At 36.0% G+C, this 143018-nt stretch overlaps 5 protein-coding genes across 5 annotated transcripts in view; 3 read left to right on the top strand and 2 right to left on the bottom strand.

Moving 5' to 3' along the window:
- The window catches only part of LOC121417038 (tryptophan--tRNA ligase, cytoplasmic-like), a 10925-nt gene extending 10298 nt beyond the window's left edge, over window positions 1-627 (bottom strand). The window contains exon 1 of the mRNA XM_041610593.1: window positions 260-627. The gene's annotated coding sequence lies outside the window, so the exon portion shown is untranslated. The remainder of the gene's footprint in view (window positions 1-259) is intronic.
- A 17852-nt stretch (window positions 628-18479) lies between these two features.
- LOC121416852 lies at window positions 18480-19391 on the top strand. Its single transcript, XM_041610370.1, has one exon. The coding sequence runs from the start codon at window positions 18480-18482 to the stop codon at window positions 19389-19391; it is 912 nt and encodes a 303-aa protein (XP_041466304.1).
- A 3250-nt stretch (window positions 19392-22641) lies between these two features.
- On the top strand, window positions 22642-58769 carry LOC121416850 (tryptophan 2,3-dioxygenase B-like). Its single transcript, XM_041610368.1, has 9 exons — window positions 22642-22739; window positions 40772-40917; window positions 45497-45630; window positions 46460-46597; window positions 47427-47537; window positions 48723-48830; window positions 49971-50079; window positions 50712-50849; window positions 58675-58769. The coding sequence occupies exons 1-9, from the start codon at window positions 22642-22644 to the stop codon at window positions 58767-58769; spliced, it is 1077 nt and encodes a 358-aa protein (XP_041466302.1).
- Window positions 58770-68765: 9996 nt separating this feature from the next.
- Window positions 68766-69656, bottom strand: LOC121416849. The gene has a single exon (XM_041610367.1). The coding sequence runs from the start codon at window positions 69654-69656 to the stop codon at window positions 68766-68768; it is 891 nt and encodes a 296-aa protein (XP_041466301.1).
- A 17788-nt stretch (window positions 69657-87444) lies between these two features.
- Window positions 87445-107871, top strand: LOC121416521 (monocarboxylate transporter 3-like). Its single transcript, XM_041610014.1, has 5 exons — window positions 87445-88062; window positions 96246-96486; window positions 101030-101173; window positions 102025-102984; window positions 107750-107871. The coding sequence occupies exons 2-5, from the start codon at window positions 96282-96284 to the stop codon at window positions 107869-107871; spliced, it is 1431 nt and encodes a 476-aa protein (XP_041465948.1). The 5' UTR covers window positions 87445-88062; window positions 96246-96281.
- The last annotated feature ends 35147 nt before the right edge of the window (window positions 107872-143018 follow it).

Raw genomic sequence — 143018 nt, 5'->3', positions numbered from 1 at the left:
CATGTCTGTTGAAATGCTCAAATTCAACAGAGTGACGATATTTTCACACTGTGGACACCAATCCTCCACAGTGTGACTATTCAAAGCGTGTTCACATGGTCGACTATATGAATATGTGATCCACACTGTTAAAACGCTCAAATCTATCAGTGTGACGGTGATTGCATATTGTGTTTCACAGTGTGAACACACTGTGGAAAACTGCGTCCTTTTCAGTAGGGATTAACAAACGCAACGTGTTCGAAATGATATTTCTTACCTTTTTATTCAGCAAGCAGTGATTCCACAAGCTGGAGAGCGCGTAGATAACGACGATCAAGTTGATGTCCGCAAGTAAACTGTGTCTCAGTTGCCCGTCACCGCCGCATTTATAGAAGGCGAAGTTTGCTTGCGATATGATTTTGGAGGCACACGTACGGGAAGAAAGATGATGCAATAATTGTTCATAATCATGCCCTTCTTAATTTGTACAACAAAAATGGAGAAAGCCTAATATTTCGGAGTTTCAGAAAAGTTCCGAGTTTAACAAACAAAAATTTTATGTAAGCTTTGAAGGGTTGCATGGTTGCAAGACTGGTTTGAGAGGTTTGCGTTTGCGGTTACACCATACGTTAGTCCTAAAAAGGACTGTTGGTATATCTTTCTGGCGAAGAGCAAAGCTTATGTGCTCGAAACGTCAAGAATAACAGTTCTTTTAAGAATTATTATCAGAAAGATAAACCAACAGACCTCCGTTTTAAGGACTAACCAACATGGTGTTACCGCAAAACTCTCTCTTAAATAATTACGTTAAAAGACTGTAACAAACTGGGCCTAAACGTATGCCAAAGAATGTTCGAATTACTTAGTTTCATTGAGGATAGACAAAATAAAAAAAATACAAATAAAAACAGAGGCGACACCAGAAAATGTCGATAAGGTGTGTGTGTGTGTGTGGGGGGGGGGGTGTTGCACCCACAAATGTAATAACGCCCACAAATGTAATAACACTTTACCCACAAATGTAATAACGCCCACAAATGTAATAACACTTTACCCACAAATGTAATAATTTTTGATCGCCCACAAATGTAATAATGACTTTACCCACAAATGTAATAAATTTTAAGGGATTTTTGGCGAATCCGTTCTAAACTAAAATCCTATAGTAATCATATAGCACAAAAGTGCAAAGTCTTTTTTCAGACCGGGTTAATAAAACATCAAAGTACAAGTCCAAAGTCTTTCTTCCAGACCCGGTTGTTTCAAAAATTATAATATATAAATCCAAAGTCTTTTTTCCAGACCCGGTTGTTTCAAAAATTATAATATAAATCCCAAGTCTTTTTTCCAGACCCGGTTGTTTAAAAAAATATTATAAAAGTCCAAAGTCTTTTTTTCCAGACCCGGTTGTTTCAAAAATTGTGATATAAATCCAAAGTCTTTTTTTCCAGACCCGGTTGTTTCAAAAATTATAATATAAATCCAAAGTCTTTTTTCCAGACCCGGTTGTTTCAAAAATTATAATATAAACCCAAAGTCTTTTTTCCAGACCCGGTTGTTTCAAGAATTTTAATAAGTGCAAAGTCTCTTTCCTGACCCAGTTATTTCAAAATTTATAATATAAGTCCAAACTAAGATACGATAATGATATTCCTGTGGAAAAAAATGGGAATCGAGCTTAGTCTTTTCTCCAGACCCAGATAATTAAAACTGGTGGAATAAATGTCTTTGTTGTTGTTTCAACTTATACGGTGTATATTGTGAATATATGCACTAAGAGTAAATTGAGAATCAAGCGTAGTCTTTTCTCCAGACCCGGTTACCTGTTATTTAAACATTATGAATAACAGTTTAAAAACAGTATAAAGACCCCATAATCTTATTAATGCTGGATATATAGCGTAGTCTTTCAGCCCGACCATTTTTTTCTTAAAAACGCTAATAGTAAGAATTAAAAAAATCAAAGTTTAAGACCAAACAAACCTTCAACCTAAGAACCTGTTTTAAAAGAGGTTTAGAGTGTTGTCTTTATTCCAGACCTAAAACAGTTACGAAAAAAAAATCTTCTAACATAAGACCTTATATTCTTATTCTCGTGGAATAACACGGGTTTAAAACGTACTCTTTCCTCCAGACCCGGCTATTAAAAAAAAGTAACTGAAAAACTTCGAATCTAAGACCAAATTTCCAAAGTTTCACCCAGTAAAAATATGTCTTTTTTAAAAATAATACTACTACCCCTACAAAACATTGTAATAACGCGTGGGTAAAGCAGACATCCTTTCTCCAGACTTGGTTACTATTTGAAAAATAAAATAGTTTTTACAAATATTCTAAAACGAATATCCAATAATCTAATTACTGTGGAACAACATGAAGACCGATTATCGAAGATCGACTTTCCTCCAGACATAATTATTTCAGGAATAAAAAATCAATAAAACTCAACCCCCAACAACGAATCTAAGAACCAACAATCCTCCAAATTAAGACCATGCATGTAGAAAAGCACACGTTTAGAGCGTTGTCTTTATTCCAGACCCGGTGATTTAAAAATGATTTAAGCAATCCTAAAAACAAAAGACTCAAGTTCTTATTCTTGTGGAATAATACGAGTATTATGCTTAGTCTTTCGTCTGGACCCGGTTATTTAAAAGATAAAGAAATATTGAAAAAAAATTGACAGCTGAGACTAATCTTCAAAATTAAACCCACTTAAAATGCTTGGGCTTAGAGTGTTGTCTTTACCCCTCACCGACGTATATTATAACTTTTGAAACGACCGGGTCTGAAAAAAAAGACTTTGGACTTGCATTATAATTTTTTAATTAACCGGGTCTGGAAAAAAGACTTTGGACGTATATTATAATTTTGAAACAACCGGATCCGGTAAAAAGACTTTGGACGTATATTATAATTTTGAAAAACCGGGTCTGGAAAAAGACTTGGACTTGTACTGCAATATTTCATTAACCGGGTCTGGAAAAAAGACTTTGAACTTTTGTGCTATATGAACGCATTACTATAGGATATTAGTTTAGAACGAATTCGCCAAAAATCACTTCAAATTTATTACATTTGTAGGTAAAGTCATTATTACATTTGTGGGTAAAGTGTTATTACATTTGTGGGCGTTATTACATTTGTGAGTAAAGTGTTATTACATTTGTGGGCGTTATTACATTTGTGGGCGATTATTACATTTGTGGGTGTAACAGGGGGTGACATCATAATTAATCTCAGTTGACTTTTAGGTGTATTGTAGATTCACGCTTTATTTTTCGAAAGGGAAATCCGAATTAGAAATCCCCCGAAAATACATTTTACCCCAATAATGAATCGTGAGCCCGGTAGCCACTGTGTAGCGCAAGACCGATGTTGCTCTCTTACACAGTTGATTGCCAAACAGGGTAGCAGCAACTCTTACAGTATCTTTTAACGTCCTTTGGTCTGACGCGGCCGAGATTTGAACCCCCAACCTCCCGGTTGTGAGAGGGACGCTCTACCAACTGAGACAACACACCAGTAAGAACGTGGGTGAGTATCCCTTTTAAACTTTCTTACTTAATCACAAGTATCACTTAAACGAAGTTACCGTGCTCTACATGGGCAAGTGTTTATCCGGACGAAAGTATTAAACAATGTTTACTTTCCAAACGCCGACAATCACTAAGTTGTATGAGCACAATGGAAAGAAAAGCATTACCTTGAATGTTTTCCACCAATGTTTGAACCGAAATCGTAATTTTCCACGAACGGTTTTGCTTTGATTTGATTTATATTGTTTCTTTTTTACATTATCATACTGGATTGATTTGGATGTTTACTTGTCATGTCCATCCATGCCTATTATGTAAAATCTTTAAAAATATACTCGTATCATTATCCACAGCAGATATCCGTAAACCATGTCGATCTGAAGTTATCTTTGATTTCACTTTGTAAAGGCTATGATAATTTTCTATATTTATCGTTATCAACTAGCATTCCTAAGTGCATGGATTGTATATTATTCGTATAAGGATATGACATTTCTTTGTTAAACAATATACATTTAAATGTCAAGTCCACCCCAGGAGAATGCTAACTTGAATAAATAGAGAAAAATCAAACTAGCATAGTGCTGAAAATTTCATCAAAATAGGATGTAAAAATAAGAAAGTTATGAAGTCTTAAAGTTTCGCATAGTTTTCACAAAACAGTGATATGCACAACTATTTGAGTCAATCGATGACGTCCATCACTCACTATTTCTTTTGCTTTTTATTGTTTGAATTATACATTTCATTTTTTTTTAGATTTGACAATAAGGACCAACTTGAATGAACCATAGTATTAAACAATGCTTAATGTACTTGTTCAGGGAGGAATCAATCGTTGTATCACTTGACAATGAGGAGAAAATTAGAATATTTCATATTTCATGTAATAAAATACAAAATAAATAGTGAGTGGATGACGTCATAGTCTCCTCATTTGCATACCAGCCAGAATGTGCATATAACTGTTTTGTGCAATTTAGCGAAACTTTAAAATGTCATAACTTTCCTTTTTCACATCCGATTTTGGTGAACTTTTCTATGTTGTGTATATTGGATTTTTCTCCTTTTTTCAAAATCAATTTTTTTTAGGGGTGGACCTTTAATCGCAGCTGAAACAGGAAGTGTAGTTTATTTCATTTTATAGGTAATGTATACACGTTGTAAAAAATATTGAGTAACATTTTAATTATCCAGCACGAGAGTAATTATGTGTCCAACCAATTTGGGGCAGTATTTTACCCAAATGTAGGAAGCATAATGTCCAGTAAGGTTTAAAAATAAGCAGAAATTACTTTAGAATTGGCAAAATCACACTGGATAAATGAAATATTCTCAAAGAAGAGCCCAAAATTGGTTGGACACATAATAACCCTCATGTAGCATTTCTACCCAATATTTTTTTAGAGTGTAGTTGGAAATCTCAACATTAACGGATTGAAATATATTTGTAAAATGAAATAATGAAAAAAAGGCTTTAAATCTTTAAAGAAGTAAACACGCAACAACATATCCGCTAACTTATCTAAACATGTATGTCATGAATATTCAAAAAGCAAACTGATGTTCTATTCCCACCTGTTCTTTTATATTTGAAATTATGCTTATTCCATTTTTTTCCTACATGACCTAAAACTGTTACATGAAAACTGATTTGATATTTAGATATTGATTCTTGCAAATTATTTTATTTAGAAGAAAGACATATCATTCCTACATTTGTGACAAAAATAAAGTAATTATGATTTTATTTAAGGCAAAAGAAAAAGGAAAGTGGGAATGTGACATCATCAGTTCAATACGTGCATACTACTATTGTCACGAAATATTGCTAAACTTTGAAATTCAATAAAAAAATCCGTAATTCGCTATCGGACTTTAAATATTTTTTAGTGTTTTGCTCGGTGAATTTTAGTATGTATCTAATTATTTCCAGCATTTTTATACGCCTTGAGCAATATCATAGAATGGAAATACGGTCACACATAATTATTATTATATTGATTTAAAAAAAACCCTCAAACTTGATATATACATGTAATATACACAACGAATCCTACAATAACTAATATTTTTAAAACTCTACATAATTCTATTTAGATAAATGAAAGAGTCAGAAATGAACTTAATTTTATTCACCTCTCAAACGGGATTATGGAAATGAAATATGCAATTTGGCCTTTTTCCAATGGTATAACCTCAAGAAACTCACAATATATCGTCTCGAGTGGGCAACATTAACTCATGCAAACAAATTATATACACTAATTACACTAATTGTCCACAACAGATAAAACTTGTTTATTTTGCACCTTTAAGTGATAAAAGACCCTTCAAATTACCTTCATCAAATGTCTTCATCAGTTCAGGAGAAAAAAAATTGGAGTATTTTTCGCGATTACAAATAACTGGGACTAAGTACTAGCAAGAAAAAAAAATCAGAGAGGAAGAGAGAGAAGGTACTAAGCATAACAAAATATATTTGAAGCACAGAGTCAATCAAATATCATCTATTAACATCACAGGTAAGTAATTCGTTTTAACTAAAACATGGCTCGAAATAAGCAGTCATAATAAAAACAAACCTAATTAGGAACAAAACTAAAATATTCCCTCTATAACAGGTTAAGATATAGACATCGTTTGTGTCTTTAATAAAAAAAACATCATCATTGCCCTCAATTCTGAAAATTACTTGGCAAAATATCATTTACAGTACTTTGAGAGAAATGAATCCTTCTTATTATTTGCTATAAGGCACTCCTCCATCTGAACCAATGAAAATCAAATAAATGTCTAGTTGGTTAGCCATTATCAGAAGACGTAACGGTTACAGGTACTCTTTTTTATTTTATTTATAAGCAATACATAAAAAGTGAAATTTGCATTACATGAACATCATTACTTTTCAGTGTTTTAAATGGACATATAGAGTTGCTTCGATTTTAATTGTGACATTTTTTTTGTAATAACCCCCTTAATACCCATAGTGATGAAATACATTTTTAAGGGCATGCCAATAAAATAACTGTATTTCTGAGATTTTAGGATATTGCACTGCTGTTATCGGCATTATTTACTCCGAACTCATTAAATGCAATTAATATGATATGACTCAAAATAAAAAAGACATAAAGTTACCCACTGCATCGCTTATCGCATCATCGTGATTATTAAATGCGTAAACTATTTTCCTTGTCATGTAGTGTGATATTATTTCAACGACTTGAGATTACAAATAGCTTTACAAATATGATTTTTATCTATTTTGTTCATTTAATTGTTTATTTTTCATAAAATTTATGTCTTTGAATCATGCATTTGGAAACGCCCCCTCGTTAATTGTTTATCATAACTTCAACAGTTTGCGATCGCTTTCTTCGTTTAAACATATTAAAACACTTTAGAGGAAATGGCACAATTTGATGCGACCAAATAACTTTGCTAAAGTTTGCTTGACCTTTAGAGGGAGAAAAAGTCATATAGCATGCAGTATAAACTATATCCACTATTTCACATGCAAGTCCCACAACTGAGCTGTCCATCGGCCATTTGGTCTAATTACAACTTCGTTTAATTTCATCATAACATTTTTTACTAGTTTTACGTATTTTTTTTGGTACATAACATAATGTTTGATATAATCCTACCTCAAGATTTAACTTACATTACCAAGTAGTGTGTTTTATTCTTTTCTCTTTGTCATATCCCATCATGGTCAGGGTCTTTACGTGTTTGTTGACAGCCGGTGGCGTTTCATAAATTTCATAAATTTTTTAGATTCCATAATTTTCCTCTTTGTTATTAATATTCTCGGCTGATTTATTACTTTGTCAATCTGTTTGAAATGAAAATGAATTCAATTCAAGACAGCTGTTCGTAAGTTAAGAACGACTTTAGGAACGGCTGGTGATCCTTTCTTATTATGGCACATGACATTCACCATTAAATGTTCATTTGTGATTATTTAGGGCGTGGGTTTTACCAGTCGTTCTTAAATGCACTTATACGATCAGCTTTATGAAACACCAACAGGTTCTAACGACCAAACCATATCCACTACAACAAACTGACAAAAATACCATGATGTTTATAAGTTCCATCCGTCTGTTCAATATTGCTTCTTGACGTCTTAATTTGTTCTCACATGTGTTTATTTCTCTATTTTACGTGTGATTTATTTGTAAATTCTGCTTAAAATCTGCAGTCGCATGGCTTGATTGATTTTAACATTTGTCAATTAGCTATTTTATGTTTCGATTAAATAAAAGGGCAAAAGGAAAACTATTTACTCGTGATATTTCTCACACATTTGATATTGACCTGACAAACATAAATGAAATATCTTATCTGTAGTAGATCGTCACGGGTGGATATGGCATATTAACGAATCTTACTAGAATATGGATATTAAAAGTAAAGTGCAAATAACATAAAATTTGGAATAAAGTTCATTCGCCCAACCTATGACTATCAAAGTAGTTTTTTAAAAAAGAGTTTCATAGAGCAATACTGTAAATAAGAACGAAGCAGAGTGTTTATGTTTTTTAATGACTGAATAATTCGAACGTTTAATATTTATTCACAAAAGTAAACATAGATATGATATTGGGAGTCTGTCTGTGTGCCTCGGTTTCTATCTCTTTCTTTTCTTTTAGTCCAGGATAGGCCCCATAGAAAATTGACCAAACCTTGTTTTTTTATATATACAATATTTTTTGATGGTTTCTTGTCAATTCGAGGGTGCTGATTACGAATCTGGATGATGCCACTCGTGTAACCTTGAGCATTTTCCGCAAATTGGCAAAATCCAATATGGCCGCCAAAATATGCAAATAACCCATGAAAATCATAAAATTGTCCACACATTGGCTGTGAAATGTATGAAATTGCGTGGCAGGAGTGAAATACAATCTTAAGAAATAATTTTTGAAGAAATATTTATTTTCCTGTTATTCAAAATGGCCGCCATAGGCCATTGTATACACTATCATGTACAATACGATTAGGGAAAACTAATTTTCACAAAAATTAACACTAAACTGCAAAAACCGCGATGTATGAACGAAGTAATATATGCAAATCATCATTACTAATGAGATATATTATTTATTATGTCAAATATGGGAACATTGCTGTATTTTGATATCTAAAATAGCCGCCACTGGCCCAAAGACTATTATGTACAATGGCAATGGCCGGGCCAAAAAAATGACAAGATTGAGCATTAAAATGCATATTATTAAGATAAACGAGTGGAATACTGACTAAAAACATTATTGTAAATATGCCATTTATGTGATAAATGGTGTATTTTGAAATTCAAAATGGCCGCCATAGCCCCTATATTCATCATGTACAATGCGAATGGAGAAACTAATTTTCACACGAGTAAGAAACATAAAATGCATGTAATTGTGATCTATGAGTAAAATATTGCCTGCCAACATGTTTTATAGCAAGATATATCATTTCTTTAGTCATACATGTGATAAATACTGTATTATGAAATTCAAAATGGCCCATATATGCCCTAACAGTATTATTTAAAATGTGAATTGGGACATATAATTTGGATTATGCTAGACTATGACATCCATATAATCCTGTTGTATGAGTAACACATTATTTGGAAACCTTTTTTTTAATCATCGCATTTCTTCTTCCATATAGATGATAAATACTTTTTTGACATTCAAAATAACTTCTACTAGCCCTAACTAAATTACGTAACATGCGAACAGGGAAACTAATTTTCACAAGAGTGAGAATCATTACGGTAAATGCATATAACTGTGATGTACGAGTAAAGATATTGTCTTAAACATTATTTCTAACTAAAAACATCACATATGGGTCGTGGACATGGTGGAGGTATGATAAATGCTGTACTTTGAAATCCAAAATGACTGCCATAGGTCCTAAAAGTATTGTGTACATTGTAACATGGGACATATAATTTTGACAGAATTTGGCTTTGCTCGACTCTAAATATTGCATATAATTGTTAATTGTGATGTAAGGGTGAATTATTGTCTAAAACCATGGTTTCTAATGCGATAAATCATAATTTTGTGTAATTAAGGTGATAAATGCTGCATTTTTTAAATTGAAAATGGCCACCATAGGCACTTATCGTATAATATACAATTTGGGTGGAGACAAATAATGTTCACAAAATGGGCATATGGCAGCCATTTTGAATGTTGAAATACAGTATTTATCACCTAAATTACACAAGATATGATATATTTTGTTATAAATCATGTTTTCAGACAACATTCCAATCATACATCACCATTTGACCAAGCAAAGCTAAATTCTGTTGAAATGATTTGTTCCCTTCATATTGTGCATAATACCGTAAGGGACTGTAACAGCCATTTTGACTTGAAAATAACCGTATTTATCAGCTAAATGGCAGAATAAATGATATATATTAAGTAATAAAAATTATGCTTTCAGACAATATTTTACTCATAGATCACTGTTACGTGCATTATGGTGCTCACTCCTGTGAATATTGGTTTCCCACTTTGCATTTTACATAATACAGTTAATGTCGATGGCGGCCATTTTGAAAGTCGAAATACAGTATTTTACACAAACTTTAAACCTGAATGATATATTTCGTTAGAAAATACGTTTTTAGATAGTATCCAATTAATTTATTACATATATATATATATGCATTTTAGCGTTCACTCTTGTGATTTCCTTTCTACCATTTCTCATTGTGCATTATACTTTTAGGGCCTTTGGCAGCCATTTTGAATATCAAAATACAACATTCACCACATACATGGCATATTAATAATATATTTCGTTAATTTGCGGAAAATGCTCAAGGTTACACGAGTGGCATCATCCAGATTCGTAATCAGCACCCTCGAATTGACAAGAAACCATAAAAAAATATTGTATATATAATAAAACAAGGTTATGCCTCTTCTATCCTGGACTATTTCTTTTTATTTCCAATTTTCTCAACCCCTTCTCTCTCGATGTCGTAGATTGAGCCAATCTAATACACTGCAAAAATGTTGGTGCTGATTTAACACCAGCCCGGAATCTACATATGTCCACACCAGAGAAGTGTTAAACAACACATGTTTCGTGTTGATCTAACACCAGAAAGGTGTTTATACAACACCGATTAGTATTAAAACGGCATCGGTTTGATTCCAAACTGGTGTTGTTTCAATATACTCCTCTGGTATGGACATACATGTAGATTCCGGGCTGGTGTTAAATCAGCACCTGAGGTTTTGCAGTGTACAGGCAACAGTCATGAATTTAGTATCATACAACAGGACTCATTATATTCTTAATTTGAGTGGTATTTGAACACATTTTTAGTACAATCAGACATCATTTTCTTTAAATAAAAGCACAATCTCTGAGTCTTATTATTTCAAAATCAACATCACTTCAGAATATAACTAATACTAGCTTGACATTAGTTATCAAATGATTTTAAGTATAAACATAAGGACCTAAAACATATTGAGTGACCCGAAGTGTGATGTCCGTTACGCAACATTTATGAGATGTATCTAATTATCGTCCGACAACTTAAACCGGTCCCAAGCACTCATTTCAGAAGAAAATTAGAGTCACTTCATGCTTAAGCTTCTCAAACTTTTGACAAATGCGTTGGTAAGTCAAAAGTCGTGTCCAAGAAATGTAATGTGTGTAACGGCAAGCATTATGTGTTATAACAACCAAACGCGAGAATATGAAGATTCATTGCATTTAGAGATGTGGAATGAATTAAGTTAATACATAAAGTCTCTTGTTCTGCTGTGATCATGTCCCTCATCCCTGCCTGGTTTCTGCCACTCCTGACATTAGTTAAGAGACCTGGGGAGCGTTTCATGAAAGGACTTGTTGGACGTTTTATCCGACAAGTCCCATTTTATCCGACAGTTACCATAGTAACAGTACCTCTCAGCCAATCAACATCAGAGAAAGATGTCAGATCTGACAACTTGTCGGATAAAAATGTTGATGAAACACTCCCCTGAGTGATTGAAGCAGCATTGGTGACATCTCATAGCCTTGGAGAACCTCACTCACGTTTCAGAAAGACCCGTTTCAATAACAAATATACAACTTCTATAACAAATCGCTTCATTGTTAAGATAAGTTAAAGCGTTTTTATTTCTCATGTGTCAAATGAGCAATATCAAAGAATACAATATCAAAACATAACAAAATATTTTTAATGAAGTAAATTGACAATAAATCCTACATTATTAATAAAGAGGCTTTAATAGGAGGAAGTTATAACTTGTAAACACGTTTTCGGCATTACTCCTATGTTTTTAAAATTGCATGCTCGATCTGTAGTGAAAATGAAAATCATAAGTCAGAAAAATGGAACGAGTGGGATTCAAACCTGCCATCTACTGCTTGCCGGGCTATTCTGGTTCACAGCTAAGTCACGATGAATAGGAATACAAATGCCCTCGATCCTCTTCTTTCTGACTCATTAATGTGCATCTACCGTCCGCCTTGGACAATAGATCGTAAATAAAGAGGGTTTATCAGGAGGAAATTATAATTTGTAATCACATTTTCGGTATTACTCTAAGTAGGTGTAATGCATAGGAGTATTGACGAAAATTTGTAGATTTTGAATTTCATTCATTGTATCAAATACTAGACAGAACACATGAACACAAAGTCATTTAATGTTTGTTTTAGAAATGAATTCGTCTTGGAAAAAATAGTTAATGTCAAGTTCGAAGGGGTCATGATTTGGATATTGGGTGTATCTGAACTGACCCGAACTTGACTCACATATACTATCATATCCATACTGATTAGTGAAACTTTTATCCAGGTATGAAATCGACTTCATATATAGGTCGTTGGCCAGTTTTTTTTATCAAGCAGATTGCGTGCGAGAACTAGAAAACGATTTGGATATACCCTCGGAATAATAAAAAGAAAATACAACGCAGCAACTTACGAGATATAGAACGTGATAAGACAATTTTTAAAAAGTCTCTTCAGCAATATCGTATCTACAAATACGTGGAAGACGACTATTAAATGCATTTAACAAATAGTGATTGCTCGTGATTATCAGGTGATATCAAAATTATCACCGCTCGTCAATTTCATTAGAAACATAAACATAAATTTCATCTCTTACTGATTAAACACAATCTCGTGACAAATTTGAAACGCCCCCGATGAACAAATAATTTTCTATTTCCATGATGATCTGAAATAGATTAAGTATCTTATTTGCTTTTGTAATTTTACAAGTGCTTTCTAAATAATTTGAATATTAAGGATATACTTTTTCTCGAACTTGTTTTTTTTTTACTAATGGCATTGTCAAACTTGCCATAACACGCCTTGATTAGATCAACTTTGTTGCTATTTTTCATTCTGTTTGTGAATATATTCATTATGAAAAAAATACAACTTCATTAAATTCTTCGACTTCAGCTGGGGTAAGTCTATTTTTTTCTTCAATGTTAAATATGATATTGACATATTTTAGGAATTTATGTGGGTCTACATGTATGATGATTATATCATTTTTGTTGATAAAACGTGTATTTTTTTATTAGAATTATTACATAGAATGCAGTCATGACTTTGATATAGTTAGAGTGGGAATTATTGTCTTCTTCTTCTTCTTCTTCTTCCAGGCTGGTACAGTCCGCCACTGGCGTATTATCGTCTTGTTACTTGTATTATCATCATTCATTAATCAATATTATTATAAGTAGTAGTGGGAGCAGTGTATTTAGTAGTTACTATTACTTTGGTTTATGATAATAATGATAACAATATTAATAGTTATTATTATTGTTATTACTACTATAATTATCATCATTATTACAACCATCAATATCAATATTAATAAATAATCATCAATATTATTATCATTATTATTGATATTAATATTATCATTGTTATTATGATTATCATTATTATTCTCATTATTACACTCTAAAAGTGAGATGTTTAATCAACATTTGAAAGGTTTGTGGAGACAACAATTTCTGATTGTTGCATTTACCACTGTAAATTGTTTTACCCAACATTTAAATTGTTGGCTTAGGCTTTATGGAGGAATGGATAAAGCACTTCAAAAAGTTTGTCACTCCACCCAAATGTTGATTGAGCATTTCATTTTTTTAGAGTGTATTGTTATTTCAATTATTATTGTTATCACTTTCACCATACCGCCACCATCGTCATCATAACAACAAAAATTGGAAGATGCACCCTCTAAAAGCAGTGAAAACAGAAAAACTTTGACAAATTTTCTGCAATTCACATTGCATAAAAATTGAGTCAAGTTAGTAATATAATGATAGTAATAACATAAGTGGTATATCTTCTGGTAAATTCGATAGAATTTTTGTAAACTTGTAAATGGCAACTGCAATCGTTCTGTATTGGTAATCATTTCTAAATAAGTTGTTTTTAGAGTGCTTGATGGCATCGGGAAGCCAAGTACCGTTATATCACCTCGGAATTAGCACGTACATCTTGCAGAAAACCACTTTGTCTAGAAGTTGTTGCAGTTTTACATCGGGTGATAAACATTTTCCTTAGATTTTGCACGTTCATAAAGCTATTGAAAGATGTGTCTCATTATACGTCAGGCCTTCACCATGCCAACTTGCTAATTTGCAGCAGGTAAACAAACAAATACTTTTCGAAAAATAAAATCATCGCGATGAAGATATCGAGCTTGAAACAGATATAACTTGATCAGTTAGATATGATAATAAGGATAAGACTAATGTGTGGAAGAAAAAATGAAAGAGCAAAAAAAAAGAAAGAAAAAAAGGAGGAGGCAAGAAAGAATTAAGGAAATAAAATGTTGCCTTTATCTTTGATAGAAAGAAACAAACAAAGAAAGAAGATAAACAGGAATGGGAAGGAAGGAAGGAAAAAAGAAAGGAAGGGAGGTAAAGAAAGAATAAGGGAAGGAATTAGAAGGAAGAATAAAATAAAGAATGAAAGAAAGAAAGGATAAAAGAGAGGGAGGAAAGAATGAAGAGATAAGAAATTGAAAAAAAGGAAGAAAATAATGGAAGGAGAAAAGAACGAAAAGGAAAAGGAGAGGAAGAGAGTATAGGAAGCAAAATTTTTTTTAGGAATGAAAGAATGAAGGATATAAAACCTAGCCCTAACCCAAGGGAAATAAAAAAAAGCCAGGAGGAAAGAAAGAAAAATGAACAGAGAGAGAGAGAGAGAAAAAAAAGGATCAGGAAGAAAGATAGAGAATAAAGATAGATGGAACAAAAAAAAGGGCAGGCATAAAGGATAGAAGGATGAAGAAAGAAGCATAGAAAAGGAAGATAGACATGTATTCTTCCGGGACACTCCCGGAAGTATGGCCATGCAAGCTAAGTTTGGTTCAATTAAGACCAGCCTGCATCATTGGCTAGCCGCTAGGAGGTTATGATTTTTTAGTCCGTTAAATGCCTACAGGGTAAATTCCAGGCCTTGAGTGTAGATCTAGAAGATTCTATGGCTGAAAAGTTACCGTTAGGGCTTAGCGTTAGACATAAAATCCTTAAAATTCACTTTAGAAAATGCATAAAATCAAGACGAGCTCAGTCACTTTGCTTTATGTAAAAGTCTTTTATTGCAGAGAATCAATGGTCAAATTAAGATATGGATGCTGTCTATCAAATAAATTTTCTGCCAAAAATCAGAAATTAAGATGGTCTAATCTATATGTAGCCCCCATCCCTAGTCTAGCCTCTAGGCCTACCCTAACTGGGTTAGATCTAGGTCGAACGCAAAACGATGATGGCACTCTGCCAAACGATGTAAACATTACAATCAGTTTTTCTCAATTGGCTGATTTTTCTTAGAAATTATTGAAGAAAACCAGGGAAAATGTCATGTGGATAGGTGGCCGTTTGGCTTTGGAAGATTGGCTGCTCAATCGACCTTCGACGCGACGCAGTCTGGCTGTGGAACTGTGCAGCGCAGCGCGCAGCCAATGCAATGCATCCGATGCATGGGTTTTTTTTCGCCGTCCATAGTCTCGGACTCGAAGTTGAAATTTAGACCCGGATTTCGGGGAAAAGGCGCCTTTACTTGAGATTTATAGAGTTAATAAACGAATGAAATTTAAAATTTGAATCCTAACTTTGAACAATCATCGTTGACAAACAACAGCCCTGAAGCCATTGCACTTCAAATCAGACCAGACAAATTAGGCGTCACTGTCTATGTTGCTAGAAGATCTATGACGAGTCGCCTGAAGCCCCAGCGCATCATCAACGTCACTAGCTAGCTACGCGACCGCCCGCGATTTTTTTTCCGTACTTTAATGCGCAATAAACCCATGTGCGCATGCGTGTGGACAAATTTGTACTTCGCCTCGTTCTCAAATTCAGCGCACACGGCGTAGTCTTTGCACCTGCTTTGCACACAGAATCTATTTGCTAGTATGACGAGCCCACGTGGAATTATGGTGCTATACGAGTCTGCATAGTTGTATGATTCAGACCCTCATGTCTACAGGCAGACTTTATTATTCAGACCCTGCAAACTCCGTGTATTGGAAATTTATTTCAACCAGACACTTCAGTGGTTTACATGATTATTGATGGGCCTATGTGATAGAACATATAAAACATTTTGTATTGTTTTATATTATTTAATTATTTGATGAAAATCTTCAAGATTGAAAGGAAAAGGATTAAAAGTAATTAAAAAGATTAAAAAGAACTTGTTTTTATATTTGCCTTCACCGCAAAAAATTATGCTTAATCATTGTCAAAGAGAGAGAGAGAGAGAGAGAGAGAGAGAGAGAGAGAAGGTAATTTGGTGCTAATATTACCTTTGTTGATGAGCCTTGTTGACTCATTGCCATGGGAACGAGATGCCAATTTCATTACAATCACTTCACAGAAATCCCAAATTTACAAAAGATGGTGCGTGTTTGGGCAATTAGCAAGTACAGTGGTATACATAGTGCCAGTGGCGGTATTCTGAACATTGTATTTTCTCCATATTTTATCTTTTCTCAGAGATATGACAAAATCGGTATTCTGGTGGATGTCATAACTTCTGTCACAAAAATTGTCATAAATTTTGCGCAGCAAAAATAAGCGGCTTTAAATGCGCGTAACCTGGGTTTTTAATCTTTATTTCATCCATTATCTCATCTGTAGGCCTTATTATCAAATTAAGGCTGTGGTTTAATATCCAACGATGCGATAATGTCGTTACTAAATGATTTTTCTTTTTTTTTTAATCATATGTAAACTTTGATTATATTTTTGAAGCTTTAAGGTAATATTTTAAATGTAATCATGAAATTATTTTTAATGCTAACATTTTTATTATTTTATTTTTTTTTTATTTCTGAATGTAATGTAAATGTAAATTGTTTCTCCAATACCCACTACGGGTGTCATGGGAATAAATGTCATTGTCATTGTCATTTTATTCAAGCAAAAGATATGAAAAAGTTATTACAGGGGGGTAGCAGTCATAAATTTTGTCATATCTTTTAGTACCAAATATCCCGATACCCTGCCGACTGAATATCAAGCAAATAATTATAGTATTTAGATTAGATTGTGGTATTAGTTTCACTCATGTTCCATGAAAATTTTCAAAATTATTTTTTCATGCTACAATTAGTTAGGCCCTACATATTTATTCCTCCTTTTTTCTCTGTTTTCCTTACTTTTCTACTTCTCTAAAATTCTTCACAGCTCCTTGTCTCTCTTTGTAATTAAGCGCATCAATATACGCGTAGTTGCGCGATGCCAGCAACTGTTTTGGGGATACACCCTACCTGCCACGGGGCTTTCCTATTGGCTAGAAGGGCTCCAACTGGGAACTAACAATGATTTTGATTGGTTTGCTTCCGAAAAGATTGGTTGGAACTTTGAAAGATATGACAGCGAAAAGACAATGTTCAGAATGCCGATTTGTGACAATCATAGCGGTGTCACATCTCGGAGAGAAATTACAAAATGTATGACAAAAGTTATGACAGAGTTCCAGAATACCACCCTCGAATGTTAGCCTTCAGAAAGAAATACGTGTACCTTATGTTGATGAAATGCAATAAAAAGTAGATTCAAATACTTTTATTCATTTATTTTGCTCGATGCCAAAAAAAGAGGATAGGTTACTCCGGTACAATTACTTGTTTTACGTTTTTATCATCATTACCATTGTCATTAAAACAATATATAGTACAAACCGGAATCATATTCTCACATATCCCATCATCAAGCTAACGCTAAATTTTTAATAATCATAGTTAGTGTAAAGTTACAGTAGGCCAATGAATTACATACATTATTAATTACTTTATGCACGGCATCATGTACTAGATGATATCTTCCCCCTTTCTCCACTACGGCCCCCACTGTTATATGGTTATTCAATTCCACAGGACTTTTCAGCTATCGTACATAGACAAGGTTAATTAGTTCCCATCGCGTATCAACATACACTTTCAGATTTTTCTGATTGTTCCCCATTGATTCTACTTTAAGGTAATATCTTATTGTTTATTTATTCAGCATCAATTTCTCCTGACCAAAATGTTGTTTAAGATACTTCGTACCAGTCCTCTTGACCTATTTCTTTTTCAACAAAGTGTCGTGTACAGGATTAAGTTTTTGGTATTTTCTAATTTGCTTTGATACTCTTTTGTTTTATCTTGTAAATCGATTTTTATTTAGACTTGAATTCACCGACTGAGGGTGCATTGATTTTTGTAGTCATGGAAAACCAGTCGCTTGTCAGTTTGTTAGTTGACAGTTGTTAATTTCCCTAATTTTTGTGATACAAGCCCAATGACATTTAACCAGTCAGTCTCATCAACATTATAGTCTAGACTCGGTCTGATTCTTGGGTATTGTTTGACGTATCACACGCCACATCTACAGTTCGATGTCATATTGAGTGTCATCCTCCTTTAAGTACGTCACTGCAATGGAGGGCAGCATAGATGAAGAAGTCACCTTTAAGGTCAATAGTAAGCCGGAGGATTCTGCAAAGATGCATAGTGACTTTATGAACAGAGATGACATCAGGCCCGAAGACTCTGTGAGTCAGAGGGGTAGTAGCAGTACCACGTCAGCTAGTTGGAGGCTTCGAGCAAGGGCTAGGAGAGCTGCCTTAGAAGCGGAAGTTATGGCTCTTCAAGAACAACAAGAGCTTGAGCTTGAGGAAATCAAGTTAAAACAAAGGAAAGCTGAACTTCTTCTTAAAATGAAATTGAAGGTAGCAGAGGCAGAAGAAGCTGTTTATAAAGGTACACAGTCAGATGTCAAGGTCAAAGGGAAGACTGATCCTTTAGAACAGGACAAGACTGAAGAACCTTGTAAGCTTGAACCTTCCAAGGGTAATCCAACAATGCCGGTTAAGACAAAAATTACACCAACATGTGACAACTCTTCAACCAATGAAAGCGATAAGATGATGGGTAAGATGCATTCAGACATTTTCCAACACTTACAGCAAGGACAGAAGCAACATCAGCAGCTGTTGGAAGCTATCACCATTTCCAGTGCCAACATTATGTCCTTTGATGGCAACCCTCTAAATTTTTATGAATTCATGCGGTCGTTTGACAGCGTTATTGGAAGTTCTTCATTGGACAATAACACCAAGCTACTCAAGTTATATCATCTTTGTAGTGGAGCTGCCAAAGACATCATCCATTGCTGTCTAATGATGCATCCTGATGTTGGATACTTACATGCAAGAACGCTACTGACTGATCGTTTTGGAAACGCCTTCAAGATCTGTGATGCCTGGATCAAGAAGATCACAGAAGGACCAGTCATACAAAATGATTCAAAACAACTGAGGGATTTCGCTGATCAGCTTAAGACCTGTTGAGAAACCTTGATGGCAATAGGAATGCTCCGAGAGTTAAGCTGTAGGAGTAAATTGGTAAAGATCATTGAACGTTTGCGATTCCACTTGAAGATCCGCTGGGTACGTCATGTGAAATCCATCAGAGATGTTGGAAGACAGCCTACCATCCAAGATGCCTTTGACTTTATCACCGATGCAGCAGATTAGCTCAATGATCCTGTATTTGGTGCACTTCTTACTGGAGGACCAAAGAGTGGAGGTACTGACAAAGTGAGAACCATGTCAATTAGAGGTCAGATGAGCGTATTTACCACCTTAGCAAATCCATCAACTCAGAACTGCATCCTGTGTAACGCCAGCCGCCATGATCTTTTTGGCTGTCAGAAATTCAAGAACATGAATCCTGATGACCGCTTTGAGTTTGCCTTCAAGAACAGATTATGTTTCAATTGGCTCTTACCTGGGCATATTTCTTCTGGATGCAACATCAACAGAACCTGCTAGAGGATGCGATCAAAGACATACAAAGTTTCTCCATACTGGGAGAAGGTTGACATCTCCACAACGCCCTACACTGCTCAGTGAGAGTGACGCGTCTACTCAAACTGACAGCGATGTATCATCCCATGCCAGCTGTGGCGCCATGGGGGCCGAAGTTAGCAGAATCGCTCTTCCGATAGTACCGGCCAAACATGAAACATGTGAAGTAGGAGAAACTATTGAGACTTTTGCTTTGCTGGATTCTGGTTCCACAAACTCATTTTGTCTGAAGGAAATAGCAGAGAAGATCCAGACAAAGGGACGAAAGAAGATCGTATCAGTATCTACACTAGAAGCTCCTAACCACACCATGGAATGCGAAGAGGTGAAGCTGAGTGTAAAAGGGTCTTCTGGTACATCAAGCAAGAAGATAGATGCTGAGTTCCTTGCACGTCCAAGCCTGAATATCAGTACAGTGAACATGGCCACTGAAGAAGAGATCTCCAGATATCAACATCTTTTTGGTATTGATCTCCAAGTGACAACAGGAAATGAGGTATCTTTACTTATCGGACAGGTTTTGCCCGATGCTCTGATGCCACTGGAAATCAGAGCAGGTGCTCCAGGTGAAGTTTATGCCATGAGGACAGCACTTGGGTGGACGTTAAATGGACCACTAGGAAATGAAAGTAGTCTTCTGAATCACCAAGCATCATCTTCGTTTCTGCTACAGGAGACCTACAGCTGAGAGTCGAACCTCAACAAACTTATTTAATAAGCAAGGTGGAGTTGATCGAGATGATGATTGCCAACTTCCATCTCCCACCCTAACTCAGGATCTGCCAAATAATCCTCAAGTGACAAGCAGACAAGACTCCATGAAGACTCGACTGGATAAGGATGGCTGTCTACATGTGCATCCTAACTACAGGGAGGAAATGAAGTTTTTGTTGGAGGAATCATATGCTAAGGATGTTCTTGATGCAGCTCCTGAGAAGGATGAAGGTCTGATAGAGCTTTTCTCCAAGATCCCAGGCATCGTCAGTAGCAGGCCTTCAACAAGAGAATCAACACAGGTCTATGATGATGAAGATGTGAATTCGAAGCTCTTACTTCTGTTGGACAGGAGGCTACAGCTACTTCCAGAAGTAACAGTCAGACCAGATGTCTCGAAGATGACTCAGAGTTAAATGCAACCTTTAGCGGACTTTAAATACTAGTCAAGAGAATACTTACCTCATGTGTAAATTCGAAACGTTGAAATCTTCGCATCGCAATCTACAAATTAGTCGCCTTGTGATTGATGCCAATGGAAACTCTTCACTTATTTTGTGACTGCTTGGAAGATTTATCCAGGCTTTCTAGGCAAGAAAGACGTCAACCGCGGCAAATCCAAACAAAGTCTAGCATCATTATTTCAACTATGTCAATATTGAACATTATTCTGGAAATAATTTATTCATTGTGCTAATTTAGAGCGCTAGGTCAGGACCTAATTGATCGCAGATAGAGAAACTTGTAAAATATATGCAATTTATGATAATTGGATCAACGATTGTCTTTGCGAGGATAATATCAATTTTGATAATCCTGTGCAGTGATCTTTGAACTTATCGCGATATGAGCATTGTGAAGTCATTAATAATCGTCAAATTATGAAATCATATGGATCCTGTTTCGTGAAAGCATTACTATATGTCTACGAAAATTTAATATCATGATGTCGACAGTGATTACATCAAGTGTCAAACTGTTATATCATTATTTATCATCACGGGAAGTTTAGCGTGATTGAAAAAGCTTGTGAGCTGGATTTAACTGGACCTTAACGCGGTCAGCGTATCAACAGTAGTCTTACCAGTACTGATATTTGATAACTGAAAACTGAACTGAGACAAGAACTAACGTTGAATCATTTACAAGAAATAGACTTGAACTTATAAACTGATTAAGAAGGTTGTGTATCAACACATGTGGACTTATCTGCCAGAATATTCATGTTTATTCATGAATTTGTAAAAAAAAAATGTGCATGTTGTAATTTTTCAAGAAATTTGCTCAGTTGACAAGGTTTATATTGGTTATGTAAATTTAGACAATTTATAATTTCCAGTGTGAATTGTATATTTGATTCAACAGGATTTAAGCTACAGTAAAAACATGTATACATTTGTATTTGTGTTAGGTCACCATACCCAAGTTGAATGTGGTGAAAGGAGAAATTGCCATAAAATAGAGTGTCATAGAAATTTAAGATTATTTTTACATTATGAGAGAATTAATATGTCATGCTAGACTAAGTTTATTCAGATTAGTTTTATATAAAAGAGAATAGAAGATTGTGAGTTATTATATAATGATATGTTATTCAAATGATGGTTTAGAGACTTCAGTACTGTTAATTTGATATGATGAATTAAATAAATGCAAATTTATTATGAAGAAGAACTTCAGAAATGTATTGAATGTTATATGCTCTTGTTAAGGCGTTCGTAGAACAGTTTGTATTTTGTATTGTTTAAAAAAAAAATTCAAGAGTTCAACTCTTCGTGAGAAGTTCAAGTCGGAGTTTACATTTGTATTGTGCAAAAAAACTGAATGTGTTGAGAAACAGCTAGTTTTTCTGAGTACATGTTTAACATATTAATTTTCTCATAGTGTCACAGATGTCCCTTTTTCTAAGCCAGAATGAAGACGTCGTTTTGATTAAACATTTTCAGTGTCATTCCCGGTATATGGAATTATGGTTAGGAATCAGTTTTCCTTTTTGTGTCAAATGTTTACCAAAACGATGCTTCTACAGGCAAGGAAAGTTGGAGGCTCTGAACCTGTAGTCCGGGAGCAAGGACCTGTGAAAAATGAGTTCGTACAACCCACACCACAGAAAAGGTTTGATACCATAGGTAGTTAGTATGGACCCTCTAGATCACTGCTGGGTAGGTAGTAGTCTCAAATTGTGGTATCACTATTTTTCTACAGTCGAATTTAAAGAGCGATGTAAAATAGCCAAAAATTGGAAAAATCAATCATCTTTAAGGGTAAGGTGAAATGTAAGTTGCCATATCTCCGCTTGTATATGCCATAAATACGTGATTCATGTATCAAAATGTTGCTGGGGGACAGTTTTAACGTTACAAAACATTTAAAAGTGAAATTTAGATATCAAACCTTCAAAATAGGAATACATTCTTGGCCAATATCCACTTCCATCTCAAGTAGATATGAAAAAATTGATACGATAAAGTGATTTTGTGTTGTTAAACATGAGGCCTCTAAATGACTACAGTAGGATTAAATATGCGTTGTTCATAACAAAAGGAAGATTTTGGCAATAGTTTTAAACATTTCAGATATGTTTTAACTACCATATATGGGCTTCTTTTCACAATCTTGTAGTGCCGTTACATTGGGATCCAACGCTGCCTAAATCAATTAAAATTACTTTATACTGGCGATATAATCTGATCCAAACCAAATTCATAACCTCTGGCGGAGGATCCCGCTTTCAAAAGGTAAAATGATTGGCCCAGACATGGAGTATGGGGCATAATCTCTAAGGAACTGTGTGTGACCGAAGCGATTGAGCCAAAAATTACGTTTTTAATACACCAATGTGTTTTTTGGACAGATTATGACATAATTATTATCCAGAAAATATAATATTTCCTCCTTTTCCTTTCCTTTTCTTCCTTGTAACTTCACTTTTTTTATTTTGAAATTTGTTTAGGGGTCAACAGCCCCAAGCTTCCCATTTTTTACAGCAGTATTCATTAATGAACATCATAAAATGTAAATATTTCCGAGTCGTTTTCCCCCTCATAGTCTTTGTTTATATCAACCCCCCCCCCAGCCCCCCAATAAGTATGATGGTCTCCGCCACCTAAATAACAAGTATCAAAATGATGCTGGATGATAGGCTCAGTGATACGACAAACATTTCAAAGTGAAAATCTGTATTTCGTGATAATTTTCAAACGAAGTTTACATTGCAAATTATGATGATCAAGTTCAATTCTCAGATGAATGTGCAATACAGTAGGGGAAGGCGGGGTAAGTTGTGACAGTTTTTGCTTTTTGCCAGTTAGAATTGATATGAATAATAATCTTGTCGAAATAAGTACCTTGCCTTGAAATTTAATTCTTCTGAAATATTTTCCACCTATATATAACTTTCTATCCCCACACTGAAAGTTGTCGTGACCTTTGAAAAAAACGATGTCAAATGGCTCAACTTGCCCCATATATGGGGCAAGTTGAGCCACCTTCTGGGGTAAGTTGAGCCACAAAAACTATGTACAAAATGTATGGGGGGAGAACCAGCATGTCAATTTTTTGTTTAAAGTCTTTTCACTTGCTAATTCTCTATAAATACTAACATCCTGTAAAAGGAAAAGAGCAGTCATGTAAATTTGCTCCTTTCAGCTTGCATTTCAATCGGTTTTTATGGTTTGTTTGTTTTTTATGATACATTACCATAGGAATTACCATGGCTCAACTTGCCCCATGCTGTTTGGCTCAACTTACCCCAGTCCGAACTCAGTGCGAAAATTTTGTATCCACACATTTATTATGCATCCATCATATAAAAGACTGACAAGAATGAAGATCCATACATGGACTAATAATGTTGTTGTCATGTCTTTATTATATTTAAAGACATGTGTGTTTATAAAGCACTTATCTATTTCACACTCTTTTTTACTTTTTTGGCTGAAATTCATATTTTTCCCTCTAAAAAACTACTTTTTGTTTCAAAGTTGGAAACAATGTGGTGGGGTTAGGGGTTATGATATGGGTCATCAATACATGACACCACCACAATGTCCGACTCATTCATTATTGGCCTGGGGCTGGTGGCTCAACTTGCCCCTATGCTCAACTTACCCCGCCTTCCCCTACTCAGTTCTCCAATTCATCTGAAATGACTAAACTAATTGAAGGAATGTTGCAGCTATTTTGTTGTATTATTTCACTTAATTTTGATTCCATTAAACGCCCGGGGGGGGGGGGCACTTCCATTCACGAGTGGATACTATGCACGACCATTGGGTCTCGAAAAGCACCCTAAACACGCAACTTCCATATTCTGAAAATGCACCCATTAACATGTACTGGCGTTTGAAACCCTACCCTTAACAAGTATTGGAAACAAAACGATACTCTTGGCAAATATTACCTGAAATGAACCCCTAAACAAGTACAGGAATGTTTTATTGTTACGGGTCCTTCGGTCGTCGGCTTTACCTTATTTGGTTTAGTACGACCCCACGTCCTTCTACACCTCGCGCAAATCGGACTCTAAACACGAAGTGTTGGGGCAAAAAGGACATCCTTTTTAAAACATTTTAATTTTGTTTTATCCCCGCAAATTCGACCCTAAACACGTAATCTTCCTAGCAAAATAGATACCCTTTTTTCATTATTTTTGTGTTTTTGACACCCTTATCACGTTACGTACGTAACGTGCCCTATCGTGAAAAAGACATCCTTTTTACATGTTTTTATGGTCGCGCATGGTATCCACTCGTCAATGTAAGTGCCCCCCCGGATTAAACGTCTATTTTATTCCAATTGACATTTAATCAATTTTCATGTATGATACACACATCAATAATATCATTAATACAGTAGAGAAAACAATGAATGTAAAATACAGTATATAAATTGAACATGGAAGAATGCGTAAAAACCCAGAAAGTAGGTGCCTTTGTCGGAAATCGGGATACCTTTAAAACCATGAGTAAACAACAATTAAAAAAAGAAATGGCTAAGAGAAGGGAAGGGAAGAGAAGAGAGTAGAAGAAAATACAGAGGAGAGCAAGCAAGTAGAATAAGAAAGGGCATGAACTTGTGATGCAAATGACCTAGGAGTTGACTTAACACATATTTTAGTGAAGCAGCTTTTTATTTTTATTGATCTTCTGCAAATTATTGAAGAGATATTTGGATTATGGCATTATGGCATTTTAAAGCCTGTTTTTACAGGGACCTTTCAAAAGTTACCTCAGCCTTTTTCGTTCTTGTATTTGGATAAATCGTCTTTTGGCATCCCCATTGGAGCAAAATGGCATATTTGCTGTATCGGAAACAGCGGAAGCAGCTTTTTCCCTCAATGGGGGCTCCAAAATGGCAGATTTTACCATAAATAGGCAAAAAAAAGGGTTGGGTAACTTTGGCAGGCCCCAGAGGGGATAGACTTCGATTTCATAGTACTTCTGTAGCTAATAGAGAAATAACTTTTCTTTTGTCTCCAAGTAGTTTTAAGATGATTTAGATGGTTTGCTTTACAGCGGAAACAGCTTTTTGCCTCAATAGGATCCAAAATGGCAGATTTTCCCCATAAATAGCCAAAATACGAAAAAGGGGTGGGTAACTTTGGCAGGCCCCTGATTGATTGATTTTATTCGTCAAGAATATCAAAAGAGATAACAATAAAATTGAAGAATACCTTGACAGGATAGCCCATGAAAGCCGAAAGGCTTATTTCCAATGGGGTCCTATAGTTAGTATAAAACATTAACATATTGTAACAAAACTGGAATATGTAAAAAAGATAATAAAATACATACATGTTACATCAGTCAAATAATATGAAAACATCTGAACCAAAGAACAATCCTCCTAATATATGAAACAAGATTATATTTTAACATGCCCTAATGTTTACATTATCTAAAATAGTAGAAACCAACAGTACCAACAGTAACCATGTGTGATTTTTAATGGTAATATTGCTCCCGAGTAGCTTCCAGTTTTAGGTGCTTCTTTAATGCACTCTTAAACTGAGAAAATATTTTAACTGCTTTTACTTTATTGGGAAGAGCATTCCAAGATTGGATGCCATTAAAATAAAAAGTGTTCCCTATATGTCCTTCACGTTTTGGCAATATAAAATTAAAATTACTATTTCGAGTACCGTACCTATGGATATTTGATACACGGGTGAAATTATTTGCTATATAATGATCTAATGTATCTGAATAGCATATTTTATGCACATGGTGTAATACTAATTGTTGTGATCTGTGATCTACATGAAGTAATCCTGCCCTTTCAAGTTCATTACATCCGACATGTGCTCTTGGTCCTAAAACATTTATGTATCTCACAATTTTATTTTGGATTATTCTAAGCTTTTTCTTATCCGTAATACCCAGGCTACCGTACCAAGCCGCATTAGCATAGTCAAATAGACATTGTATCAAAGCAAAGCATAAAATACGTCTAGACTTCATATTCAAACAGGTTTGATGTCTATACAAAAATTTCAAGCGCGAATTTGCCTTTTTGACGATTGAGTCTACCAAACCCGTCCATGATAGGTTACTTGTTAAATTAATTCCCAGATATTTCACTGAATCTTTTCTGTCAATTACCTGATTATTATATGAAACCTTGAAATCGTGTGTATAACTTAACTTTCGTTTCGAACAAAATAAAATGCTTTCTGTTTTCCCAACGTGTAAACTAAGCTTGTTGTCAGACATCCGTTCAATGCAATTTGCCAAATCTGCACTAAGTTTTTTATCAATTATCTTGGGATTTGTATCCGAATATAGCAAAACACTATCATCAGCATATAAAATTAATTTAGATTCGTTAATACAAGTACACATATCATTGATGTAAGACATAAAAAGAATAGGGCCTAAAATGCTTCCTTGAGGGACTCCGCATTTAATAGGCAGTGAATCAGAAAGAACCGTCTGCATGGTAACTACTTGATGACGGTTAGATAGATATGATCTAAACCATGTCACACATGCAGAGTCTAAACCCATCACTTCTAATTTCTTCAAAAGTATGTTATGGTTTACAGTATCAAAGGCTTTTTGTAAGTCTAGGAGAACCATTCCAACCATGCGCCCATGTGAAATTTCGTTCCTGATAAAATCTGTTAAATGTATTAAACAAGTTTCAGTAGAATATCCGTTACGAAAGCCGGACTGAAATTTATAAATTAGATTGGTTTCTTGAAAGTATTTCTCCACTTGAGCATGAACAGATTTTTCCAAGATTTTCGACACTACACTTAATACACTTATAGGCTTATAATTACTAACGTCAGTTTTATCTTTCTTTTTATGTAGCGGGGTAACTTTTGCAAATTTCATATCATCAGGAAAGGTAGAAGACGTAAGAAATAAATTAATAACATAATTCAAAGGTTTGTACAAATTTCTTGCCCCATCTTTTGGAAATCTTGCAGGTATCATATCTAGACCTGTACTTTTTGATATTTTCAACCTATTTAGTTCGTCTAAAACAAATTTTTCTGTAACAGGGGAAAAATGAAAACTACCTTTTGAAATACCCTTTTCCTCATAAACCTTTTGAAAGTGGTCACTTTCTACATGAAATTTGTTTGTATTTACTGATAATTTACAAACTAGCTTGTCGGCCACAGTCGTAAAGTAACTGAGGTAGCAGGCTTAGATTTTCTAGCACTTCGTTATATGCAGCTGATAGGAAAATAAGTACTTTGTCTCCAGATAGTCTTAAGACGATTTAAGTGGCTTGCTTTAAAGCGGAAACAGCTTTTTGCCTCATTAGGGGTCCAAAATGGCAGAGTTTCCCATAAATACGGAACAGGGGTGGGTAATTTTGGCAGCCCCCTGAGGGAGTAGGCTACGATTCCCTAGCACTTCCTTATATGTAGCTGATAGAGAAATCTACTCCTTTGTCTTCAAGTAGTTAAAAGACGATTTAAGTGGTTTGCTTTACAGCGGAAACAGCATTTTACCTCATTAGGGGCTCAAAAATGGCAGAGTTTCCCCTAAATATGCAAAATACGGAACAGGAGTGAGTAATTTTGGCAGCCCCCTGAGAGAGTAGACTCCAATTTCCTAGCACACCTTTGTATGTATCTGATAGAGAAAGAAGTACTATTATATCTCCAAGTAGTTAAAAGACGATTTAAGTGGCTTGCTTCACAGCGGAAACAGCTTTTTGCCCCAATGCTCCAAAAATTGCAGATTTTCCCATAAATTGGCAAAATTCGGAAGGGGTGAGTAATCTCGGCAGCCCCTTGAGGGGGTAGGCCCCAGTTTCCTAGCACTTCTTTATATGTAGCTGATAGACAAAAAATTAGTTTTCCATCTTCATATAGTTTTAAGGCGATTTATGTGGCTTGCTTACAACAGAAATAGTTTTGCCTCAATGGGGCTCCGAAATGGCAGATTTTCCCATAAATGTGCAAAATACGAAAAAGGGGTAGGTAACTTCGGCAGGCCCCTGAGGGGGTAGGCTTCGATTTCCTAGCACTTCCTTATATGTTAACTGATAGAAAAGGTATTCTGTTATCTCCAGGTAATTTTTAAAGATGGTTTAGATGGCTTGAATTACAGCGGAAGCAGCTTTTTGCCTCAATGGGGGCTCCAAAGTGGCAGATCTTCCACTAAATAGGCAAAATACGAAAAAGGGGTGGGTATCTTCGGCAGGCCCCTGAGGGAGGTAAGCCTCGATTTCCTAACACTTTGTTATATGCAGCTGATAGAGAAAGAAGTACTCTGTTGTCTCTAAGTAGTTTTAAGACGCTTTATGTTGCTTGCTTTACAGCGGAAACAGCTTTTGCCTGAATTGGGGCTCGAAAATGGCAGATTTTCCCATAATTAAGCAAAATACGGAAAAAATGGTGTGTAATGTGTGGTAGAGGCTTCGATGTCCCACAGTGGCGTACCTAGGATTTTCCACAGGGGGGGGGGCAAAACCGTCCGCCAAAAAAATTGCCAAGCAAAAAAAGGTTATCAATCACAAATAAAGGATTTTGTACCAGAAAAAAATTGACAAGCAAAAAAAAAGTCTTCAAGCTCGTCAGGGGGGGGGCAGACTGCCCACCTGCCCCCCTCCCTTCCGTAGGTACGCTAGTGATGTCCTAGCACTTCATTATAAACCCCTCAAAAAAGTTTTGCAACTCAGTTTTGGGGATGATATCTTTTTGGTTAATGAAGTATAAAATATGAAACTGGTATCATTGGAAAGCTGAATTATTCTTTTTTACAATGACATTCCATTTGCTGTGATTATGTAATCATGGAATATGCAATCACCCTGAACATCGAGAAAAGTCAGAAGTGAAATGTTGCAAAATGCATTGATTTCTAACAAAGAGTCTCCATTTCTATAGAATTTCTACCATGCAGGCGACAGTGAATGCACTCGGTCAATCCTCGAAACAATTGGAAATTCGCTATTGCAAACGACGAATTTTGCAACATTTCATGTCTAACATTCCTGAGTATTATCATGTCTGTGTATTTCATGATAACACTAGCATTACAAATGACACATGATCGTAAAGAAATATAATCATGCTTTCTAAAGATATCACTTTTACACATGATGATGGCACATTAAGAAATTTATTAGCACTCAAACTTGAAGTTTGAGTTGCAGAACTCAAACATGACATGGCAACGAATTTTGCAAGATTTTCATTTTTTACATTGCTGCATATTTATCATGTCTGTGTATTTCATGATAACACTAGCATTACAAATGACACATGATCGTAAAGAGGAATAATCATACTTTCCAATGATACCACTTTCACATTTGATGATGGCACACTAAGAAATTTATTAGCACTCAAACTTGAGTTGCAGAACTTATTTTGCGGGGTTTATGTACCTTATAGAGAAAATCCTACTATTTCGTTGCAAAGTGATTTCATGAAAATAAAAATGCCTTACTACATAGCAGAAATGTTCTTTTTGCCCGTCAATGGGGGCCTCAGAAAGGTAGATTTTTACTTTAAAAGATGAAATGCTGAAAATGGCTGGGTGCCTTTGGCAGCTCCCCCCCCCCCTCAGCGAGAAGGTTGCCAGCACCTCTTTATTTACAAAAGATAGATAAAAGGTAACTCTTTTGTCTTAAAGTGGTTTCAAATGAATAAAAGAGGGTTTACTACACAGTAGAATCGTATCTGCCTCAAAAAGGACTTAAAAATGACAAATTTTCCAAGAAATGGACAAACTTCTGAAAAAGGATGCGATGACGTCGACAGCCCCCCCCCCCCCCTGGGGAGGCCTTTCGGCCAATGAACCCTATAAAATAATTAACAATTTAAGGAAATTAGAAGAAAAAAATGAATTTGAAGAAAGAAAATGGAATATGATCATGATGGTTGGGATCCGATTATATCCACAGTGAACAAGAAATGCTACTTGATTCATGCAGCGTTGGATCTCAAACTAATGGCACAACAAGATTGTGAAAATTAGCCCATATATGGTAGTTAAAACATATCTGAAATGTTTAAAAATATTGCCAAAATCTTCATCGTGTTATGAATAACGCATATTTGGTCCTACTGCAGTTATTTAGAGCGCTTCATGTTTAACAACACAAAATCACTTTATCGTATCAATTTTTTCATATCTACTTGAGATGGAAGTGGATATTGGCCATGAAGGTATGCCTATTTTTAAGGTTTGATATCTAAATTTCACTTTTCAATGTTTTGTAACGTTAAAGCTGTCACCCAGCAACATTTTGATACATGAATCACGTATTTATGGCATATACAAGCGGAGATATGGCAACTTACATTTCACCTTACCCTTAAAGGTTATTGATTTTTCCAATTTTTGGCTATTTTACATCGCTCTTTAAATTCGACTGTAGAAAAAAAGTGATACCACAATTTGAGACTACTACCTACCTAGCAGTAATCTAGAGGGTCCATACTACCCCCCTATGGTGTCAAACCTTTTCTGTGGTGTGGGTTGTACGAACTCCTTAAATAGGGCCCCTATGAGATTTTGCTCCCGGACTATCTGTACTGGTAATCATTTCTAACTAGGTTGTTTTTAGAGTGCTTGATGGCATCGGGAAGCCAAGTACCGTTATATTACCTCGGAATTAGCACGTACATCTTGCAGAAAACCACTTTGTCTAAAAGTTGTTGCAGTTTTACATCGGGTGATAAACATTTTCCTTAGATTTTGCACGTTCATAAAGCTATAGACCAATTTCACAACGTGAGAGGGCAGCAGACTGGTCGCCATGCTGAAGGCGAATCAACTTTTATAGTACACAAGTCCATAGGGTATTTGGTACAATCGTTCGATTTTTTTTTATTTTGGACCAATTGAGCAGATTTCTTGTAAGATTCACAATGAGCATTAATCGGAGAAGTTCAGGTCGCAGCTGTGCTGTGTTCAATTGCCACAACAATTGGAGAAAGCTTGAGAATTGGAAGCAAAGTGAATGTGAAATTCACTCGCCTTGGACTCATGAAGCCTGTTTGTGTGTAAAGCCGTACTCCCTGCATAGGTTTCCAGGCCGTGATGAAGGAATGCGTCGCCAGTGGATAAAAACATCAACAGAAAGGACTTTAAAGTTAAGAAAGATTCAAGGCCCTGTTTCATAAAGAGTTGCTATGATAGCATGGCAAAAGTGAGAATTGTGCTTCCTGATTGGCTTTTATAATAAAAGTTGCCATTCCAGCAAGAGTTGCTATCATAACTTTTTTTTTATGAAATGGGCATTCTCACTGTTACCATGGTAGTTAACATTCCAGCAGGAGTTGCTATCATAACAACTTTTTATGAAACAGGGCCCTGGCCCTCTCTTCCCCTTCCTCCTTTCTCCTTCCTCTCTGTTTTATTCTCTTGCCTTGCCCCCTCCTTTTGGATACTTATAGGCCTGCATAAAATGTTGTGGTGGTTTTTTTGTGGGAAGGGGAGGGAGGGGGGATTTATTTGATCATGCTTAGATGGAAATATCAGTCCCTCTCTCTCCCTCTCACTATCCCCTTCTCTGTATTACACTATCCCTCTCTCTCCCTCCCTCTCTCACACACTCTCTCGCTAGCCCCCCCCCCCTCTCTCTCTCTCTCTCACTACCCCCCCCCCCCCTTTCTCACTATTCCCCTCTCACTATCCCCCTCCTCTCACACATACTCTCTCCCCCCTCTCCCCTCTCTCATCCTCTCTCTCATCCTCTCTCTCTCTCTCACTCTATGTCTCGTTCACTCTCCCGCTACTCTAAAACAATTTACTAGCAACAAGAAGTGAGCTCCCTGATGAAAACCAACAGCGATTCTTGGTCATCATCAACTCACTTTTACTGACAAAACTAAGGGGGAAAAGTAGCCAAAGTGCAAAAATTCATCATACCTTCATCGGTCAGATATGGCCATTGTCTTACATCGTCTACCCAGGTGTCCATGCTTTATTTTATTGATTTATGATGAAGTTAATGACACAATATCAGAGCTTATCTGTAATCTTTCATTGAATTTGTACACAGAGCCAATCGCGGTCAGCGCACTTGCCCACCGCAGCAATGGCGTCGCCGATAGAGGGCCAAATACATAAACCGGCCGTGAAATTGGTCTATTGAAAGATGTGTCTTTGTATACATCAGGCCTTCACCATGCCAACTTGCTAATTTGCAGCAGGTAAACAAACAAATACTTTTCGAAAAATAAAATTATCACGATGAAGATATCGAGCTTGAAACAGATATTACTTGATCAGTTAGGAATGATACTTCTTAAGGACAAGACTAATGTGTGAAAGAAAAAAACGAAAGAGCAAAAAAAAAGGAGGAGGCAAGAAAGAATTAAGGAAAGAAAAATGTTTCCTTTATCTTTGATACAAAGGAACACACAAAGAAAGAAGATAAACAGGAAGGGGAAGGAAGGAAAGAAAAGAAGGGAGGTAAAGAAAGAATAAGGGAAAATAATTAGAAGGAAAAATAAAATAAAGAATGAAAGAAAGGAGGAAAGAGAGGGAGAAAAGAATGAAGAGATAAGAAATTGAAAAAAAGGAAGAAAATAAAGGAAGGAGAAAAGAACGAAAAGAAAAAGGAGAGGAAGAGAGTAGGAAGCAAGTAATTTTTTTTTTGGAATGGAAGAATGAAGGATATAAAACCTAACCCAAGGGAAATTTGATAAAGAAGGCAGGAGGAAAAAAAGAAAAATGAAGAGAGAGAGAGAGAGAGAGAGAAAGGATCAGGAAGAAAGATAGAGAATAAAGATAGATGGAACAAAAAAAGGGCAGGCATAAATAATAGAAGGATGAAGAAAGGATAGAAAAGGAAGATAGACATGTATACCTTCGGGACACTCCCGGAAGTATGGCCATGCAAGCTAAGTTTGGTTCAATTAAGACCAGCCTGCATCATGGGCTAGCCGCTAGGAGGTTATGATTTTTTTTAGTCCGTTAAATGCCTACAGGGTAAATTTCCACAGGGGGGGGGGCAAAACCGTCCGCCAGAAAATTTGCCAAGCAAAAAAAAAAGGTTATCAATCACAAATAAAGGATTTCGTACGAGAAAAAAACATTGACAAGCAAAAAAAAAGTCTTCAAGCTCGTCAGGGGGGCAATAGATGTATTCAAGCTCGTCAGGGGGGGGGGGGCAAAAAATGTCTTTCAAGCTCGTCAGGGGCGGGGCAGGGATACTTCCTTTGCATGGGTGGTGGCTCGTCAGGGGGAGCAGACTGCCCCGCCTGCCCCCCCCCCCCCCCTCCGTAGGTACGCTAGTGATGTCCTAGCATTTCATTATATGTACCTTATGGAGAAAATCCAACTATTTCGTTGCAAAGTGATTTTATGAAAATAAAAATGCCTTACTACATAGCAGAAATGTTCTTTTTGCCGTCAATGGGGGCATCAGAAAAGTAGATTTTTACTTTAAAAGATGAAATGCTGAAAATGGCTGGGTGCCTTTGGCAGCTCCCCCCCCCCTTAGCGAGAAGGTTACCAGCATCTCTTTATTTACAAAAGATAGATAAAAGGTTACTATTTTGTCTTAAAGTGGTTTCAAATGAATAAAAAAAGGGCTTACTACACAGTAGAATCGTATCTGCCTCAAAAAGGACTTAAAAATGACAAATTTTCCAAGAAATGGACAAACTTCTGAAAAAGGATGCGATGACGTCGGCAGCCCCCTGTCCCCCCTGGGGAGGCCTTTTGGCCAATGAACCCTATAAAATAATTAACAATTTAAGAAAATTGGAAGAATAAAATGAATTTGAAGAAAGAAAATGGAATACATGTACGATCAAGATGGTTGGGATCCGATTATATCCACAGTGAACAAGAAATGCTACTTGATTCATGCAGCGTTGGATCTCAAACTAATGGCACTACAAGATTGTGAAAATTAGCCCATATATGGTAGTTAAAACATATCTGAAATGTTTAAAAATATTGCCAAAATCTTCATCGTGTTATGAATAACGCATATTTAGTCCTACTGTAGTTATTTAGAGCACTTCATGTTTAACAACACAAAATCACTTTATCGTATCAATTTTTTCATATCTACTTGAGATGGAAGTGGATATTGGCCATGAAGGTATGCCTATTTTGAAGGTTTGATATCTAAATTTCACTTTTAAATGTTTTGTAACGTTAAAGCTGTCACCCAGCAACATTTTGATACATGAATCACGTATTTATGGCATATACAAGCGGAGATATGGCAACTTACATTTCACCTTACCCTTCAAGGTTATTAATTTTTCAATTTTTTTGCTATTTTACATCGCTCTTTAAATTCGACTGTAGAAAAAAGTGATACCACAATTTGAGACTACTACCTACCTAGCAGTAATCTAGAGGGTCCATACTACCCCCTATGGTGTCAAACCTTTTCTGTGGTGTGGGTTGTACGAACTTCTTAAATAGGGCCCCTATGAGATTTTGCTCCCGGACTATCTGTACTGGTAATCATTTCTAACTAGGTTGTTTTTAGAGTGCTTGATGGCATCGGGAAGCCAAGTACCGTTTATTACCTCGGAATTAGCACGTACATCTTGCAGAAAACCACTTTGTCTAGAAGTTGTTGCAGTTTTACATCGGGTGATAAACATTTTCCTTAGATTTTGCACGTTCATAAAGCTATTGAAAGATGTGTCTCATTATACATCAGGCCTTCACCATGCCAACTTGCTCATTTGCAGCAGGTAAACAAACAAATACTTTTCGAAAAATAAAAATCATCACGATGAAGATATCGAGCTTGAAACAGACATTACTTGATCAGTTAGGTATGATACTTCTTGAGGATAAGACTTTAAGCAAACATTACGTCAAAGTTGGATTAATCAGCGTTCATCTTTACATCATTGTCTGTAAAGGTTTGTTTTACATTTTCTCTATTTAGACCTATTTAGCGAACAATTACTAAAAGTGTTTATTATCATCATTCTTATTCCTTGCTTCATCTAATGGTGCACATTCTAAACCGCAAACAATAGAAAAGGGAATTCTATTTTTCTCATGATTCTTCAGTCACATTCCGTTGAATATTTATCGACTCTATGCTGTCTCCACCGTAATTTGATAAGGTTATCAGCGGTTTTCCATGAAATGGTTGTCCGTTGCTGTGATCTAAAAACTATCTTTAAATTACGATCTTTGGAATACTGTTTGATTTTTATTGATTTACCATCGGTCTCTGCACCAGGTGTTCTCTCAGAGGTCTCCTCCAGTCTGTCAGTAAACTTAGGTTTATCTCTTTATTTTCTCAGTAATCAGTCGAATTATCAATAGTCATGAAAATCTCAATGGTCACTTAATGATCAACCACCACCTTCAAGGTCAAACAGAGATCGATGGAAGTTTGCTGGCAATTAATTGTCTACAAATGGCCTGTGGATTTGCTGTACTGTCATTCATGGAACTATTTTTATTCGGGCCAGTACACCGCTGACAGACCTTGTGATATTTTTTGAATTTATATGTATTTATTTATCCATATATTTTGGAATATTATTATTATTCATTTGTTTTACTATCTCCCTATTTGATTGATCGGTTGATTTTATCATCATCATTATTTGGGGAGGATTCTTTTTTTCTTGAAATAAATCTTAAATATTCTTAAATATCGATTCCCAAAACGCTTAAGACCAGTTGAAAGATTCTGGAAAGATCCCGAAACTATAATCGATAATATCATTCCTACCATCTTTCAGAGATCTACCTGTGCTCCATAGCCCCTGTGTGGCCTGGCGAAGCAGTTTAAAACCGCAGAACGGAAACCATTTAAAGACAATCAAAAGACTAGAAATTTGCATGACCTTTCAGCAGTCTCCAAGATCAGTGAAATCTGATGTTTCTGTTGAATGGCTCCGAAAACCCCTGGAAAACCATTCTATTTGAAACATTCAAAGTCATTTAAATATTCGTAAAAAGTCGTCGCACAATTGAAAGTTTACTCAAGGTCAAATTAAACATTTAGAGATTACTGAAAGATAATTTGGCATAGTGTCAGAGAACTTCGACAGATCAATCAAATTCTCTGAACTATAGTCCATCGGCTATCTTTCAATTGTCAGTCCTCTTAATATATTGACTGTCTTTAACTGGTTTCTATGGACTTTCACTGTCTTTCTATCAGTGATCTCCATAAGAACATAAAAAGCTGTCGAAAGATCATAGGAATACTGATCATGCTTATAAGCTTTGTGTAATCAGGTGAAAGCCGCAAATAGACTGAAGACCACTAAAAGACTTCCTGAAGGACCGCTGACAGACTGTCGTTTAAACAAGGTTACAAACTACGGAAATCACGAAGAACGTTGAAATAGTCTTTCAGCGCACACTAGCTCTAAAAAAACTGTATTAAACTCAACAATTGAAATTTTAGAGGAGTGACAACTTTTTCTTAGTGTTGCATTACCACTTTAAGTGGTTCTACTCGACATTTATTTTTTTGAATTCAGCTTAATGCAAGGTTGAATATAACATTTGAAAAAGATTGTCACTCCTCAAGTTTTTCAGTTGTCGATTAAACATTTCAGATGTTAAGAGTGCTGTTTCTGCTGTGTGTTTCTCTGTAAACATTGTGGAATGGAGAGTAAAAATGATCTTCCCGAGGTCTTACTAATCTGAAAATGATTTCGAAGAGATACTCAATAACCAACCATTGTGTAAGTCCTCCAATAATTTATCCATTATTCTGTTTGCTGATGATTCTAATATTTTTTTCTCCTATAAGGATCCACACCATTTGCTTGCCACCATTAATTACGAACTAGTACATGTATCTGAATGGATCAAAGCTAATAAACTCTCCCTTAATCTCCAAAAAACAAATTATATGCTCTTTAGTAATATCATAGATGAACTTCCAGGTAATATAATTTTCGAAAATACTAATTTACAAAGAGTTGGCAGTACTAAATTTCTTGGGGTAACTATTGATGATAATCTTTCCTGGAATTTGTAAAATTATTTCGAGAAATATTGGTATCATAAACAAAGTTATTTTTTTCTTTCCCACACATGTACTATTTAATTTGTATTCAACTTTGATCCTGCCTCATTGAAACTACGCTAGAACAGCATGGGGGAATTGTGCTGACTGCCTCCTGAACAGAATTTTACCTTTGCAGAAAAAGGCTATTCGTATTTTTTGTCATGCAAATTTTCGTTCACACACTGACGAACTTTTCTATAAATATAATATTTTAAAGATTGGTGACTTGTATCGATACAATCTCGGAAAACTCATGTATAGTTTAGATAAAAATGAACTTCCAAATATTTTTATTTATTTATTCCATGTATACTAAAAATGATGATATTCATCATTATCCTAGTAGGTCGACCCGCCGGGCTCTTTCATCCACCAAGAGCTATAGAACCATCCTTTTGAATAAAACATTTATTTTTACAGGTATCAAACTTTGGAACTTCCTTATAGAATCATTACGTAACAAACCAACACGTTTAAGTTTTAGTCGAGGGTTAAAGAAAATTCTTATTCTTGGGTATAAACTCAAGAACTCAAACATTTCTGTGTAAGCAGTAGCTGTTCTTTTGTTCTTCTTCCCTTCTTATTTTCTTCCTTCTTCTCTTCCCCCCTCTCCTCTCACATTTCTTTTCTCTCTCTCTCTCTGTCTATCATCTAAATGTCTAGTTCTATTGCTTTTCTAATCTTCCAGTTTGTCTATGTTTTGTAGTGTGTTTTGTTTTGTTTCTTTTCCAGGTCTGTCCTGTTTTGTTTTGTTTGTGTGTGTTTGTGCCTTTTTTGTCTTTGTTTTGTTTTTAGTATTCGTCCTGTCTTGTCCAAGTGATTGTCCACATACTCCCCAGCGAAGGTTTTTTTTTATACAGCAGTAGTATGATATAACATTTTTTTTGTTAATTGTAACATAGTGAGTAGGCATACAAAGCTTGACCCCTCTAGTATTCATTTTTCATTGCACAGACCTTTTAATTTACGAATTGAATTTCATTGATCAAAAATATACTTTAATTAACTATTTATTGCAGGGAACTCATACTAACAAGTTTTGCTTCCCAGTGGGTTCCCTTTTTCAGTTTTCATTTCTGTATAATATACTTTTTGTGTTTTGCTGTACATTGTAACTTTTTTGTTAAATTTTGGAATGATAAGGAATAAATGCAATCAATCAATCATTTTCTTTTTCGCAACTGTTATTTATTATTATTTATAAAATTATCATTACCTCCATCATCTGTTTGATTAGATGAATAATTACCATCGACCTCAAAAATTAAATCAGAAATAAATGGTTCATAAAAGATCCTCCCTCTTAACTTTGCGGAATTCAATCAATTGATTTAGTTTATTTGTTATGACAAATAATGTTTGTACAAGAAAGTAATAATAGTTGCATTTACAAATGTGCTTGTCTGAAAACTAATCAGCATATCGCTCAAAAATATTATCCAAAAAATATTATCCAAAAATATTATGCAAAAACATGTCAAACTGTTTAAGAGCAATTTTACATTCTTAAAATGTTATCCTATATAAAATATCGTAAAAATGCAATTACGCCCATCTCTCTAAAAATAAGAGTTCTAACACTATTAATAAACAATGATAGCAATAAAAAAAGATTTAGCAGATAAATACAACAATTATTTATATTTTCTAGACGGAACTACTTTATCAACCATAAACTCCACGAAATCTGATCGAATCATCTATTCAAAATGGCGGCGAATAACGGGTAAGACTGTTTTTGTGCATCTTATATCCCATGGGATAACATTACAGTACGCTTAAATCAATTGAAACAAAAACATAAACGAGAAAAAAAACATAAAAGCAACAGATTCATTGAGTGTTGCGAAAAAAAGTTAATGCTAAATGATAGGAGCTTTAATGAGACCACTTGTGCTATATACTTCCGTTAATTTAGGCCAAATTTCATTTATTTTTCTGTTTGTTTTATTCCTTCTGTCGCAAGATCGGAAGATTTGTTTTAATGACAAGACTTGTAATTTACGTTTCACAACTCGATATATTGGTTTTTCTTCTGTGATTAGAAAATCAACTATTCATTAGAACTTACAAAACTAAATGTCTTGTGCTAAATTTTCAGTCAGTATACGAAAAAAAGAGCTGTACATAATATGACATCACACATTTTATTCGCACTGCACATTAGAGTTCTGGACAGAACAATTGCTCCTAACTTTTTCAATTTGCCCAAATTTATTTATATTTTTAACTCGTTTTTTTTTTTTGCTTTCACTATAGTTTACCTCTTCAAAGGATTTCTTTATCCTTTTTTGTCTTTAATGTATCTGATCAATTTTTCTGTCAAAATATCAAAGTTAATCATACTTTTAGATAAAAAAATACATTTTAATTCATTATTCCCATGAAGTAAATGGTGGAAATGTTATAATAAAAATAGAATACATGATTGTATATTGCTATATTATAGCATTCGTGAGACTCTGAATATCTAGTTGCCTATTCAGTAGTGAAGTATACATGGTATAGTAACCTGGCGGAAGCTCTAGCTAATAAAAAAAGCGCTCAGTGCATTCAAAGAATTTATCCTACCGGTTGCCCATTCAACTGTCCTCTGTTGAGCACAGCATGGGCAAATATCTTGCTCGAACCCTCGTCCACTATAATAACCATTATTTTACAGGATTATCACGTGATCGACTTTTTATTTCTTTCGTTTATAGAGGACCAGAAGATGCAGCAAAGGAGCCTACGATGACCTATGAAAACTACCTGAACATTGAGAAGCTACTGTCTTGCTTACAACTTCGATGCCCTAAGTTTGGAAAATATGAGCACGATGAACACCTCTTCATCACAATGCACCAAGGTATAGGCTGCGAACGTAGAGAGCGTGAATACATTACCAGGGTTGCTGCCATTTACGTCCGTTGCTATTCTGGATTCATCAAATACATGAATCTAAGCTTAAAATTGTTTTTATACGATTTTCATCGTAATAAATAACATGGTTAAATTGATTTCTATGGTTGGAGTTAATACTGTTTACATGACCTTTGATGATATTGTTGTTATGATAAATGTTAAGTGGTTATCGATCGGGACACATCTCCGAGTTTTAGATTTGATATAAGTTTGTATTAACACCATCATCACCATCATAATTCTCGTCATTGTCATCAACAGGGCATTTTCGGAATCAGTACGCAGAATGCTTTTATAACGCAGATATTTTTTTTCAAAAGCCCTTCAATGACTAAACAAACTTTGCCGAAAATCAGTGAATCGAAATTGGCGGCCGATTAACCCTAACATGCCTTGTCCTGGGGTGGTATTCTGTGATACTGTCATAACTTTTGTTATAAATTTTGTCATTTCTCTATGAGATGTGACACCGCTATTATTGTCAAAAATCGGTATTCTGAACATTGCCTCTTCCCTGTCATATCTCTCAAAGTTCCCGCCCATCTTTTCTGAAGCAAACCAATCAAAATCATCGTTAGTTCCCAGTGGGAGCCCTTCTAGCCAAATGGGTAGGCCCCGTGACAGCTAGGGCGTATCCCCAATACAGTTGCTGGCATCGTACAACTACGCGAATATTGATGCGCTTAATTACAAGGACAGACAAGGAGCTGTGAAGGATTTTAGAGGAGTAGAAAAAGAAGGAAAACAGAGAAAAAGGAGGAATAGATATGTGGGGCCTAACTAATTGTAGTATGAAAAAATAAGTCTGAATATTGTCATGGATGATGAGTGAAACTAATACCACACTCTAATCTAAATGATATTATTATATGCTTGACATTCAGTCGGCAGGATATCGGGATATTTGGTACTAAAAGATATGACAAAATTTATGACTGCAACCCCCCTGTCATAAATTTTATCACATCTTTTGCTTGTATGGTAGTGGATCGTATTACCGAACGCTTTTCAGCAAATCGTCCTTAGTTACAATCGTCCTTAGTTACAGAAATATTCTTTCATTTTCCGTCAAACTTACCCCAATAATACCTGAAATCCTACAGAAGAGGAATTTTGCAAGACTAAAGAAAGACACCGAACAATCTCCGCGGAAACCAAGGTCAAACGCACCCCTTGTCACCCTTTATTTCCGCCTACGAAAAGGGTATTGTATTACCGAAAATGCACCCCCTATGGCAAATTGACATACAGGCTGCCTAATTTAAAGGTGACGAAAGAGCATTTTGTAACGTCATTTCGTCAAACCTACCTTTAATTTCGATTATCTATAAGCATTTTTATATTGTATGGCTGTGATGTCTTTTTATAATGAATAGAAGATGTTTTTTAAGTTTCATTCGTTTTATTATCGCTTATTTTTTTTTTGGTTTTTAGTATCTTGAAATAATTGAAATAAATTGCGAGTAGAATTTTTTTTCTTTCAATCAATCAATCAATCAATCAATCAATCAATCATTCAATCAATCATTCAATCAATCAATCAATCAATCAACCAACCAACCAATCAATCAATCATTCATTCAATCAACCAACCAATCAATCAAACAATCAATCGATCAATCAATCAATCAACCAACCAATCGATCAACCGAACAATCAACCAACCAATCAATCATTCATTCATTCAATCAATCAATCAATCAATAAATCAATCAATCAATCAATCATTCAATCAACCAACCAACCAACCAATCAATAAATCAATTAATCAATTACTTTTCTTGTTATCACTCGAACTTTCGTCGGATTCGACCGGATACTTCGCATCGACGGTTGCCCGTGTGTAAACAAAGAAGGCACACACCGCATATCACTTCCTCTCTCTTTCTCCCCGACCGTAACGAAGAAGACCGAAATAACGGTAATTTCGCTCTAAAACGAAAATATTTTCAACGATAAAGCATTTTTTCAATAAAATAGTAACTTTTTATAGAAATATGATGAATTACTTACATTTTTTCGCCTCATTTTGTGAATTTATGTCCTCTCTTAGCTGTGTGATAGGATGGAGAACACTCTACGCGTAGTCCCATGCGTATAAAGCCATTTTAGTTAAATTGTGCTTCGCGTTCGGTAATACAAGGCCGGTCGGTAATACAATCCCTCACTATATAAAAGGATTACGCGCATTTAAAGCCGCATATTTTCGGTGCGCGCTCAAGAGAAGAGACGAAATTTATGACAATTATTGGTACAAAAGTTATGACATCTACCAGAATACCGATTTTGTCACATCTCTGAGAAAAGATAAATTATGGCAAAAAGACAATGTTCAGAATACCGCCCCTGGATTCTAGAAATAACCCGACATATTTGAGAGTTTTCGTCTGGTCCGAATGTTCGGACGATCTGCTGTCCCGGTCCATCAACTTTCGACAATGACCTCTCAGCTGTCCTGCGTGATTTGACTTTTATTTTTATTAGATTTACCGTATTGCAGAACCCTCACACTTTGCAATTGTGAAAGTCTCTTTGTACGAATGCATTGCTTGAACAGCTGGTAACATTTTCTTCCCTTCTTCTCTTATCTTTTGCTAACCCTTCTGTATGTTGTGTATTGTATATATCTAATGTCCGCGTATCCCGCCACAAGCATGTGCTTCTAGGTAAGCGATGAATTCCAATTACCGGAGTTAGAAATGAATATTCATTATGAATGACGTATTCTGTTGAATCCCGGGGGTGTTGAATTTCGGGAATTGAAGAGTCATTGCAGTGTCATAGCGCGCGTAATTTGATAGCGTTGTAGGCCTAGAGACGTACAAACTATTATGTGGTGCCAAAGAGAACTCGTTTGGAGAACGGTGTAGAGAACTTATGTTGGTTACCAGACTTATTTTAATTTGTCTTCTCGATCTCGGTAGGTAGGTAAAATATTTTAATCTGGGTATACCCTTGAGCTGAGGGTGAAGTTTGAGAGATTGGCCTAGGCCTATATAACTATCAGCTAGACTTAGCTGGCTAGCTAGACCTACCGGTACTTAGAAGGCTACTGAGCCAGAACTAGTCTTAGCCTTAGGTATCAGAGCCTAAGCTGAGGAAGCTACCTAGACGGTATTCTAATGAGCTACCTCAGCTCAGGCTCTGCTAAGACTAGTTCTGGCTCAGTAGCCTACTAAGTAGGTCTAGCTAGCCAGCTAAGTCTAGCTGTTATTTAGGCCTATCTCTCAAACTTGACCCTCGATCAGCTCAAGGGTATACCCAGATTAAAATATTTTACCTACCTACCGAGATCGAGAAGACAAATTTAAATAAGTCTGGTAACCAACATAAGTTCTCTACACCGTTCTCCAAACGATTTCTCTTTGGCACCACATAATAGTTTGTACGTCTCTAGGCCTACAACGCTATCAAATTACGCGCGCTATGACACTGCAATGACTCTTCAATTTCCGAAATTCAACACCCCCGGGATTCAAAAAAATACGTCATTCATAATGAATATTCATTTCTAACTCCGGTAATTGGAATTCATCGCTTCCAATACCGGTGGAATTCATCGCTTCCAATACCGTGCTTCTAGAGACCTACGCCTTCCTCTGTACAAATAAGTTGTATGTATTTTATTCTTCATGGAGTTTGATTTCATGTGATTTCTTGTTAACAAAAATGAAGAAATTTTGTAAAATGGGGGAAAATAAATGTTTATATGAAATAAAATGAAATAAAAAATAACTTTACTTATAAAATAAAAAAAAGAAAATAATATGAGCCATCATAGGAATCGGATCAGTTACAAAATTGAAGAAACAATTCCGATTCGTTGCTGACTATATAGTGTTTCCGGTAAAATATCCATGTGAATTGTCGTTATTTAAAGGGGAAGTTCACCCTGACAAAAATTTTAATGTAAAAATAGCAGAAAAAATAATAAAAAATATTGCCGAAGGCTTGAGAAAAATTCATCAAATAATTAAAAAGTTATTAGAATTTCAATTATTTGATTTGTGACGTCATATGCGAGCAGCATTCCTACATAGCGAATGGTAAAAAATAAATGAAAAGTCATTTTCTCAGAAAATTGAAATTGGTTTTCACTGTACCTTTTGTATATCAATATACAAATCACTTCACACCCGATCATGAATAGAAAACAAAATTAAGTCATCAGGAGCCACTCAAAATTTGAAATTCATGCATTTTATATTACATAACACACGGGGCAGCTGCTCGTTTATGACGTCACAAATCCAAAACTTTGAACTCTCATAACTTTCTTACTCTTTAACGGATTTTCCTCAAACCTTCACCAATATTTTTTACTATTTTTTCTGCTATTTTTACAACAAAGTTTTCTTCAGGGTGAACTTCCCCTTTAATAGCTATTGTCATTCATAAATAGACTGAAAACCTTGATGTTTGGAATATCAATAATTATATATTTCGCTGACCCCAACTGACTATAGTTTAGATACTCTGCCGCTAGGTATCTTTCGCCTAATCATTGTTGCTATTTCTACCAGCTTACGAACTGTGGTTCCGGCAAATGATCTTCGAAGTGGATTCCATCCGAAAGATCTTAAGTGAAAGACCATTTGATGAAACCAAGATGCTGTCTGTAAATAACAGGACGGATCGGATTATCCTAATCCTAAAGGTGAAATACTGTTGGATTTTTAAATATCATGTAAATATTAAAGTAATGATAATGAAAAGTAAATATGCATGTACCTACAAAAAGTGAATATATATATAATAGCGCGATAGTGTTAACATTTTGCACAGTCGTATTATACACATCCATCAATGGTAATAACTAGTTTCATTACATTTATGCTAGAAGAACAGCTAATGAGTGATTAAAATTCTCGGCTGACTTTCCATTGATGATTGGAGTGTTGGCTCAGTTGGTAGAGCCTTCGTCAAACAGCAGGGATGTCAGGTGTTCAAGCCCTGGCCGCGTCAGTCAGACCAAAAAACTTTGGGTGTTGCTACTACATTCTAAAAGAATATTGGGTAAAAGTGCTCCATGAGGGTAATCACATGCCCAACGAGCATTGGGTATTTGTTCTTGGCATTTTTATTCATCCAGTGTGATAAAAAAAATTGGACAACCCGCATAGGGTTAAATACTGCCCAAAATTGGTTGGATACATGATTACCCTCGTGCTGGTTAAAATTTTGTCCAATTTTGTCCTGTTTGGCGTTTAACGTTATAACAAAAGCTGCAACGTCGAATTGGCGCTGGTCAGTGGCTACCGTGCCAATGATAAATCAGGCAAAATTAATTTTCGGAGAATTTCTATTTCAAATTTCTTTTCGAACAATAACATAAATTTTCATTTTGATTTTTCTTTGTACTTTTCAGTATGGAAACCTAGATTAAAAAAGAAAAGATGATCTTTTTTTGGCATTTGCTTGTTGGCCTCGTGATAACACCCCGTAGCGAAAAATAATGTTCTTATCTATCTTTGTTCTTTTTCTAGCTCCTTCTGGACCACCTTAGCGTCCTCGAAACGTTGTTCCCCATGTCATTCTTCAACTTCCGGGATTACCTCTCACCCGCCTCCGGTTTTCAGAGCGCCCAATTCCGGATATTCGAGAACAAAGTGGGAATCAAACCGGTAAACCGAATACATTGTTTTATTATTTTGAATGAATTCCATTTTTACGTATACATGCATGGTATGATTCAGGTCCTTAAGAAATATGGCTAAAATTGTTTAATATTAAGCTTAAAATGTTTGCATTTCTAGCATCTTTTTCGAGCATCTACTTCCGCGTACTATTATTCGGAAACAAAGTAAATTCAATTCTTGTTACACCTTAATACATATTTATGAAGTTTAACACCCTTGAACTTCCAATGTATATTGTGATTCAGGTCCTAACGAATTTAAATAATGTGGTTAATATCTTTTTAGAAAATTTTCACGCCACCTGCCTGTCTCTTTCTTTCTTTCTTGTTTTTCTTTCTTTTTTTCTTTCTTTCTTCCTACCTACCTTCCTTCCCCCTTCCTTAAATCCCTCCTTCCTTCCTTGCTTCCTTTCTTCCCTGCTTGCTTCCTTCATTTCTATTTTGCTTGCTTCCTTGCTGCCTTCCTTCCTTTCTTTCTTTTTTTTCCTTCTAAATTTCGTTATTTATACCGGGCGTGGTAGATCAGTTTTAGAGCGCCCATCGCATGAACGGGAGGTCGTGGGTTCGATCCCCGGCCGAGTCAGACCTAAGACTTATAAAGTTAAAATTGGACCATCTGCCTTTCAAGAAGCCGCTCAGCATTTAGATTACAGAAGGGTTATTATGCATCTGCAGCTTCCGAACCGAAGCGGCACACTTGGGTAAATCATATTTCTTTGTTTACATATTTACGTCTTGGTAAAAAATATATAATTATCATTATCTATATCTATATTTCCCTCTACCCACCATTCTCCTCGACTCTTTCTCTTTAGGACGACCGTATTCCGTACATGAAGGATGAGTACGTGTCGCAATGCAATCCCGACAAACAAAAAGACATTCTCGACGCTGTACATGAGGAAACATTGTACCAAATTGTCGAGGTATCCTTTCTATCTTTCCAATCTTTTTTCAAGTGTGTGTGTGTTTCGTGCGCATGTTGGTGTGTTGACAATTGTGTGGGTTAGAGAGGGTATAATAGCGTGTATGGGAATGACGTGTCATATATTCTCTTTCCCCTGTTTCTTCTTTATTCCTTATTCTTCGTATTATGCTAAACAAAAATATTGAAAATCAAAGGGTCGTAAGAGATGGAAATGTGTATAGGGACGACAATAAAGAAAAACGGGGGGGGGGGGGGGGGGCGTGGTTATTGACCTGTACTACCATTTGGGGGATCACTTTTGATAACACCAGCACACTGAAATGTGTCATGCATCTGGGATGTATGTTCATACCTACAAAGGTAACGAAGCCCGTTCCATCACATTGGTCATTATCGATCATTTTGAAAAACAAACTAATAACATGAATAAGCCAAATATACAAAGGGTCAATCGAAAGTATTCATGGGCGGAAATCCAAGGCGGATGGGGGGGGGGGGAGGACGCGTCCCTCCTAAAATAGTAGGGCGACACAATATCACATGTCCCCCTACTATCTTTTGTCTTTTATGATACATCATCCGAAGCCGAAATAAAACGTGTATATTTGTTTTTGTCGAGATGACCTTACTTTTTTTGGTGATTACCCTTTTTTTGTTTTGTTTTTTGCTTGTCAATTTTTCTTGGGTCGAAATGACGTTACATTTGAGGTGATAACCTTTTTTATTTTTCTTTATTTCATATATATTTTTTGCGTATCAAATTTTCCAGCACCTGCACCCCGTACACTGTAAAAACTGACGCCAATTGGTGTTAATAGAGGACCACACCCTGAGGTGTTCAAATTACACCCTAGAGATTAAACATAACACCAGAGAGTGTAAATGTAACAACAAAAGGTGTTGTAATAACACATATAGGTGTAAAACTAACACCACCAATATAACAACAGTGTAAAATCGCTGGTGTGGTCCTCTATGTACATCAGTTAACACCACAGTTTTTGCTGTGTACCTTTTTGGATAGATTTCCATAAACGTACTAGATCTTTGGGGCATTTAACGCGATATCCCGGCGCGATGCTCGGATGTAATGGCTCGAGCCGAACAGACTGTCAGTAATAAATTATGGTTCTTTATGCAATGACTATTCACGACCATGTATCATATTTGTTATCATTACTAGCGGTGGCTGGAACAGACACATGGATTGGAGGAAGATGGATTCAATTTTTGGAAGAGATTCAGTGAGAAGGTAGATGAACGTCTCAAGGATATTAAGGCCAGGGAAGAGGTTAGTGATTTCGTAACTATGATATTAATAACACTCAATTATGGGTATTTATATTGAAAAAAATACTACTATACTGATACTAAAAGAATGATGATAATCGAATTACCATTATTACTTCTAATAATAATAATAATAGGTCTATTTATTTAGCGCAGCTACTATGTGCATATACTCTACTGTGCTTTAATAATTGGTATCATATTATTACCCCGGCTGTAGCTGAGCCGCCATATTATTAGGCGCTAAAGCGTTCAAGGAAAAATCCTACCGGGTACCCATTCACCTCACCTGGGTCGAGTGCAGCACAATGTGGATAAATTTCTTGCTTCTACTACTACTGATATTGTTCTAATGATAACAACAACAACAATAGTAATAATAATGATGGTGATTAGGATTATAATGCTAATAAATAGTTGTATATATTATATAACAATAATAATAATAATAATACTAATGATGGTAATAATAATGAAAATGATAATAATGAAAATAATGATAATGGTGGCTACTTATGTATCGCACAGGTCTGTATCGCTTTTATATTTATAAAACAACAGCCTTTGATGATTAAATGGAACCCTCCATTTGGAATATCAGTTTTAGAATCTATGAAATTTGCCGACAGCTAGTACGACTCTGAACCAAGAAAGCTAAAAGATCCTGAAATACCAAAGTCATAATAGTCAGTGTTTTTGTCTTTTTGCCGTGTTTGTCCAGTAATACAAAAAATGATAATATACAATATCCAAAACCGCTGTACACACATTTTTTTTTGTGCTACAGAAAAAAAATGCTTGAAGAGTTGATGAATAATTGCTGTCGATTAAGGGGTGAGGATTTATGAAACACACAATAACATGAACGTATGTATGAATTGATGTAATAACATTAATGACATGTTGGCATCGACTTTGGAGACGCATTCTGTGACGTTGAGAATCTATTGAAAATATCTTTCAAACCACAATGGGTAGAATATAGGTCATTGTCGAAAGTTGGTGGACTGGGACCGCACATCGTCTGTTTTCGACAAAAATTGATTTATTTTGAAGGGTTTTGGTGAAAGATTATCTGCGGTATAGAGAAAGCGTTTGCTAAGTAATTGCTAAAATTCCTCCGGCATGTCTTTTATGTTAGGTGGCCGATGCTGATCACAAGCCAGGATTAAAGAAGGACTATGATGCTTGCAAGGATATCTTTAATAAAGTTCTCACCGAGGAGGAATATAAGAAAATTTTAGCAAGAAGTACGTACATGAATATTATATATTTATTATTTTCCCATAACTTCCATCCCTATGCAGATCAGTATTTACAATTTTAATTAAGAGGAGGCGCATTTTATCCCAAAATATTGCTGGAAGTCGGAAACATTAAATAACAATAGTGCATGCGGATTATTGCCAAGAAACCAGTTTTGTTGTTATCGTTGGTTTCATTATTTAAATTTTATTCTTTATTATTTCACTGCAATTTCAATAATTGGATATGGTCGATGGGCGATAATTAGGAAATAATGGAAAGGGGTGATCAAAGGATGTAAAGAATGAGAGTGTCCAGAGGGGGCAGAGAAATAGTGGGTAGACAGAAAGAAAAAGATTGGTGGATGTATGGATGGGTAGATAAATGAATAAATAAATAGATAGAAGGACTGACAGCTAGATGAATAGATAGATAGATAGAAATAAACCAATTGATAAATAAAGGAAGAGAGAAAGAAAGAAAAACAAACAAAATAAAACAGGGAACAAAAATAAGAAAGAGAAAGAAATGAGAAAGGGAAAGAGTGAATGAAGGAAAGAAGGTAGGAAGGAAGAAAAAGAGAGAAAAGATAAAAGTAAAAGCATTTGAACCTTTTTTTCCGCATTATTTATTACAGAGGAAGTGAGACTTTCACACAAAGCCCTACAGGGGGCGCTGATGATCTCTTTCTACCGGAATGAGACGAGACTCCAGCAATCATTTCAATTCCTGACTAAACTCATTGATGTGGACGCCTACATGAACAAGTGGCGATGTAAGCTAACTAAATTACAATTCAACTCTTCCGGAATGAACCCTGTGTTCCACAGTTTATGCCACAGTGTGTTGTGTTCACAGTGTGGAATACAATGTGAAGTCCCCTTCAGCATGAACCACCAAGGGCGCCGGAAGCGGGGGGGGGGGGGGGGGCAGGGGGGGGGGCACTTGCCCCCCCCCAAATAAATTTTTTTTGGGAGGGGCAAAACGAGATTTTGCCCCCCCCCCCCCCCCAATGTGTCCCCCTGAAAGTAGAAAAATGATAAATTATTTAAGGACAAAAGTAAACGAAGGCACTATTCTGCCTGAAAATTGTCATTTCCATTGTCAAAAATAAAAAATTTTGCCCCTGACGGGGCAATTACATTATCATAGTAAGCCTCGCGTCTTTTGACGAACAGTTCCTCTGTGAAGCATATCTTTGATAAGCCCCTTTTCCATCTTATTACAGTGTGATAACGTTTAACCTTTTAAAGGAGAAATATATTGATTATGAATGTGGTCTTATTATATATTAATGGAAAGGTAATGATGTGGGGATCATCAGTGGGTCATTCAAAAATACCGAAAATAATACAAAAAGGTGAAAATCGCCGATTAAAAAACGCTAAAATGCCCCTCCGAAATATGCCTCGCATCGGTCTCTGAATTGACTGGAATTTGATGACGTCACTGTCTGTACGAGAGGCGTGATTGGCTCTCCCACGTGAAGCTCCACTTGCATGCAAAACCTGTTGCGTGGGTACGTTTTCTCCACACTGTCACTGAATACTTCTATCACGAAATGAAAGAAAACCCAGAATTTTATCTAGATTTGGATTTTCAAATTGATGATTTTAAAGATGAAGAGAATGATGATGAAGTGAACAACACAGTGAGGTAGTTGGAGGTAAATAATGGGGGAACAATGCCGATGATTATGATGAAAATTCAACTTGCCTGACGATCACAAGTAAAGTCATGTACATGCCGATTCGCTACCAACTCATGCAGCTGCTGCTACAAGTGGTAGCTAGTGGCCAAATTAAATCCATGAAAATGAATAACCACATCCAGAGAGAGTCTATCATAAGAAGGAAAATAATGATATAACTGTACTTACAAACAAGTGAATAATCCGAATTAAACTGAAAGCAAATCAACTCAACGAATAGCAGCAGACGATATGCACCGACGATAAACTTCATGTGGCTGGGATAGATTGTCACTCGTTCTGTTAGATGTAATTTGTAACTCATTAATTTGACAAAATTACGAAACTCGGGGAATTATTTATATATATAAAAATATAGTAACATCTCTTATTATTTTTTGTATTACGATAAAACCTCTTTTGAAGGAAAACGTTGAGATAAACTAAAATTACTTTTAAATCCCCCCCCCCCCAACATGCGTAGCTTGTATGTCATTGCAAACAAACCATCGCAAACATGCACGTATTCCTTCCTTGCTGATTGAGAGCTGTGCAACACGTGCATAGATCTATTCTCTCAGTCTCAGCCAAGGCGAGCAAACAATACGGCATGTGTTGTTGTGATGGTTTGTTTACGATCACATAATGCTACGCATGATGGGATGATCTTTTACATCTAATTTTAATTTACCTCAACGTTTTCCTTCAAAACAGGTTTTATCGTAATTCAAAAAATGAGAAGAGATGTTACTATATTTTTATATAGAATAATAATTCCCCGAGTTTCGTAAGTTTGTCAAATTAATGAGATAAAAGTTACATCTAACAGAACGAGTGACAATCTATCCAGCCGGATGAAGTTCATCGTCAGTGCATATGCCATATCGTCTGGTACTATTCGTTGAGTTGATTTGCCTTCAGATTCGGATTATTCACTTGTTTGTAAGTACAGTTATATCATTATCCTTCTTATGATAGACTGTCTGGATGTGGTTATTCATGTTCAGCATGAATTCAATTTGGCCCGCGCGGTGTAGCTAGCACTTCCAGCAGCATGAATTGGTAGCGAATCGGTATGTACATGACTTTACTTGTGATTGTGTTGCAAGTTGAATTTTCATCATCATCATCGGCGTAATTCCCCCAATTTACCTCCTACTACGTCACTGTGTTGTTTCACTTCATCATCATTCTCTTCATCTCAAAATCATCAATTTGAAAATCCAAATCTAGATAAAATTCTGGGTTTTCTTTCGATCATTTCGGGATCGAAGTATTCAGTGACAATGTGGAGAAAATGTACCCTTGCAACAGGTTTTGCATGCAAGTGGAGCTTCACGTGGGAGAACCAATCACGCCTCTCGTACAGACAGTGACGTCATAAAAAATCCCCAATTTCGCGGACGTAATTCTGCGTGTTTGAAGCATTCAGAGAGAGAACTTTAAACTATCAATTAACTGAGTTTCATCCGTCTCCATGATAAATGATGTACACCATCGTGTTCTCCTTATTTTCTCCTTTATTGTGATATATGATTCTCCAGTTTAACGATTTTCAATATATTTCTACTTTAATGAATACATTTCAGACTAAAAGCAAATGGCAAATAGTGGTCCACCAATAATTATAACTCTATGATGCTGGCTGTGTCGTCTAACAAACGCGCGGTCGCCCAGAAACGCTCAAACCGGACCCGATATCACTAACGCGCGTGAACACTAGTTACTCGAGCAACATATGGAATCTATTGGTGATTGATTGGTGGTGATTTTTTTACCTGATTGCTAAGAAAGCATGAATGCTTGTAAGCAAGCAACCAGAGGACCGACGGCTTAAGGTCCTCTCCGAAGGACCTGGTACTGAAGATAATGCCTTACCAAAGGGCACTGGCGCACCAAGTGGGAATCGAACCCGGGTCATCGGAATACGAATCCCCCGCTCTACCGACTGAGCTATCGCGCCTCCATATGTCATAGCTGTCAAGCCCAGAAACCATAACATCTCGAGAAACTTGTTTCAAATATTTTATTTTCAACTAAATATAAATTGAGTTTATACAGTGATAACAAGTCAGTGCCCTAAAGAAAATATCAAGGTCATTTCAACTCAATATAGACATGTTATCAGAAAATTACACACAGAATAATCATGTGTAGAGGATTATAATTTTTGTGAAAATGGTGAATCCCACTCGAAAGCAACTTTGAGATAATGTTTAGACATGAAAAAAATAAAATCATCTGTGAAAGTGTCTTCTTGACCGGACTCATATTATCCGAGATATCAATAAAAATGTAAATAAAGAATATAAAAGAAAAAATAAGCGCTACAGTACTGCTCTACTATAAAAAAATATCTTAAGATATTTTCACAGCCCCGTATTTTCCTCTATTCCTTTTCATTGCCATGATTGGAAGGCGTTTTGTCTGATACTATTTCAGCTCATAATGATATAGCACTTATGTATTTTAGATTCCAAAGCTTCTTCCCATTACCTGTTACTAATCAAATCGAGATGGCAGCTATGTTCTCTGGTTCATCCCAGCTTTGTTATTCATGGACGTTTGCAAAACTAAAACAAAACAATCCGGGAGTGGGTGGGCCTGCAAGACCAAAATTTTCGAACAAACTTAAGAGCGAGGGGTTTGTGATGGGGTGCTTTTGCATTTTCTAGAATAAAATTGAAGGATTTCGTTCACACTTTTGGTAAATTTTGCCCTCTCGATCGGCGGCCCCCGCGGCTGCGTACGGTCATGTTTTGTCTAAAGTCTTTAAAAGGCCTATATTACATTGGTTTGAAACAATTTCGTTTGCAATAAGGCTCGTCATTTGCTGGAACAGGGGACCCTGATCATGGGTCAGAAGGGAGGAAACAGAAGGAGCAAAAAAAAAACTCCAAGACTGTTTAATTCTCAAGAAATTTATTTTTGGATGCTCTTAGCAATGCAACTTTTATACTCCATTTTTACACAAAGTCCTTACCGGGGGGGGGGGGGGGGGTCCCACCCACAGCCTCTCCCGCTCGATCGCTTTGGTATCTCACGCTGTCAAAAATATTGTGCCCCCTTCAGGATTTTGGCCCCCCCCCCCAAAAACTGAAAGTGTTCCGGCGCGCCTGTGAACCACATACCTTATTCACATAGTCGGCCATGTGAACACGCCATGAACTGTTAAACGTACTGTTGAATTATCGACAGTGTGAAAATATCTTCCTACTGTTGATTTTGAGCATTCTAACAGTGTGAATATTATTTTCACACAGTGTTGTAGTGCCTTGATGCTCGGCCTTGGCCTTAAGGCGCCTTAAGGCCTATTTTTTCAAAGCCTTGGCCTTGAACATTCAAGCCTTGGCCTTGAGAGAGCCTTGGCCTTGGCCTTGAGGATTTTGAGCCTTGAAATTTCAAGGCATTTTCAAGGCATTTTCAAGGCTTTTTCAAGGCATTTTCAAGGCATTTTGTACTTTCATTTGTTTTATAAAAGTAATTATAAATGTTTCATTTGTTCTGTACATCTAATGACACTAAATACTACCAGTCAGCTGCAGCAGAAGCAGTAAGTGTACTAAGCAGTGCCATCAAATTGCAATTATCATCACATAATTATGTAACAAAGAGAAGTGATGAAAATTAATCTTATTTATTGGTAATATGATGTAATCATGACTAATAAGGATAATGACAATATTAATGATAATGATAATTATTATGATTAGGATTATAGTCAGTGGCGTAACTACAGGGGGGGGGGCATGGGGGCACGTGCCCCCTCCCCCCAATCGGCTGACTAAAAAAGGAGGAAAAGAGGGAGAAAGGAAGAGAAACGTAGTGGGAAAGAAGACATTAATGTTCATTATAATGTTATAATTATGTTATGTTACATTACATAAGAAACATTTTTTCATATAAATGACACATAATTTGCTCAGGGCATATGTCTTCATTGTTCCTGGTGCTCCCATTGTCTGTTTACCGAGATATATAATCCTGTTATACTAAAACCTCCCGTTTTCAAGTCAATATACACCAAACTACCAAATATATTTCCTCGCACTTCGAGTTATTCTTTTACATGTACAATAGTATGCTTCTTTTTCATGAATACTTTAAGTGATTGTCCCATTTTAAGGTCTTAATATAAAACATTTCCTGACCGTGCTTACGTTCGCAGTAGTGGATTGGTGAAAGATGTCTGCTCTCCATCAATTCCTAGAATGAGTCCTTAAAATGTCCCTTTTTCTGTTTTCTGATCTGAATATCAAAAATTTTTAGCTCGCGCTTCGCGCTCGCATCATTTGGTTAGTGAACTACGTAATGTCTTCTTGAATTCCTACAAACAAGCCTTAAAATGCCCCTCTTCAGGTCTGAATTTCCTAAATTTTCAGCTCGCGCTTCGCGCTCGCAAGATTTGATTAGTGAGATGGGTATGTTAATCATGATTACAAGTGCTTTATGTGCATGTTTAGATGTAATTCTAACAAAATCAGCAAGCGCTTATTGGCACTCCCATTAGATGACTATGGTGAGATGTGGATAATAAAAGATTCCTAAAATATAGTCCTTAAAATCTTCCTGTTTGGGGTCAATATTTACAAAAATTTCAGTTCGCACTTTGCGCTTGCATTATTTAGCGAGACAGGTACGTATCATGATTACAAAAGATTGATTGTAATGTCCCTTTTTAGGTTTGAATATCAAAAATTTTAAGCTCGCGCTTCGCGCTCGCATTATTTGACTAGTGAGATACATGTCCGTTTATTGGCACTGTCCTTATAAAAATATCTCTATTAGGTCAGTATAACTGGCAACTGGGCGCGCTTCGCGCGCTCACTAGGCAATTCCAAGTTTTTGCTGGTGCCCCCCAATGCCGTGACCCACGCTACGCCACTGATTATAGTGATTTTATGACAGGAATAATTCTGACAGATCTGACTGCAATTTAGACAACAATTTTCATACTTTAAAAACAGCTTACTCTAAAGAATGATAACAAGGTTGATTTCTATTCCATTAGGTTTTCCTTGTATTATTTTCTTTGACCAACAAGATTGTTTAAGTTTTAATGATATTCTGAAAAGATTCGGTAAACTTGAACACAAACTTCAATTTCGTCATTTCCAAATGGGCTATGGCATCAATGGCATGATGAGCCCAAAAATGTTGAGGGGCCAAGCATGGCATACAGAGCAAAATTTTAGGTTTCAAAATCAACAAATTTTGGATTGTGCTTGCATAAATTATTGTTAAGGTTCGCATTCAATTTACACAAAAAAATGCTTAGAATGTCTAGTTTTTAGGTCGGAATATTACAAATTTTTGAGCTCGCGCTTTGCGCTCGCATTATTTGATTGGTGAGTTATGTATCCTATTTATGAGTCACTAAATGCAGTCCAGAACAGCTTCCTTTTCTGGTCTGTAAAAATTTCAGCTTGTGTTTTGTGCTCGCGTTAATTTGTTTAGTAAGATGCATACCTTTTTCATGATTACAAAAACAGCTCGAAATATTTAAATTTCATTTCTTATTACATCTTATTACAACATCTCGCAAGGATGCCCTTTTAACAGTGATTAGCACCATAATTGACCCAAAATCGAGTTTTACAACTTCAAAATTGTTTTTTTTTTCAAAACCACTTGCCTAAAAAAAGCCTAAATCAAAATATCTGTCTTATCAATTAGAAATAACTTAAAAAAGCTTTGCTGAACTGCACCAAAATTCTCATTTTGACTTATACTGTAAGTGCATTTTTGGCTTTGACCTCCCCCCCCAAAAAAAAAATACATTCTGCCTCCCCTGTCCCAGGTAGAGGAGAAAGACATATGTTGAGAATGGGCATGCCAGGATCAGATCACCTTGGTAATAATGATTGCAATGTGAATCGCCTAGAACAATAATTAAATGTACAAAGGTAACTACATATTTATTTTAATTTTATGTCTAAATCTACATGATCTATCATGAAATTATTTTCGTTTTAAATGTACAAGGGTCAAAAATTTTGCTCGCTCACACCTTTTATACATTTGGTCCTGTGTGTCATGTATGCTGCCTAAGCATTGTTGTCTAATTTTTTTCCATATATTGTACAATTGAAATGCCTTGGCCTTGGCCTTGGCCTTGAGGTTTTCAGGCCTTGGCCTTGGGTTTCCATGCCTTGGCCTCAGCCTTGGTTATTGAAGCCTTGGCCTTGGGTATTAAAGCCTTGGCCTTGGCCTTGGAGGTTTGAGCCTTGACTACAACACTGTTTTCACATAGTCCACTATGTGAACAAACTATGATTAGACCGCGTGACACTGTTTTTACACTTTTTTTTATCTTACAAGTGTGTTCAGAGAATTTAGTAAACATAATTTTGTCCGAGCACCCGCATATTATTTCTTCACAGTCTGATAAAGTGTTCGTTAGTTATTTTCACATTGTTCAAAATCAGTAATGTGTGAATACACTGTTTACTTACACATCCACACACACACACACACACACACACCCACATCATCGATGCATCCAATTAAAATTATATTCACACTGTTCAATTTAAGCATGTTAGCAATGTGAATCACAAAACTGATTTAGTCAACGATGAGAACATATCTTCTTTCGATAACATTCTTAATCTAATTTCTTCCCTTTATTCCATCAATTTTTCTCATCTTATTTTTCATGATTTAAAATTTCATGGGCCGGCCGCTCCAGCATCGTCGCACCACCCTCTATATTTCACCACGTATTTGTAATGCGGAAAGCTTATTGTTCCCCAGCTCTTGAGATCGAATTAATTTTGTGAATACATATTTCCTAAATTGCGAATGGTGTAAATGAATGCAGGGAGATTTGGGAGAGGGTGATGGTTTCCCCATCCATTAATCTCGTGGATTATGATATATTTGCAATCTATATCTGTTTTTGTAATAGACCATCATTTGCTAATGGTACATCGTATGATCGGAGCTAAGCCCGGAACAGGGGGGTCATCAGGTTACCACTATCTTAAGGCAACCATCAGGTAAAATATACAAATACTTATTTATTTACTTTATTTCTTAGTTATTTGTTTATTAATTAATTTATTAATTCAATTATTTATACACTTATTTTACATTACTTTATTATTTTGAACACACACACACATATATATATATATATATATATATATATATATATATATATTTTTTTTTTTTTTTTTGGGGGGGGGTTGTTGCACCCACAAATGTAATAACGCCCACAAATGCAATAACACTTTACCCACAAATGTGATAACACTTTACCCAGAAATGTAATAACACGTTACCCGCGAATGTAATAATTTCACCCACAAATGTAATAATGCACTTTACCCACAAAAGTAATAATTTTTGATCGCCCACAAATGTAGTAATGACTTTACCCACAGATGTTATAAGGGTTTTTGGCAAATCCGTTCTAAACTAAATCCTATAGTAATGCGTTCATTTAGCACAAAATAGCAAAGTCTCTTTTCCTGACCCGGTTGATTAACAAATTGTAATATAAGTCGAAAGTCTTTATTCCCAAACCCGGTTGTTTAAAAAATTATAATATAAATCAAAAGTCTTTATTCCAGACCCGGTTGCTTAAAAAATTATAATATAAATCCAAAGTCTTTATTCCAGACCATGCTATTTCAAAAACTATAATATAAGTCCAAAGTCTTTTTTCCAGGCCCCGTTGTTACAAATATTATGATATAAGTCCAAACTAAGATACGATAATGATGTTCCAGTGGAATAAAAATGAGAGTCGAGCTTGGTCTTCTCTCAAGACCCAGTTAATTAAAACTGGTGGAATCAATGTCTTTGTTGTTGTTTTGAATACGGAATGTATTGTGAAAACATTCGCCACGAGTAAATTGAGAATCAAGCATAGTCTTTTCTCCAGACCCGGTTATTTAAAACTTAATACTAAAACTCTATAGTAATGCCTTCATATAGTATCAAAAGTCCAAAGTCTCTTTTCCAGACCTGGTATTTTCAAAAATTATAAGTCCAAAGTCTTTTTTCCACACCCGGTTATTTCAAAAATTATAACATAAGTCCAAACTAAGATACCAGGCGCGCCGGAACACTTTCAGTTTTGGGGGGGCAAAATCCCGAAGGGGGCACAGTATTTTTGACAGCGTGAGATACGGAAGCGATCGAGCGGGAGAGGGTGTGGCAACCCCACGATAAGGACTTTGTGTAAAAATGGAGTATAAAAGTTGCGTTTCTAAGAGCATTCAAAATAAATTTCATGAGAATTGAACAAAACTATAATCATAATTTATAAGAACCTATGAAATCAACACGCAAAACGGTCGAACCGGAATGTGGTTTTCATGTCTGATCAATTAAAGGGATGGTCCGGGCTGAAAATATTTATATCTTAATACATAGAGTAGAATTCACTGAGCAAAATGCCGAAAATTTCATCAAAATCAGACAACAAATAATAAAGTTATTGAAGTTTATAAAGTTTAGCAATATTTTGTGAAAACAGTCGTCATGATTATTCATTAGGTGGGTTGATGATGTCACATCTCCACTTCCCGTTTTCTTATATTATTATATGATCATATTTTTTCATTATTTCATAAACTTGTGTGAATAATATATCCCCCTTATAATGAAATAAGTTACAGCAATAAATATCTAATGCACTCAGTTGTCAATCCAATTTTTCTAGTTCTTGGAGGAAAAAATTTGAATAAACCTAATTTCATATGATAAAATACAAAAGAACAAGTGGAGATGTGACATCATCAGCCCACCTAATGAATATTCATGGCGACTGTTTTCACAAAATATTGCTAAACTTTGAAATTCAATAACTTTGTTATTTGTTATTCGATTTTGATTAGATTTTCAGCATTTTGCTAAGTGAATTATACTCAATGTATCAAAAAATTAAATCTAAATTACGTATTACGCTTATATTGACTCAAAATAACAGAAATTACATTTTTCATGCAATATCCTTTCAGAAACATATATTTATGTACATTTACATACACGGACGACGCGAGAGAGCACAATCATCATAAGTTATAAGATGGAAAAGGGGCTTATCAAAGGTATGTTTCACAAAGGGACATGTTCGTCAAAAGACGCGATCTTACTATGATATGTAATTGCCCCGTCAGGGGCGAAATTTTTTCATTTCTGACAATGGAAATGTCAATTTTTAGGCAGAAAAGTGCCTCCATCGTTTACTTTTGTCCTTAAATTATTTATCATTTTTCTACTTTTAGGGGGCACATGGGGGGGGGGGCAAAATCTCGTTTTGCCCCCCCCCCAAATTTTATTTGGGGGGCAAGTGCCCCCCCCCCGCCCCCCGCTTCCGGCGCCTATGTAAGATACCCATATGATATTACAAACCCTGTTATTCAAAAATTGTAAATAACAAAACAACAACAACACAAACTGTATAAAGACTCCATAATCTTACGATGCTGGATAACATGGACATATAGCGTAGTCTTTCAGCAAGACCAAGTCATTTTTTTTTCAAAATAACGCTAGTAGTAAAAATAGAAATGACTCCAAATCTAAGACCAAGCAATCCTTGAACCTAAGAACCTGTTTTTAAAAAAGAGATTTAGAACGTTGTCTTTATTCCAGACCTAATCATTACAAAAATTACGAAAAAGAATATTCTAACATAAGACCCTATCATGTTCTTTTGGAATAACACGAGTTTTAAAACGTTCTCTTTCCTCCAGACCAGGTTATCTAAAAATGAATTAAAAAATAAAATCAAATCTAAAACCAATTTTCAAAAGTTTCACCAAGTAAAAAAAAAATTGTCTTTACCCCACACCCAGATTTTTTTATATATAATAATACTAAGACCCCTACACTCTAAAAAATGAAGTGCTAATTTAGCTCTTAAAGAGCGTGTATAGTGACTGCACTTCGGAGTGCTGATTTGTCTAGTTCAAATTTGAACTAGACAAATCAGCACTCCGAAGTGCAGTCACTCTACACGCTATTTAAGAGCTAAATTAGCACTTCATTTTTAGAGTGTACAAAACATTGTAATTTTGCATGGATAAAGCAAACGTCCTTACTCCAGCTTGGTTATTATTAAAAAAATAGTTTTTACCCATATTCTAAAACGAATACCCAATAATCTTACTACTGTGGAATAACATGGAGATCGATTGTAGACTTTTCTCCAGACACAATTATTTCAAGAATAAAAAACAATAAAACCCAACCCCCAACAACGAATCTAAGAACCAACAATCTTCCAAATAAGACCAAGCAGAAAAGCACATGTTTAGAGCGTTGTCTCTATTCAAGACCCAGTCATTTGTAAATTAATTAAAACATTCTTAAAAACATAAGACTTTGTCATATTCTTATTCCTGTTGAATAACATGGATTTTATGCTTAGACCTTCGTCTATATACCCAGTTATTTATAATATAAACAAATATTGAAAAAAGAGACCAATCTTTGAAATTAAACCCAATTAAAATGCTTGGGTTTAGAGAGTTGTCTTTACCCCACACCCCGTTATCTTAGAAATACAAATTAAGCAAAAGATTAATCTGAAACTTAGACACCAGCCTGTCCTAATTTATAAAAGCCCTGTGATAACGCATCCCACAAAAATGACAAATTAATAAAAGGCGTAAATATTCAGATCTGAATGGTACGCGCCTTAAAAACCCAAAATAACAACAACAACAACAACAACGTTATTCTACATTAATGATATTGTGGCGTCTTTAATATTGTTTGTCTGTTTTTATCGTTTCTAATAATTTCCTATTTTGAAATAACATTGTATAGAGCAAAGACTAAACCATATTTAAAGACGTTTGTCCCCTGGAAAGATCAGACCTCAAGACGTTGATGGACCTGAATCCACCGACGGGACAGCCTTACCCCGTAACTCTGGTACGGGTGTGGGAGGGACTCCTCTTTCTTTCCCTGTCTTTCAGTCATTTCAAATAATTTTTTTCCCTATCTTATCACTTCTTGATCACATAAATTCTCTCTCTCTCTCTTTACATTACGGGTCAATATAACCCCAGAAAATATATCTTAGGCCACTGAGATTATTGGAATTGTAACTAATCCAAAAAAAATGCTGAATATATTACAAATGGTGCTTGGTACACTGAAAATTTAAAGTACTGAAGAACTTATTAAAACGTTATCCCCTACTGTCAGAATTATTTTCTTTTATATAATATCTCATAGATCGTTGATCAACAACCTTATCGTTTTCGGAAAGTAATCCCCATACTGTGTGCTGATATCTTATTCCTCAGTTTTTTTGTTTTATATGTATATAAAGGTTTTTTTTCAAAGAATAAGAAGGAATGAATATATAAGAAATAATAACAATAAAAAAGAAGTAATAAAATAACACTAATTAGAATTGTTACCCTACTTCTCATACAGTGGGTGACAAAAATATTCAATCATGACTTATTGCCGAATAAAAACATGGAATGGTTATCCCCTCTTGATAGAATTTTTTTCTTTTATATACTATATCATAGATCGCTGATCAGCAACCTTATCGTTCTAGGGAAGTAATCCCCCTATTGGTTACTGATATCTTATTTCTCAGTTTTTTCATATGTATTAAAAGTTTTGTTATTAGTGTTTTTCATAGAAAAAAGGAAGGAGTTATTGTTGTATTTTTAATAATTTTATAACTGGGTCTGACAAAAAGACTATGCTATATTTTCATATCTGAAAGACACTCATATCTGAATGACATGCGCCTCAAAACCTAAGATAACAACAAAAACAACGTTATTTAGCATAAATAGGATCATGGGTCTTTGTTTTTTATAATTATTATATTTTTTTTAAATAACCGGGTCTGGAAAAAAGACTTGGGACTTATATCATAACTTTTTTAAACAACCGGGTCTGGAATAAAGACTCTGGATGTATATCATAATGTTTGAAACAACCAGGTCTGGAAAAAAGACTTTGGACTAATATTATAATTTTAGAAATAACTGGGTCTGGAAAAAAAGACTTTGGACTTATATTATCATTTTTTAAACGACCGGGTCTGGAATAAAAACTTTGGCTTTATATTATAATTTTTGAAACAACCGGGTCTGGAATAAAGACCTTGGCTTTATATCATAATTTTTGTAACAACCGGGTCTAGAGAAAAGACTTTGGACTGTTATTATCATATTTTTAAACAGCCGGGTCTGGAAAAAAAGACTTTGGATTTATATTATTTTTTAAACAATCGGGTCTGGAATGAAGACTTTGGACTAATATTATAATTTTTGAAACAACCGGGTCTGAAAAAAAGACTTTGGACTAATATTATAATTTTTGAAACAACCGGGTCTGGAATAAAGACTTTGGCTTTATGTTATAATTTTTGAAACTGGGTCTGGAAAAGACTTTGGACTTATATCATATTTTTTTTAAACAACCGGGTCTGGAAAAAAGACTTTGGACTTATATTATAGTTTTTGAAACAACCGGGTCTAAAAAAAGTCTTTGGACTAATATTATAATTTTTGAAACAACTGGGTCAGAAAAAAGACTTTGGACTTATATTACTATTTTTTAAACAACCGGGTCTAGAATAAAGACTTTGGGCTCATATTATCATTCTTTAAACAACCGGGTCTGGAATAAAGACTTTGGCTTTACATTATAATTTTTTTAACAACCGGGTCTCGAGAAAAGGCTTTGGACTTATATTATAATTTGTTAATTAACCGGATCAGGAAAAGAGACTTTGCACTTGTGTGCTATATGAACGCATTACTATAGGATTTTAGTTTAGAACGGATTTGCAAAAAAAAAAACTTCATATTGTTGGGTAAAGTCATTATTACATTTGTTGGCGATCAAAAATTATTACATTTGTGGGTAAAGTGTATTATTACATTTGTGGGTGAAATTATTACATTTGTGGGTAAAGTATTATTTCATTTGTGGGCGTTTTGGCTTTACATTATAATTTTTGAAACAACCGGGTCTGGAGAAAAGACTTTGGACTTATATTATGATTTGTTAATAAACCGGGTCAGGAAAAGAGACTTTGCACTTGTGTGCTATATGAACGCATTACTATAGGATTTTAGTTTAGAACGGATTTGCAAAAAAAACCTTCAAATTTTTAACATTTGTGGGTAAAGTCATTATTACATTTGTTGGCGATCAAAAATTATTACATTTGTGGGTAAAGTGCATTATTACATTTGTGGGTGAAATTATTACTTTTGTGGGTAAAGTATTAATACATTTGTGGGCGTTTTGGCTTTACATTATAATTTTTTTAACAACCGGGTCTTGAGAAAAGACTTTGGACTTATATTATGATTTGTTAATTAACCGGATCAGGAAAAGAGACTTTGCACTTGTGTGCTATATGAACGCATTACTATAGGATTTTAGTTTAGAACGGATTTGCAAAAAAAAACTTCAAATTTTTAACATTTGTGGGTAAAGTCATTATTACATTTTTTGGCGATCAAAAATTATTACATTTGTGGGTAAAGTGCATTATTACATTTGTGGGTGAAATTATTACATTTGTGGGTAAAGTATTATTACATTTGTGGGCGTTATTACATTTGTGGGTAAAGTGTTATTACATTTGTGGGCGTTATTACATTTATGGGCGATTATTACATTCGTGGGTGTAACAGGGGGGCTCATGGAACACCCCACCCCCCCCCCTTTTAAAGAATACGTACCTCAAAATTGGCAAACGATTCAGAACACCTTGTTTTTGAGGGAGGAAACATATTACCTTCATCATGTTGATCGACCTTTTTTTCTAATGGGTATTTTATAAAGCTGTTCTTAAGATACGAATGACTTTATGCGCGACTGGTGATCATTTCTTAAGATGTTCGAGTCGTGCATAAAGTCGTTCGTCACTTTACGAACAGCTTTATGTAACACCCACCAGAAGTTGAAATGTTCTTGTATAGCGCATTAATACGCCGCCTCTGCTCTCTTCCTAGTGAATATAGCAATTGTTAATACACCAGTTCGGAGTTACCCCATGGGTAATTTTGGTCAAATGACCTTTCATTTTTTACATTATGATAGGTAGGATTCAAAGTAAGATATTAAGTAAACACGCCTTACATTACAGGATGCAGAAATTGTATTTTAGATATTTATTGCTGGAACTTATTTCATTATAAGGGAGACATTATTCTTCACACAAGTTTGAGATAATAAAAAAAATTATGATTTTATGTAATAACATAGGAAAACGGAAAGTAGAGATGTGACATCATCAGCTCGCCTAATGAATATTCATGACGACTGTATTCACAAAATATTGCTAAACTTTAAACCTCCATAACTTTTTTATTTGTTGTCCGATTTTGATAAAATTTTCGGCGATTTGCTCAGTGAATTCTACTCTGTGTAATAAGATATAATATTTTCACCCTGGACACCCGTTTCAAGGAGTAGAGGCTACCGTGATTCTTTTAACCGACATAGGAGCCGAAATGGGCCTACCCTACGATTTAAAATGCGCCTCTTCCGTAGGCCTATGGACTTTCCATAATCTTTTCTTTGATGAGCTTATCTTCATTTGTAATTATTGTGATGGATTCGTAAGCTATAGGCCTAATCTGTATACCTGTTCCTGCAGATTTTTGTTCCGTTTCACTTCTCAAATTATTCAAATCCAAGAATTAGTTTTCATTGATCGAAATTAATCTCATCAAAAAATAGTATTCATAATGAAAATGAAATAAAAAAAATGATTTAGCATGTTTAACATCTTAGTTTTGTAAACAAAATAAATTGCTGAATGTTATAAACAGGTTTTTTTTCCTTATATAATTTCTTTAAAAGAAATTTGTTTTCATGTTGTTTAATTATCTATAATGAGAAAGCATGATGGGTCAGAGAGATAGTGCCGCCCATTTCGATAGTTCAAGTTTATTTTTTTTAATTGAAAAGAGATGGGGATAGGACGGAGGTAGAATAAAAGAAAACATATTTTTAAAAATATTTGGGCTTTTACACTACCCCCAGAGAAGTTAAAATGACCGTTTTTGGTCGGCTTGTCGACCTGAAATTGATGATAACTATCCCCCATATAAAAAATAACTTTGAGCCATCCCAGATAAAATGCATCATCAACCCCTATACAAAATATGTTTAAAGGTGATATGTCAGTGTGGCTTGCCGTAAACGCATTTTCTCTCAATGCCGACGGTGGCGGGCGGTGTGCAAAGAAGATCATGCCTACGTAGGACATGTCTGGAGGTGTCTTTCCAAGGACCATTCTTCGTATCGCCCAAATCAGCTTTGTGAAACAGTTGAGCGATATCTCGTTCTTACGTAGAATGGTTCTACGAAAGACCATTTCATGCAACAGGCCCCAGGTGACTACACTGTAAAAACTGTGATGTTAAACTGACACCAATTGGTGTTAAAAGAGGACCACACCCTGAGGTGTTAAAATTACACCCTAAAGATTGAACAGAACACCAAAAAGTGTAAATGTAACAACCAAAGGTGATGTAATAACACCTATAGGTGTAAAACTAACACCACCAATTTAACACCGGTGTAAAATAACTGGTGTGGTCCTCTATGTACACCGGTTAACACCACAGTTCTTGCTGTGTAGAAAAGCACATCAGTGAACTCAATAAAAGTATTTGTCGCATGCTTACTTGAAATGCATTAACGAGTGGCTATGACAATATACTTGGCCATTTGTGAAAATCTCATTTCAGTCTCCTTTCTCCACACAAACAAAAGCAAACAAAATTGTTTGTTATACTTTTAATCAATTTGTTTATTGTTTTACACTTGGGAGAGTGCGGTCACCGACACCTCAAAAAACAAATAGATCATTCTCAAATTAACGACAGCTCAAAAACATAATGCAACAACTGACGTCTAACACAGCTTGCATGCTGATTTGAATTACTAAGACTATACTAGTAATTGTCAAATTACATATTCTGAAGTTGCTCTCATGTATAACATGTACCATGCTTACATATTCATGAAACATCAATATTTGAGATATTGGTCGTATGTCAATCACACTGATCAATTACGTGTGAATTTCCTTTATAGTTAGAATGATAAAACGGTAATCAGAGTATTAAATTATCGAATTTTAGAAATCGAGTTATCATTCAATTTGATAACTGTACTAAGATTTTGCTTGCATAAACAAGCAAAACCATGAACCTTGAGATAGGCGAAAACAGAGATCAACCTAATAAGGAAAATTCTCTGAAATTCCTATCCGACCCCAATAAGGCGATCGAGAATACACAGAAATTAGCTCCAAGGTCAACCTACATTTTTCATCAACCATATTCGTCATTTTAACATAAATCAATTGTTTAACCTAAAATATGGTTTTATAAATCTCCGTAATAGAAGTAGTCTTGGGGGAAAAAATGCTTCTGTCTTGTATGGTGTGATGACCGCGACTAAAAACTAACCCGAATTCTCCTTTCCACCTAAAATAGCAACAATAGCATGTTGCGTAATCACATGCAAATCAACATTCCCCCTCAAATGAGATAGCAATTCTCTTTCTATACAATGTTAAGAGAATTTCACAATCTCATTTCAGTCTCCTTTCTCCACACAAACAAAAGCAAACAAAATTGTTATACTTTTAATCAATTTGTTTAATCATTGTTTTACACTTGGGAGAGTGCGGTCACCGACACCTCAAAAAACAAATAATGCGAGGTAAAAGATCGAATGGGAAGGGGTTGAGTAATTATACTAACTAGTATGATAATTTTTTATGCACTAACGTTGTACCTTTGTACTTCCAAACTATTAAAGTACAACCATGAACGTATTTACTCTTTGTCTTAACTCATTAGAAGCTAGAATAAGACCAGATGTGATGAAATAAGATCTATTACCATTCTCAACAAAGTGATATACAAAGATTAAAGATATTAAAAGAGCAAATATCCTAAATATCCCATACAAACAAAATCAGCACGAAAGAGCTGAACCTATTGACATTTGATTAGAACGTTAGAAAAATCAGAGATTCATTGCTCTTGTAACGGATAATTTGCTGGAAATTGAATCTTTTATGTACATGTCCTTTGAAGATGTGGACTTCCAGCCACCTTGCCGTGCAATACATCTCTCATTAACGAAGCTTGAAGCGGCTTCCGATGCTCCGCCAGCTCGTAAACTGTGCGTTCCGAGTGTGGAAGGATCCTTGTACGATGAAAGGCCTTTGACTATGATATCTCTTACGGTCGTGTAGGACAAAGGTTTGCTTGTAGGTTTGAGACCATGACGCTTCGTACGTTTGAATCCACAGACAAGGGGATGAGATGGCTTATCAGAAATACCCAACATGGCAATATATCTCTCTGACATAGCTACTGGGCAAGTTGGATTACCTGATCTAGCGATGAACACTGTGTGACCTTGGCGGTACTTATCGTTTTTCCTTCTTGGAACGTACAATGCCATATGATCATGGAAGAAGGATAAATCCCTCATACGAACAGATATGAGCTCGTCGCACCTCAACATACCAGCGAAAGCTACCAAGCATATGAAAAGAAGACGGAGATCAAAAGCAGATGCGTCCTGGCCCCCTTTATCTGCTACCAGCTGAGCCAAGTCTGAAGATGATACTGGTTCTTTTGGTGATTTTGGTTTAGCGAGACTTCGACGAGATCCTTCAACTGCCAGTTTGACGATAGAGCTATCAGTAGGAGATGGTGAGATATCAGCCAGAGTGTGTGCCCATCGTATACTATAAATGGCGGTGTCTATCGGAGAAATGCTTGCTGAGGATTTCGCCAAGTGTTGAACGTATAAGGCTAGATGTACCAGCTTCACGGGAAATGCCCTTAGATCATGTTGTGCTGCGAATAACTTCCAAAGCTTCCAGCCAACCAAGTTCTTGTCCATTGTAGCAGGTGCCTTCGACTTTAAAACGGAATCTTGCAGAGAGGACGTTAACTCAAGAAGATACTTGTTGGTTGTAATCTTTGTGTCTGAAGAAAATTCGGCCCATGTTCCAGAGATAAGAACATCTGAAAAAGAAATGGCAGTAAATGAACTTGCAACTCGAGATAATTTTCTGAAAAGACTAGCTTTTGGATGTGTATAACTGATATCATTGGTTTCTTTGATATCATCAAAAACAAAAAATTATACTTCAAAGCTGAAAATATTTGCAACACTCGCTATCCTAAATCTAAATCAATAAATGTTGCGTCCAAAAAAAGCGAAGTTGCTAACGATTTATCGATGAAGATGTTAAAGACAATTGCTCGAATTAAAAATGATATAGTTTCGCCAGTTTGGCTAAACATATATATGTGTATATATATATATATTTTTTTGATAATGTCGAAGGAATTAGTCTAAAAGACAATGAATCTAGTCGACAGCCAATCTTTGGCTCTGAATATCAGCATACAATGCATATAATATATCAAACTCATTATCCAAATTTAGCTCTTCGGCAACAATACAAGTACATACGTTTGATAACGCCAATCTTTGTATAAGCATATGCCGCTCATGGGCTAAAAACCATAACTGTCTTTGTATGACATCCATAACTGTTTTGAATATAGCATGTGCCGCTCATGGGCTAAAATCCATAACTGTTTTGTGTAAACATGTGCCGCTCATGGGCCAAGATCCATAACTGTCTCTCATGGACTGGATATACTTCGAATGCAAAATAGTGTTATTTAGGAAAATCAAATGAATCATACCGTACAAAATGACAATTCTGTCTCTAATGGATCCGAAATTTACAAAAAGCTATAACGTATCACACAATCGTAATCTTTGTTTTATGTGTCTGAACCTTTAGTATTGATTCAGATTACCATATTGTCGCTCGTGGACAGCAATGGACTCATGCCATTCGAAAGTCATATCTCAAAGCGATTAATTTGAAAGGAAGGGGACCGTTAAACAAACGCTTGCCTGGTTTGTAAATAATAGCCTGCCCTCTGCCTAGTGTGCATAAATCTTGAATGGTAGGCAGTACGATGTGTGCTGACAAAAATTTCCGAAAATGACCGATGTCTGGCGAAAGGACTGGCCAAAAGGCAGCCGAGGGCCATTGAGGCACTATTACAGTACCGATTGCTTTACATTTCATCATGTGTTTTACGGCGTTCAATACTACAGATACCGGTGGGCATACCCAATTGTTCTCCCCGGCCCAGTCTTGTGTGAAACAATCGGCAGCTTCGCAACCGGGATTCCAGTACCTCGAATTGAAACGTGGTAATTGTGAATTATAATGTGATGCAAACCTATCTACCGAGTGTGGACCGAAACATCTATCGAGCATGACAAATACTTTACGATTTAAAGACCAATCGTCTGGATCAATGATTCTACTTAATTCATCTGCCCGCTGATTTGAATCGCGCGGAAGCCATTCTGGCTCGATAGTAACATTGAATTCGAGACATGTGTTGTATAATTGAATACTCAAATCATGCAAAGAAGAATTAGTACTACCAACTGAAATTATTCTGCATGCGTTTTGACTGTCGGAATACCATTTCAACCCGATCTTGAATGATGGCCGCCGCTGAGTAGACACACACTCACGTCGACTCTCCGCAAGCTTTTGGATATTTACCCTGGATATTTACCCTGGATTATATTTTTATACACTTTTGTACGCCTAATACCCTTTTTATCTCCATTATGGCTGATATTCAACGAGATAGCCTTCCGAGAAAGGCAAAACAGGATCCCAAAAGTAGCTCGAAGTCAAAGACGACTAACATTACACCGAGTAAGACCTATGGAGCAGATCACGAGGATCGAACCCCCGACCCAGCCGGGCAAGGTGCCCGACCGAAGACGCCTCGGACATCCACGCCAGACCAGGGATCTCCGTCCACAGATCCATTTCATCACATTCCAGCGTACAAAGGAAATGTCGTTACGCCTGAAGGGATTGCCCGCTACTTCCATGAAGCAACGAAAAGTTTTGAAACAATGATTAAGAAAGCAGTGGAATCCCTTCATGATTGCATCAAGGTCATGGAATGTAAGCTCGGATCAGCCATCGAATTTGAAAGCAGAAGAGTAACAGAAATGGAACAGAAGAATAAGCGAATGGAGAAAAGAATGGATGAGCTTGAAAAGGAAGTGAAGGATTTGAAAGCAGAAGTCGCTAAGCATAACTCGGCGATCAACAAGAGCGAAAGGTTCTCACGACGTAACAACATTCGCATTGTAGGAATACCCGAATCGAATGATGAGGACTGCGTCCCGTTGGTTGAAGGCATTCTCAAGGATAAGTTCGCTTACGATATCAAGGTCGAAAGGGCTCATCGTGACGGAAAGCAAATTGAAGGTAGATCGAGGCACATTTTGTTTAAGACATTATCCTACCGTCACAAGATAGATCTGATGAAGAATCAACGTGTTAAGTTAGCTGATGAACCGTATTACATGACGGATGATCTCACCTTCGACGATCTCGCAGAAAAGAAGAAATGGTCCAAAGCCGTACAGGATCTTTACCAGAGGGACATTAAACTTCGATTCTTTGCAGGTAAATGGCGTAACCGCACTGGTATCCCCTATAACTTCCAATCAGCGTCTAATTAATCAGTCAATCTTTACTGTTTATTGTGCCTGCACTTAAACTTGATTTTACGATCTGATGTATTTATGTAATTATATTTTCATGATATTTCATGGATTACTTGTCACCTACCTTTCTTTCTCAATTGCTTCTCACTTTCGACTATAAAGTCTATATAGCTCTTATATCTTTAAATGAATTGTCATCTTTTGTGATGTACTATCATCAAAATGATGATATCGTATATAATGACTGATATATTATTGTTAATAACTAAGTTATACTGTGTTACATTTATGTATATGTATGTATATGTTTATATGCATATATATATATTTTTCTCTATTATTCTATATACATATATTAAAACATTAGCATCGGAATCTACATGATGTTACTTTATATGCCTATAGTGAGGAAAAAAATTTTTTTTCTTCCTTGTATGATGTGCTATCATTATACAGTGACTGATATACTAATGATGAATAAGTGATACTGTGTTATAAACACCTTTTTTTCTCACCCTCGCATATAAATGCATTAGTATTAGAACTTATGAGATGACTACATAGGCCTGTTGTCAATAATGATGCCATTTGGGTTTTTTTTCCTGATGTATACGTAGCAGAAAGGAAACATTTTTTTTTTTCTTCTCTTTTTTTTCTTTTTTTTTAAAAAAAGTATACAAAACAAGATAGGAAACGGTATCGTTGAAAACCACAAGTATTATGTGATATTCTATTGATAACCAAATGTCAGTCATTTTATATATGTCTTTTCTTATATATGTAATTGTTCAAAAGAATATATTTTCAATAGCAAAAAAAAAAAAAAAGATTTCAAATTTTACACTGATGTCAATTCCTTCATTCCACTTCTGGCTAATTAGCCTCGTCTTCTTCCTGCTTTCAATGTTATGGAAGAGAATTGAATGTATATTATAAATGATTCCATACCGTGTAGTATATGTGTGTATATGCATGTATGTTTGTATGTACATTTATGTGTATGCATATGTGTATATGTATGTATGTGTGTGTATGTATATATATATATATATATATATGTATATATATATATATATGTATATGTATGTATATGTATGTGCATGTGTGTATATATGTATGTGTATATGTATATATATTTATGACCAGGGGTCAATTATTTTGTTTATATTTGATGTGACATATGGAGAGTCGATGATCGAAGTCTATTGTATCTTATTAGATTTGTCTTATACCCAGTCTTTTATAAGACAAATATTAGTCCCCACCTCCGGCATCTGGCCAGCCTTACCTTATTTGTATTTTATTTTCTGTTTAATATTCTACTATACTATATATTTCACTCAAGACAAAATGTTTAATGCTTACTTTGTTCGATTTGAATCGTGCAGACTCGTTGCTTATGTATATATGATTATATTGTGTATATCTTCCTATGAACTTGGATGACAATGTTGATAAAGGTATAAACCATGCAAATACATGTGATTACTACTTACCTGATGAATTTTCAAACAAATTCCGAAGCTGTAACAATTTTAGTATTTTAAACTTGAACATCCGTAGTCTGACTAAGAACTTTGAATCATTTGATACATTTCTATCTACTCTTAATAATTCTTTCTCAGTGATTGGGATTACAGAAACATGGCTTCATAATTTCTCCCCTTCGATATTCAATATTGACGGTTACGAATTTCTTACGAATAATAGAACACATGGGAAAGGAGGTGGTGTCGCAATGTATATACATAATTCTTTGTCTTTCAAGACTAGAGCTGATATTTACTTCCAACAGGAAAGTGCAGAATCTTTTTTTATAGAGGTTGAAAATATAAATGGAAAAAATCATATTTTAGGAGTATTATATAAACCTCCCAACACGAATAATGATATATTTTTAGAAGAATTAGAATCATTACTTTCATACATCACTAGAGAGGGTAAAACTCTTCATATATTAGGGGACTTTAATATTGATTTATTGTCAAACGAGCGAATACCTCTTCAACTTGTTAATACTCTTTATTCAAATTCACTCGAACCTCTCATAGATAAGGCAACTAGAATAACAACACAAACAGCTACCCTCATCGATAACATTTTTACGAATATTGATTGTGATCTGATTTCTTCAGGCATTATATACTCAGATATCTCTGACCATTTACCTGTTTTTACTATCTTTTCTGAAATCAGCCAACGTAATAGATCACGTTACAAAAGAAAGGACACCAAAATAATACGTATATATATACTCCTGATAACATTTCCAACCTTAATTCAGATCTTAGCTTAGAGACTTGGCAGAATGTAATATCAGAACGAAGTGCGGAACAGGCGTTTAATACCTTTATGTTAAGATTTAATTACTACTTTGACAAAAATATTCCCAAAACGAAAACTAAACTTTACAGACGAAATCGTCCAAATAAACCTTGGATAACGATGGGATTGTTGAATTCTATAAAAAAAAGAAATATATATTATAAGGCTAGTATATAATATCCTACTATGAACAACATCAATAGATATAAAACTTATCGTAATAAATTAACATCTCTTATTAGATTATCGAAAAAAACATATTACGGAAGAAAAATAGAAAATAATAATGGTAATATATCGACAACCTGGAAAGTAATTAATGATATTCTTTGTAGATCAAAAGACCCTATTCCTACAAGTAGGTTTTCTCATGAAAATAAAGTATATGAACAACCTAACGATATTGCAAATGCTTTTAATTCATTTTTTGTAAATATAGGGCCTGAGCAAGCTTCAAAAATACAGAATACTACTGTAGATTTTAAACAATTCTTAAAAACACCTTGTGATTCTTCCTTATTTTTCACCCCTACAACATTCATTGAAATTATTCAGATAGTAAATTCATTTAAATCCAGTGATTCGATAAGTCATGATGAAGTCAGTAATAATCTTTTGAAGAAAATAATTTTGAATATCGCTTCACCACTTACACATGTAGTAAATTTGTCATTAAGCACAGGAGTTTTTCCAAGCAAAATGAAACTTGCAAAGGTTATTCCTATATATAAAAAAGATGATCCTTCTTTAATGAGCAATTACAGACCCATATCTATTCTTACAAGTTTTTCCAAGATCATTGAAAGAGTCGTTTATAATAGATTGTATAGTTTTTTAATGTCAAATAATTTACTAGCCTCTTCTCAATATGGTTTTAGAAAAAACAATTCATCAGATATAGCACTTATTGAACTTTGTGATAAAATATCGGCTTCTCTTTCTAGGAAAGAACATGTAATTGGTGTATTTATGGATATAAGTAAAGCTTTTGACACACTTAATCATTCTATATTACTGGAAAAATTGAAATATTATGGTATACGTGGAACCCCCCTCTTTTGGTTCTCTAATTATCTTTCAGACCGAGAACAATACATATCTTATAACAATTTCAACTCAAATATATTACCTATCAAATGTGGAATTCCCCAAGGTTCAATCCTTGGTCCTTTGTTGTTTCTTATATATATAAATGATATTTGTAAATCGTCTTCATTACTTCAATTCATTTTATTTGCAGATGACACGAATGTATTTTTTTCTCACCATGACCTTCTTTATCTTATTGAAACTATGAATACAGAACTACCCAAAGTCTCCACGTGGTTCAAAAGTAACAAGTTATTATTAAATGTAAAAAAGACAAATTATAGATACTTTAAAAATCAACGCTCCAATATTAATATTCGGTCCTTTGATATTTTTATTGATAATATGAAAATCGATCAGAAAGAAACAAAGTTTCTAGGTGTAACTGTCGATGATAAATTAAACTGGAATACACATACAGCTAATATTGTTACTTCGGTTTCACGTGGAGTCGGTGTATTATATAAGGTCAGATGGTTTATTCCTCGCCAAACATTATTTACTATATATAATTCTATCATACTGCCTTATATTTCATATTGTAATGTTGTATGGGCTTGTCAAAAAACAAAAATCAACTCTTTATTTCTTCTTCAGAAAAAGCTGTTCGTATTTGTACAAACTCAGACTATCGAGCTCATTCAAACCCATTGTTCCACAAACTTAGAACCCTAACCATACATGACATTCATTACCTTCAAATTGCTCTTTTCATGTACAGATTCCAAATCCGCGAACTTCCTGACAACCTTTTAAAAATGTTCCGTTTCAATACATCTATTCATAATTACCCAACCCGAACCTCCACAAATATTCATTTAGAAAACCCAAGAACAGCTCTTGCCCATAGATCTATTCGACATACTGGCCCCGACATTTGGAATTCCCTTTCTATTTATATTCGTTCATGCCCAACAAAAAATTCCTTCAAGAGGCAAGTTAAAAATTTCCTTATTTCAAAATATGAAACGCAAGGCTGATAATAATGTCATGTATGTTTATTACCACTGCACGGTTACATAATGTACCACCACACATATGAAATTCATTTTTTTTACTATTGTTTATATTTATTATGCAAACAAAATAACTCACGAACGAGTCTTTGTTATCAAACATGTCTTGTTATATATTGTTAAAAATTCTCCTCATATTTCTCTCTTTCTATTCAGTTCTTTCTTTCCCACTCTGTTCTTTTCACCCCTCACTCTATCTCTCTTGCTCTTCTTTTTACTCTTTGTTGATGTTCGCATCATTTAATATTTTATTTTAGCCAATGTATAATTATGTATCTTTGTATTCTCTTTTCTCAATGGAACATCATTTTCAAGCTCTTAGAGCTTAAGATGCTCCATTCATGTATATATATATATATATAATGATTATACTAATATGAATATAATGTAATGTTTAAAATGATGTATATATATGAATAAAATCAATCAATCAATCAAACTTTTGACCAGATAGCTTTGTTCCTAAGGCTCTTAGAACATAAAGAATAGCACGAAGTTCACGGTTTTTAACTTTCTTTTTGATGATTCGGACCACATACTAGAACAGATTGAGTCATGGAATTGCACTGAAAAGCCTCCATAACTTGAATCGCTAGTGTCTAAATATACTGCTAAAGTAGCAGAAAAAAAGGTGTGATGGGTTCCCCATTGACGGAAGCCAAATTTTTGTGCCAAAATTCAAGTTCGACCTTAGTACAATAAAACTCTACTTGACAAAAAAATCACGTAACTCTATAGTCCTGTACATATTTCTTGTGAAAAGCATGGTGAGGGGCCCAATGGCTTCGAATGCTGAAATGATTAAACCAACAGTGCGTGCAATTTCTCGAACAGAGACAAATTGGGTGGGGGCATTCAAAAGATGACTGATGGAATTTTCTGTATCTTTTTCTCTGGTAAAGAGAATTGCATATAAATTGTATCAATCAGTAAGCCTAACCATTGACCCGATTGTTGGGGAGTAAAAAAGCTTTTAGACTCGCTGACTTTAAGCCCTGACAAAGCCAAGTCTTTCTGAACAATCTGACTAGCAGCGAGAGCAGATACCCTATTGGCATGACCTGAAATTCCATCGTCAATATAAAGAATTGCACTATGGCCCATAGACCGCCACCTTGTGACTAATGGCCTTAGCATTTTTGTGAAACAATGGCTAGCTGTATTGAGACCGAATGGTAAAACAGAAAATGTAAAATAACGGGTGCCAGACTCCCCAAATTTCCAGCTAAAACCTAAAAACATCTGATGTGGCTCATATATATCTATATGGTGATAACCAGATTCCAAATCGAAAGTGAAGAAAAAGAAATTACGTGAAAACATGTCCGCCAAAATTTGAAGACCCTCGTATTTGAACTTAGTAACATGGGTGAATTGATTTACGTGTCTCAAGTCTAACACAAGTCGAAGTTTCTTTCCTTCCGATACCGTTAACGGGTTAACAACATATGGTGGAGAAAAATGCTCCTTTATACTTCCCGTTTCTAGGAGCTTTTCGATGGCTTTTACAACAAAATCGGAATGATTTAGGCTAGATCTGTTATTTTTCAAATATGCCCTAGGTGGTAGGGTCTTGAACGGAATAACATAACCGTGATTTAAGATGTCTTTCACAAATGTTGGTGGATTAAAATTATCATACCAATATTGTTTACATCGTTTCAAACGGCCTACCACCCCAACAGATTCTGAATTCAACATGGAAGATTTAATCTCGTAATCTTTTCCAAATGATAAACAAGTATTTTCTGTACTTATCTTTTCAATTTTAATGTTTGTTTCCTCCCTGAGGGGCACCTCCGCTTCTCTGAGGACACTGGAACTGAAGATGTCCGATCTGTCCGCAAGACCAACATGTTTGGTAGCCGAAATGGGGCCGTGTGCCGGGGCGCTGGAACTGGATGGGCTTGGGGATGGCGATGTTCTGCGCTGATACGGTAGCTGATGTGAAGGGACGAAAATTGGGACGACCTCTGGTGGGACGCTTACTGCGCTGTCGCTCCTTTTCGCGTCGTTTGTAGCCGGCTTCTCGAACGGCCTTAGAAAGACGCTTGTCGTCTTCCGAGTCGCTAGCGAGATCATCAGAAATATAGCAGTTAACAGTATCCCAGCCATGGCTATCTGCTATTTTCAGGATTTTTTGACGTTTGTCAATAAGCTCGATACCTTCTGAAAGAATGTCCTTTGCCCTCTGGAACTTTCCGTTGTCGATAGATTTGGTGGCTTCTTCAATTTTTCCACGCACGTCTTCGTTGTGATCGAATTGGCGCTGACAGCCTTTTTTCTTTAAGGTTTTAGAGTTTGTCTTAGCACGCTTTACTGCAGCGTCGAGCTGCAGACTGGATTCTTCAGTTAATTCTCGTTTCAGTTTTTCCAATTTAGAATCTAGGACTGTGGCAACCTCGTTCATAGAATGAGTGGACTGTGGCAACAAAGTCCAGATTCACTTATGCTGCATTGGGGTTAGGGTTACTGCACTCTGCCTGCACGTTGGCATCCATAGGCATAAGTATATGTAGTGTCTAGTCGTGAGCTGAAAACATGCTTCTGTCTTGTATGGTGTGATGACCGCGACTGAAAGCTAATCCGAATTCTCCTTTCCACCTAACATAGCAACAATAACATGTCGCGTAATCACATGCAAATCAACAATCCCCCTTCAAACTGTCAAATGAGATAGCAATTCTCTTTCTATACAATGCTAAGAGAATTTCACATACCAGTCGCTAGTGGAAGCATTGCGTGTGGGTTTTTTTTTTAGGATCTAATGAACAAGATTCAAAAGAATGTATGAATAATCAAGACACCAAACCGCCCTTTTGGACGGTAACATAATCAAAATTTGAATGATGATTCCATTGAGAAATAAGGCTAGTGAGTTTTAGGAGCATTGAATGAGAACTTTAGAAGTCGTCTGACCTTTCAAGTCAACGCGGTCGTCTGCCCTTGCTCACTACAGATACGAATACACCCATTAGTTAAGATTTCACTAGACTTGACGTGTACGTACGTCCATGTGATAACCTGTGGGTCATGACATGCTGCCCGACCCGGGAGATCTTGCGTACCATCGAGTCACGACTCGGTCGGGTGATGCGAAGTTGTAACTCGGCACACTTTGCTCTTTCACTTGCTTTGATTCCGTTTTATGTGAGTAAGGAGGGAGAGAGCGATAAATATTTTGGAGTTTAGATATGATAAACATAATGCATCGTACAACTTACATTGATTGACCTTATCCTGGAATAAGTCACCTCTCTTCTCGTGTGTGTCGGTGTGTGTGCGCTCGTTGCGTACAAACTCAACGGGAGATCAAAGAAGACACCACCGCTGATGAGAAGAACGGGAGTGAATAGAGTGGTGACTTTAACCAGTATAATGACCATTAATTTGGTGTTTTATAAGGGAGAGGAACTACTGCAACTGATCTTCATGCTGAGTTTGAGTGGTTGAAGTGACGTTACTTACGTGCACGTCGACTATGATTTAGAATTAGAACCGCATAATGGAGGTGGCGGGATTCTCAATTCTGATAGTCGACGTTGGTGAGGACCTGACGCATATAGGAGGCCAAAAAATGATGTCATCTCTTACCAGTCGTCCATGTCGACGTATGTTTATAAAGGTGCTCAAAAATGGATATTTATTGCGTGTGAAACGGAACTAGAAGATGATTAAGATCACGAACGCTATAGCGTTCGTGATCCTAATCATGTTCTAGTTTTGTTTCACCTCAGCGAAAAATACAATCACAATCATTATGGCAATGATGATTCAAGATTCAGGTGTGAAAAAGGCCGAAAGTTTGTGCTTATCGCATTAGATATTAAACCGACATGTCACTTTCAGTAAGAATGACCTTCCCCTGATCATGCGCAGAATAGAAATCTGAACTGACTTCAGCTTTACATAGGCTGGTGTCCTTTTACAAGGTATAAACATGATCCTACCAGGAACTCATTTACCTCACCTAGGTGCAGTATAACGTGTTTCTTTATCTTTGGCTCTTTTATCGACGAGAACCAATAATGTGACTACTATGAACCCTAAGAATGAGAACAAAACAATACTGACGTTTTTTTTATTTGTCAGAGTATGTTTGTGCACCCGACGCGAGAGAGGGCCAGTATGAATGACGATCAGAATATCTGACCCATGCATCAGCTCGAGTGGTGTGGCTCAATCAGTAAGCTATTTCTGCAGTCGAATTTACAGACGCAGACCTGTTTGATTCTCGCCTTGAACGATATTTCATTTTTTTTTCTATTGGAAATTGAGGCAAGACCGAAAAAACACAAGTCCAAGATATAGAATCAGATTCAATTCGTTATTTCTACTGCCCTCACTCGATGAATGCACAATTACTGACCAAAATAGAAGCAGCTGCTCAACACCTTATTGGAACTAATGCAGATCGATGAGGTAGACATTTAGTATGCAATACAAGAATAACACAATCATTTTTTTTCTTCCTCTACAGCGACAAGTATAGAATTTTTCTGGACCTGTTCAATCTCGCCAACTACTATCTGCCGCAGGCGTTCGTTCCCGAGCTAACTGACAATATGAAAGCATTCCTTTCACCAACTGGAAACTCATAGATACAAATTTCAAATGAAAGTTAAAATCTACTGAAATCCTTCTTTTTGGTTGGCTAATGGTAAATCATTTAAAGCATGTGGCGTTAATTGCTATATCAAGTCTTTATGAAACGTGGTCCGGTTGTAGAAAGATGCCACATTTGATTTTATTGTTTACTTCTGCAATTACATCATTCGTATATAATACATTTTCCATAACGTAACAAACATAGTATATGGAGAACTTTATTGGCATGAATCATAACTAAGTGTACTAAAATTACCATTACTAACAAAACTGATTTCATACCAAATTAGTTAACATTTACAATTTGCAGGAGAAGGATTGTCATCACAAGCAGATTGCTTGAAAAAATGACAACCCCAGGTTAAAACTCATTGATAAATATAATACATTAATACAGCAGAATCGATATACAGTACATTTCATGAAAAACAGCAGTAATGTAATTTGAGCAATGAAGATGGAGTTGATGAGGATGAAGATGATGGTGAAATGGTGAAGATGAAGGCGATGGAGAGGATGATGATGGTGATGATGCTTTAATGATGACACATCGACACAGAAATTTTACTTCAAATATTCTGATATCAACATAGATTTAACGTTTGCCTTAAATGAGTAAAGAGACATGGATCCTTTTAAAGATTCTGGTAGAGAGTTCCACAAATCAGGACCATGGTGTCTTATGGATCTCTGCACAATAAGCAATTTGGGGTTGATTAAATGGAAATTAGAAGAGTTCTGCGCAGGGTATGAATGGATAGATGTGTTCATAGTAAAAAAAAATTGTGAAATGAGCATGTTATTTACGTATTTGAACATAAGCAGTAAGCTTTGAAATGAATTTATGTCAAAAATAGTTAGAGTCTTTAGTTTATGGAATAATGGATTTGTGTGTGATAAATATTGCGAATTAGTACAAATTCGAATTGCTTTTTTCTGTACTAAGTATATTGTACTAATTTTAGTTTTTGCACACGTTGCCCAAATTATATTGCAGTACGATATATATACGGCAATATTAATGACTTGTATAGTAAAACAAGTGTAGTATGAGGAATTATTTTTTTCATTTTGTAAAGTACACCTACGTTTCTGGAGTTGTTAGAAGTTATACAACGTATATGTTCATTCCAATTTAAATTTTCATCTATTGTGACACCTAAAAACTTTGTTTCTTTTTTCCTTTTGAGAGGAATATTATCTATGCTAATGTCGTACGGAAACTCAGTAATATGTGAATTTGTATGCTTAAAATACATAAAGTTTGTTTTGTCTGTATTAAGTGAGAGCCTATTACATTTAAACCACAAATATTGTTTAGGTAATTCACGATTAAATGTATCTACTAAAGTTTCGAAGCTAGTGTTTGAACAATAAATGTTTGTGTCATCGGCAAATAATACAAATGATAATAAAGGCGTTACAGTAGTCAAATCATCGATATATATAAGGAAAAGTAAGGGGCCAAGGATCGATCCTTGTGGAACTCGGCATTTTATTGACTGAAAGTTAGAAGAAATATCAATGTGAGTGACATATTGTTTTCTATCAGACAAATATTTCTCGAACCATGATAGTGTGATTACCCGAATTCCATAGTTTTCAAAGTTTTTAAAGTAAAATCTGGTGGTCAAGAGTGTCGAATGCTTTGCTTAGGTCCATGAATACTCCTATTATGTGTTCTTTATTTGTCATTGCATTGCATTTGTGATTTTATCGTATATTTATATTAAAGCCTGATCACATAGAAAGGGTTGTGTTTGAATGTAATTTAACAAAAATCAATCGCAAGTCGCTTTAGTCCCAACCCGTTTTCCCAAAACCATATACGTAAACATGACCATCAGATCGAGATATTTTTTTTGCCTGGTTAGCCCACCTCCCCCCACACGCACACATTCGGTTCAGCAATCACCCCTTTCAAAACCGTTCCGCGGCCCCTGTCAATAATAACCGTATAATATTTCGGGGATAGAGAACGCCAAACCACTCTATAAAGAATATGAGTGTTTTTGTTCTAAATCAAATCCTTGCATATTATTTGTCATCTATGAATCTTTTTATGAAATCTTTGGAATATTTCTATTTCAACATTTCACTCATTTTGAATACCAAATTCGTGCTCGATCGCTTTCACACAAGATCGCTTTTATACAAAAATTCAATACCCAAAACTAAACCCATGCACGTGTTCTCTTATTATGTCACTGTATAAAAGATATGAACAAGTACATGTATGTATGATAGTCTGAGGTGTTGTAGCCTAATTGTGGAATTGTGGTGAAAATGTTTTGTTTTGTTACTAATATTGAAGTTGTGGATTTGCAATAGACACACCGTAATAAATATGTTAATATTTAGGGAAAAATCCTAATGCTGTATGAATGATTTGTTTCCATGCAACACATTAAATATATCGGCAAAAAATGAAATATTATATTTGTAGCAGATAATCACGGGTGGCTAAAACATGTTAAAGAACCATACTAGAATATGGATATTAAAAAAGTAAAGTACAAATAACATCAAATTGGAATAAAGTTCATTAAACATAAGACTATCGATCTATTCTTAATAGAGTGTCATAGCGCAATACTGTAAAGAAGTAAAATGCAGAGACTGTGTAATAAATGCCGTATTTAACAACTTGATGAATCCTATGTTCAATATTCATAAATAAAAAATAAATATAGCTTTGCTAGTGATCCATGCCCATGATTTTGGATTCTTGATATGTGTCTCTATCTCTTTCATTTCGTTCTTTTTTTTGAAATTTATATTTCCAGTTTCCAACCCTTAACCTTGCGAAATTATCTGGAATAAAAATTATAAAAAGAATGGAAGATGAAAAGAAAAAGTAATCATGGTAATAGCAAGGAAGGGTATAGGGAAATACTGGAAGTATAAGCTAAAAAACACCTGCTGGAAACAACATAGTGTATTCAGAGTGTGGACCATGTGAAAATATAGTTCACACTGTTAAAATGCCCTAATTGAACAGTTTATTTTCACACTAAGGACATTTCGACATGCAGTGTGACAGTTCAAGGAGTGTTAAGACAGCTATTTGAATATGTGATTCACACGGTAATTTTGAATTATACACACTTAAAATGTTGGGCAACATACTGTCCACTGTGTTGGGTAATGTATGTTGGTAAAAGAAATACATTAATTCTGGGCAATTGGTATCCTATTGAGCAAATTAATTATCCTATTATAAATTTGTATTTCCCAATTTGGGCAGACCTCAACCAATAGTTGTGTGGACAGTATGTTGCTAAGGGTTGGTTAAAAAGTTGCCCAAGTATTTTAATAGTGTGTTATCATATCTACCAGTGTGTATGTAATTTCACAATGAAAATTAATCGCTAAATAAGAAACAAATAAATGAAGGGTAGCCAAAAGTTCGATGTACATAATTTACAAGTATAATGTTCTGTCACTATTGATATCAAGAGGAACTTGTCTGAAGGACATATAGTTGAATTACATTTTGGAATATGACAATAATGGAGAAAAGAACACACCAAAGTTGAATTATATCACAAAGGAATAAGGAGCATATAATTATGATTGGAGAGAGATGGGTAAAAAACCCCACAATATCACAAATGATTCTTTGAAAAAAAATTGAAAAAAAAGCAAAATAACTTATAGACAGGGCGAGTGGTTAAAGGTCAAGTCCACCTCATAAAAATGTTGATTTGAATGAATAGAGAAAAATCAGACAAGCACAATGCTGAAAATTTCATCAAAATTGGATGTAAAATATTAAGTTATGACATTTCAAATTTCGCTTATTTTTAACAAAATAGTTGTATGAACGAGCCAGACACATCCAAAATGAGAGAGTCGATGATGTCATCACTCACTATTTCCTTTTTTATCGTTTGTATTCTTTAATATTTCAATTTTTACGAATTTGAGGATTAGGACCTCCTTGCCTGAAGCACAAAATGTTAAAATAATGGAATTCCACGTGTATAGAGAGGAATGAAGCTTCACTTTACATGACAATGACGAGAAAATAAAAGTATTTCATATTTCATATAATAAAATACAAAAGAAATAGTGAGTGAGTGATGTCATCAGTTCCCCCATTTGCGTACCGACCGAGATGTGCATATATCTGTTTTGTGAAATGAAGCGAAAGTTTAAAATGTCATAACTTTCTTATTTTACATCCGATTTTGATGAAATTTTCAGTGTTCTGCTTGTTGATTTTTTCTCTTTTTATTCAAATCAAGTTTTTGTTGAGGTGGACTTGCCCTTTAAAGAAGAAGTATCATTAGTATTGGTGAAAGTGAACGGAACAATCATATCTTGATTGCCTAAAGATGAAAATAAATGCAATATACAGCATGGTATTTTTTCCTCTCCTCAAACTTGCAAAAACGGTATTTTTTAATTAAAAAGGGCAACATTTCTGCAATGGACCTGGCCACGGGGGATTATCTAGCTATCATTACTGGGGGTGCTGTGACAATGCTTAGCACTCCCAGTAACAATAAAATAATTATCCGTGGACAGATCCCTGATTTCTGCTCGTTTGCTTCGTTCTCGCAGCTTCTTAAAACTTTTGTCCCTATACGCCACGTCCCCTTAAATGTTGGCCCATTATCCCATTGAGAGCAAAACTTGTTCTGATTTTCTTATTTTATACTGAAAAATAATGGGTCAGATGCAAAAAAGAAGGTAGCGATTGGTGGCAAGCAATTGCTTCAAGCACAATCAATTGCTATCCAAGCAAAATATCATACCACGACAATGGCTTTATTTCATCTGCATAAACCTTTGCTCTAGCTTGAACCATTTCCTGTCTTCACAAACACACAAACAGCGACGTCACGCTGGTGCGAACACGAGTCACATAATAATAAAGATGTGATAGACTGACAGTGCAGTGAAAATTGCCGCTTCTTTCGACATCCTTTCATTCGATGTGGAGTCAAACTAACTTGTTTCTTTTCAATGCATGTATGTCTTTGGCATTAGATTTGCATTTACTAGGAAGAAAACATGTACATGTAGGCTAATATACACATCGGGGTTCCCTCTCAGGTGCGTAAACATGATTAACAAAGCGCGAACGCCCTGGGGGCCCTATACAGAAAGAGTTGCAATCAATCGCATCTCTAAAAATGATGCGCATCTTGATTTTCAACCAATTAACGCTCAAACTGATCTGTTGGAGCTTGAAAAAAAAACCCAAGCAAGTGCTACGCACAAGTAAAAGGTTCGCTTTATGCATAATGGTTCTATTTTTAGCAATAGCTTTGTCGTCATGGAAGCGCTAACAGTCAGAGATTGCTTGAACTTACTAGCAAAATCATTTTGTTTGCTCAGTTTAATGCATACGGAATTAAGCAAAAGCCAAGCGAAAGCCTAACAAAAGCAATTGCTAATTTTTATGCATCTGACCCAAGAATTTATTAAGCAAAGCGAAGTGTTTCGGATGTAATAATTAAAGCAAATAGTTATTCTTGGCCTGAATCTTTGGGGTCAAGGTAAAAAAAAATTATTAGGTTAGTATGATTCGAACCCATAATAATAATAAGAATAATGATAATGATAGTAATGATAATAATGATGACAATACTAATAAATATGATACTACTACTACTACTACTGCTTATAATAACAATGGTAATAAAAAATATGATAATGATAATAATAGTCATGATGATAGATGCTTTACAGGCAAGTAATTTATTCGTATACCAGTAACTAAAGGACGAAAAACATTAATATATACATTACATAATCGAAAATTTCGAAAATTGACAAAGTAATATTTTGCTTTACCCGGTTTGAACAAAATAATTTATCATAAGAACAAGAAGTCCTATATTTTTTAAGTTTTGAGAAAGGTGTAATGACCCTCAGTCGATTAGGTGATTTATTATACATAGTACAGGTGCTTCTGACTAAAAGGCACGATGCCCCAACAAACTTGTACGAAACACCATTCTCATTGAATTGTGACCATTGTCATGATTGTGCTTCTTCTATTCGTCTTTATAAAAAAACGTGCATGCCTCAAAAGAAGGCAGTGGCAGTGTAGAATCGACGCAACAAGGGCGTAGTCATGGGGTCCGCTGGGGGCACGTGAATCCTCCCGCGGATGGAGAGGCTTTCCGACAATTTGCACACCTCCTACTTTCAGCAACTGATTTCCAAACGTTGGTTCACCTCCCAAAGGTGTGCGCCTCCCACACGTTCCACCTCCCTGGGACGTGCACCTCCACACCACTTTCGTTCCAACTCCCCAGGATGAGCACCTCCCCCAAACCAGCCTACGCCCCAGGGCAGGGTTGGAGTATGATATTTGCAATCGTAACAGAATTAACACGTGCTGGACGTTTCAATAGACACAACGAGCGCATGAAAACATCAAAAGAATTGAATGTGGGCCTACAACTTTTGGCAGTCATCCATCATCACAATTAACTCACTGGATACTGGAACTTCAAATCTCCAAGCGTTTAGGCCCCAGCGCAAAGTGTGCATTAATTGCGAAATGCCCTTTAGTGGGTTACGTCCTAAAGCAGATCGCCCGGCACTTCGAACCATTACCTTCTCCATTGAGCATTTGAAGACGGAAAACATCGCATAGAAGGATATTGCTGAAAATTCCACACGTGTTGCCATCGGTCGGTGAATGAACTGTGACAGATATCATCGAAATTCCGGTACGTCCCAGGACCGAAATACAGTTGAAACCAATTAGAGCAAAACCAAGTGAAACCAGTTGGTCAACTGATTTCAATAGGGAAATTTGAACAACTGGTTCCAATTGAAACGAGTTGCTAATTGGTTCCAGTTTAAACCGATTGGCCAATAGGAACCAGTGGGCAAGAAGTTCCAGTTGAAACTAATTGGGCAACTGCATTTCAATTGATTCCACTTGTTCTAATTTCCCTCTTAAAACCAGTTGAATTTAATTAGGCGCAACTAGTTTCAATTGGTTCCAGTTGAAACCAATCGGAGGGAACTCTTTTCAGTTTAAACCAATTGCTTTCAACTGCACTCTTAAAACAAATCACTGAAATTGACTATACCAGTAGTCAGCTGGGTGTAACTGATATGGCAATCACGGATAGACACATTTCTGGCATATATTTTAGTCAGAAATAACTCTGCTCTGGGAAAATATGGCCAGAAAATAGTCAAATATGATTATAATAAATGTTGCACCCAGCTGACCGTATATAATCATTTTACTGATTTGTTTTTAGAGTGGATCTAGTTGGAACTTCCAGTTGGAATCAATTAATTAGTTGTAAATTGATTAACATTTGCACTTACTATTGCTCATACCAACACAGAAGCATTTTTATATGACAATTAATAGTAATGTAAAGGGCATTATTTTTAGACTTTCATATATAGTGCGTCCCACGGGCGTAAATGCGCGTGGGGGGGGGGGGGATCCACCCCCACACACACACATTTCGGAGAGGCTGGATGGCATGTACAATCATCCCCTACTTTTCAAGGTAGACAAGAATAATCATCAAATGGTTAATTCTATTGTCAATATGGGGATTTATCTTTACTTGCAGTAAAAGTGATTAAACTGGTCTACGCAAAATTTCTCACGCGGTCGCTCCGCCCCCGCGCCGCGCTCAACCTATTACAAGAATTCTGCCGCCATAAATCCCTACGCGTTTAGACTATTGCAAATGTTAAATCTGCTGCAGCAGTTATGTTAGTTTGGTCCAGTTGTGAATATGTGATTGCAATGACTTTCAAATATAATTATAACTTTAATCATAAACGAACTAAAAACATCGTTGAAATACTCTTTCGTGAATAAAAATCAACCATCTGGCATTTTTGAGGAAGCGGGGACTTTGTACGAAAAAAATAATTGGCCTTCCGTATTCTTCAAAATTAGACGATGATTTAATAGACATTGATCATATCAATGCAGTTAATAAAGCATACCACTTTATCCATTTATAGGAGACGTAATCACAGTAATTCACACGACAATGCAGCAGCCTGGTCACACCGCCCGAGCGTTGTTGGAGCGGTCGTGGAGCGGAGAGAAAAAAAATCATCACCGCTCTCTACCTTTTACCATTTTCGATTTCGATTTTTCCCCCAATTTTGTGAGCGAAATTCGACCCTCTCTCACTTCCGCTCCACGACGCTCGGGCGGAGTGACCAGTTAAGGCCTGGTCACATCGCCCGAGCGTTGTTGGAGCGGTCGTGGAGCGGAGAGGAAACAATCATCACCGCTCGCTACCGTTCACCATTTTCGATTTTTTTTTCGTTTTTGTTTTCGAATTTTCCCAAATTTTGTGAGCGAAATTCGACCCTCTCTCCCTACCGCTCCACGACCGCTCCAACAACGCTCTGGCGGTGTGACCAGGCCTTTAAGGCGAGGGGGGGGGGCGGGGGTAGCAGAAAAGGGTACATCACTTTCTACAATTAAAAGGGAGAAAAACATTTTCTTGTTTTTCTTGAAGTAGGCCACCTCCATTCAATATTCCCCCGACTCTGCCTCGTCTTATCATTTCAACCAATCTTTCTTCCTTTTTTTCTTTACAAGTTTTACAAAAATAATTCAAACATAACATTCAAGCCATGCCACTCACCACGCATTTACGAGTAGCCGATTTTGTACCGCTTTGTTGGGAATGCTCGATTGCTTCACAATGAGCCGTCCAATAGATGGAAATGAAGTACGATCCCATACATTTTTTTTCTACAATGCGTCAATCATAATTATTTCATGCACGAGTTGCTGTATGAAAGATGGATGAATGAATGTCAATGTTATGAACTTCGTTTTACGAATACATTGAAGCAACAAGTGGAATGCCTCTGGCCGTCTCACCTGCATCACGCGGTTCAATGTAGCAGCAGTGCTGACTTTGAATACTACTCTATACTCGCACAAGATGTTCAGTGATACATGGTTACTCTTATGTCCACTTTTTATGAACTAGACCAATAAACTTACAGAGATATGATGGTTATTCAACAAAAAACCCCAACATGGCCAAAGTTCATTGACCTTACATGACCTTTGACCTTGATCATGTGACCTGAAACTCGAACAGGATGTTCAGTGATACATGATTACTCTTATGTACAAGTTTCATGAATCAGATCCATAAACTTTAAAAGTTATGATTGTAATTCAACAGATACACCCAATTCGGCCAAAGTTCATTGACCTTTGACCTTGGTCATGTGACCTGAAACGTGCACAGGATATTCAGTGATAACTGATTACTCTAATGTCCAAGTTTAATGAACTAGACCAATAAACTTTCAAAGTTATGATGGTAATTCAACAGATACCCCCGATTCGGCCAAAGTTCATTGACCCTAAATGACCTTTGACCTTAATCATGAGACCTGAAACTTGCACAAAATTTTGAGTGATGCTTGATTACTATTATGTCCAAGTTTCATGAATCAGATCCATAAACTTTCAAAGTTATGATGGGAATTCAACAGATATCCACAATTCGGCCAAAGTTCATTGACCCTAAATGACCTTTGACCTTAGTCATGTGACGTGAAACTCATGCAGGATGTTCAGTGATACTTGATTAACCTTATGTCCAAGTTTCATGAACTAGGTCCATATATTTTCTAAGTTATGATGACATTTCAAAAACTTAACCACAGGTTAAGATTTCGATGTTGATTCCTCCAACATGGTCTAAGTTCATTGACCCTAAATGACCTTTGACCTTGGTCATGTGACATGAAACTCTAATAGGATGTTCAGTAATACTTGATTAACCTTATGGCCAAGTTTCATGAACTAGGTCCATATACTTTCTAAGTTATGATGTCATTTCAAAAACTTAACCTCAGGTTTAGATTTGATGTTGACGCCGCCGCCGCCGCCGCCGTCGGAAAAGCGGCGCCTATAGTCTCACTTTGCTTCGCAGGTGAGACAAAAACCAAAAACTCACTCAAATTCGTAATTTGCTCTTGCAAATGGAGTTTTGCTAGCACCAGTCTTTGAATTGTGCATTATGAACTTTAAGTATAGGGCTTCAGATAAAATAGAAGAAGTGTATCTTTTTATTGATATCCTTTCCTCTGAGAGGTACTGTATATTTTATATATAGGAACTTCGTGGACGCGTCGTGGTCTAGCGGTTCCGACTCTCGCCTTTTAAACAGAGGGTTTTGGTTTCGAATCCTGGCCGTGGCGTGTTTCCTTAAGCAAGATATTTATCCACACTGTGCTGCACTCAACCCAGATAAGGTAAATGTGTACAGAAAAAAAATAATTCCTCAGAAAGCTCTGTGCGCCTGAATCGGTAGCGTAGCTTGTGAATTTACAATGGTATAGATTGAGCAATGCAGGTCTACACTAAACGTTTTGATCTCATGAGGTCCAAAATACCCCATTCGTTGGAATTAGTAACTCTCGAGAACTTCAAAGCCCGATATAGCAAAGAAATCTAGCGCATGAATATCTAGGTGCTAAAGTAAATCTGTGCTAATAGTGCGGTATGGTGTGTCATCCCGTAGGACTAGCGTGCCAAAATTGATTTTTTGGTTGTTTTGGCTTCAATAGGGTCCCCTTAGACCAAAAACGATGGGGTTCAAATTTTCAGACCCCTCCTTCCCTTTGTGGGGGGTCCTTTTGGCGCCATATTGGCCTGTACAAAGCCCAATAGGATAATCCATTGTTTTCAACCTTATTTCTCACTTTTCTTCGCCAATTTTATTTTTAAGTTGTCTGAGTTGTACAAGAATGAATACTTGATGATGTTGTGATGTCAATAATTTTTCACTTTTGCCATACGGGGGGCGGATTTTGCGAAAAATGCCCGAAAATTGCCCGGGGGGTCACCTATATCAAGACCCACTAAAATCAGGAGTACTAGTAATTTTGCACCCGGTTAAACAATGAATTGTTTTATGGTATTTTATCATCCCTAGACAGCTAGAATCCCTATATCTGAAGGCTTCAAGTAGGACGAGCATCCTACCAACCATATCCCCTACTCCCCCCCCCCCAACTGACTGGCATACAACTTTCACCATTCGGCCACTCGTTCTAGAGTACAATTTACGATTAAAGGACTTCTATTCGAATTGTCAATTATATACTTCTCGGCTAATTTCCAATTACTGATAGACAGAAAAACACATAAAATATAATTTTAGCCCCCCCCCCCCAACACACACACACACACAAGCACACATGCACATAATCATTATTGAAATAACATGTGATGTTTAGAGAACTTCCGAACTTACCCTCAGGAATAATATACTAAAAATCTACCAAAATCTGCATCAGGGAAAGTGGTTATTTTCAAGATAGTATCCAAGATGGCCACCATTCACTTAAAATTAATGAATACGACTCACTCATTATCCACCCTAGAATCCTAATTAGTTTCATACTCCATGGTCTAGGAGTTAAAATAATTTGTTGACACAGGGTAGAGTGAATATATAAGGACCCCAGGATACCTGGAAAATATAAGATGGCATCAAAAAAGCCTGCCGTGTGCTAAAAATCCGCAATTTGGTTTTGATTCAATGATTTTAAGGGTGAAGTAGTAAATTGGAAAAAAAGTTACAAGGACAGTGAGTGGTCTGGTGGGTCCAAAAATCCATGATGGCTTCAAGCAGACATAGCTGATTTCATATCGTCCATGGAAATGTGATTTCGATGTTTAATTTTAAACCACTGGTTTGGGTTAAGTAATATATAAGGATAAGTTACAAGGACAGTCAGTGGTCTGGTATGTCCAAAAATCAAAGATGAATTCCAAAAAATGATCTTAAAATGGCTGCTGATACTTAAAGCGGACATAGTTCATTTCATATCGGCCTGGGAGATATCAGGTGGGTGTTTCATAAAGCTGTTCGTAAGATAAGACGACTTTAAGAACGACTGGTGATCCTTTCTTTTGGTAAATGGTATACACCATAGGCGATGGTTTAGCGCGTAAGAAAGGATCACCAGTCGTTCTTAAAGTCACTCTTAACTTACGAACAGCTTTATGAAACGGCCCCCAGTTTGGTGTCTAAACCAATGGTTTCAAGGGTCAAATAAGACATTTGGATAAGTAAATAAGGGCTGTCAGTGGTCTGGTATGTCAAAAAATGCGATATGGCCTTCAAAATGCAGGGTCTAAATTGACTGTGGTTCTTAAAAGTAGACATAGTTCATTAGAAATGCACATTGTGGATTTGATTTTGGTGTCTACACTAGAGTTTAAAGGATCATGACTAATGTTACTTAAAAGTGGAGACATTATTCAAACAATACCAACCTGTGAGAAATATTTTGGTGCCTATACTTATATGTATGGGATAAGTTATCATATTGATTCATGAGTTTGTAATAGCACCCATTTGATGATTTTTTTTTAAATCTACAATGGATTTTAGACAAAATGGAAAACTAAATATCCTTGTTATTTGTTGAATGTATTATCTGACCCTTTATACCACCATGTAGACATCCAAATATTAATTCCTCACATATTAATATTGTATAAACTTTGACCATTATTAATGAGTTTTAGGAATCATTTTAGATGCCATTTTGAAAACTTTCTTGGATTTTTAGGCAAAATGGACAAGTGCATATCTTTGTAACTAATCGAAAGTATCATTATAATCATGAAACCATTGAGTGGACACCAAAATCATATGTCCTTGGTGAATTTTAAATGAACGATGTCCATTTTTAAGTAACAGCATTCACTTTAGACTCTTCACGCCATCTTCACGCCATCTTGGATTTTCCGACATAGACCAATGACTGTCCTTGTTATGATATGATAATATTAATAATATAGGTATATTTACCTAGGGAAGCCACTTCAGTTCTAAAAACTGTTCTCCCAGCGGGCCTTGCCATTATTATTACCCCTGCCTTAGATGGGCTGCCTAGGCGCTTTAGCATTCAAGGAATTCCTTCGCGCATTCAGGGAATTTCTTCCTACCGGGTACCCATTTACCTCACCTGGGTTGAGTGCATTACAATGTTGATAAATTTCTTGCAGAATGAAACTATGCCATGGCTGGGATTCGAACCCACGACCCTTTCAAAGTCAAAAGACCAATCCACTGGGCCACAACACTCGAACGGTTGTAACTAATTTTCTGACTTTAAAAATCATGGTTTAAACATCAAACCATATTCTTGATGGATATTACATGTCCACTTGTAAATAACAGTGGCTGTTTTATTGTTTAACATACTCGACCAACGACTCTCCTTGTAACTTATTCTAATGTATTATTAGACTCACTTTTCCATGGTAGTCACACACATTCATATTCCCGGATATTGAACAAACTATATCGGTTTTTCAAGCAGCAACAGCAATTTCAAACTCCATTTTTGGAAGCCATCTTGGATTTTTTAACATACCGGACCACCGACTCTCCCGGTATGTTGAGTCCAAGATGGCCTCCAAAAGTTAAATAAATAAAGAAAGGAAACGGCATTCTTGTCCCAATTTTGATCGTTGAAACCATGGCCTAGAACCGATTCCATCTATCTCAGGTATATAAAATGTGCTATGTCCATTTAAAGAATCAACAGCCATTTTAAACTCCATTTTGGAAGCCATCTTGGATTTCTCGGGTCCTTGTAACTTTTCCAGATATACTTCTTCACCCTTAAAAATTTTTGAATAGAAACAAAATTAAGGTCACTTAAGTAACAAAAAATAATCCAGGATTTTTTTTTTTAGCCCAAGGCAGCCATTTTGGGGGTGAGAATAAAAACAAATTAGATGCCCATACTATGAATCGGCATTGGAAATAATTGCTCTTGAAATGTGTCAGCTTTCAAATTTATTGATAAAATTACAGTACCTAGAATTTGTTTTTTTTAGGGAAGTGCTTATCATAGTTATGGCGCCCTCTAGTGTTGTAGTAAGGTTTTCACTGCATAAAATCCTGAAATGGGGATAGTTTTTACATCAATTGACCAAAAATAATGATATACATTACATGTGATATATTCCTCTGTTGTTGGATTGTATAACAAGACATATTCATTTCATTTTGTAATCCTTTTGTCCTAATTTTAGTGCCAAAAAAGGGAAAAATAATATTTTAGGGGCAATATTTTACAATTTTGGGGCATTTTTCGTAAAGTCCGCCCCCGTATGGTAAAAGTTAAAAAACATTGACATCACAACATCATCAAATATTCATTCTCATACACCTCAGACAACTTAAAAATATAATTGGCGAAGAAAAGTGAGAAATAAGGTTGAAAACAATGGATTATCCTATTGGGCTTTGTACAGGCCAATATGGCGCCAAAAAGGACCCCCCACAAAGGGAAGGAGGGGTCTGAAAATTTGAACCCCATCGTTTTTGGTCTAAGGGGACCCTATTGAAGCCAAAACAACCAAAAAATCAATTTTGGCATGCTAGTCCTACGGGAGCTGTGTCAGTGACATACCGTACCACACTATAAACTTCTCACTCGATTTAAGTTTAGCTTTCGAACGTGGTAAATGGGTAGGTGCATGTAATATGACCATATTGTTACCATGGATACTGGCACTATACTGGGACACGGTACCATTACATAAACAATGAACACAATTTCAGAATGAAATCAAGTTGATCTCGAATCCCAATCCTTAATTTCTTGATTACGGATGAATTTCCGTTTGAGTTTGATCTAAATCTTTTGGATTAAATATTGGTTAGATCTAGGAATATCAGAATGTTTGAAATGAATTTGAGTTTTAGACTAATCTGAATCCTATGGATAAATCTGAGTATGAATTTAATCTGAATCTTTGAGATAAATCTGAGTTTTATCATCTTAGAGATGTATTTGACTTTTATGTGATTCTTCGAGATGAATTTCACTTTAATTTTTGCTCTGAATCTATTAGAACTCTTTGTTGTAAGAACAGAGCCAAGGTCTGAAGATGGACACGACAAACCAGGGCTTGAGGACGTCCATCCTCCGGAGTGTCCCCGTGGTGCTGCTGATCTTCCTGATGGCATGCGCTCAAGTTGGCACTGTTAAATCTATCGGCATCTACCTCAAAGACATCTCATACAGTCTTGGGACCACCTCCACGGACATTGGATTTGCACTTGGTCTTTTTGCCGCATTTAGCTACTTCCCAGGTGGGTACGATTATGGTTTATGAGCGTTGTGGCCCGGTGGATTAGTCTTCGGACTTTGAAACAGAGGGTCGTGGGTTCGAATCCCTGCCATGGTGTAATTTCCTTCTGCAAGAAACTGATCTACAGTGTGCTGCGCTCAACCCAGGTGAGGTAAATGGGTACCGGTAGTTATTCCTTAAAAAGTTGTGTGCGCATTGAAAGCCTAGCTTAGCCGGGTAATATAAGAGCGTCTTGAGCACCTAACAAGGTGGATATGTGCGCAATAGAAATATCCTATATTATTATTATCCTATATTATGTCCATTTGGTCCAATTGCCAACTCGTCTCATATCATTTGGTCTACCATCAGTTCGTCCACTATCCGCATGGTCTAATTACCAATTAATCCACTCACCGTTTCTTCTCATAACCAGTTGGTACAATAGTCATTTTTTTCCAATTGGAGAATGCGTTTCCGATTGTGCAAAATGAATGAAAATGAATAATGAGAAGAAATGGCCGTATACGAAGTGGCCATTAGGCGAAGTGATGATTGCGCCAAATGACTAACGGTTGAGTAATAGAAATAATAATGCGACTTTTAAATTTACTCTGTAGAGTGCTCAAGGCGCATAAAGAGCTAGGAGTTCTGATTAAAAAAAAGTTTTGATAAAATATTTAAGTCTCGACAGAGGTACATTTTTCATGTCTTGACTGCCATTCCTATTTCTTCAACCGTTAATGCCTTCGACGTCCAAATTTATTTTGAATTAGTAAAGTGCACTGTAAATCTTAATTTGTCATCATTCACTGGTTTGACTGGCTTCCTATGGGGGCTGGTGCCCTAACATGCTAGAGCTCCTACGCGTCCTTTTGATGCTGAGCTGTTCAGGCTTGCCCCTTAAATTGTCGGTGAACGGAGCAGCAAGTTAGAGGGCACCAACCCCCACAACGATGTAGCTAGGAATTCCGGTGGGTGATGAAAAATCGTTCTTTGTATAATTATGTACCCGGCTGTATTTACTAAGATCTCTAATTTTTACTTTGTTTACATTTGTATTTGTTGTTGTTTGTATATGTCTAAACAAAATGTTGCTTGGTCAGCGCCATGAGCGTATCTGGGCGATGTGTGCGCTCAATTCGTAGTTCCTATCTGCGCATGATCAAAAGATTCTACGCATGATCAGAAGAAGGTAATTTGTACTAAAGTGACATGGTGCTTTAAAATCTAATGAGATGAGCACCAACTTTGATGTCTTGATTACTCATATATTCTTTTGAATTGTCGTTTTCATTTACATCCACAAAAACAACAATGCTTCCACGAACGACTGGTATTTCACAGTTTGTCAAGTACATTGTGCAACATGCTAAAATATGCATTCAAAGTAGGAATGCAACAAATACCTTCATTAAGTGTTCATTGGTGTGCTATTCTAGTCACCTGGTCTATTCAATTTCTTCATCCTGCTATGCAAGGCAAGCTTACGTAATATCTTGCTTTGAAATCTGCCTATCATGATGAAAGAAATGAAAGGTCATTTGACCAAAATTGCCCATGAAGTAACTACGAACTGGTCTATAAGATATCACAATCACTAGTTATGGTGTACATGTATTGGCTCAGTTGGTGGAGCCATGGACCTATGAAGGGATGGACGTTCATCGGTTAGATAATGAATTCACCAGCAGATGAACTCTCATTATCATCTCAATGGCATTCTCTTCCTATTAAGGCCTTTTCACGCGGAGGTCTTGAATCATCATCGTCATGATAATGCAATTCGTCTTTAGAACCATCGGACCTTTTACACGGAATATTCTTACCGTAATTTGAGTGAAACATAATTGGAATTCATCCCCGGAGTAGAATTTGAATTGGTGATTGTGATTAGCGTTCACGACTCTAGTTTGGTTTCACATGCGCTAAAATGTCGTAATTAGTCTCATTTTTCACTGTTAAACATCATTCCAATGACGATTTTCTTTTTCGAAAGGGTTGTAAATTATACCCCATACCACCTACAAGACATACATCGATTTGAATGCCCATTGAAGATTACCATTGAATTCCAATTGCCATAGTGATGTAATACAATGACTACAATTCCATTGTGTATTGGCTTAGTTGGTAAAGCCATGAACCAAGAAAGAGATGGACATTCATAGATTAGATAACAAATTCACGAGCAGGTGAATCTCCAGAGGCGGATTCAGTTTTTTTTTCTCAAATAAGGGGGGGGGGGGAAACAGTTCACCCACATTTCCCCTGATCGGACGCTCAAAGATGATTTTTTTTCTTTGAAGGGGTAGTCCTATTAAAACAATCCCTTCCTAGCTTCATTAATATAAAATAACATATAACTACCAATTCTCATAAGCCATATTTAGTTAGTGGCAGCGCGAAGCGCGAGCTATTATTTCATGTATTTAGTCCTAAAAATTGAACATTATTATGCTATGTTTGTGATCCTAAAAACGAAGAAGCAGAATACGATGATTATCGCGAGCATGAAGCACTAGCAGAGCTTTTTTATCATACATTCTGGCCTGATCGAAAGTGAGCATGCAAGGACTGTTTGCAATTAGAAATAACGAAAAATACACATTTCAACAATTAAATAATGTGAGTTTGTGTTATTTTCAAAGGAATATGTTATATCCGAGCCATTGCGTGCTTTCCGTCAGCAAGGAATTTAACCACACTGAGCTGCGCTCGACCCGGGTGAGTTAAATGGGTACCGGCATGAAAAAATCATATGAAATCAATTAATAATGCGAGCGCAAAATATAATTTTGGGGATATTCTGGTCTAAAACTTAGCTCGTTTTAAGTAATGAACCAGCTGCATGTCTCAAATAAACATGCGTGTCCGTGTTTTAGATTTAGACCCAGAACCTTGGCATTCTGAATACATGTTGTATCATGAAAATCATTCTGATGCGAAGCCTGAGCTGAAAATAAAATGTTTGATGTTCCGATCTAAACCAACATGAACAAGATGAAATTAAGCACTATTCCAAGCACTTTGTACACAAGATTTAAATTGGATGTGGATCGCACTTTAAAAATGTGAGCGCGTGGAGCGAAGTGATATTAAAAAAAACATTTTCCCTAGGACCAGGACATCTTCTCATCATGAAAATGATGACAATCATTCTATTCTTATTCCTTCGGGCGAGATTAAACTTTTCGATATTCCGTTCTAATAGCGGGGACAATACCTATTTGATCATTAGTAATTCATGAAAATGCGTTTATCCTAATATTAATCGAAAAAGCCTTATGGATAGGCCTATGCCAAGACCATTTGTAACTAAGAATATGACGCATGGGTAAATATGTTATTAACAATTAAGTGGGAGTGTAATCTGAGCCTAAATTCGTGACAAACTGTCATACAAAATGGGATATTAAAGAACATGCATTTTTTAAAAGAATTTTAATAAGTATTATATACCTCACCCGGGATAACTCAACAATAAATGCGAGCGCACAGCTCATAGGCAAATCTAAAGCCGATTTTTTTTATAAACTGTCATTAAAAGTATGAGATGTTGTCCCCCCCCCTGTCATGTCAAAATCGGGGTACAGGTATTTCTTTGTCTTAGGGCCTCATTTAGCGCATTGATCTAATCTTCCTACGTAGAGCTTCCCGGCCGTTGATGGCGCCCATGAAACAAATGTACATCCATCTTTAACTTGTAGAGTGTAAACCTTTTCCTTGCTGATATGTAACCAATCAAGACCAATTCTCACTAGGCCGGACCTAGTCCTACAATTTAGGTTTAGACTTGTCGAGCTAATACTAACCAGTTCCTGGGTAGACTGCGCGCGGCTTCTACCGACTGTTGCAGTTAATGAGAGTTCCGCTGCACTGCGCCGCTGCGGTTCCATCACTCACAGTCAAATTGTAAACGCGCAGGCTAGATAACGGATCTTGACTCACCTTGCTACTCTTTAGGTAAAATTTGAATAATCCTGAATGAAAAGCCGTCATGGAATCTCCACGTTTTTTTTCTTCAGATTGTTAATATGTAAGTTCTGCGAGAGAATTTATTTTATTTTTCTTTAGTTTTTTTTCCGGATATCTGGTGAGGGAGCATACGCAGTTCAATATTGAGGGAACATATCGAGCATGAGCATGCGCAGTTGTCGCCATGATCTAATTTCGAAAAATATACGGGGCTAGAATAAAACTATGCGGCGATATGCTTTCCTATTGAAATTATACTTTGTCATAAGACCAATTTACCAATCGCTTATCTAGAATACTCATGAATATTCATCAGAAGGATATAAATATATACATATTATATAATGAGTCCTTTACAGTGCCCTTTCTCCATCTTCAGCGCATTGATTTTTTTAAGGGTGAGTTTTAAAATCCGTATGCCCATGAACAGACGTGTTTTTTTTGTCACACCATGGGCACTGACAAAGTGTGTGACTCTACCTTTAATTTTTGAGAGCTCCTTTTAAAATCTACGATTTTATCTTCACGGTATGCATATATATGCCTTAACTCGATGATTTTTTTTGTCTATTTTCTCAAATATCTAGCTCCGCTGATTGCCGCCCTCTATCGTTTAAGTTGGACTCGACGTCCTCTCTTGATTGGAGGATCCATTTTCATATCTCTAGGGGTCATGCTAACAGCTTTGGCTACTGACAATGCTTTGATCGCTGTTTATTTATCAATTTCTGGTAAGATAGTGACTTGTTGTGGAATCCTTCATAATATTAGAACAATGATATTAATAATTATAATAATCATTTTACTGAAATTATCAACATTGTTATTAATGGGCATGAACAGCACAATCAATCCAGAAAAAACCTAGAATAAGGCCCTCTATTACTTTTACTTTTACCTCATCTTTAGTTAGAGTTGCCTTCTAGTCTAGTGCAGAGCATTCAAGAATCATTCCTGCTGGTTACCCATATCAACTCACCTGGGTTGAGTGAAGCACATTGCTTTAGAAAACATCGAAGGGCTTGGATCCGATTGCACGAAACGGTCTTTGCAAGGACTGTCTTTTGTGACGCCCACATTATGATACGCTAGGTGAAACGCATTTTAAATAAATTACCTTTGAGCATATTTTATTTGTCTGCTAGAGTAAATCAATCTTTGTTCATAAAATGAAAACTCTATACAAATTAATATAAAAGCTAGCTAACGATTGTCATGTGTTTTTTTCATAAATTTCAGAAATACCCAACATACAGCCCATCATAAATGATGGGCGACACGAAATACGGCCCTTGGACATGTTGGAAAGACCCTTTCGTACAATTGGCCCCAGAAGACTGCGGCTTGGATAAAAGTCATTTAGTTATCTGCTTTGGACAGAATTAAATAAAAAAAAAACATGAACAATGTTGCCACTCTCCTCCCATAGGAAATATTGAAAAGCCTTGTTTCTATGTTTTAGTTTTAAACAAAATTCTGCTTTTTATATCAATCCGGTATAACTTCTCGAGCTATCATCAGTAGGGTTGCCTGACCGATTTAATAACGAATCTGCTGATTTTTTGTTTCTCTTCTTTTACAGGATTGGGACATTGCGTGGTCAGTATATCGGCAACAATCGCCTTAAGTCAAATGACAAGCGAGCATACCTTCAACTTATTGTTCGGGTTTGGCATGAGCGGGTTCGGCTTGGGAATGGTTCTTTTACCACTCCTAGCTGAACTTTTGGGTGAAGTTTACGGTTGGAGAGCTGGCATACTTATTTTAGGTTGCTTGATGGCTAACCTAGTTCCTTGTGCCCTTGCAATAAGACTACCCGTGGCCGAAAGTCGACCGGTGGACCAAAGCTTGATTTACCAAGAACTTGAGCACAGTGAAGATTTTGAGGAAAGTTTAGTAAACAACTGTTCGACCGAGGAAGAAGAAATCGCTCCATTATGCCCCAGAGGTGCAGACTTCAATCAGGCAGGTGTTGGTGAATCTTCAATATGCTCTTCATCAGTCAACAGAGTCAAGATGGAATCACGTAAAAATGAAACGAGTGCAAAGCGAACCCTTGGGAAATTACGTGATAGTTTTTACCGGTCTGATTTTTACAGGGACCCTGTTTTTAATTTCATATTTCTTACTTCTGTCATGTTGGGAATCGTCTACTGCGGCTGGCATTCTTTTCTGGTACCCCATGCATTTCAAAGAGGTTATTCAGTCCGTGCTACGATACTAATGACATTCTGCGCATCAGTAGGAAACTTTCTAGGAAGACTATTGGCAGGCGCCCTCTCCGGTCACCTCGCCAATCCAGTCACCCTTTGCCTCGGTGCTACGCTTTTGAATGCCTTTTCTATTTTGTGTGATGCATTCCTTCAAGATTACTATGTGATGATCGTTACGGCGTGTATATCTGCTATATGTATTGCTGGAATATCTGTCCTTTCGCCTCTATCAGTGAAGAAGAGAGCATCATCTGGAAGCTTTGATGTTGCATTCGCAGTCAACGATCTATTTTTTGGCCTTGGTACCTTTTTCGGTGGCTACCTATCAGGTAATGCTATGAAAATATCATTTTTGTAGGAACACCCCGTCTTTACCTTACACCACCTCAATCATTGAAACCGCATTCTCACTCCCCTTCCCCCTCTTTGACACGCACACCGACACCCGCACATCCCACACACGCATGTACACTCCCACATACAACAAACCAACCTCACCATCAATGCATGGATCTATGCATTCGAGCGTTTATGGCAACATATTGGTACTCGTTAGATTATAATTGACGGGAAAATTGTAATGATTTCTTAGATATTCGTCATTAAAAATGTACAGGCCATTTTTGTGCTGATTTAAGAAAAGAATCATACACAAAAAGTATGTCGTTACCGTAGCAGACAGCAATGTTTCAAGTGCCTCAACTACGGTCATAAATCAAAATTTTGTCTTATGTGACAAATTATTGAGTTGTCGGCAAGGAAGACCTAGCAATTAATGATGACAACAAAGGTCAGCAAACTTTAAGAGCAAGTTCAAACGATTGTATTAAAAAATGTGTTTGTACATGCTGTTTATTTCGTTTACTACCATTCCATGACACTAATTTTTATGTGAACGATAATTTTGAAACTGACAAAATATTAACTAAAGATAATTGCATTTAATTATCTGATGGCAAAATCCCACGATTAAAAACAGGATTGTTTTTTTGCGTCACTAAATATTCGTGGCCTAATCAACAAAATAGATAACCTCAGGTATTTACTTTCATATGCCATAAATGATATTGATTTTCTTTGTATAAAAGAGTCATTTTGTGATCAAACTATATGTAATGATGAAATATCCCTAGAAGGTTTTGTGTTGAACGAAATGACCGAACCAGCTCTGGCGGTGGCATTGTACTTTACATTTGAAGGTAGTAATTTAGAAATAATTTGTCAACAGATACATTTACAGTTCCAAAAAGACGTCTATGTAATCCGCTTATACAGGCCGCCATCTACGGGAGTCGAATTCTTTGACAAACTCTTTGACGTATTAGAAAGATTGCATTGTTTCCCTGAACAACAATCGAGAAGTGTTTGTTTTTGGTGACGCAAACTGTGATTACTCAATTAATGCTAGAAACAGCTTAAGAAATAAAATCAAAAGGTTCATGGCTCCATACAATCTGAAACAGATTACAAACTCACCAACCCGGGTTACAAATACGTCCAGCGCAATAATTGATCAGATATTTACTACAAACCATGTTAGTATATGTAAAGGTACAATCATCACCTCTATAAGTGATCACTTTATGGTATTTGCTGTAAGACACAAGCATATCAAGGTCAGAAAAGCTGGGAGAAAATTACAAATACGGTCTTTCGAAAATGTTACTCCAAACAATTTTATGAAGAATTTTTTAATGTAAACATTGATGATTGTTTAGATCCAACGAATGTGCATCGCAGTTGGAATGCCTGGAAAGAGTTATACAAAAACATCATCGATAAAATTGCACCTATCAAGTTGGTAAGAGTACGTAATGAAAGCTTGCCATGGATAACATCTGACATCAGAAGAATTATGACAAAAAAGGGATCTCCTTCATGTTAAAGCAATTAAAACCTAAACGGAGAGTACTTGGACTGAATTCAAAAAGTAAGAAACGACGTTAATACATTGATAAGAAAATGAAAAACGTTCGTACATTATGAATGAAAACAAATTGAACAGAAATAATCCCCAAAATATGGGGAAATGTCTAAAAAATCTAATTTCAGAAAGGTAGCAGAAATTACCAAACCAATTTAATATAGAAGGCGAGAAGGTTGAAGATGAAATGGAAATTGTTTGTGCTTTTAATGATTATTTTATTAATATAAATACAACTAGAAATGATATACATTGTAATAACCGGAACGATAACATAGCGTATAATTCAATTCAATGGAGAGCACCTAATAATGAATGGAAATTTGCAAAAGTCTTACCCATTTATTATGGAAGCTTAAAAGTGCCACCGAGATGTTGAGATAATTATCTCATCATGTTGACATCTTGTAGAAGAGATGACGAGATGACAAGATCCCGGATCTCATCATGTTGACATCTTGTAGAAGAGATGATGAGATGACAAGATCCCGGATCTCATCATGTTGACATCTTGTAGAAGAGATGATGAGATGACAAGATCCCGGATCTCATCATGTCAACATCTTGTAGAAGAGATGATGAGATGACAAGATCCCGGATCTCATCATGTCAACATCTTTTAGAAGAGATGATGAGATGACAAGATCCCGGATCTCATCATGTCAACATCTTTTAGAAGAGATGTTGAGATGACAAGATCCCGGATCTCATCATGTCAACATCTTTTAGAAGAGATGTTGAGATGACAAGATCCCGGATCTCATCATGTCAACATCTTTTAGAAGAGATGATGAGATGACAAGATCTTGGATCTCGTCATGTCTACATCTTTAAGAAGAGATGATGAGATGACAAGATCCCGGGATCTCGTCATGTCGTCATCTTTTAGTAGAGATGATGAGATGACAAGATCTCGGATCTCGTCATGTCGACATCTTGTAGAAGAGATGATTAGATGACATGATCATGGATCGAAGATCTTGTCATCTGACCATTTCTTCTAAAAGATGTCGACATGACGAGATCCGATATCTTGTCATCTCATCATCTCTACTAAAAGATGACGACATGACGAGATCCCGGGATCTTGTCATCTCAACATCTCTTCTAAAAGATGTCAACATGATGAGATCCGAGATCTTGTCATCTCATCATCTCTTCCAAAAGATGTTGACATGATGAGATCCGGGATCTTGTCATCTCATCATCTCTTCTACAAGATGTCAACATGATGAGATCCGGGATCCTGTCATCTCATCATCTCTTCTTAAAGATGTCGACATGATGAGATCTGGGATCTCGTCATCTTATCCTTTGCTATCAAGATGTCGACTTCCCGAGATAATTATCTCAACATCTCGGTGGCACTTTTAAGCTTCCATAATTTATAAATAAGGTGACACTTCAAATTTAAGAAACTATAGCCCAATTTCAATCTCCCCAGGATAAGCAAAGTAATTGAAAGACTTACCCATCAACAGTTCTGTGATTATCTTAAGAGGTCCGCTACTTTTTCTAGTACTCATTAACGACCTGCCAAATGTAATAAAGAACGGTCAAGTTACAATGTATGCCGACGACACAACATTATTTTTTTATCAGGATCCGATATAGATAGTATCAAATTGGCTTTAAAAGAAGATGTAAATGCTTTAAACCAATAGTTAAAATTAAATAAGTTAATTCTCAATGATGAAAAGACAAATATGATGATTCTGGATCAAGACAAAAAATGAACAAATATAATAAATCAGATTTAGATATTTCTTTCACGTTTGACGGTAAAGTACTAAAGAAGGTTCAATCCACTAAATGTTTAGGTGTCATAATAGACGATAAACTTCTTTGGCACGATCATGTAGAACGCGTTAGTAAAAAAGTATTTCTTGCTCTCGCCATACTAAAAATGGCTAATCCATTCATTGATGTTACTACCGCAAAACTAATCTATAACTGTTTAATCCAAAGTCAAATCAACTACTGTTGTGAGGTGTGGGGTTTAATATTTATCACACAAACAAATCAAATAAAACTTCAGAAACGTGCTGCCAGAATAATGCTCAGAGCAAACGTCCTCACCCCGTCTGATAAGTTATTAAAAAAACTTGAATGGTTCTCCTATCCCCAAAGAGTAATGTATTTCCGATGTAAATTGGTATTTAGGAGTTTAAATAATTTATTTTCCGACTTCGTTAGTGAAAACTTTAAATCAGTATCTGAAAAACATAACGTAAATACAAGATCTGCTTCCAGTCTACAACTCGATGTCCCAAAATGCAATACTGAATACTATAAATGCTCATTCATTATTTCCTCAATATCAATGTTCATTCACTTGCCCCTTTATTTGAAAATCCTATCCACCTTCAATAGTTTTAAAAAAGAACACAAATCATATATAGTGTCCAGCAAATGTTAAAATGTCAATGGTTCCTGTGCCACAAATATTTTAATGGCTCAAATTTTGCATACCTTTCTGTGTTTTAATATATTTGATTTATACAATGTTTTTACCTTGTTTTACCTTGTATGTTTTTATCACTTGTAAATACATGTTTTGTTTTTATGCTTTTAGGGCCCCTTTTGATACCAGCTTTTGCTGAACGGGCACCCTATTGAAATATTGCTAAATAAATAAATAAATAAATAATGTAAGTCTTTAATTACAAACAACTTTATGAAATACCCACCAGCATCAGCACGATCAGATTAACGGATTCCAATCATAAATTTGAATTTGGCCGGCATTTCTTAGACGGACGGGCTAGATCGGGCTTGATTTGGTCTTGATTGGGCTTGATCATGGGTGAACGTGATTGATCGGGATTAAAGAAGGCTCGATCACGCTGGCATTTTGAAACTATCAAGACATCTGCATGAAGGATGCATAACAGATAGCGCCTCTTCTAATAAGGCCATGATAAACCAGGGTAATTATCATATTCTGAAGAGCGCTTAAAGACTTTCGGTCCCGTTACAGGATGAGCTGCGTCTACAGAAAACAATTAAAGCGCAAGTTCAGAATGTTCGTTTTATTTTATTGGTCAAACATACAGAAGTTTAATTGCCATTCTGTTTGCAACCACCAACCCCGATTAAGTAATTATTCAAGCGACGTATAAGCAAGAATGATTATTATAACGTTGGCTATATTTTCCCCCAAACCTCAGGTGTTGTTGGCGGAGTCTTCCTGTCATACGATGCGATATTCAAGTTCCTTGGTGGTGTACAAATCGTGGCCTTTGTTCTAATGCTGCCATATGCTGTATTTGAGAAACCAGCCGAACTGTGAGTTAACGTATCATGCATAAATCGCAACGCCAATAATGATAGTTTGCTGTTTTATTACTAGGGGTGTCTAACTACAGTATGCATATAACTAAACGTGATTATTCTAGAATTTATATTTATTCCTAAGCCCGACTTAACTTTGATTTGTATTTCAAATACTTGTGTATTGTAAATTTTTGAGTGAACCATGTATAACTAAGTTGGAATAACTTCCTCATGTTATGTTTTTATCATCTTTCGTTTTGTTCTGTGTAAACATTTGTGTGTAAACCAATGGAAAATAAAACATTTATGGACAATGAAATTTTCAATTTAATGTTTCGCAAAGATAAAGTTACTCGTGCTTAAATATTGCCGCATACACGATATGCAACGCGCAATCTTATTGATCAATACGCTGTAGTGCGCGTCCTCTTGGCGTGATCTGACCAATGCAGCGATTTCTTCTATACCGCGCGCAACATTGAAGTGCAACTCCAAATCTTACTTAAAGTTTTGAGAAACAGACCAAACATGATGTATTAAACTTGGTATGCCTTTCCTACCCAGACGAATCGAAGTTCATGTATCATCATTATTACAAAAAAGGCGTTTACGTTGACGTGGATGGTTCACGTAAAAGATATGCTGAATTACTAAACCACATAATAATCCTTAGGTATATGATTTTATAATCCTTAGGTATATGATTTTATAAAAATATTTGGGAAAATTTTACCGACCCTTAATATGCTTAACGACAGTAAGGTCAAAATACAAGAAGGTAGACTAGAAGAAAGAATACGAACTAAACATAGTGGTTTAGTAAAAAAAAATACAAAATGAGACAAGTTGATTTTCCAGGGACGCAGAGGTAAAATAAGTTAAAGTATGCAGTGATTAAACACTCTAAATACGAGGGAGCTGAGGCCCGTAACACAAAGTTTAGCGACTAATCGCTAAATAAATGGATAAGTACTGCTTCTACTCATCATCTCTACTCGCCGACTCAAGCCAGCATCTCCTCATCCATCCTACTACTGAAGCTGTTTTCAACTCACAAATTTCTTCTGTTTTACAGTCCTTTTCAGGTCTACATTCAAGAAAGATTTCTCTCAAACTTCCACTATCTCGCCTTTCCATCTCTTTTCTTCTTCTATCCACTGTTTCTATAACACTCCAAATGGTGTACAGTAAACCACATCAGCGATTAGGTATTACTAGTTCTAGATTTTCTAAATGTTATTTTCTGTATCTTTTGCTATTGCTTAAACATTTTTTTGCTTATATAGTTTGCCACTGCATTTGTTTTTTCATTACTTTGTCTTATCCTTAATTGTATTCATGTCTAAATTTTGTTATGATTATACTAACTATAAATTTGTCACATTACAATGTACTTTCATGTCATACTACGATTATTTTTTATGTATTGTAAATTTATTTTGACTTTACAATAAATGCAGAAACTCCTGCAAAAAATAACTCATGCATGGTAGGCTTTTGCTCGAAATCAGTTTTGGTATTTTTCAATTGTTTATATTCCATCAGATTGTGTATTATGTATATTGTTTGACATTATGTACATGTGTTTTTGAACTGAATGATCAATAAAGGCAACTAAGACGACAACAACAAACTTATCATGATAGCAGTGATTGATGGACTCCGGGTCAAGTCGGATCGCATATACCATGTATACCGTGCGAGTCAATATTGCTAATTGGATATGGTCAATGAGGGTGAAATATAATGGATGTAAAGGAGAGGGTCCGAGAGGGAGGCAGAGAGGTAGACAGATATATAAATAGATAGACAGATGGATGGATAGATAAATGGGTAGATGGATGGGTAGATAGATACATTGATGTTGATCAATGGATGGACAGATAGAGGGTGAGAGAGAGAGAGAAATAAAGAAAGAAAAAAAAGAAAGAAAATGAATGAATGAATGGAGGAGAAGAGGGGGATTACAAAGGCATTTGAACTTTTCTTTTCGCATTATTCATTACCGACGAAGTGAGACTTTCAAACAAAGTCCCACAGGGGGCGCTATTGATCTCCTATTGTCATTAGACATGTTAGACGAGGCTCAGGCAATCATTCCAATTCCTGACTTAACTCATTGATGTGGACGCCTATAGTTTAGTTTACATTTAGTTTACTCCAACGGTGTCGTAGGACGAAGACTGTTCATCGATCAAAGTAGAAATGTCTATTGTTGCTCTCCTTCAGACAAAATTAGAAGCGCTACTTATGTTGGCATGGAGGGGTGTCAGGGATATCGTAGAAAGTGAAAAATTCCTAGGTGAAGAAGTGGCGATAAAAGATAACTGAATTACATTCTGACGAGCCCTCCTGGAAAGAACACAGTGTTCCCTAGCGTGTATCACAGTGTGATCACAATATGAAATCACTTTCAGCATTTCAGCCGTGTGAATCACATTGTCAACCATGTAAACACACTGAACAGTCACTGGTGAGGTGTCCACAGTCTGAAAATATGTTCCCACTGTTGAATGTGAGCATTTTAACAGTGTGAATAACATAGTCGACTATGTAAACACACAGTCCCACTGTTGAGGTGTCCCCAGTGTGAAAACATCATAAGGCTAATGAATTTGAGCATTTTAACAGAGTGAATGATATTTTCACATAGTCGTGGACTATGTGAACACACTGTGACACCGTGTAACACTGTTTGTTCCAACATGGCACTTTCTTATCTTACGAGCGTGTTCGGAGAATTCAGTGAACATACTTGTGTCAGAGCACCTGCATATTTTTTCACAGTCTGATAATGTATTCATTAGTTATTTTCACAAAGTCCAATACCATAAATGTGTGAATACACTGCGTGCTCTCTCTTTATCTTTCACGCACACCAACACACATGCACCCCCACACACCGCATAAACACCCACATCATCAATGCATCCACAGTGTGAAATAATATTGACACTGTTGAGTGTGAAAAAAATGTATAGTCATCAACACACACACACACGGGCGACGAAGTGTGTGAAGGTGTATATGTTTGTATCTGTGCGCGCTGAGTGGGTGTAGTGTTTTCCGAACAAATAAATACAAACGTCCAGGTGGGTGCTTCAAAAACGACTGGAACACGTTCTTACATCCTAAATGAATGACATAGGGAAGCATCACCTAGCACGAGAAGGGGTCACCAGTCTTGCGTGACGTCATTCGCATCTTATGGATAGCTATTATTATGAAACACCTACCTGATCTAGACTAGGATCACACTTGCACTTGTCAGGAACCCATCATCCTCCGGAAGATCCCTTCATTCTTAACATAAAAAAACCTTTCCAATGAAGACGTCATCTACATGTGTGTGCACCAATTGTTCGATAAATTCAATTTCATTCATTGCATGCCATATTCAAGTAAACACAAACATAATCATCAAATCACAAAGAAGAAACAAAATGTAAATATAACACACACAAAAAGTGAGAAAAGGCTTTTATTACATGTAACGACTACATAACAATAAATGACCAAAGGGAAATCAGACATCTAATTCACGGTAGTAATAATAATAATTGGTATTTATATAGCGCTTTATCAATCTACGACTGTTCAAAGCGCTTTACAATTATTATTACCCGGTCACTGGATTCATAGCATTCCAAGCAGCCTGTTAGGCGCAAACTTGCTAAACCAACCACAATGACGGTTGTTTCCTACCGGTGCCCAATTAGCACCTGGGTGAGAGTGGCAGAGTGTGGATTATTGGAGGGTGCAGTATGAACATCTTATTTACTTATTTATTCATTCATTTATTCATTCATTTATTTAGTTAGTTATCTATTTTTTTTTCATTTATTTATTCATTCACTTTCTCGATTTTGTACTGCATGGTAGGGCTGTTCAGATTATGCCAAATTGCTTTCCAAAGGCGCCCTGTAGTTTAAGAAATAACAAATGAACAAGTAAAAAACAGAATACAATGTATACATATCAACAAGTATCATGGAATCATTACATCAAGTTATTCAGTGGATGACAGTCAGAATTTGAATGATTTACAGGGTTTTTTTTAATGAATGGGGGGACGTGCATTTTTGTATATCATACGGTAACGAATTAAATACGACGGCAGCAACATATTCAAAAGATTTTCTTTTATAATTCATCTTAGGGCAGGGTATTTAAAGGGGGAATTGTTCAGAATATCGTGTTTTATAAATTACATTACGTTTGCAGATAAGTGGTTCCAGATATGCTAGGGCTAAATTGTTTTGTGTTTTGAAAGCATGAGTACAATATTGATTTTCGACACGTTCCCTCACTGTTTGCCATTTGCGTGTAGACAACAATTTATGTTTAGGAGTAAGATAGTCCTTATTCAAAATTATTCGGGCATACTTATTTGGCAGTTTTGTATCTTACTTTCGTTGGTTTTTGCACAGTTTCCCCAAAGATGAACAACAATAATCAATTGAAGTTAAAATCATGGCCAAAAAGTAAAAAAATAAAAATAGCCTGAATGAGTTGCTTGATTCTCTGTTTACAACTTATCGTACGATATTTGTTTAATAATGATGGATACATGTTCTCCCCACGTCATACCAGAGCGAAGTGTTATACCCAAGTATTTGATAATATTTACATTTTCTATTGGTTCTATTATATGTATATGTTCTATCATTAAAGATTAATTCTTAAACCTGTTTTCATGGCCAAAAGCCATGACTTTTATCGGGGACATCCCAGTATTCCGCTGGTCCGTTAGTCCGCGGATCCGATAGTCTTCGGGTTCGATAGTCCGCAGGTCCGATAGTCCGCGGGTCCATTAGTCCGCGGGTCCAATAGTCCGCGGGTCCGATAGTCCGCAATGTGTTTACAATTATGATCAGGATATAGTGAGATCACATGCCATCGAGAGGTCAAAAGGTCAAATGATACGAGACCATGGGGTTCTATCAGGCGCGGATCCATAAAAATGGCAAAGGCTAAAATGGCATAGGTTAAAATGGCAAAGGTATGAATAGCAGAGGTAAAAATGGCAGAGGTAATACGGGCAGAGGTAAAAAGTGGAAGAGCCATACACGGTCAGTCTTAATCCCCCATGCGAAAAAAATCCGATATCCCCTCCATGCATACACAGTAGATTAAATAAGAAAGGTTCTGAGAACATAAAATGGAATTATGATGTTTGACTAATGGAAAGGGTAACATTTTAAATGATACTTTGGATCTACTGCACCAACTTGATAAACCTTGAGTTGGTATTTCTTACTTTTTCCTGGACTTATATGCACGGCCTTTTCATGTCAAATCGCTGTTCTAATATTTAAATTTGAAGCACACTTTGGATCCCAAGTATTATACTTAATTCATAACAGGGTAAATTCACACTGACATAAAGTTTATTTTAGAAATAGCAGACAATAATTAAAATTATATTGGTGAGGGTTTTAGGGAATCCATATTTAAAAAGGTATTGGAATTTTACACTTTAACGGTGACGTCATTTCCGAGCAGTTTTTCCCATATATTATGGTGTAATAAAAAAATATTTCACTATATTAGATAGCCAAGAGCGATACGAACGAAATCAGTGTATTTTGCCAGCCGGTCCACCTTCGACGAATATATTAACCAACTGGTCCATGAATATATTTTTCTTCGTATATGGCGCCCTCTTGTGGATTGGATGTTACCAACTACACGGAAATAAAATATGTGGGACTGAAGTAGCGATCGTTTGTAATCAATCAATCAATCAATTTTTTAAACCGGACCGCGAAATTTAAATGAGTCCGACGACGACAACTAGGTTTAGGAGGCTACGACGAGATAGGTTTACCGTTAGGCCTTCTTCACTCAGTTACTAAAACAGAGCCTAGTAACATTAACAGGAATAACCATCCTTTCTGAAATTCTGTGGATTTATTTAACGATTTCTGGATTATCTTTGAACCGGTATTGGTGAGTGGAGCCAACGTTTTTTTAGCAGAAAACTTTTAATTTTGGATGTGGTAATGTCTGGTGAGGAATAAGATCAGCTTTTGGGCGATAAAATTGGGTACTTAGATCTAGATTAAGGCCTAGATCTAGGTTAAAGTAGATCTAGGTCTAACGTAAGATCTAGTTAGAGACGAGAATCTAGGCTCTAACTGTTAGCTCTAACAGTTAACGTTAACTAGTAACGACTTAAGTAGGGCCTAATTTTCTAACATTAGGTCTAACTTTTTAACGTGTTAACTTTAGCCCTAACCCCTGACGTTAGATCAAACGTTTATAGGCTAGAATCTAAAAGTTAGAGAAATGTAACGTTAAATCTTGCTATATTTAGTGCTAAGGAGTCATTTACTTAGATTTGGTCCTGGATAACCAACATATAACGTTAGGCCTACAACCGCTACCTCAGTCCTCACACATTGTGAGTTAGTCTGACTTAACGTTAGAACTCTAGTCTAGATCTAGATATAGAGCTAACGTTAGGTCTAGACTTCTAGACCTAACAGATCACGTTTTATCTCATCCCCAGTTAGGCCACAGGGCAGGTCTTAATCGAAATCTGCACCTGATCATGGACTAATATGCATTCTCGGCCTGCCTTGGGTCGTGGACCTGGAATGGACTCTAACGTAGATCTAGGGCTTGGCCTAAACAAAGTCGATTTGATTAGAAACGGGTCATTCACTGCGTTAGAGTCTATACCAGTTCCATCAATCACTGTGACTATCGTATACAACAGACTGCACGCATCGTTGTGCCTAACTTTAAAGCTTGTGTATAGTTTTGGTAAATCCACCAAAATGCACCTATCACTATTCCAATTCATTGCTAGCTAATATGAATGGATATGCCCTATAACAGTTATGATGTGGAGGATATGAAATGAAAATGTGTTTTACAGAATAAATTTTGCGATTTTACACGGAAATTTAACTTGATCGGGTCACCCGATAAAATTAAAATATCTGTGTGTTTTTGTCTTTCAATTAAATCCTATTCCAAATCATGGAATGGGCTGAAACTTTCAAGATATGTTCTTTGTCTGTAACTTTTGGATATCTAATCACTAAATTTATAAGATAAATGCTTGAATGCCCATTTTTTTAATTTAAAACAAGCATCGCCGAGAGAGGGCGCTATATATCCAAGATTTGAATATTTGAAATTTTCTCAGAGAAGTGCAGTTGGAAAAATATCTAACGGTCTCTACGCTTCAGTAAGACTGTCATATTAGATGATATTCGATTATCAATCACATTATTGACCCTTTACCAAAGCTATACAAAGGCTTTAACTTCATCATAATTTAGGCTATGTAATATAACATATATTGACTGATGGGATGTGTAAAAACATTCTTTGGACCGCCCACAGGATTGATATTTTCCCTTGTGATCATATTTTATAATATAAAATATAACCCCTCGGGAAAATATAAATTCGGCGGTCCAAAGAATGCTTATATTACACATCCAATCAGTCAATATCTGTATAATATTCTGATCGTAATTTTACACACACCGCGGACTATCGGACCTGCGGACTATCGGACCCGCAGACTATCGGGCTGTAAACATTTTATCTTTTTTGAAGCAAATGCATACCGTTAAGGTCAAGCTACTTACAGGTAACATCAAAATCACTTTGCAGTATTTCTTAACCTCTTTAGAAAATGCATCGTGACAGAAAAAAGCAATACATCTGCATAAAGACATATTTTGGAATTAACGTTCAAATTCAAATTACATATATCATTGATAAAATTACAAAGTATTAAAGCAACCAAAATGGATCCATGTGGGACGCCTGATTTAATTTCTACACTTTCCTGATAGAATTATTTGCTAGGACATGTCTCCTGTCTGATAAACATGCTTTCATCTGATCATATTCGTTACTTTTTCTAATATTCTAGACAAGAAAGGTAAAACAGATATCGGTCTGAAATTATCGACATCGTGATAATCCTCCTTATGTATTTGCTTATTTCTTGCTGTCTTTAAATCTCTTGGAATAGTTCATGTTCGCAATGTCATATTTTATAAATACGGGCTCTACTAAAAAAAGGGGCACAAAGTTTAAGATGCTTAGAATGTATGACATCTACTCCAACATCATTTGAACAATCATTGTTTGACAATGCCAAAAAAACGTATTTTTTATTTCACTGAATTTGATTTCACGTCCGGGTATAGTTTTGTTTTTATCTACTTAATGCATCAACTGACGATTTATACGAAGGAGTCTGCAATCTCAGTCCTACGTCATTAAAGGATTTGTTTAAAACATTGGCTATTTGTTGAGTAAGTTTCTTTTCATTTTCCATTGTAATTTTGATATCACTATTTTCTTTCTAATATTTTCTTTTGTATAAGGTTTGAAAGAACTCTCAAAATGTCTCAATATTACAACAGTTCTAAAATTAATTCTGATAGTTCATTCTTCCTTTTTTTTCAAAAGATTATTCAATTTGTTTGATCGATTTCGAAAATGTAAAAAGTTTTGCCACCAAGCTATCAATTTGTTATTTTTTAATTACTTTCGACAGAAATGCGTTAATAATTTCTTGCTGAAGGATATTACGCCATGACTGGGATTCGAACCCATCACCGTCTGTCAGAAGACTTATCCACTGGGCCACTCCACTCCTCTCTCGTGCTAGGTTCAGATAGACATTATTAATCCATGGTACACCTCCTTGCTTAAGACGTACTGATATAAACGGGACATGTCTATCACAAATTTCCAACCATGCCAACAGAGTACTCCTAAAACAACTCCATAATTTTTCTACATCCTGACCAAATGAATAAAATTCTTTCCAGTCATTGTTGCTCATGTCTTCTTTAATGTGTCATAATCAAAATGTTTAAAAGAGCTAAATATGCAAATTTGTGGATATTTTATTCGTTATGTATTTATTTATTTATTCATTTATTCATTCCGTATTAATTGACCAGGATACCCCGTCTGTTGTCAAATACTGTTGTACTTGTGGGCCCTGCACAACATAAGAAAAATAAATACAAGCATGAACAATACAAATCCAAATCCGAAACATAAACAGATGGAAATTTTAGGTATAGATCAGATAACGAAAAATTGTATATGAAATTGAGAACAATAATTTAAACCAGCGCTACAAGCATGACAAGTAGAAGGCGATAGAAGGAAAAGGGATAGAAGGTAGAGATAAGTTGAGGTAAAAAAATACAAAGTGCTAGAGCAGATGAATAAAGCACTTCACCGTACTTTTACACTGTAATATACTATAATATAAGTACATCCATCAATTCCAAACTGCATGGATACCGAATCGACCGTTGTCAGGGTCCAACCGAGTTCTGGAGCTACTTTGGAATCAGAACCCAAAACGGATTAACCAATCATTCACATTGTGTAGATCTTCATTAATGACAGATTCAATGGCTCGGTATAAAAATGGCAGAGGTAATAATGGCAGAGGTAAAAATGGCAGAGGTGAAAATGGCAGAGGTAAAAATGGCAGAGGTAAAATGACAGAGGTAAAATGGCAGAAGTAAAAATGGCAGAGGTAAAAATGGCAAAGGTAAAAATGGCAGAGGTAAAAATGGCAGAGGTAACGATGGTAGAGGTATAAATGGCAGCGGTAAATATGGCAGAGGTAATGATGACTCCTCCGCTCTATCACCTCACACCAGTTGGAAGTGGGGTAGTTTAACAGCACTATCAGTGATGGTCTCATTCAATCCCCGAGCACTAGTTGTAACAACTAAGGGATTCATTGGCGATTCATCATTGGCGTGGAGATTTGTCCATGATACCCTTTACTCAAAGTTCGGTTGGTTTCTCAAACACAGCAACTGGCAGCATTAGAACAAAGACCAAGATTTGTACACCACCAAGAAACTTGAATGTCGCATCGTACGAGAAGACTCCGCCAACAAGACCTGCGGTATGGAGAAAAATAATGTAAAATGACAGTAATTATCCTTGTTGATACATTGCTTGAATATTTACTTTATCGGAGGGGGACGGTAGAATTTTAAAAAGTTTTATACAAACTGCTGCATGTTTGACCAATAAAAAACGAGCATTCTGGACTTGTTCTTGATTTGTTTTGTGAAAACGCAGCTCATCCTGTAACGGGACCGAGAGTCTTTAAGCGCTCTTCAGAAGATGATAATTACCCTGGTTTATCTTGGCCTTATGAGAAGATGCGCACCCTACACGCAGATGTCTTGATAGTTTCAAACTGTCAGCATGATCGAGCCATTTCAAGCCCGACCAATCATGTTCACGCATGATCAAGCTTGATCAAGCCCACTCAAGACCAAATTAAGTCCGGTCAAGCCAGTCATGGAAACGTCAATCAAGTTCAAAAATACAACTGGGATCTATTACGTTGATCGTGCTACTGGTGGGTGTTCATAAGTTACGGGAGACTCTACCCGTGAATAGTGACCCTTGCTTATGAACTAAATCAACGCCACTAGAATTCTGGTGTGTATCGTTAACCACAAGAAACCAACCTTTTTTAAAGTCGTTTGACTGACAGCTTTATGAAACAGCCACCAGGTCTCTTTATTTTGCAAACAAAACTATTATATTTAAAACGCAGGCAATTTGATTCATTTTACGCACTCTTATTTGTGATAAAGGACGACATGAGCACATAACAACATGCCCTGTACATACTTATTGATGGATATCTGAGAAACTATTACTATCTTCCTACCAATAACAATCTCAAGAGTACTGACATGCTGAAGTAAATTTTCGTATGCAGCGAGAATGAGATTTGTTTGGTGTGTAATGGAGTGCGAAGTGCTCCTCCTACACAAACGATAAGCCATATCATACTCAATGTGAAGCACACTATGCCCCTGTGCATGGATTGTATTGATTTCCCCTGAAAAGGGGGATTAGAATTTAAATTGTCGGGGGGCTGCTTCCATTGACGAGTGGATACCACTTTAGGATTCAAAAAGCACCCAATTACGTTACATACGTAACGTGCCCACTATCCATTTTTACGCTTGGTCGAGCCTGGTATCCGCTCGTCAATGGAAGTGGCAGCCCGGTGGCTTCCTCGAGCTCGAGGAGGAACCAAACGTGGCTCTGGAAGCTCGTCGTAAATCGGATATGTCGCTGTTACCGTAGTATTTTGAACACCAATTACATATTGAATGTTTCCGTTGTGAATGCGAACGGTATACACATTCTCATGTCACACAACTAGCACTAGCTGCAAGACACTCTTTACGACGGGCCCAAATTTCTCTTCTAAATCAACTACCGTCGTAAATATGCGTTTGCGTTCTCCAGCGAAAATAAGGGAAAGAGACAGAGAGGGGGGGGGGGGGGGGGTGGGTGAGATTAAAGGTTTAATGATTGGAGGAGTGGTATACGGGAAAGGCAGTTTTTTCCTATAAAAACATTCTGTTCATAGCATTACCTGATAGGTAGCCACCTAGAAAAGTACCAAGACCAAAGAATATATCGTTGACTGCGTATAAAACATCAAAGCTTCCAGGAGACGCCCTCTTCTTCAATGACAGAGGCTCAAGGACAGATATTCCGGCAATACTCATAGAGGATATACACGTAGTTAGTATACTAACATAGTAGTTGCGAAGGAATGCACCGCACAAAATAGAAAGTGCATTTAAAAGCGCAGCACCGAGGCACAGGGTGATTGAATTAGCGAGGCGACCGGAGAGGGCGCCTGCCAAGAGCCTCCCTAGACAGTTTAGTACTGATGCGTAGAAAGTCATCAGTATAGTAGCACGGATAGAATAACCTCTCTGGATTGCATGGGGAACCAGAAAAGAATGCCAACCGCAGTAGACGATTCCGTACATGAAGACACTAAGAAATATGAAATTAATAACAGGGTCCCTGTAAAAATGTGACCGGTAAAAACTGTCACGTAACCTCACTAAGGTTTGCTTTGCATTCGATTCATTTTTATGAGATTCCATCTCAACTCCGTTGACTAATGAAGAGTATGTTGAAGGATCATCAACAGCTGCCTGATTGTGGTCTGCACCTCTAGGGCATAATGGAGTGACTTCTTCTTCCTCGCTCGAACAGTTGTTTACTAAACTTTCCCCAGAAAGTCCACCATTCTCAAGTTCTTGGTCAATCGGTCGACTTCCGGCCACGGGTAGTCTTATTGCAACGGCAAAAGGGACTAGGTGAGCCATCAGGCAACCTAAAATCAACAGGCCACCTCTCCAACCGTAATCTTCACCCAAGAGCCCAGCTAGAAGTGGTAAAATAACCATACCAAATCCGAACCCGCTCTTGCCAATTCCGAAAAATATGTTGAAGTTCTGCTCGCTTGTCAGTTGAATTAAGGCGAATGTTGCTGACATAAGGGTCATGCACTGCCCCAGGCCTGTTTAAAGAGGAGAAAAAAAAACAGAGGTTGAGGAATAAAAATCATATGTTTCGTCCTCTCTCATCGTATAATACATTTAATTTACAGAAAAATATCAAATTTTATTGTTTTTAACCAAAACCTTCAACAATCATCTGAAAAAGACCCCAAAAAACAAAACAATAAAAAAATCATCAAAGTTTGGTTAATCCCTAAATATATATTGTTTTATTCCCTCAGGCTTTTAAAAATTCCCATATTTTCAAAATTTGGGGACAGAAATAAATGTCACTCTAACTGCACTCCAGGCGCGCCTTTGAAGATTCGAAGCCGGCGCGCGGAAAGTAACCTTAAAAATTTCACCAGAAAATTGAAAACAAGTCCCCATGCAAACTTTACAAAATAGACCAAATTGCATGTAGAGGAAATGGATGTCAGACTATCTGGAAATTAGACCAACTGAATAATGGACCAAGTGAGGATTAGACCAACTGAATAATGGACTGAGTGAGGACTAGACCAACTGCATATTACACCAACTGCATTATAGACCAAATGAATAATGGAATAAGTGAGAATTAGACCAACTGGTATTAGACCAACTAGTATTAGACCAACCGACTACAAGACGAACTGGTATTAGACCAAATGCAATTGGAACAAGAGACAAAATACATTAAACCAAATGACAATTAGACCAAATCAAAATTAAACCAAGTGAAGATTAGCACAACTGGGCATAAGACTAAGTGGCTTTTAGACCAAGTCGTCATTAGACTATTAACTGTCTATTAGACCAAGTGGTCATTAGACTAAATGATAATTGGACTTAGCGACCAGAACTTTGTTATTTCTTGACAATTTTCTGTAATTTAGGTATCAAATTAAAGAGGAGATATTGAACTTTTCAAAAATGTGGTTTTCTTTTTGAATCCAGATACCCCCCGCAAAATGAGTTTTTGATATCCTTTCTTTAAATTGTTTTTGCTCACTCAAGCGTGAATGAGAAATAATTTAAGTAATAACAGATGAAAGAGGAGATTCTAAGCTTGAAACTGGTAGGTCATTTGTCTATTCTATTTATGATTAAGTTATGATAAATGATCGCTAAATCTCGGTTTCGTTTTTTCTGGGACGCACTGTATATATATATATATATATATATATATATATATATATATATATATATATATATATATTTATATATTGTAAAGATATGGATGAAGAGAACAATGGTAGGCGTAGCTTAAATCAAGGTTCCCCAGAGCTATCTATCCTTTGGAAAAATTGGTGATGCCGAAAAAATGTGTCTGCTGGGAATCGAACCCGTGCCTCCAGCTTTGAACGCCGGTGCCTTAACCACTAGACCACAGAGACGGGTTAGTGGCTCGACTGAGCCCGATCCGATTGACCGTCAGATAGACAGATTTTCGACACTATACCAATTACACTTTCCTTTGTCGGGTGAAGGTGAGTTTTGAACAATGACAAGCTTTACACATTTATATATATATGTATATATATAAAGAAATGGATATGTATATATCCATATATTCCGAATGCGCTTCAATAACCACAAATCATCTATTCAGAAGAAACGTACCGACCCTCCTGTTGCCAGACATTTCTGCCTTCCTGGACATTCGTTAGCGGATGTGAAAGTGTGCATATTTGGGGGAGGATACAAATCAGCGGACGAGAGAAGAACCGCTGAACTACGAATTGTTGTTAAATGTAGGAGCTTTGAGGGTGATGGTATGAACCGAGATCTGGGATTCCTAAGCGGATATTCATTCTTTCGTTAGTTTCGTTCTTAAAAAGAAAAAAATACTTTGGTATCGTATCACACAGGAATTATTATACCTTATCTTATTAATATATCTTATTGGTCAATAATTATATCCGTACTTAATACTTTCGAGAGAACCATTTTCTCCTAACCAATTTAATCTTCGTTCTATCATCTCATCTCTTAAATTTCTTATTGTTGCGTAACAAGAAATGTTATTGCGCAATATTAATTGTTACGTAACAATTAGATAATAACAAACAAGCGTTACTATGTATGTTTCTGTGAAGGGCGCGCGTGTTAAGGCCCTAAACCGCAAATTGCACCTAAACCGCAAATCGCCGCCTAAGCTTGTAGAAAAAAAGTATTTTTGAAACGATGGACCTTGGATGAGTGGTTTCACTCCCCTGGTAACATTTAGTATTAAAGTTTGAAAATTTTTGAAAATAAGCTACATTACTACTACTACTACCACTACTACTACCACCACTACTACTACTACTACTACTACTACTACTACTCCTACTCCTCCTACTACTCCTACTACTACTAAAACTACTACTACTCTTACTGCTACTACTACTACTCTTACTGCTAGTACTACTTCTACTACTGCTACTCCTACTACTACTACTACTACTACTACTACTACTACTACTACTACTACTACTGCTACTACTACTCCTCCTACTCCTACTACTACTACTCCTACTACTACTACTACTACTACTACTACTACTACTACTTCTAAAACTACTACTACTACTACTCTTACTGCTACTACTACTTCTACTACTGCTACTCCTACTACTACTACTACTACTCCTACTACTACTCCTACTACTACTACTACTACTACTACTACTACTACTAAAACTACTACTACTACTACTCTTACTGCTACTACTACCACTACTACTACTACTACTACTACTCTTACTGCTGCTACTACTACTACTTCTACTATACTGCTACTCCTCCTACTACTACTACTACTCCTACTATACTACTACTAAAACTACTACTACTACTACTACTACTACTCCTACTCCTACTCCTACTACTACTCCTACTACTACTACTACTACTACTACTACTACTAAAACTATTACTACTACTACTACTACTACTACTACTACTACTACTACTACTCCTACTACTACTCCTACTATACTACTACTAAAACTACTACTACTACTCCTACTCCTACTCCTACTACTACTCCTACTACTACTACTACTACTACTAAAACTACTACTACTACTACTACTCCTACTACTACTACTACTCCTACTACTACTCCTACTATACTACTACTAAAACTACTAAAACTACTACTACTACTACTACTACTACTACTACTACTACTACTACTACTCCTACTACTACTCCTACTATACTACTACTAAAACTACTACTACTCCTACTTCTACTACTGCTACTCCTACTACTACTACTACTACTACTATTTCGTACTGATTATGACTATAATATGAGTACATGGCTTCATTACCCTCGTAACATTTTGTATTAAAGTTTTAAAAAGATTATAATAAATATTTAAAAAATTATTTATAGCGATTCTTTATTTTCCGCCTTTCATTTCTTCCCTTTTCCTTTTCCTTTGCTTAAACCTACAGGCGTTAGATTATACTAGGGGAGAATAAGGGATACACAAAAAAACCTCAAAAAAAACACACACAAAAAAACGGCACTATGTACAGCCCAAGTTGCCCAACTCCCATATTAACCAAGAGTCCAAAACCAACAAACAAGAAGAACAATAATGATAGCCTTTTAGGGCCCCATGGGAGACCAACTTTATGTTGAATGAGCACCCTGGTGAAATATTTAAATAAATAAACAGATAAATAAATACGTGTATCAACAAAGGGATCAACAACAACATTTCTCATAAAAATGAGATTAGCGCCCTTGTTCTTATTCCTCACTCTTCAACCTCTATCCTTCTGCGATTTATGTTTGCCGCCCTCTGTGTTCACGCCTCTTACGCGCACACGGTATATTAACAAGGACCGTGTGCGCGTAAGAGGCGTGAACACAGAGGGCGGCAAACATAAATCGCAGAAGGATAGAGGAAGTTAATTCATTTAAATATTTTACCAGGGTGCTCATTCAACATAAAGTTGGTCTCCCATGGGGCCCTAAAAGGCTATCATTATTGTTCTTCTTGTTTGTTGGTTTTGGACTCTTGGTTATGGTGGGAGTTGGGCAACTTGGGCTGTACATAGTGCCGTTTTTTTTTTTTTTTGTGTTTTTTTTTGTGTATCCCTAATTCTCCCCTAGTATAATCTAACGCCTGTATGTATCCCTAATTCTCCCCTAGTATAATCTAACGCCTGTAGGTTTAAGCAAAGCATAAGGAAAAGGGAAGAAATGAAAGGCGGAAAATAAAGAAAGAATCGCTATAAATAATTTTTTAAATATTTATTATAATCTTTTTAAAACTTTAATACAAAATGTTACGAGGGTAATGAAGCCATGTACTCATATTATTATAGTCATAATCAGTACGAAATAGTAGTAGTAGTAGTAGTAGTAGTAGTAGTAGTAGGAGTAGCAGTAATAGAAGTAGTAGTAGCAGTAAGAGTAGTAGTAGTAGTTTTAGTAGTAGTAGTAGTAGTATTAGTAGTAGTAGTAGCAGTAGTAGTAGGAGTAGGAGTAGTAGTAGTAGTAGTAGTAGTAGTAGTAGTAGTAGTAGTAGGAGTAGCAGTAGTAGAAGTAGTAGTAGCAGTAAGAGTAGTAGTAGTAGTTTTAGTAGTAGTAGTAGTAGTAGGAGTAGTAGTAGGAGTAGGAGTAGTAGTAGTAGTAGTAGTTTTAGTAGTAGTAGTAGTAGTAGGAGTAGGAGTAGGAGTAGGAGTAGTAGTAGTAGTAGTAGTAGTAGTAGTAGTAGTAGTAGTAGTAGTAGTAGTAGTTTTAGTAGTAGTATAGTAGGAGTAGTAGTAGGAGTAGGAGTAGTAGTAGTAGTAGTAGTAGTAGTAGTAGTAGTAGTAGTAGTAGTAGTAGTAGTAGGAGTAGCAGTATAGTAGAAGTAGTAGTAGCAGTAAGAGTAGTAGTAGTAGTAGTAGTAGTTTTAGTAGTAGTAGTAGTAGTAGTAGTAGTAGTAGCAGTAAGAGTAGTATTAGTAGTAGTTTTAGTAGTAGTAGTAGTAGTAGTAGTAGTAGGAGTAGTAGTAGGAGTAGGAGGAGTAGTAGTAGTAGTAGTAGTAGTAGTAGTAGTAGTAGTAGTAGTTTTAGTAGTAGTATAGTAGGAGTAGTAGTAGGAGTAGGAGTAGTAGTAGTAGTAGTAGTAGTAGTAGTAGTAGTAGTAGGAGTAGCAGTATAGTAGAAGTAGTAGTAGCAGTAAGAGTAGTAGTAGTAGTAGTAGTAGTAGTAGTAGTAGTAGTAGTAGCAGTAAGAGTAGTAGTAGTTTTAGTAGTAGTAGTAGTAGTAGTAGTTTTAGTAGTAGTAGTAGTAGGAGTAGTAGTAGGAGTAGTAGTAGTAGTAGTAGTAGTATAGGAGTAGGAGTAGTAGTAGTAGTAGTAGTAGTAGTGGTAGTAGTAGTAGTAGTGAAACCACTCATCCAAGGTCCTTCGTTTCAAAAATACTTTTTTTCTACAAGCTTAGGCGGCGATTTGCGGTTTAGGTGCAATTTGCGGTTTAGGGCCTTAACACGCGCATCCTCAGCCAGTCATCATAACAACATCTGTCTGAGGATGCGCTCTCTGATTGATACCACACATTGTATATACTCCTGAAGAAGACGGAGGTCCGTCGAAAATTCGAGGAAATAAAAACTATATTGGCTTTGAAAGCATTACCATTTATCTTCAGCATATTTTGTATATATATATAAATATTATGCATACATGTATATATATATATATATATATATATATATATATATATATCAACCGCGTAGCCAGGATTTAATTTTGGAGGGGGCGGTAAATGCACGCGAAGCGTGCCAACACCTACAGAGCGCGCGAAGCGCGCTCCCTAGGGGGTGGGTGCAGGGAGGGGGAGTTTCCCCCTCCGGCGCGAAGCGCGAAGCTTTTAGTGTTTCATAAATTAAAATGAAAAGGAGCCGTTTTTCTTGTCTCTAGTACGTCCAATTCGGTTGACTATATTGCGATTTTGAACCTTGTTTTCAAAAGTGATTGTGAACGCACAAAAGAGGTATACAATGGAGGAAATTAAAATGATAATAACTCCGCGCGAAGCGCGGAAGCTAAAGAGTTTTATCAATTTTTCTTGCCATAAAAAGGGTCCCGAGAAAAGGGTATTTTCAAAGATATATTGAAACTTTCTTTGGAAAGATCAGATTTGATTACAAACAATATTTAGCATCAGTGCATATTTTTAACTCGCAAAACAGAGGAGAAGATTGGTAGAGGAAGATATTCCTCCCCGCGCAGAGCAATAAAACTCTGAAATTTCAAAGGGCGGACGTTTCATCAAATGTAGATATCTCTAATACCCAATCGTCTCTAATTCAATTGATTTTCTAAGATTATTGAACTTCATTACAAAGAAAATAGTGCGCATAAAGTTGAAACTTCTGTGATTTATTGAAACTATCTATCTATATAATAAAGGATGATTAATTTTTTTGACTTATCCTGAAGCGCTTCATTTTGAATATAAAGAAACTTAAGTGTCATTCAAAATTTCAAACTGAGGGCGCATGACAGGAGATGAATGTATACAGGGAAATGACATGAAGTTTAATACAATTTGATAAAAAAATATTGTACTTTTTTATTTAATACGACACGAATTCCATACCTTCCTCTTTTAAAATTAGGAACCTGTTTGCCCCCAAATTATGATTGTTTATAGTAATGAGCTGAAAAGCGGGAGAAGCTGACTTTATGGAGGTGACGGCAGAAACTGATATAAATATTTTACCCGCTCGGAGCCGACCAGACCAGAAGTTGCGAGATCAATTGAAAAAAAAAGATAACTTCATATATTTACTTCGGCCTAACCTTACTCAAATTCATGCCCTAATGTATACAATTTTAACTTTAACTGGCAAGAAGCACATAGCTGAGGTGGAAAAACAGGGTTAGAGAAAAGGTGGGGAACAATGGAGAACGTCAATATTGTCATTTGACCGCGCGCAGCTCGGAAGCAAAATTCATATATGAATTTAGAGCAAGAAGAGTAAAGGAGTTTGTCTTTTGAGAAAAAAATAAAGAATAAAAAGAAAAAAACACAAAGCTACCTTTCTTCCCTTTCCTCCCTTCCCTTTTCCTTTTCTCCTCTCTTTTTCCCCTTCTTTTTTTGGGGGGACGTTTTGGGGGGGGGCGACCGCCCCCACCGCCCCCCCTGGCTACGCGCCTGAATATATATATATATATATATATATATATATATATATATATATATATATATATATATATTGTTTTACCCTAAAACTGCAGAAGAATTCGAAGTTGCCCTTAAAGGACAAGTCCACCCCCCAAAAAATAATTTGAATAAAAAAAGAAAAAATTCAACAAGCATAAGACTGAATATTTCATCAAAATCGGGTGCAAAATAAAAACATTATGGTATTTTAAAGTTTCGCTTCATTTCACAAAACAGTTATATGCACATCTCGGTCGGTGTGCAAATGAGAAAGTTATGACATCATTCACTCACTATTTCTTTTGTATTTTATCATATGAAATATGAAATATTTCTATTTTTTCGTCATTGTCATTTGAAATAAAGTTTCACTCTTCCCTGAACACGTGGAATTCCATTATTTAACACGAATTCCAACTCGCTGACTTATGGCGCGCATTTTTTCTCGTCGCCGCGTTCGCTGTTCATTGATATTCATTTTGCTTACCTCTGATTGGACAACATGACCAGCTCTTTTGCGGGGCATGAATGGGAGCGCTTAGCCCACTTTCGTTTTACACCGACTAGCGATCTTAACCCCGTACTATCGCTCTTAGCACCGCAATTGCTGGGATACCCTGCTTTTTTGCAGGGCCAAATAATCCCGTAATATATATGTTTTTGTTGGGGTGGACTTGTCGTTTAAGTTGTATGATTCTTATGTTTACTGTGCTCTTTCCTGATTCATTGATGGTGAAGACGATCATTTATTTATCCTTCGTACACAGTTATAAATTATTTGAGAGCCGGATGAGCTGAAGTATGTCTCTACTGTTAGTGATTATGTAACAACTGGCTGTCCATACTTAAACCACAACTTTAAGCCTGAGTTTAAGTTAAACCCGACTTCAGAATATGGGCCAATATGTATAACGCACATTTCCCACATTGTACAAAACACTCACAATTTCATTTTAACTAATTTAAACAAATAACAATAATCAGAATGACATAGTAAATGAAGGAAGTCGGCTAGAACACACAGGTTTTAAGGGACTTCATAAAGGAAAAGTCCTCCCCAACAAAAACTTGATTTGAATAAAATGAGAAAAATTCAACAAGCATAACACTGAAAATTTCATCAAAATGGGATGTGAAATAAGAAAGTTATGACATTTTAAAGTTTCGCTTTATTTCACAAAAAACAAAACAGTTATATGCACATCTCGGTGGGTATGCAAATGGGGGAACTGATGACATCACTCACTATTTCTTTTGTATTTTATTATATGAAATATGAAATACTTTTATTTTCTCGTCATTGTCATGTAAAATGAAGCTTCATTCCTCTCTAAACACGTGGAATTCCATTATTTTAACATTTTGTGCCTCAGGCAAGGAGGTCCTAATCTTCAAATTCGTAAAAATTGAAATATTGTATAATTCAAACAATAAAAAGCAAAAGAAATAGTGAGTGACATCATCGACTCTCTCATTTGGATATAACTGGCTCGCTACTTTGTTAAAAATAAGCGAAACTTTGAAATATCATAACTTTATTATTTTACATCCGATTTTGATGAGATTTTCAGCATTGTGCTTGTCTGATTTTTCTGTATTGATTCAAATGAACATTTTTCTGAGGTGGACTTGACCTTTAATACAACTTTTGATACTTTTTGCTTTCCATGCTTAAACCACAACTTTAAACCCGAGTTAAAGTTAAACCCGACTTCAGAATACGGGCCATTGAGTGTTATTATTTCTTCTTATTCCACTACTTCTACTACTACTACTACTACTACTACTACTACTACTACTACTACTACTGCTACTATACTACTACTACCACTAATACTACTACTTCCTTAATGATGGTGATAATGATGCACAGCATTTGTATATATCCATATATCCGTCAATGACATTCAAAGGTGCATTTTTTAAGGAGCCAGCCAATGTGGATCGCCTAAAAGGGGGCGCACACAGAATTGTGACTCATCCGATATAACTGATTGGGGGAAGGCAGGTGGACCACTATACTGGGGTTTCCCCCTAGTCTTATTCAAATAGTGCAGAGGGTTCTTAACGTGTAAAGGTGGTGACTCTCTTATACATGCGGCCTCCATTTAACGTCCTATCCAAAGGACGGAGTGTTTTCCATTGTAACATAGCCTGATCTATGAAACATGGGAGAGACGTTTACACACAACGCATTCTTTTCCATTGTAACATAGCCTGATCTATGAAACATGGGAGAGACGTTTACACACAACGCATTGACTTCAGTTATCCGCCCGGAGTGGACTCGAACCCACGATTTTCAATTCAATTCAATTCGGTTTATTGTGAAAGGACATTGTGAAACAGTCCAAAGACTGAACATGCAAAGTTATCAAAAAAAATGAAAAATACATTGATATACCTACGAATTAACAAAATATAATAAGAACATAGTTATAAGATGAAATATTGCACTCGAGGTTCTGTGCTATATAAAGAGAAAATAGAATGACTGATAAACCCCACAAAATATTGGGATATGTATTTATGTTAGTTTTTTGGTTCGACAAGGAGATACTTTACCAACTAAGCCAGCTTTGCTTATATAGCCAATAAGTAATAGTATTGTTTTTATAGGTTTTCCCGACCAACTTCATCAGAGTAGCATTTAAATTAATGAAATGACGTCTAAATTCGAAATATTTTGTCAACCCACTGCACACATGGTTCATTTTCATTTATCCAGCATTCAATTCCTTTTTATATCTGATCGTTTGATTTCGCCTAAAATACCATCTTCAATTTAATTCATCGGCACACATATTTGCACTTTAAACCTCCAAAGTCAGATAACACGTTTCTATTTTATTTTTTTTTAAGTTATACAATATTTTTTTCCAAACTTCTCCTTATCTTTCTATTTTGTATGATATTTTTAGTTGGAATCGTTTTATTCCATTGTGTTTGATAAAGGCGTAATTCATGTAAACACGTACAAGATATGGTTGTAAACGGTTATTCTTTTAGTGATTGGCGAGTGGGTGCAGGGGCGGATTCATGAAAGGATTTCACAAGGGGGGGCACATTTTCCCGAGGAATTTACCGAGCAAAAAACCCAGCATTTTAACCAAAGAATAAGGGTATTTCGTCCACATGCCCCCCCCCCCCCATCCGCAAGTGAGTGGGTGGATGATCTATGCCAATGGTAGGTATTTTTCTTTATCACCTTGTTCTTATTTATTATACAAAATTGTAATTTATATCGTTTTGGGGAAGGGATTAGAAACATGGTATTGACCACAGTCTATAGTTATAAAAGTGGAACAAAAAGTTGTTGTTCCGATGATAGTTTGTCATATGGATGATACATTTCAGTAATAATGTAAATATCCAATTTAGAAGGAACCCATTTCCATAATTGTTCAAAAGAAGCACAAAAAAGAAGAAAAACATTGTTCATATCCTATAAAGTGATTGCATATTAATGATTTTGAATTCCTAAACTTTCGCAAGGAGGGTACCGGTGCGAATTTTGAAACATTTCTTCAGCTTTTTTAATTTCATGGTTCTGTATACTCGTTTAAATGAAATAACCGTGAACTCGTGTACCAATGAAATTACATTGAATTAGTAATTGACTATCTGAATGTTAATCTCATTTGCCGTTCAAATTAGTTGCAAATTGAATTATTACATCATTAAATCGGTTGAAATTTTAACGAAATTAGACGGGAAAACCTATATCTAATATCATTTATATCATTCTCATTATTATCATTATTATCGTTGTTGATAATATTATTATCATTATTGATAATATTATTATCATTATTGATAATATTATTATCATTATTGATAATATCAATATCATTATTATCAATAATTACAATTAATAATATCATCATTTTCAATATTATGAAGGATTCCACCACAAGTCATTATCTTACCAGAAATTGATAAATAAACAGCGATCAAAGCATTGTTAGTAGCCAAAGCTGTTAGCATGACCCCTAAAGATATGAAAATGGATCCTCCAATCAAGAGAGGACGTCGAGTCCAATGTAAACGATTGAGGGCGACAATCAGCGGAGCTAGATATTTGAGAAAATAAAATTTAAAAAATCATCGATTTAAAGCATGGATAGATATCAAATAATTACTACGGAGACACTCCTTGCAACATACCTATTATTATTATTATTATTTTACACAAATGCACACCTAGTTACCAATAATGCATATAGCATTTCCATTTATTTGAAAGCAAGACGAAAGAGAATTGTAGATTGAATGCTTTGCTCATGGGCATAGGTGCCGCGGCCGAGGATCGAACCCCGGACTTTTCATGTAGAGCCAGGCGCCTTAGACCACTCGGCCACGGCACCTATGCAAGTCAACAAGTCAAATCACGTTCGATAGGGAGATGAGAGGTTTTTATCGAAAATAAAATTCCACGTGGGCGATTTTTTTCCGTACTTTAATGCGCAATAAACCCATGAATTATATGGTGCTATACGAGTCTGCATAGTTGTATGATTCAGACCCTAATGTCTACAGGCAGACTTTATTATTCAGACCCTGCAAGCTCCGTGTATTGGAAATGTATTTCAACCAGACACTTGAGTGGTTTACATGATTATTGATGGGCCTATGTGATAGAACATATAAAACATTTTTTAGTGTTTTATATTATTTAATTAGACCTCGTATTGTTGTCATGTGCCATAAACTGATCAGTTCAGTTCAGTTTATTTTTCAACTTTAGCAAAAACAAATAGGCCCATCAATAATCATATAAACCACTCAGTGTCTGAATCAAAGAACTATGTAGACTGGTATAGCACCATATAATTCCATGTGGGCTCGTCATACTAGCAAATAAAGTCTGTGTGCAAAGACTACGCCGTGTGCGCTTAATTTGAGAACGCATGCGCACATGGGTCTATTGCGCATTAAAGTACGGGAAAAACATCGCGACCGGGACGGCGCAGAATCTCTTGACTCTCGGCAACGACATATATTTGTCTTTCTTCGTCCGGTGCAAGTCTTCTGATGATCTTCATTGTCAGTCCTGGGGGTGTTTCACAAAGATTTAAGTATGATTTAGAGTCGCATTTAAATGCCTAGTTGCGCGCAGTATAAAAAGGCATGACAGCCTTTTATACTTCGCTCAACTAAGTGCGACTCTAAGTCATACTTAAATCTTTGTGAAACACCCCCAGCAACTTTTGACAAAAGCCTTTCAGCTCTCCATTGTGATTATGATGGCATTTTCTAAGGAATCAATGAGTTGTGAAGAGTTTGCCCGTAGTAAATGCGAAATGTACCTCATTGCCCATATAGGTAAAGTGCTTCATAATACGAGAAACAACATGCACAACCCCCAAAAATAAGGGTGTGGAACCTCAATGCATACGAACATTAAAGCAACATGTTAGTTTTTAGATTGCCTTGGGAACGGAGAAAACTAATAAAAACAGAGTGGTGAAAGTTTGAAAAAAAAAATGGACAAGCAATAATACAGTTTTGACTGCTTTGATATAGAGATCGACCAGGATATGCAACTTTCAAACTGGCAACTGGGTTAGTAGATTAAGATTTTATATTCATTTATTTCCGTTCAACAAAATTGTCAAATTCTAATCAACATTTTAGATAAATTCAACAAAACTAAAGTGAATGGCAATTGTATTATCTATGAAAAGAATGTGAAAATGAACGGAGGGACTTGCCAGGAAAAAAAGACTTGTAAAGAAGGCAAGTCCCCAAACTTAGTTTCAAAACTAATTATAAACTACCTTCATATAAAATTATCTTTTAAAAAATGGAGACGGACACGGAAGACAAGTAATCACCAAATATTAAAATAAAGCGAATAAGCGAAAACAAAAATAAGAGAAAGTAGTTCAAATAATGATTACAGTGATAACAATAATGATAATAATGATAAATAATAATAAAAAACCTTAAATAAAAAAAGTTTGAATTATGACAAGGGTGGCGATCCTGAGGGCTGGGACTGAGTGCATTCCCACCCCCACCCTCCAACACACTTTTTGAAGCATTGAAAAGTGTCCTTCCCCCCCCAAAAAAAAAAAAATGCTCCATCATGGTCGTGTGATGTGCCTCTTCCACCTGAGAAGGACCCTTTGTTCTGTGCAAGCAAGAGCCACATCTTGTACGAGTGCCAAATCCCCCCCCCCCCCAGCCAATTTGAAGTCTCCAATCATGCCAATGGTAAAGCGCCGTGGTGTGGCGGTTCTGAATCTCGCCTTGTTATCAGAGGGTCGTGTTCGAATCCCACCATGGCCTAGCGCCCTTTGGCAAGGCGTCAATCCACACTTTGCCACCCTCACCCAGGTGCTAATTGGGTACCGGTAGGAAACAACCGTCATTGTGGTTGGTTTAGCAAGTGCGCCTAATAGGCTGCTTGAAATGCTATGAATCCAGTAACCGTGTAATAATAATTGTGAAGCGCTTTGAACAGTCGTAGATTGATAAGCGCTATATATATATATATATATATATAATTATTATTAAAGAGTGATTACCTATATTCACAACTTTTAAAAACTCATAAATTTCGTATTGTTCGTCCGAGATTGTTCGATATTTCACCTACCAACTTGTGTCATTTTTTTTTCTCTAGTACAATTTTTCATTTTTGTAATGGATTCTTCTTTGATGTTTAAGTGTATCCAGTGGCTTCAATTTAAACATGTGCGCTGTTGCCCTTTCCATATTCATAACGATAATTTAAAGACGCCGAGTAGTTGTTCTGATTATATTTTGGAAAGGCTTCACCAGAATGTGTATGAAATTTGCGTTTGATGTTTCTAATAACATGAATAAGAACATTAGAAAATTATTTAGTCATTTTTAAGTTGTTTTTTTTTAGAAAAATTAACTTCTACGAAGCAGTCGTTACATCTTGAATAATACAAAACATTGATAAAATGGTGTCGCACAGAAATAACTATCGTAATTTAATAGTTCTGTAAATAAAAATCAATTGAATTGTATCAAGGCCCTACCGACAAGACAATCATAAGTGAATTGGGATGGAGGCTGATCATGCAAAAATCACAACCAGATTGCCATTTTTACAGTCTGTGGCCCATGCATACTACCTGGCAAGTAGCTAAATGCGGTATAAAGACCAAGCGCGACCCCGATGTCTTGGGGGGTTGTTCCCAGACTGTTGGAGATGTCTTTGAGGTAGATCCCGATAGATTTAACAGTGCCAACTTGAGCGCATGACGTCAGAAAGGTGAGGAGCACCACGGGGGCAGTCCGGAGGATGGATGTCCTCAGGCCCTGGTTTGTCATGTCCATCTTGAGATGTTGTCTGTCTTACAAAGAGATCCAAATAGAGTCAGATTAAACTTACTGAGGTAAAAAGTTATTAGCAGCAAATAATTGGGCCAATTTCATGCGAAAGTCTTTAAAATTTATGGTTAAATGCACTATAATTATCATAAATCTACTTCTAGTACATTGAGATAAACGTTTCTTTGTGAAATCATGAAATCTTAGCTGAAAACCGACAATTTTGATGATCACTTACACAAACAAGCATATATGGGACAATGTGTTAATACTGCTTGAAAAAAATACACAACATTTTAAGGAATTTAGTGCTTTTCTGCTAATTTCTCAGCATTTACACTACACACCACCCCCCCCCCCCTCCGAGCCAACTGACACATACTCCTTTTTTTACATTTATACATACAAACACTGTCTTAGGTAGTCATTTTATTGGACTCTGTTTGAACTTATTAGGAGATCGAAATCATAAGTGGTATTTATCTATAGTAGCCTCGATGAGACTTTGGTTCTGTCATAAGAAAACTTCCCATATATTTGTATCAAAATTAAAGTGGACTTCTTTTCGAAGAATAAGATAAAACTCAAAATTTCTCTCAGAGAGATCACATCAAACTCCAAGTCAATGTCAAAGTCAATCTCTTAGAAATACATGTAGAACAAAACTCTAAAGCCCCTTTTACACCTTCAAGGATGCAACACATATCATTACGAATTCCAGTCCGTGGTGATCCGTGGATCCAAATTGATGTTTTTTCTACAAATGCCGGAGTGAATATGGACTTAACTGGGTATTTACACGGAAATGTATGGAAAAAATGCGGTTTCTACCAGAATAGACAAGGTACCACTAGGGATATGCTTAACGGACAAGTCCACCCCAACAAAAACTTGATTTGAATAAAAAGAGAAGAATTCAACAAGCATAACACTGAAAATTGCATCAAAATCGGATGTAAAATAAGAAAGTGATGACATTTCAAAATTTCGCTTCATTTCACAAAAACAGTTATATGAACGAGCCAGCTACATCCAAACATGCCAAATGAGAGAGTCGATGATGTCATTCACTCACCATTTCTTTTGTTTTTTATTGTTTGAAATATGAAATATTTTGATTTTCTCGTCATTGTCATGTGAAGATTCCTTCCTCCCTGAACACGTGGAATTCCATTATTTTGATATTTTGTGCTTCAGGCAAGGAGATCCTAATTGTCAACTTCACAAAAATTGAAATATTGTATAATTCAAACAATACCAAACAAAAGAAATAGTGAGTGAGTGACATCATCAACTCTCTCATTTGGATGTAACTGGCTCGTTCATATAACTATTTTGTTAAAAATAAGCGAAACTTTGAAATGTCATAACTTTCTTATTTTACATCCGAGTTTGATGAAATATTCAGCATTGTGCTTGCCTGATTTTTCTCTATTGATTCAACTCAACGTTTTTCTGAGGTGGACTTGACCTTTAATCAGGTACTTAGTATCCCGCAATTAGTAACCATCTGGAATAAAATTATTGAAAGTGTTTTTTCGACTGTTTTGAGTAGGAATGGTGTCAACATTTATCAAAAAAAGGTTAAGACAAATACGGGTCGGGAAAGTGTTTTTTTAAGGTCAAAGGTCAATTACATTTTTAAATATACTGAATACCGGTATCTCCAAGATAAAGTCTTACAGGTTGGTGATCATGGTGTCGAAATTCACATATTTTTACAAGAAAATCAAATAAAATCAAATCAAGTACCTAGAATGCTCATTCACCCATGACATTCAAGGTCGAGGTCTTTCAAAGGTCAATGACCTTGTTTATATTATATACCATACATTATAATGGTATCTCTGAAATGAAAAAGCACAGGTTGGTGATCTTGGTGTCAAAATGCAGGTTCTTACAGGAAGATTAAATTAAATAAAATCAAGTACCTAGAATGTACATTAAACAATAACATTTAAAGTGGGGGAGGGGGCTGACCATGCAAAAAATCCCAATCATTATGGTCATTTTTTACGTTTTTGTACACGGTTTTGGAAAAAAAAGTGGGAGATCTTCAGCCCCCACCCAACCCCCCCCCCCGCTTCCGCGGGCCCTGTGAGAAACGTAATGTCAGACACTTTATGCCATTTACTATGACAGAAGCTGCAGCTCTAATAATGGCCACCTTCATCATCATCCCTTTGCAGTTTGGAAATGCTCTCAGATGATGCTAGCTGTGGCACGAGAGTTATCCTATTCCGTTTTTTAGAAGATTAAGCTACTAGTTCATAGTATTTATTATAGCATTGAAGTAAGTGGCCAATCACTGAAGTGAAAAATTCACGACAACCTTTATTTGGATATGATGAATGAATTGCTACTACTTCAGATAAAATATTTTTCAAATCATGTACTTGATTTCATTTAGTTTTTCATTGCTTTTGGCAACGCATCGCAATATATGAAGAAGTGTTATTTGGTCATCAAACTTGTTTTACTTAAAGGTCAAGTCCTCCTAAGAAAAGGTTGATTTTAATAAATAGAAAAAAAAATCACACCAGTTTAATACTGAAATTTCGTCGAAATCGGATGTAAAATGAGAAAGGTATGACATTACACAGTTTTGCTTATTTTTCACAAAACAGTTTATATACACAGCTCAATGACATGCAAATGAGCTTTGACAATAAGGACCAACTTGACTGAACCGTAAAATGTTAAGGCGGAGGTAATTCCACGTGTTAAGCGAGGAATGAAACTTTTGTTTCGAGGATAATGAGGAGAAAATAGGAATAAATCATATTTCATATAATGAAATACAAAATAAATCGTGAGCGAGTGATTTCATCACTCCCCTCATTTGCATACCGACGAGGATGTGCATAGGACTGTGACATTATGCGAAAGTTTAAAATGTCATAACATTCTTATTTTACATCCGATTTTGATGAAAAGTTCATTGTATGCTCGTTGGATTTTTCTCTTTTTATTCAAATCAATTTTTCGTCGGGGTGGAATTGTCCTTTAATTTCCACTAGAAAGGATTATTTTACGGTTCGGATGACCGCCAAAGAAATTATGATCCAGAGGCTCCCTTGCCAAACAAATAAAATTCCAGTATGATCTAATTCCTAGGAGAAAACAAACATTGAATCAAATGCTTACTTGTTCGAAGAAAGTTGTGAATTACAAGAATAATTTCCAATAAATGAATTCCTATATCAACGTACAACCATTGTTTCGGTATATTTCAATCAAGCCTTCGACAACATTGACCATCAAATTTTATTACATAAATTATATAATAACGGAATACGTGGAGTTGCCTGGTCATGGATGAAAAGTTATCTTTCAAATCGACAACAATTCGTCTCTATAAATGATATTAGATCTCCGTTGTCCTTTCTTAATTGTGGAGTGCCACAAGGTTCAATTTTGGGACCACTTCTGTTTTTAATATATATCAACGATAAAGTAAATTCTTCCCAAATTCTTTCGTTTATTTTATTTGCTGACGACACCAACATCTTATTATCTCAAAGAAATTTAGATGAATTGATTAATATGATGAACTTAGAATTAAAAAGTGTTTCTTCCTGGTTTAAATGTAACAAGTTATCTTTAAACATAAGTAAAACTCATTCTGTTCATTTTCAAACTACTCATAAGAATGACGATTTCCCCCGAGACATTATAATCGATAATGAGCCCATAGATAAAAACAGATTATGTTAAATTTCTTGGTATTACAATAGACAAACATTCATCATGGAACCAACACGTAAGCAATATATAACCATCAATGTCTCAAGGAATTGGAATATTATACAAATTAAAGTATTTTTTGCCAGAGCACTCCCTTTTAATGATATAAAATGCATTGGTACTACCATATATTAATTATTGTAACATTATCTGGGGAAACTGCAGTAAAACTAACATTGAAAATTTACTTTTATTACAAAAGAAAAGTGTTAGGATCTGCACAAAATCAACATATCTTTCACACACTGATCCACTTTTTATCGTCTAAAAACGTATAAGATATATGATAAAAATACTATACAAATAGCTATTTTTATGTATAAATATCATTACAAACTGCTTCCTCCTGTGTTTACCGATTTCTTTTCATATAATGGCAACTTATATTCATATCCAACACGGACATGTCAGAATATTCACTTAGACAATCCTAAAACACTATTAGCACATAAAAAACTTAGACATCATGGGCCTGACATATGGAATACATTGCCAGATTCACTCAAACAGTTAATATTTATTTCTCCCTTTAAAAAAGGTATTAAAACATTATTATTGAATAAATATTCAGAGAGTTAATTTCAAAATTGCTCTTTTTCTTTATGTATAATGAAACACATAATTTACAAAACAATAAAAAACAACCAAGAATTAAAATGAATAATACTTTGTGAGGACCAGGCGCCCCCTCCCCGTCATTTCGCACCTGCACCCTTACGTTAAGATATGTTGGATGAATAATAATTATTGTTTTCTGGGGCTGGCACGCAGTCAAGCTTAGCTTATAGTGGTAACCCCTGCAACCTTCTAACAATCGATATATATTAATAGAAAATGCAATTATGTTCAATGTTTTGCTTGTAAGTTATACGTATATTATTATTGTATTTTCATTGCTCATGTGTTTATGAAAAAGTGTTGCAGAAACCAATAAATAAAATGAAATGAAAAAAATATTTTTCTCTAATCACAGAAAAATGAAGGAAGAAAAGGAAATGTAAATATACATTTGTTTCTAATAGTTATATGCAATACAGTGCGTATAAAAAAGGGAAGTTTTGAAAAGTATATAGACATTTTGTTTCAAATTATTATATCTATATTTTGATGTTAATATATAGATGCTCTGATATCTTATCTTTGAAATGCAATTTTTAAAAATATGTTTATTTATGCTTGAGCGAACATGGGACATTTTTGTCGGGGGTTCAAAAAGAGGCTTGCACCAGAATGGCAGAAATGAAAAATTTGATGATTAGACTTTTGGCCAAACAACAGACCTTTTCTTTATATTTTAATTATCTTTGCCATAATTTTCAAATTGTGCTATCTTATTTCATTTGCAAATTTATTTATTTACCTGAATTATTTTGGTTTTCATTTAAACTTCTTTTACCTTTGAATTTTCCTTCATAAGTAAGAAAAGAAGACTTTGTCAACCCGAGTAAGAAGATTTGCAGAATTTGTAATTATTCAAATCCTTTTATTATGTGAAACAAATTATGTTATGGTACCTAAAAAAGACATGAATCATATTTTCAAGGGGTTATTGAATCCTTAAAGTTTGATTATGTGCTTTATTATTTTATGACATTTTGGCGCAGGCCTCCTTTTTGACCTCCTGACAAAAACCTGTGTTCGCTCAAGCATGAACAAAACTAAATATTTCGATGGCATTTGAAGGATAAGACCTCAGAGCACATATTGATAGCACCATATAGAAGATCACAATTTGAAACAAAAAAAAATATTGACTTTTCAAATCTGTCCCTTTTTTGATACTCTCTGTATAGATTTTAATTGATAAAGGAATATGATGAATTCAGTAAATAAAGATCAACAGCACAGCTCACACACCCATTCAAAATTCCACACCAGCAGAAGCAACAAAAAAATACTTAATATAACCATGATAACAGCAGCAACAGCAACAAGAAAATACTTAATACAACAGCAGCAGCAACAACAAAATAGTTTATACAATAATGAATTTTCTGATCTCCCGAGACGTAACCGGAAAAAAAATTATTCCCTAAACACTAAATTCATCGGCAGCAGCAGCAAACTTCTTGTGTTTTCTCAAAAAAATAAACCCAGCCAGAAATCTATTTACGAAATGGAGAATAACTACAGCAGCAGCAGCAGCGAGGCTGTCAAAGGAGATAAGAAAATACCGACTTGCAAAATAGTAAAGCAGCAACTATATGATCAAATAAAGTACTCCGCAAACACACAATCTCATTAGCATATCACAGCACAGCTCACTCACGTCGCAAAGACAAGTCAAAATACAAACCCAAAGAAACAGTCCAGCGCGATCAAAAATTCATTCAAACTCAATCACTCGGCCTATCGGGAAATTAATCAATAACAGGGGGAATATTTAAAAAAAAATGAAAGGGCCTTTAGATTAAAAATATCCTAAATATCCCCCCCCCACACAAAAAACCCTCTAAAAATTATTAGCGTCCCGCTGAATACTCGCCTGCCAGCCATGCAGATGCAGTAAATCAACTAGTGGCTGGCAGAGCAGTTACGATCAGTACAAATAACCAAATATTGTTCATTTCATTTTCCATTCTTTTTTTTTCATAAAAAACCCAACTCCGAACCACAAAAAAAACCCAGATAATTTGATCTTGTATTTCAGCTTTGGAAAAAAAAGATAAACGGCAAAGGGCTCAAAAAATATTTGTTGAAACCAAAAACTAACATTTCAAGATCGATATTCGGCCAGGGCCAACGCGATTCTGTATCAGCAATGGCGAAGTACAGAAGATGTTTAGAAAAGATCAAATAAAATCACTTTTATCATGTTAATGTCGTCGCCAATATTGTGGAGGAGCCGTCACAAACTCACACCAGGTTATAGCAATTCCCTGCTCACACATTCACTAATACAGGGGAGTTTGTCCTACCTTATAACTTCTTGCTCCGATCACAAGTTAGCTCAGCTTGTAGACACATTCACAAACGTCTGCTTCCAGCGACGGTAATATGGAGAGTGTGGCTTGTGCACTGCGAAAACTCTGGTGTTGATTTAACACCAGTCCGGAATCTATATATGTCCACATCAGATAAGTCTTAAATAACACCTGTTTCGTTTTGGTCTAACACCAGATAGGTGTTTATACAACACCGATTAGTATCAACACAACATCGATTTGATTCCAAACTGGTGTTGTTTCAATCATTCTCTGGCGTGGACATATATAGATTCCGGGCTGGTGTTAAATCAACTCCGAAGTGTTCGCAGTGTGTGCATCGTGCGTCAAGCTTCCTCGTGGAGTGTCGTCTGCTACTAAACTACCATTCAAAGCCCCCCCCCCCCTATCTCCATAACGTAACCCACTACTGATAGATGCATTTCGTAATTCATGCAGGCTTTGCGCGTCGACCCAAACGTTTCCTGACTCGAAGTTCCAGTAGCCAGTGAGTTTTTTTGTGTTGATAGATGCTAACCGATGTAGGCCTTCATTTAATTCATCGATGTTTCACACACTCGTAGTGTGCTTTAAACGCCTAGTGCGCTTTCTATTCAATCAATCATGACGCATAGGCGGATCCAGGGGCCGCCCCCTCTCCTCCCCTATTGGCGGAAAAAGGGAGACAGAAAGAAAAAAAAGAAGAGAAGAGATAAGAGAGCAGAAAAAGATGGGGGACACAAGAGGAGGAAGCGAGTGAATAAAATAAGATGAGGGGAAGACTTGGAAAATAATCTTTAAAATCGTACATGATACTATATAAAATAGAGCGTACAAAATATAAAATATTGAAGTCAAGATACAAAACACATTGGTTTACAGATTTATTTTTAAAAAAGTGCTCTGCTCTATTTTTGAAGCATGCACTTGTTTGTATTATGACGAATAGCGGAAGCACAATGCTCATTATTCAACGAGAATGACGTTTCTAACGAGTTTGTTTGGGGGTATCGTGTCTCAGTCAGCAGTAGTAGTATGTAAAAAAAATCTTCAATCGAGAGCCATACATTGTATTTCCGCCTGTCTCATCGTTAAAAACATACTTGTTCTCATGATAAATCATTTGGTTATGAATGGTGTATTCTAAAGTTGAGTTTGTCAATTTTCAATTAAATATATGTGTCTTATTTTTAGGCAGGCACGGATCCATGGAGTGCCGAGGGGAGAGTTGCCCATCCCCCTCCCGCTAAAAAATAGGTAGGAAGTAAGATAAGAAAAAATGAGAGATGAAGAGGGGAAAACAAACAGGGAAAAGGCGATGGGTAATGTGAAATATATCTATAAAGCTAATAAAAAATCAATTGTAAATTTATGAATATGGAAATAAATGAAACGAAGTGAAATGAAAAAAAAATGGAAAAAAGAGAGGGAAATGGAGAAAGGAAGGGGGTAACATAATGAAAAGAGGGGTGTGGGGGGGGGACAAACTAACAGGGAAAAGGCGATGGGTAATGTGAAATGTATCTCTAAAGCTAATAAAAAAATCAATAGTAATTTTTTTAATCTCTGCACATTTAAATAGGTCAGTTAAAGGTCTTAAAAGGTCAAATTGCCTTTCAAATGTAAGAAATGCATATAATGTGGAACATATCATCTTTTAAATACAAATTGGATATTGTGAGAATATAC

Source organism: Lytechinus variegatus, chromosome 6 (assembly GCF_018143015.1).
Source record: "Lytechinus variegatus isolate NC3 chromosome 6, Lvar_3.0, whole genome shotgun sequence".
Classification (NCBI taxonomy): Eukaryota; Metazoa; Echinodermata; class Echinoidea; order Temnopleuroida; family Toxopneustidae; genus Lytechinus; species Lytechinus variegatus.
This window is presented reverse-complemented; position numbering and strand designations above follow the sequence as displayed.

What these genes read in the sequence shown, in the direction of transcription:
- LOC121416849 (XM_041610367.1), bottom strand. Translation starts at nt 69,656, where the DNA reads ATGGACAAGAACTTGGTTGGCTGGAAGCTTTGGAAGTTATTCGCAGCA.
- LOC121416850 (XM_041610368.1), top strand. Translation starts at nt 22,642, where the DNA reads ATGCTTCTACAGGCAAGGAAAGTTGGAGGCTCTGAACCTGTAGTCCGG. An exon ending in CAACCCACACCACAGAAAAG is followed by an intron (nt 22,740 to 40,771) that starts GTTTGATACCAT and finishes TTTCGTTTATAG; the next exon opens with AGGACCAGAAGATGCAGCAA. An exon ending in CTTCATCACAATGCACCAAG is followed by an intron (nt 40,918 to 45,496) that starts GTATAGGCTGCG and finishes TATTTCTACCAG; the next exon opens with CTTACGAACTGTGGTTCCGG.
- LOC121416852 (XM_041610370.1), top strand. Translation starts at nt 18,480, where the DNA reads ATGGAGGGCAGCATAGATGAAGAAGTCACCTTTAAGGTCAATAGTAAG.
- LOC121416521 (XM_041610014.1), top strand. Translation starts at nt 96,282, where the DNA reads ATGGACACGACAAACCAGGGCTTGAGGACGTCCATCCTCCGGAGTGTC. An exon ending in TGTTTATTTATCAATTTCTG is followed by an intron (nt 101,174 to 102,024) that starts GTAAGATAGTGA and finishes CTTCTTTTACAG; the next exon opens with GATTGGGACATTGCGTGGTC. An exon ending in TTTCGGTGGCTACCTATCAG is followed by an intron (nt 102,985 to 107,749) that starts GTAATGCTATGA and finishes CCCAAACCTCAG; the next exon opens with GTGTTGTTGGCGGAGTCTTC.